Here is a 144,179-nt window from a genome sequence, read left to right on the forward strand (position 1 = left end):
TTCAATCGCACATTATTCCTCATTTTAAGGTGAGTCATCCTCGGAACAGGTTATTGAAGTTCTTGTTCCTCCATTTCCATGTCATGCATACATTCTTCACTAATTTTTTCATTGCTTATCCCTATATGTTTAAGGTTATGAAGGTGCATGTGCTTATGAAGGTGTCAGGCATGGCTCAGTGGGGAGCACTCTCAGCTGTGAGTCAGAAGAGTGAGGATTTTAGTCCCACTCCAGTGACTTGAACAAATAATCTAGACAGGCATCTCCAGTGGAGTACTGAGGGAGTGCTGCACTGTCGTTTTTCAGATGCGACGTTAAACCGTGGCCCCCATCTGCCCACTCAATGGGACGTAAAAAATCCCACGTCAATATTCGAAGAAGAGCTGGGGAGTTCTTACGATGACCTGGCCATCATTTACCCCGCAATGAAGACCTAACCCTGATCATTCATTTCATTGCTATTTATGGGAGCTTGCCGTGCACAAATTGGCTGCTGCATTTCCTACCTTACAATAGTGACTACACTTCAAAAGAATATCATTGGCGGTAAAGCAGCTTGGTTGTGAAAGGTGCTATATAAATGCAAGTTTTTTTTTCTCGTGCAATATAAAAAATGGAAATAGTTAATATTACTTTATTAAGACGTAACATAAGAGAGCACCACTTGTGGAATCAAGACATATCTACCTTTGTTTCAGCAGTCTAGAATGACCTTGAGATTGTACATACATGGATACAGGCATGGTGCCGGAGGACTGGAGGACTGCGAATGTGGTACCCTTGTTTAAGAAGGGAGAAAGGGATAGGCCGATAATTACAGGTCTGTCAGCCGAACCTCAGTGGTGAGAAAATTATGGGAAAAAATCCTGAAAGACAGGATAAATCTACATTTAGAAAGGCAAGGATTAATTAGGGACATTCAGCACAGAATTGTTCAGGGAAGCTTGTGTTTGACTAACCTGATTGAATTTTTTGAGGAGATAACCAGGAGGGTCGATGAGGGTAGTGCATATGATGTAGTGTGCATGGACTTTAGCAAAGCTTTTGATAAGGTCCCACATGGTAGACTGGTCATGAAGGTTAAAGCCCATGGGATCCAGGGCAAAGTGGCAAGTTGGATCCAAAATTGGCTTGGAGGTAGGAAGCAAAGGGAAATGATTGATGGATGTTTTTGTGACTGGAACGATGTTTCCAGTGGGGTTCCGCAGGGCTCAGTATTGGGTCCCTTGCTTTTTGTGGTATATATCAATGATCTAGATTTGCAGTGTGGAGGCCCTGACCTGCGTGAGATCACCAGCGGCAGGTCGAGGCCATAAAAGGAGCAGCGTGGAGGCCTCAGGGAGCAGCGTAGAGGCAGACTACTCCAGGGAGCAGCACGAGCTGGTGCAGGAGGGCAATGGCAATGAAGAATGACATCATCAAAGCCGAGGTCAGTGATTGGAGCGTGTGTAGATACAGCAGGAGTGGCGAGGTCGGGGCGAAGCAGCGACGAGAGACTGTGGAGGGATGTGATCGGGGCCCAAGAGAGGCATGAGTTCGGGGCCAGGGGATCAGGGGCAGCACAGGCCAGCCCTCACTGCGATATTTGTGCGCACTCGGTCCATGCAACAGAGCAGGTTTCCAGTCGTTTTGGTTTACCCTCGGTACTGGACCAAGACCTAGCTCTGTCAAGCCCGTGTGGTGGCTGATGTGCAACGGCCACCAGACGTTAAAAAAATCCACGCACAGGTATCTTCCACCCTTCAGGATGTAGTTCGGGTCCTTCATTTAAACACCTGTGAACTCATCTTTTTTGGCCTGGAAGCAAGTCATCCTCGTTTCGAGGGACCGCCTATGATGATGAGGTTTGAATATCGGGAGTATGATTAAGAAGTTTCCAGATGACACTAACATTGGCTGTGTGGTTGATAATGAAGAAGAAAGTCATGGACTGCAGGAGGATATCCATCTACTGGTCAGGTGGGCAGAACAATAGCAAATGGAATTTAATTCAGAGAAGTGTGAGGTAATGCACAGGGGAGGGCTAATAAGGAAAGGGTATACACATTAAACAGTAGGCCACTTAAAAGTGTATATGAACAAAGGGACTTTGGAGTGTTTGTCCACAGATCCCTGAAAGTAGCAGGCCAGGTGGATAAGGTGGTTAAGAAGGCATACGGAATGCTTGCCTTTATTGGCCGAGGCATAGAATACAAGAGCTTAAATTGTATAATACTCTGGTTAGTCCACAGCTGGTGTAATTGCTTGCAGTTCTGGTCGCAGTATTATAGGAAGGACGTGATTGCACTAGAGAGGGTGCAGAGGAGATTTACTAGGATGCTGCCTGGAATGGAGAATCTTAGCTATGAGGATAGATTGGATAGGCTGGGTCTGTTCTCATTGGAACAGAGGAGGCTAAGAGGAGACCTCATTGAGGAGTATAAAATGTTGAGGGGCCTGGATATAGTGGATAGCAAGGGTCTATTTCCCCTGATGGAGGGATCAATTATGAGGGGGCATAGTTTTAAGGTGGTTGGTGGAAGGTTTAGAAAGGATTTGAGGGGAGGCTTCTTCACACAGAGGGTTGTGGGCGTCTAGAATTAAGTGCCTTGAAGGGTGGTGAATGCAGAAACCCTCACCACATTTAAAAGATGTTTGGATGGGCACTTGAAGTGCCGTAACCTGCAGGGTTACGGACCTAAAGCTGGTAAGTGGGATTAGACTCGATAACCTCTTGTTGGCTGGTGCAGATATGTTAGTAAGTACTGCAGTGAATTGAATATGGCCAGGGTGATCTCCTGGTCTAGTTTCGATCGCCTGGATGGGTCGGAGAGGAATTTTCCCAGATTTTTCCCCCAGTTGGTCTGGGTTTTTTATCTATTTTTTTTGCCGCTCCCAGGATATCACATGGCTCAGGTTGAGGTGGAGTGTAGAATATTTCAGTGTAGGGGGTGTCACAGTTGTGTGGGGCGGACTGGTTGGGCCGGATGCTCTTTATCTTTCTGCCATTGTCCATTGTTCATAGGTTTATATGTAACCTTCAGGGCTGCTGACCGAGGGCCGTGTGGCTCTTTGTAAGCCGGCGCGGACACGATGGGCCGAAATGGCCTCTTTCTGCGCTGTAGATTTCTATGTTTCTATATGCATACTCAACATTAAGTTATGGGCTTTGCCTAGATGTTAGGCACCAGAGATTGAACATATTCCATTGCTTCTCCAATAGCCACTATTGTAGCTAATCCTGTTTGAAAAATGTCAGCATACATTAATTGTTAATAATGAGCAGGGAACACTTTAGCTGTAAGAATAATGTTCTTCACAACACAGATCACCTAGTGTTAAGATGGTGAAATTCCTTTTCATTAATGTAGAGTAGTGAACTTTCGCAGTAGGGTTCATGGGCTAGAAATTCTACATTGAAAAATATTTCCATTTTTTGGCGCAATTTCTTAGTAACGGACGATTTTTTATTCCGAAATAGCGGCAAAATAATAAGGACAAAGTTTCGACAAAAGTTTTTAAAATTTTGGCGTAGCGCTAAAATACCACCCTGTTTAAGGATGGACCTAAAAATATTCATGATAAAAATAACGGCCATTCTGCTCATGCACAAAAAAAAGAGTGACCATGTGATGGGTATGCACGTGCATGCGCAGAACACTTCCTGGTCTGGATCGGCCATTTTTAAAGACCACTTTAACTTGAAGCAGATTTCTGAGTACTTCCACACAGGAGCTCGCAAATGAAACATGGAACGTGAATTGGAAAGGAAAAGGGCCAGGAAGTTCACCCAAGACGCCAATGATGTCCTGGTTGCTGCTATCGAAAGTGGATGGCGACAGATTGGCAAGAAGGGTGATGGTAAACTGAAACCTGCAGCAATGTCTCAAGCCTAGGAGAGTATTGCAGGGCAGGTTTCAGCAGTGGGGCCCGTTCAGAGGGACGGCAAGCAGTGCTGGAAGTAGTGGCAGGACCTTTGCCAAGTAGTTAGAGAAAGTAAGGTTTTTATTTATGTACTACAATTACTTGAATTGCAAGCCTGCATCTGCGCACATACAGAGGCTGAACTCCAGGACATAGTCGATGTATTCACTGAGGCATATGAAAGCATGGGCCTTATGCTAAACATCCGTAAGACAAAGGTCCTCCAGCAGCCTGTCCTCGCCGTACAGCACTGCCCCCCAGTCATCAAGATCCACAGCGTGGCACTGGATAACGTGGACCACTTCCCATACCTCGGGAGCCTCTTATCAACAAGAGCAGGCATTGACGTTGAGATTCAACACAGCCTCCAGTGCGCCAGTGCAGCCTTCGGCCATCTGAGGAAAAGAGTATTTGAAGACCAGACCTTCAAAATTTCCACCAAGCTCATGGTCTACAGGGCTGTAGTAATACCCACCCTCCTGTATGGCTTACAGACAGAGAACATGTGCAGCAGACATCTCAAGTCGCTGGAGAGATACCACCAACGATATCTCCGCAAAATCCTACAAATCCTCATGGAGGACAGGCGCACCAACGTTATTATCCTTGACCAGGCCAACATCCCCAGCATTGAAGCACTGACCACATTCGACCAGCTCTGCTGGGCAGGCCACACTGTTCGCATGCCTGACACAAGACTCCCAAAGCAAGCGCTCTACTCTGAACACCTTCATGGCAAATGAGCCAAAGGTGGGCAGAGGAAACATTACAAGGACACCCTCAAAGCCTCCCTGATAAAGTGTAACATCCCCACCGACAACTGGGAGTCCCTGGCCAAAGACTGCCCTAAGTGGAGGAAGTGCATTCAGGAGGGCGCTGAGCACCTCGAGTCTCATCGCCGAGAGCATGCAATAAACAAGCACAGACAGTGGAAAGATCATGCAGCAAACCAGTCCCACCCACCCCTTCCCTCAACAACTATCTGCTCCACCTATGACAGAGTCTGTGGTTCTCGTATTGGACTGTACAGCCACCTAAGGACTCATTTTAAGAGTGGAAGCAAGTCCTCCTCGATCCCGAGGGATTGCTTGTGATGATGACAATTACTTGAATTGTAAATCTGATTCTCTGTGTGTGCCACTACAGCAGAAGGCCCCTGTCTTAAAAATCTCTATTACCATCTTTGCAGAAGAAGTTATCCGACAACCAGCGAAAGCGGACGAAAACCGTTGGAGATCCGGCAAGACTGCAGCCACTAACACCTCTGGAAATGAGGGCCGCAGGTATTATTGGTGGCACCAGAAGATCGAGCACCCATGCTGAAGCTGGACCCAGATCGCAGAGAGAAGGTAAGTCCTGCAAAATCCACAGTCTGGGTTGGCTCAATGTTAAGTACTGTGTGGGCTACGCTTTGTTTTATGCGATGTACTATCATTCGCCGTGGTCCTTCAAATGAGCCTGCGCTACGTGAGCCTACTCACGTCACCCTGCCCCCCTCCCCCCTCCCCCCTGTTATATTTTGCAGATGTTGCACAGACATCCAATAATGAAGCAGAAGGACCCGCCACCCTGCCACGACCAGAAGTGGATGAGCCTGCCGTCCTCGGCTATACTGAAGAAGTTATACAGGACGATCAGAACGAGAATGAGAAGGAGCAGGAAGATGACAATATTTTTATTCGGGGGGAGGACGGGTGGGCTTTAGAGGATGAGACGGTGACATTGCAATTGGTGGTGGTGCAGGACACGCATGTACCAAACGCTTTCTGCAGCTCTACGCGCGAGGGAACATTTCATGGTTGTACAGTCTCCGAGATCACAGCGGCTCCCAATGGGTTGCAGCAAAGCACACCCAGGGCAGCAGGCCCCTCTGCATGGGGGAAGAGGAGGAGGAGATCTGAACAGTGCTCTCCTGAAATGCAGGCTACACAGGACATGTTACAGCTCAAGGGAATTAGTGGGGAAAGCGTTGAGCTTACCCGATCGCTCTAGGAGGCCATGGGTGGAATCAAGGGAGAAATAGCAGCACTGTCTGGAGAAATTGGAGCAGTTGTCAGGGAGACACTATGTTTAAATCTCCCTCCAGCTGCTCCAGGCTCGAGCTGCCTCCATTGTCAGAGGGACACTGATGTTTTGGATGAGGGGACCAAATATAATATATCGAAGTTTGCTGATATTCCTAGGTGGGAATGTAAGCTGTGAGGAGGAAGCAAAGAGGCTGCAGAGAGATATAGACAGGTTAACTATGTGGGCAAAAACATGGCAAATGGAAAACAATGTCAGGAAGTGTGAAGTTATCCACTTTGGGAGCAAAAACATCAAAGCAGAATATTTGTTGAATGGTGAGAGACCGGGAAATGTTTGCATTCAGAGGGACCTGGGTGTCCTTGTATACAGTGAGTAGGGGTTAGAGTGGCTACACTAAGACTAGCAAAAGGTGGGCAGTGGTGTTCCACAGGGATCGGTGCTGGGACCACTGTTGTTCACCATTTACATAAACGATTTGGACTCGGGAACCGGAAGTACAATTTCAAAATTTGTCGATGACATCAAATTGGGAGGCAGAGTTAATTCTGAGGAAGACTACTACAAAATGCAAGAAGACATTAATAAATTTGCAGAAGGGGAGGGTAATTAGAAAATGAATTTTAAGATAGTTGATGCATTTTGCTAGGAAGAATAAGATGGTTAAACATGACTTGGAAAATAAGAGTCTAAATGGGGTAGAGGACAAAGGGGAACACAAATCACTAAAAGTAGCGACGTGGGTTAATAAGGCCTTACAAGAAGGGAACCAAGCATTGGGGTGTATTTCTAGAAGGATAGAATTGAAAAGCAAAGAAGCAATGTAAACCTGTATAAGACCTTGGTTAGACCACACCAGAGGGCTGTGCACAGTTCTGGCACCATATTATAAAAAGGATATAGAGGCAGTGGGGAGGGTGGATAAAGGATTTTCAAGGATGATCCCAGAACTGAGAGGATATACTTATCAGGAAAGGTTGAACAGGCTGGGCTCTTTTCTCTAGATTAAAGAATTTTGCACACAAGAGATTAGTGTGCAAAATTAAAGCACATAGTATAGGGGAGGACGAAAACCCCCTCATTTTACCCAGAAGGAAAAGGGCTGTGGGATCTGTCTGTGCTGCAATGTGAATTGAAACCGTGATGGTTTGACCTTGGCAGAGCAGTGATTGGACGGGGGAGGACACCAGAGGGCCAATGGTGGGATAGAGTCAGCCCGAAGCATGGGGCTTTCAAGCCAATGGGAGAGAACTTACTCGAAAACTGTGGGACTGACTCATCGCCATTATCGGACTATTGTCTTCCCCATGTTTACACTATGGAGGGAAATAATGCAGACCTTCAGAAAACGAGGGAACCCAAAACAACCCAAGGGCCTACACAATGGCTACAGGAGGCCAACGCAATCAACACCAACTCAAACCTTGAGTTGGTTAACATCAGTGGAAAAAAACCCGCAATAATCCAAAACTGCTGCATTTTTCAAAATCACAAAGCCCACCAATAGGAAGGATCAATTTCAGCACGAGAGGCGGACTGGATATCTGGTTATAAAAAGGGGTTTCTGACCCAGTGTGTGTGCTCTGCTCTCGAGATCCAACAACCAGCAAGCCTCTCGACACTGAATGAAAACCAGTGTCCGAAGACACCGAAGATAGAAGAAACAAACCACCAGACTGCAGAAGGCACAGTAGTGAGTATAACCTCTGGTTCACAGAACTCCCAACTCAGTTCGGCCAGGAAAGGTGGGAGGTTGGGCATTGTACTGCTAAAGTTGTGTAAAAATTTTCGTTGTGTCCGTTTAGGGGGATTGTTTTGTTGGTGTATTGCTGTTGGTTGAGATACACCTTGCCAAATAAATTGGAAGCCTAAGTTCCTCTTGGAATCACCTTGTCTCAGTTATATTGTATTACATCTCCTGATCGTGAGTCTTATGTCAGAACAGTGTAAGGGAAGCTAGGAGCGCCTCAAAAATGCTCAACTGTGTGTCACAGGCTAGCGAAGAAGGGGTTAGGAGTGTTTGACACTCACAGGTGCCTCACAGGCGAGGCATAAGCTGTGGGGACGCACGAGTCTCAAAACCCCCTTCATAAGCTGTGGACACAGTCTCTCCAGGGGTGCTCTTGCATCACTCAGGGTACCTCACAGGCCAGGCATAAGCTGTGAGGGCAGAAGCCCAGAGTGAGACACCCAAGGCACAACAACACTCCCCGAAAACCCCTTACAGAACATGGTGACCGTGGCAGGAGATAAGCAAACAGGAGATGTTAATATAACAGATGAGGTGATAAGAAAGGAAACTAAAATGGAGGAGAGAATTTCCTCATACATTTTTGGCAAGGTGAACCTCACCAAACCTTGGGTGCAAGCCCTCACACGGACAGAGCGCCCAGTGGATGCTGCTGCCCGGTGGACAGCAGGGAAGGACCACAACCGCAGGGTGGAAAAAGCCATCTGGCTTATCTGCTTCACCCGCCAAGTCCGAAAGCTCGACCAGCGGGTGAAGGACTTGGAACAGAGTCTTCAGAAATCAGAGGAGCTCTCTGCTATCCGGGCTGCGGTTGGGGACAACTTGCTCGCCGAATTAGCAGAGGAGCAGCAAGGGAAGAGGCAGTTGGAGGAGACCTTCCGAAATAGCCGGGACTATCTTCAGTGTCAGGTCACTGAGGCCAAGGGTAGTGAGGTGTCCCTCCGGGAACAGAACTCTCGGTACACCCAGAAAATTTGGGAACGAGAGAATAAATTAAAAGACGTACAGACAGCCTATAAAGTGGCCAGTAGCAGTGAGTTTGCAGATCACGGTCCCTGCCAGGAGAGGATTAAAACTCTCACCCACGCTCTATCCCAGGCAAACGGGATGGTTGCCCTGATAGAACCTGGAGGGTCCACAGGGGACAAAGGAGAGTATTGGGGGTAGAGGAGAATCCAAAGGCAAGAGACGCCCGACCACCTCCTGAGGCACCGGTGCTTTGTCCGGTGGGTACCAGGAGGAGTGGGGCGCACAGGTAGTAGCATACCCAGGGCTGGGGGCAGGACCAATGTGACCCGCTCGGCAGCAGCGATGTGAGGCTCCAGCCAAGCGTCAGTTAAGGGCTGGATCAGGCGACCAGGCACTGTCTGCTGCACCGGGTATGGTGGGACAGCCGGAGGTAGAGGGACCAGCGCAGAAAGATCCTGAACCAGGGCGGATGTACCCGGTCAGGCAGCGCAAGTACGGTCCTCCACAGGGAGGTGGCAAAGGTCAGGGAGCGCTGGAGAGTGACTTTATTATTCCCCATGGAGTTCAATCACTCAGGGCCATGGTGGCCCATTTGGCCAAACTCACTCGCAGCGGGGACCCGTCTATCCACTTCATGGAGGTGATGCAGACAGGGGAAATCAAGCTGCTGCTCTTCTCTCTGGACAGCAAATTGTACCAGACCCTACCGGCAGAATTCTGGAGGGGGTAGCGCACATTTACTGAGGTCCAGAGGGTCGTCCTTGAGGCTATGGGCTTCGATGACGGCAGTCCTTTCGAACGGGTCGAAAGAACAAGGCAGTTTGCAGGGGAAACCCCGCAGGCGTTTGCGGACAGGCTGTGGGTGGTATACCACGCAGCCTGTGGGGAGCTCCTCGACCGGGCGAATCTTTCCGCGGTACAGACTGGCCGCTGGCTGAGGATGCTGGTGGCAAACTGCTTGCCCCGGCTCAAGGCCAGGGCAGAACTGTGGTTCGATTCCCGGGACCCCAACCTCACCGAGGAAGCAGTGGTCAGGCAACTGGCACTGGTCCAACAGAATGGAGGAGGGGAGGAGGAGAAAACCTCCAAAGGTCGGGTAAATGAAGTAAAATCCAACTCGATTCCCAAAAGGGAATGGCACCAGGAGGGTGGCCGCTCGTCTGATAAGGAGGGAGTGTGCTACGGGTGAGGGAAAGCTGGGCATTTTAAAAGGGATTGCAGGAGCCCAGTCAAGAGATATGGGGGGAGAAGTCCTTCAGGAGCCACCCAGAGTGGGGGAAGTGGAGGGAGCTCCTCACCATCCCTTGACGAGGTAGTAGCTGCAGTGAGGACAGTGCTGGAGGGGACTGGGAAGGTAGCCATGGCAACAGGCAGGGAAGCACCAGCACCCTGCCAGTACAGAGGCCTTGACTAGCCCAGACCCAACCTGCATACCTGTGCCCACTAGAATACGATCCCTGGGGACGAGCCTGGGTCAAGATGGAGGTTGAGGGTGTATTGGGTACTTACCTTTCGGAGGACCCCGCAACCTCACCTCTATCAAACGGGGTGCCGTATCAACTAGTTGGGTTCACAGGAAATGAGAAGGCTGGGTTTTTCTCAGTCCCGCTCGCAGTTCGTTTAGGAGCACTCCAAACACAATGGGAAAAGGGATCTTGGGGGCTGATTTCATCATCGCTTGCCAGATCCTAGTAGACTTGAGGAATCACTGTCTATGGGGCACAGTGGGCACGGGAGCAGAGGGAGAAGTCATGGTTATTGATAAGAAACAGGGAAAAAGGACTTTGTGTACAATGAAGCCAAAAGGGGGTTACGACCTGGAGGTTCTGGTCGGTAATACCCCGGCCGAGTACCAGGCCTATGTGCAAGCAAATCTTGCAGCATTTGCCACCCAGAAACACGATTGTGGGAGAGTCACAGGAGTGGAGGTTAGAATAGATGGGGATCCCATGTCCCGCCGCAAAAGCAGTATGGCTTTCCCCGAGAGGCAAAGCAGACTTGGAGACAGCTTTAAGCTCGCTTGTCGAGCAGGGTGTTTTGAGACCCATAGCCACCCATGTCAACTCCCCGCTTTGGCCGGTTAGGAAACCGGACAATTCTTGGAGGGCTATGGTTGATTATAGGGTGCTCAATAAAAATATCCCAAATTGTGCTCCCACAGTAGCAGCGGTTGCGGATCTGATAGGGGAAATCCCTGCATCCGCAACCACGTTCACAGTGTTGGACATATCCAACGGGTTCTGGTCTATCCCTGTACGGAGGGAAGACCAGTACAAGTTTGTCTTCACCTTCCGGGAACAGCAGTATTCATGGAGCTGTCTCCCACAGAGTTTTCATAATAGTCCCAGCATCTTTCACTAATGCATGGCGAACTGCTTAAAAGGCTTCAGCCAACCACACCAGCTGGTCCAGTATGCGGACGACCTGATGTTGTTCACAGACAACAGTGAGGAACACGTTCCACTGCTGGCCGAACTGCTGGTCTTACTGAAGGGAGGGGGTTTTAAAGTTAACCCCAAGAAAGCCCAGATAGGTCTAGGAGAAGTAAAATTCCTGGGCCTGACGATAAGAGCAGGAGAAAGAGCCATTGATGAGGCTAGAAGAAAGGCAGTGCAGGAACTCCCTGTCCCTCTGGATGTGTCAGGGGTAAGGTCTTTCCTGGGAATCACTGGCTACTGTAGGGACTTCATCGAGGACTATGCAGCCACTGCCACCCCTTTGCTCAGACTCCTACATAAGGGGGTCGAGTGGGAATGGGACAAGGGCTGTGAGGCAGCATTTGTCCATCTTAAGAGAGACCTGCAGGTAGCACCAGTCCTAGGGGCAATTGATGGGGGGGAGGAATTTTTCCTGGAGGTGGCAGCCAGTGGTGACAGCTTAAGTGCAGTGTTGCTCCAGGAGCGAAACGGTCAGCTGAGACCAGTGGTGTACTCCTCCAGGGTCCTCACGGAGGTAGAAAAGGGATACTCCAATTGTGAGAGGCACTTGCTTGCCACCCACTGGGCAATAAAGAGAGCTCAGATCTTTACCGGAGTATCCCCCATTACACTCCTCACCCATCATACCCCGACGCAGATGCTGTTGGACGGGAGGATTAAGGACGGGACAGTGAGCAGTGCTAGAATCACTCGCTGGACCCTCCTCCTCTCCCAAATGACTTTAAATGTCAAGGGCCTCTGCGAGCCCAGGCTCGCAGCAAATTTAATCTATCCAGGGCAGCCGCATCAATGCTCTGTGGAGTGGGTATGGGACATTAACTTTGGATTTCGGGCAGGGATACACCCCACAGGCCGCGAGATCTACGTTGATGGCTCCAGTTCAGTGTCCGCGGGTACAAGACTCACGGGCTGCGGAGTTTGGGATCCCAAGGCAGGGATTGCCTTGGCTCTTAAACTCCCATGCACCCTGAGCGCCCAGCAGGCGGAACTCTCGGCAGTGATGTATGTGGTCACACACCCCAAGGAATTCCCTACCCCATACACGATTTTCTCGGACAGCATGTTCACTTGCAATTCGTGTACAGAGTATCTGGTGATTTGGTCATGCCGGGGGTACACCTCTACGGATGGGAAGCCCCTTGTGACCAAACCCCTGCTAGAAAAGATCGTGGCTGCAGTGGGAGAAACCGGGGATGTATATATCCATAAGGTAAAGGCCCACTCCAAAACTGAGCCACGGGGGGAAGGTAACCAGCAGGCAGACCTGCTGGCAAGGGAATGTGCTCATACAGGTCGCCCATGGGACCCATACGAGGTAGGCAGGATAGCAGCAGCAAGAAGCAAGCCAGGGACACAAGGGAGCATGGGGGCGGCTGCAGCCCCGGACCTTAATGCAGTCCAGGTGCAGGATCCGATCCTGAAGGCTGCCTTGACTGCTATCAAAAAGGGGGAGAAGGCGGAGGGCCCATACAGTGCTGCAGATATTGCTGTGCGGGAAGGCATGTTGTTTAAAGGGGAGAAATGGGTAGTGCCGCCACAACACCGGAGGGAATTCCTTCAGCTGGCCCATGAGGGTCCAGGTGCGGGACACCCCGGGCCGGAATCTACCTGACAACGGGTAGAAAAGGCAGGGTGGTGGCCAGGCCTCCGGGAAGACGTCCACGACTTCTGTGCGGGCTGTCTGGTTTGCGCTGCAAACAACCCAGACCCTCAGAAAAGGAAGGTGTCTATGGGACACGTCAGGCGAGTAGAGGGACCGTGGCAGTCGATCCAGATCGACTACATCGGACCCCTACCGGCCGCCCAGAGAGGTTATAAATACTGCCTCGTCCTGGTGGATGTGTTTTCCAAGTGGGTGGAAGCCTACCCTTGCTGAACAGCTACCGCGGTGGGGACTGCAAAATTCCTGGTGAGGGAGGTGTTCTCTCGGTGGGGTCTACTTCAAATCGTGGAGTCCGACCAGGGAAGCCACTTCCCTGGTGATGCAGGCCACCCTAAAGGTGCTGGGGATAAGAGCCAAATGGCATGTCGCCTACAACCCTCAGTCCTCAGGCCCCGTAGAATGCCTGAACCGGACCCTAAAGAAAAGGCTGCTCAAGTAGACGGGAGACTCACCAAACAAGTGGGTGGAGGTCTTACCGTTGGTCCTCATGGGAATCCGGGCCAGTCAGTCAAAGAGCACAGGGTACTCACCCCATGAGCTGATGACGGGCCGGATCATGAGAACCCCAGTGCATGTGTTAGCGCCGGTTCTCACCGAAGGGCAGCTCCGAGAGGTGAACCGGGACCGCTTCGTCAGGAATCTGTTTGAACAGCTTCAACAGATTCACTGGCAGGCGACCAACAACATGGGTAAACAGCACCGTGCTAATCGGCTGCTGCTGGAACCCTGCAGTCACCATGATTGGGAGGTGGGCGACCAGGTGATGGTGAGAAGCTTCGCCCGGGTCGGGGTATTTGAACCACTGTATATGGGACCATACAGCATAGTCGACAAGGCTAGCCCTATGGTCTATGCGGTTCAATTGCCTCGCCGGATGAAGTGGTATCACATTAATCAGTATAAATTGTTTGACCCCAAAAGAGGTAAAAAACAGAGGGGACGAGCAAGGGAAGGGAATCAGGCACTGGGGGAAGAACAGGCCCCGGTGGATTTGGAGGGTCCGGAGGAGGCAGCGGGCCCCGAAGCTCTATAGCCGGGGATGGTTCAATGCTCCAGTAAGGCTATCCCACCACTGGGTAGAGGTTCCCAGCCCACTAACAGAAGTAGGGAGAAAGGCTCTACCATTAGCAAGGTCCAAGAGGTAGCTGAACCTCCCATGGTGGATCAGCTGGGGCTAGCCCAAGAGGTGGAGGAGATAGCATTGCAGCCCATAACGTGGGACTCTGCACTGACAGTAAGGAGGAGTGACAGAGTGCCACAGCCCATGTGGTCCCCAGTTTACTTTGCTCCTCGCCCCAGACCGAGAAGGTGAAAGACAACAGGGAGGGTGTTCTGTTGCGCGAGCAAGGTCTCCCACCGATTATCCGGGGCTCGGGAGAGCCTTGGAGGGCAGCACACGACTCATTAAGGGGGACTATACGAGCCCCTCAGCGGAGGGCATCCTGGTCCCCAAGGTACGGTCAGCCGAGTGGTCGACGACGCCTGTACAGTGACAGGATGTAGCCTGGCCACCCGGGGACGGGTGGCAGTGTATATATTTTCCCTTCCTGTTTTGTTACTTTGTGTTGTGTGCATATGTGTTTAGGTAAGCCAGTGACAGTTGGTTACAGCATTTTCGTGTTTGGAACATGTTACGCGGGCCGAGCCTGAAGAGGTCTCTCAAGGTAAGGCCATGTTCTTCTTGCCTTTCAGATGTCAACACCTTCCTACTGGACATTAGTGATGCTGGTATTGCTAAGGATCTGCACCGGGCACTGAGGGGACACCGAGGACTCCCTGGTTTTCGGATGCTCCGGGGGCAGAGTGCCGACAGTGACCACAGGAGAAGGGACTCCAGCAGCGGATGGCCGGGTCACCTACTCCCACGAGGGGAGATGGCCTAGGTGGTTGGGATCGAACTCCACCAAGTACTCCAACCATAAGGACTTTACCTACGGAGAGGCGTCCATCCCCTGCCCGGAGATCACTGTGGCCACTTCCAGAGTGAGAGTGACAGAAGGCAGGAAGGTATTCCTAACTTGCCAAGGGGACATACCTCTGGGACGGTGGTGGTGGCTCAGAAAGCTCAAGAGGGACATTCGGACTGGGAACGTCTGGATAATAATACCTACCGAACCATCATGGGGTCATCTGGCGGGGTCACGGTGTGCTGGGTGAAATGGTGCGCGTATGACCAAGGAATTTATTTGTGTATGTGGGGATCCACTCGTGTGTGTTCAGAGGGGGTCTCCATTGCTTTCTATAGGTGGTGGCAAGATGTCGGGGATGGGGTGGTATGGGATCGCAGTGTGGAGGCGTGTGTGACCCCCAATCCCTGGGTACCAGTAAACGCCACCGAACTTGTAGTTCGGGAAAGAAAACCCCCACCCACGGCCAAGCCCACCGTCCCACACGGGTGCCCAACAACAACCAGGGGGCCGGGGAATGGTTTAGTGTTGGTCCCTACCGAGAAACTACTTTATCAGGGGGTACACTACGCGGTGGCATCAGTGGTGCTAAATCTGATAGAAGTCCGCCTACCTACGTGGTGTCCCCGGGAAACCGAGCTGTTATACCAGGCTCTGCTGTGGGAGATGTTCCGGAAGTTCTGTGAATTGGGGATGTCAAAGTGACAGACTTGTATAAACAGTGGGATAGGGACGAACTGGGCAGGCAGAGTCGTGGCACTTTAAATGACATTTTAAATGAGGTTTAACACCGGGGCGTCCGCCATAAACAGTTTGGATAACATGCAGCTGGCCCTCCAGATAAATGGGTTGAAGAATCAGCTGCGCAAAATCCTGGGGGACGAGAATACCGTAGTGGGATCCGCGCTCCACGAAGAGGTGGCAATGACAGTTCACTTAGAGATTATCTCTCAATTGGAGGCACAGGCCAGGGCTGTAAACGCCTTGATTCGGGAGGATAGAAACGCCTCCGATCAAGCCGCCCAAAATGAGGTGTGCGTGCTCTATGGGGCCTGGTTGCTGGGAGAGGGACGGAGTAACCTCGAGGATCTGAGAAAGGGACAGATCCCCTCCTGGATCAGCAACCAGCACTTAGCAGCACTGCACCCTTATGATAATGTTTTGAGTCCTTGCCAACTTCGAGAAGCGTCGGAAGTCTACCCGGTACCGGTGGACTGTGGAAAGTCAAACGATACCATCATGGGTGTGGTGGTCAGGATGCCCGTGATGGGGACGTCCCCACGACCAGCACCTCTGTACCGAGTGGAGAATGTGGGAGTCATTCGTGGAGGGATGCATGTTCGATTCCAAGAGGTCCCACCTTATGTCACAATGTGGGAGCACACTGTGACAGGTACAGACCTCTCGTGTTGCCGGAGCAGGGGAGCACAGGTAATCCTGTGCCTCCAGCACTCGAACACTTTTGCAAGGCCACAATGCGGGTTCAGCACTGCTGGGGCAGAGCCCATCAATTGCACAATGGAGGTAATGGCCCTTAACAACATGCCTCCACAGGTAGCATATGTAGGCGGTTGGATATATTGTGTCACCACAAGTGCCCAACGGTATGAACACGGACCGGGAAAGTGGTGTCCAGTACTGTACAGCAGCTTTTGCTTTAAACCCAGGGCAGAGGTTCAAGTGGCACACACCAGAATCACACCCATCCCTGAACCTTCCACGATTCACCTCACGGTACAAAACAACCTCAGCCACCTACAACAATATGTCGCCCATTTTGGCTATCCCATTGCCCCACTACCTGAGAAACTTACAGCCCTCCTCCAGGCAGTGGATTTGTCTCAAAAACATTTTTACACCATGGAGCAGAAAATTGAAATTCTAGCAGGGGAGATTGCCCAGATTAAACCCCCAGCATGGTGGGATTTGAGGATACGGCAGACATACCTGCGTGGATCCGGGTGGGATCGCATGCCTTAGTAATCGGCCAACTCCTGATTGTAGCTTATCTGCTAGTTACAAGCTGTAAGTTCAGGAGAAAAAGAAAAAGAAAGCAGTTCCTCAGGCTACTACACAGACAGGAGAGCCATTGCTAAACACTCAAGACATGTAAACAAAGCTTGACCGTGACACTTAGGCGGTTTTGTTATTCCCAGGGATGACTGCGCTTTCATACATGGCCCCTGGGGAGTTTGCAGGGCAGGTTTCTTTATTTTACGGTTAAGACTGAAATGAGACTCAATGTACAACTGCTGCTGTAACCTTAAGTACATATATGTATATTGCTGTCGTATATTGTAACCTGTTGGATTCTGTGTTTTGTACCGCGTTAAAAGGAATTACGATATATATCGACGGGATCAGTTTAGAGTTAAACTGGGGAAAGTTGGGCAATTTGGGAGACCTAGGGTTTTCTCACCACCCTGAACTTTGACACACTCGAGTGGTGTCTGACTGTGTCAGATGGGGGATTATGTAGGGGAGGACGAAAGCCCCCTCATTTTACCCAGAAGGAAAAGAGCTGTGGGATCTGTCTGTGGCTGCAATGTGAATTGAAACCGTGATGGTTTGACCTTGGCAGAGCAGTGATTGGACGGGGGAGGACACCGGAGGGCCAATGGTGGGACAGAGTCAGCCTGAAGCATGGGGCTATCAAGCCAATGGGAGAGCACTTGCTCGAAAACTGTGGGACTGACTCATCGCCATTATCGGGCTATTGTCTTCCCCATGTTTACACTATGGAGGGAAATAATGCAGACCTTCAGAAAACTAGGGAACCCAAAACAAACCAAGGGCCTACACAATGGCTACAGGAGGCCAACCCAATCAACACCTACTCAAACCTTGAGTAGGTTAGGAAAACTGAGTTGGAGGGAAATTATGCAGACCTTCAGAAACCAGGGAACCCAAAACAACCCAAGGGCCTGCACAATGGCTACAAGAGGCCAATGCAATCAACACCCATTCAAACCTTGAGTCGGTTAACATCAGTGGAAAAAAACCCGCAATAATCTAAAACTGCTGCATTTTTCAAAATCACAAAGTCCACCAATGGGAAGGATCAATTTCAGCACGAGAGGCGGACTGGATATCTGGCTATAAAAAGGGGTTTCTGACCCAGTGTGTGTGTGTTCTGCTCTTGTGATCCAACAACCAGCAAGCCTCTCAACACTAAAGGAAAACCAGTGTCCGAAGACACCGAAGATAGAAGAAAAAAACCACCAGACTGCAGAAGGCACATTAGTGAGTATAACCTCTGGTCTCCAGAACTCCCAACTCAGTTAGGCCAGGAAAGGTGGGAGGTTGGGCATTGTACTGCCAAACTTGTGTAAAAATTTTCGTTGCGTACGTTTAGTGGGATTGTTTTGTTGGTGTATTGCTGTTTGTTGAGATACACCTTGCCAAATAAATTGGAAGCCTAAGTTCCTCTTGGAATCACCTTGTCTCAGTTATATTGTATTATGTCTCCTGATCGTGAGTCTTATGTCAGAACAGTGTAAGGGAAGCTAGGAGCGCCTCAAAAACGCTCAACTGTGTGTCACAGGCTAGGGAAGAAGGGGTTAGGAGTGTTTGACACTCACAGGTGCCTCACAGGCTAGGCATAAGCTGTGGGGACGCACAAGTCTTAAAACCCCCTTCATAAGCTGTGGACACAGTCTCTCCAGGGGTGCTCTTGCAGCACTCAGGGAACCTCACAGGCCAGGCATAAGCTGTGAGGGCAGAAGCCCAGAGAGAGACACCCAAGGCACAACAACACTCCCCAAAAACCCCTTACAATGGTATTGGGGGTAATGTACTGACATAGATATAGAACTGGCTGGCAGACAGGAAGCAAAGAGTAGGAATAAACGGGTCCTTTTCAGAATGGCAGGCAGTGACTAGTGGAGTGCCGCAAGGTTCAGTGCTGGGACCCCAGCTAATTACAATATACATTAATGAGTTAGACGAAGGAATTGAATGTAATATCTCCAAGTTTGCAGATGACACTAAACTGGGTGGCAGTGTGAGCTGTGAGGAGGATGCTAAGAGGCTGCAGAGTGACTTGAACAGGTTAGATAAGTGGGCAAATGCATGGCAGATGCAGTATAATGTGGATAAATGTGAGGTTATCCACTTTGAAGGCACAAACAAGAAGGCAGAATATTATCTGAATGGTGACAGATTAGGAAAAGGGGAGGTGCAATGAGACCTGGGTGCCATGGTACATCAGTCATTGAAAGTTGACATGCAGGTACAGCAGGCAGTGAAGAAGGGAAATGGCATGTTGGCCTCATAGCTCGAGGATTTGAGTATAGGAGCAGGGAGGTCTTGCTGCAGTTGTACAGGGCCTTGTTGAGGCCACACCTTGAATATTGTGTTCAGTTTTGGTCTCCTAATCTGAGGAAGGACATTCTTGCTATTGAGGGAGTGCAGCGAAGTTCACCAGACTGATTCCTAGGATGGCAGGACTGACATATGAAGAAAGACTGGATCGACTAGGCTTATATTCATTGGAATTTAGAAGAATGAGAGGGGATCTCATAGAAACATATAAAATTCTGACGGGATTGGACAGGTTAGATGCAGGAAGAATGTTCCCGATGTTGGGGAAGTCCAGAACCAGGGGTCACAGTCTAAGGATAAGGGGTAAGCCATTTAGGACCGAGATGAGGAGAAACTTCTTCACTCAGAGAATTGTGAACCTGTGGAATTCTCTACCACAGAAAATTGTTGAGGCCAGTTCATTAGATATATTCAAGAGGGAGTTAGATGTGGCCCTTACGGCTAAAGGGATCAGGGGGGTATGGAGAGAAAGCAAGAGTGGGGTACTGAAGTTGCATGATCAGCCATGATCATATTGAATGGTGGTGCAGGCTCGAAGGGCCGAATGGCCTACTCCTACACCTATTTTCTTTGTCTCTATGTTTCTATGTTTGAACGGCAGCAAAATCTGCTGACATTAGGGAGGGCATGTCAGAGGGAATAGCAGCAATATCTGCAGAGATTCGAGAGCGCATGTCGGAGATGGCTGCTGCAATGCGGGAACACACCGAGGCTGTCATCGTGCAACGGCAATTGACGGCATCAAGTGATGCCACTCGCACTCCACTCCCCAGACCAACTTCAACAGTCAGTGTCAGTGTGCAGGTTGAGACACAGGCTGAGGAGTCCCAAGCCGGGTCTTCGCAGCCACAGGTTTTCAAGGGTTTCCATTGCTGTTTCCTGGGTCTGTCCCCTCCCCCACCCCCCCCCCCCAACCCCCGCTCCCCAAACCCCCCCCTCCCCCCCCCACAACAAGCGCAATGCCCTACCCGAGACACTAACAAAAACCTTGGGCTCACCGGGAATAGGGCTAAGGGCAAGGTCAATGTGGTGTTTGCAGGCACTCTAGTATTGACTCCACGACGTATGGTATTGCACTTGAACTGTTGTGACCTAGTCCATTTATTGCAGCTCCTGAATTCCTGAATGAGGTTACAGTAAGTGGGCTCCCTTTTATAGTGGTTACCTGTGGTGTACAGGCTACCTCCAGGTCTCCACCAGTTACACCCTCTGGTGGTACAGGCATATAGTATACAGTGTAAAGATACATTCATTGATCTTATGTAACTGTACATTGAGTGTACAGGGTATATACACACACAACATCACTCCCCCCCGAAGTCTTGTGCCACTGGCCTTTGCACTGGGTGCTCTGGCCCTCGACTTGAGTGCCCAAAGCCCTTTCAGTTCATCTGTGCTTGGGAATGGCTCTCTCCCTGTAGACCCTCAAGTCCTTATTGCCACGACATTGGGAAATGGTCAGCAGTTGACGGTTGAAGGTTGAAGTGGGGTTTAGAGTGGGTTCTGGGTGTGATCCATGTGTCCATGGCTACATACCCTCATTTCCCCTCCATATATAGACCATGTGTGTGGCTCGACAATTGCATTTACATACATGTACAAAAAAACATAGGATTGGTTACATGGCTGTTTGGGTTCAGCAGTGGTGGAACAAATAGATTTTACAGGTAAGGTACATACATGATATTACAGTCTTGCCCTTGGGGTGTCAGTGCAGGTGGGTGAGGATGCTAGTTCCAGAGTCATTGGACTGTGTCCAGTGTCTGATGGCAGCGTTGCACCCCCTGCCAGCTGGGTGGGCTCGAGTCTCTCCCTTGACTGAGTCTCAGGTCCTTTGCCATTGCGTAGTGGTGGGCAGAGCCACAGGAATATGTGGCCTCTCTATCCTCCTTTGAGGGCTGCAGGGTCTTCAGCGGAAGCCTGATCATCCCAGCTCCCCTCGGAAGGGCTGGAGTTTGCTAGTCTCTTGCTCCCTGTGCTGGCCCTGGTGGCCAGAGGGGTAGAGCCAATCTGGGGCAGGGTGCCAGTAGTGGTGCCAGTGCCATTCATTGATCACTGGCCCTGGAGTGGGTGAGCTCCCACTGTGTGTGTGGCCACACTCCCCGGAGCATCACCTTGGTCCCGGAGGCGCAGGCTACACGATTGGGTAGCCCGCTGGACTTGGGTGCTTCAATCGGGACATTGGCCTTGGTTTTGACGGCAAACATCTTGAACTCAGCACCACACATTATTCCATCGTTTACATTCATGATACATTGGCTCCAATCGCTTTCAGGTACGAGTTCACATTTGTCAATAATATCTTTACGCTCAATTACATATTTTCCCTGTATATTAACAGCATCACTGTACAATGCTCCATTAAATACTTATGTTCATCAATTACACCTTTTCCGCGTATCCTACCAGCATCATTGTTCAATGGTACAGCTAAATACTTGCATTTGTTAATTACATGTCTCACATTGGTATCACTGGCATCTCAATACAAAGAGTGGAACTGTCCCTTTAATTTTTCTGGGTTGCCGGTCTCCTTTAAGAGGGCCTTGCAATCCTTACCCCAATCCAGTTCGCTGCTCGGCATCACGTGTTGTTCCCTCAACGCTGCTCCTCGTGGTCTGGTCACGGCCATCTTGATTTCAGGCACTTCGCCTTGTGGTGCGGCGCCATCTTTTCACTCTCCTCGAGGTAGGCTGCAGTGATCCTTCTCTCCCCAGGTTCTGGTACTGAAGCTGGGGAAATACCTTTTGCGTTGATCTTCTCCCTTCTGAGTCCTGCCATGGCCCGGTAGGTTGTGTTAGAAACATAGAAAATAGGTGCAGGAGTAGGCCATTCGGCACTTTGAGCCTGCACCGCCATTCAATGAGTTCATGGCTGAACAAGCAACTTCAGTACCCCATTCCTGCTTTCTCGCCATACCCCTTGATCTCTCTAGTAGTAAGGACTACATCTAACTCCTTTTTGAATGTATTTAGTGTATTGGCCTCAACAACTTTCTGTGGTAGAGAATTCCACAGGTTCGCCACTTTCTGGGTGAAGATGTTTCTCCTCATCTCGGTTCTAAATGGCTTACCCCTTATCCTCAGACTGTGACCCCTGGTTTTGGACTTCCCCAACATTGGGAACATTATTCCTGCATCTAACCTGTCTAAACCCATCAGAATTTAAAATGTTACTCTGAGATCCCCTCTCATTCTTCTGAACTCCAGTGAATACAAGCCCAGTTGATCCAGTCTTTCTTGATATGTCAGTCCCATCACCCTGCGAATCAGTCTGGTGAACCTTTGCTGCACTCCCTCAATAGCAAGAACTTCCTTCCTCAAGTTAGGAGATCAAAACAGTACACAATACTCCAGGTGTGGCCTCACCAAGGCCCTGTACAACTGTAGTAACACCTTCCTGCCCCTGTACTCAAATCCCCTCGCTATGAAGGCCAACATGTCATTTGCTTTCTTAACCACCTGCTGTACCTGCATGCCAACCTTCAATGACTGATGTACCATGACACCCAGGTCTCGTTGCACCTCCCCTTTTCCTAATCTGTCACCATTCAGATAATAGTCTGTTTCTCTGTTTTTACCACCAACGTGGATAACCTCACATTTATCCACATTATACTTCATCTGCCATGCATTTTCCCACTCACCTAACCAATCCAAATCACTCTGCAGCCTCATAGCATCCTCCTCGCAGCTCACACTGCCACTCAACTTAGTGTCATCTGCAAATTTGGAGATACTACATTTAATCCCCTCGTCTAAATCATTAATGTACAAGGGAAACAGCTGGGGCCCCAGCACAGAACCTTGCGGTACCTCACTAGTCACTGCCTGCCATTCTGAAAAATACCCATTTACTCCTACTCTTTGCTTCCTGTCTGCCAACCAGTTCTCAATCCATGTCAGCACACTACCCCCAATCCCATGTGCTTTAACTTTGCACACTAATCTCTTGTGTGGGACCTTGTCGAAAGCCTTCTGAAAGTCCAAATACACCACATCAACTGGTTCTCCCTTGTCCACTCGACTGGAAACATCCTCAAAAAATTCCAGAAGATTTGTCAAGCATGATTTCCCTTTCACAAATCCATGCTGACTTGAACCTATCATGTCACCTCTTTCCAAATGTGTTGTTATGACATCCTTAATAATTGATTCCATCATTTTACCCACTACCGATGTCAGGCTGACCGGTCTATAATTCCCTGTTTTCTCTCTCCTTTTTTAAAAAGTGGGGTTACATTGGCTACCCTCCACTCGATAGGAACTGATCCAGAGTCAATGGAATGTTGAAAAATGACTGTCAATGCATCCGCTATTTCCAAGGCCACCTCCTTCAGTACTCTGGGATGCAGACCATCAGGCCCTGGGGATTTATCGGCCTTCAATCCCATCAATTTCCCCAACACAATTTCACGACAATAAGGATTTCCCTCAGTTCCTCCTTCTTACTAGATCCTCTGATCCCTTTTATATCCGGAAGGTTGTTTGTGTCCTCCTTAGTGAATACCGGACCAAAGTACTTGTTCAATTGGTCTGCCATTTCTTTGTTCCCCATTATGACTTCCCTTAATTCTGACTGCAGGGGACCGACGTTTGTCTTTGCTAACCTTTTTCTCTTTACATATCGATAGAAGCTTTTGCAGTCCATTTTAATGTTCCCTGCAAGCTTCCTCGCGTATTCTATTTTCCCTGCCCTAATCAAATCTTTTGTCCTCTTTTGCTGAGTTCTAAATTTCTCCCAGTCCCCAAGTTCGCTGCTATTTCAGGCCAATTTGTATGCCACTTCCTTGGCTTTAATACTATCCCTGATTTCCCTTGATAGCCACGGTTGAGCCACCTTCCCTTTTTTATTTTTACGCCAGACAGGGATGTACAATTGTTGTCGTTCATCCATGTGGTCTCTAAATGTCTGCCATTGCCCATCTACTGTCAACCCCTTAAGTATCATTCACCAATCTATCCTAGCCAATTCATGCCTCATACCTTCAAAGTTACCCTTCTTTAAGTTCTGGACCATGGTCTCTGAATTAACCGTTTAATTTTCCACCATATTATGGTCACTCTTCCCCAAGGGCCCTCGCACTACGAGATTGCTAATTAATCCTCTCTCATTGCACAACACCCAGTCTAAGATGGCCTCCCCCTAGTTGGTTCCTCGACATATTGGTCGAGAAAATCATCCCTTATGCACTCCAGGAAATCCTCCTCCACCGTATTGTTTCCAGTTTGGTTAGCCCAATCTATATGCATATTAAAGTCACCCAAAATAACTGCTGCACCCTTATTGCATGCACCCCTAATTTCCTGTTTGATGCCCTCCCCAACATCACTACTACTGTTTGGAGATCTGTACACAACTCCCACTAGCGTTTTCTGCCCCTTGGTATTCCGTAGCTCCACCCATACCGATTCCACATCATCCAAGCTATTGTCTTTCCTTCCAATTGCATTAATTTCCTCTTTAATCAGCAACGCCACCCCGCCTCCTTTTCCTTTTTGTCTATCCTTCCTAAATGTTGAATACTCTTGGACGTTGAGTTCCCAGCCTTGGTCACCCTGGAGCCATGTCTCCGTGATGCCAACCACATCGTATCCGTTAACTGCTATCTGCAATTAATTCGTCCACCTTATTCTGAATACTCCTCGCATTGAGGCACAGAGCCTTCAGGCTTGCCTTTTTAACACCCTTAGACCCTTTAGAATTTTGCTGCAAAGTGGCCCTTTTTGTTTTTTGCCTTGGGTTTCTCTGCCCTCCACTTTTACTCCTTTCTGTCTTTTGCTTCTGTCTCCATTTTGTTTACCCCCCGGTCTCCCTGCATTGGTTCCCATCCCCCTGCCATATTAGTTTAACTCCTCCCCAACAGCACTAGCAAACACTCCTCCAAGGACATTGGTTCCGGTCCTGCCTAGGTGCAGACAGTCCGGTTTGTTCTGGTCCCACCTCCCGCAGAACCGGTTCCAATGCCCCAGGAATTTGAATCCCTCCCTGCTGCACCACTGCTCAAGCCACGTATTCATCTGAGCTATCCTGTGATTCCTACTCTGACTAGCACGTGGCACTGGTAGCAATCCCGAGATTACTACTTTTGAGGTCCTACTTTTTAAATTTAGCTCCTTAAATTCGTCTCGTAGGACCTCATCCTGTTTTTTACCTATATCGTTGGTGCCAATGTGCACCACGGCAACTGGCTGTTCACCCTCCCTTTTCAGAATGTCCTGCACCTGCTCCGAGACATCCTTGACCCTTGCACCAGGGTGGCAACATACCATCCTGGAGTCTCGGTTGCAACCGCAGAAACGCCTATCTATTTCCCTTACAATCGAATCCCCTATCACTATCGCTCTCCCACTCTTTTTCCTGCCCTCCTGTGCAGCAGAGCCAGCTATGGTGCCATGAACTTGACTGTTGCTGCCCTCCCCTGATGAGTCATCCCCCTCAACAGTACCCAAAGCGGTGTATCTGTTTTGCAGGGGGATGACCACAGGGGATCCCTGCACTACCTTCCTTGCACTGCTCTTCCTGTTGGTCTTCCATTCCCTATCTGGCTGTGGACCTTTACCTGTGGTAAGACCAACTCACTAAACGTGTTATTCATGTCATTCTCAGCATCGTGGATGCTCCAGAGTGAATCCACCCGCAGCTCCAATTCCACAATGCGGTCTGTCAGGAGCTGGAGGCGGATACACTTCCTGCACACGTAGTCGTCAGGGACACCGGAGGCGTCCCTGATTTCACACATCGTGCAGGAGGAGCATAACACGTGTCTGAGCTCTCCTGCCATGACTTAACCATTAGATTAACTTAAATTGGCATCAACAGTGCTAACAGTTACTCACTGATATAGAAGAGAAAAAAGAAAAACTACTTACCAATCACCAGCCAATCACTTACCCCCTTGGCTGTGACGTCACCTTTCTATTTCTTTCGACTTCTTTTTTGCCTTTTCCCTGCAGCTGCACAAGCACCCCTCCTCACCGACGCTGCCCGAACTCCTGCACTCGCGGCCTTTTTATAGGCCTCCGACCCCGGACTGTCGCCTCCTCACCGACGTTCTGTCCGTTCGGGTTGGATCATCTTTTCACTCTCCTCCAGTAGGCTACGGTGATCCTTCTCTCCCCAGGGTCTGCCACTGAAGCCGGGGAAATATCTTCTACATTGATCTTCTCCCTTCTGAGTCCTGCCACGGCCTGGAAGGTGTGCTGTGTCCGTTCGGGTTGGATCATCTCGCCGTTCGTTAGTGCTGTCTGTGTCGTTGCCGCGTAGTCGAGCTACATGCTAGGATCTTCAGATGCTGCGATGGATCCAAATTTGGGGCCGCCTGGGACATCGATCGCCAGGGCTTGGAGGTTTTCCCAGCAACAACAGATTTGGATTTGCTTCATCCAACTTCTTCCAAGCAGCATTAGACCATCACCTGCAGCGATCCACAAAGGTAGCTTGTGCATCGCGCCGCCATAGCACACCTGGACATCCACGCTACCAACGACTGGGATGGTTTCATTTGTGTAAGTGAGCAGCTTTGCCTGGATTTGTAGCATTTTGGGTTGTTTGACAGGGTTGTCCCAGAGTTTCTCGAAGGCCACCTTGTTCATCAGCGATTGGCTCACCCCTGTGTCGACCTCCATCGAGACTGGAACACCATTGATTTCAGCTTCTATCTTCAATCGGGTGCTCTCGGTGGAGCAGGTAAACACTCAATACACCTCTTCCTGGGGCTCAGCTGCCTCCTGGACTCTCTCTTCATCTTCATCGGCGCTGGAGCCCGGGTGATCGGCCAACTCTTCAGTGACTCGGGGAGTAAAATTTATTTTACACATTCGCTGTCGATGACCTTTAGTGTTACAGCCCTTGCAAGTATAGTCTCTGTATTTGCATTGGTGGGCTCTGTGATTTCCTCCACAGTGCCAGCATGGGGCTGGCCGGTTGGCCCTTGCGGCGGACTCAGGGTTGCGGGGCTCGAGGTCACAGGCTTGCCTCTGAAAGTCGCCATTCGTTTAACCTTGCCTTGCCATGTTGGAGTCCTGGGGTTGAGTCATTATTCTTCTGGAATCGCAGGCCGAGGCCATGAAAGCTTGGCTCACGCTAATTGCTTTCTGCAGGGTGATGGTGGTGTCCGCAGAGAGCAGCCTGTGGAGGAGGCCTTCGTGGCCAATTCCGATAAAAAGATGTCCCTCAGTGAGTCGGTGAGGTGGTCGCCAAAATCACATGGTGCAGCCAATCTGCTCAGATCTGCAGCGTATTTTGTGATTTCTTGGCCTTTGGGCCACTGATGTGTGTCTGGCTGTTAGGATGTTCTCTTTCAGCTTAAGCTGTTCCTGTATCAGGGTTACGAGCTCCATGAACGTTTTCATTCTCTGGGTCCAGCAAGATCCTCACAAGGCCATGAACGGTGGGCCCACAACTGCTGAGCAGGGTAGCTCTGCGCTTATCAGCCAGCAGGGTCGGTGTGTTTCCAGCCAGGTCATTCACGATGAAGTAGTGTTCTAGCCTTTCCACAAAAGCACCCCAATCTTCCCCATCAGCGAATTGTTGAATGTTGCTAAGGTTAGCCATTTTTCACGTGGAATTCGTAATCTCGTCACCAATTGTGGTGTTTGCATGCACTCTATTAATGACTCTACGAGGCAAGGTATTGCACTTGAACTGTTGTGACCTTAGTCCATTTATTGCAGCTCCTGAATGAGGTTACAGTAAGTCGGCTCCCTTTTATACCTGGTTACCTGTGGTGTACAGGTGACCTCTAGGTCTCCACCTGTTGCACCCTCTGGTGGTACAGGCATATTGTATGCAGTGTAAAGATACATTCTGTTATGTATTTAACCCCTTGTAACTTGCATCACACCTGTCCACCAGAGGGCCTACCTGTTGGAGTCCCAAGGCATCCCAGCATCCCTTGGCAGCACAGTATATAAGCAGGCCACCCACGAGGTACCTGCACTCTGGAACTACTTTAAAGGAGCTAAGTTCACACTTGCTCATACACACAGTACTCCGTCTGACCATTTATTATGAGCATAACAATTGGCGACGAGGTATCCTGGAGAAGTTCTCAGAGGGGGACAATTGGGAAGCCTTCGTGGAGAGACTCAACCAATACTTCGTAGCCAATGAGCTGGAAGGGGAAAAGAAGGGCGATTCTCCCAACTGTCTGTGGGGCAACGACCTATGGCCTCATGAAGAATCTGGCCCCGGCTAAACCAAGAGAGAAATCTTATGAAGAACTGTGTACGCTGGTCCTGGAGCACCTAAATCCTAAGGAAAGTGTTTTGATGGCGATATATCGGTTCTACACATGTCAACGATCAGAGGGCCAGGAAATGGCGAGCTACGTCGCCGAATTAAGGCGCCTTGCAGGACATTGTGATTTTGAGGGATTTGTTGAACAATTGATCAGCGACAGTTTTGTACTGGGCATCGGACATGAGACAATTCTTGCAAACTGTTGACTGTAAAAACTCCGAATCTGAGTAAAGCCATAACGATAGCCCAGGCATTTATGTCCACCAGCGACAACACCAAGCAGATTTCGCAGAACAAAGAAGTTTCAGCCAGTACTGTGCATAAAGTAACGTCAGTTTTGAGCAGAATTGTAAAGGGCAGAACGTACTCGCCGGCTGCTGTGGCCCAACCTCAATTGACCCAGAGTCCACTATCATCTGTTAATGCGAGGCCGTTAACACCCTGTTGGCACTGCGGGGGTGATCATCGGCCCCATCAATGCCGCTTTAAGCACTATGCATGCAATGGCTGCAGAACAATGGGACCTCCAACAAATGTGAAGGTGAGCTGCAAACCCTGCAAACCAAAATTTTGCAGAGGAAGATCGGTCCATAGTGGATCAGACGGAATTGGAGACTCGTACGGAGGAGGCAGAGGTGTACGGGGTACACACGTTCATGACGAAATGCCCACCAATATTGTTGAAAGCTGAACTGAATGGTATTCCAGTGTCTATGGAGCTGGACACTGGGGCAAGTCACTCCATAATGAGTAAAATGGCCTTCAACAGGCTGTGGGGGAAGAAGGCACACAGGCCCAAGTTCAGCCCCATCCTCACCAAACTAATGACTTACACCAAGGAACTAATCCCTGTAATTGGCAGTGCTGAAGTCAAAGTCTCCTTTGAAGGAGCAGTACATGAACTCCCACTGTGGATTGTGCCAGGGGATGGCCCCACGTTGTTTAACAGAAGCTGGCTGGGGAAAATCCGCGGGAACTGGGACGACATCCGAGCGCTTTCGTCTGTTGACAACGCCACATATATCCAGGTTCTAAGCAAATTCCCTTCGTTATTTGAGCCAAGCATTGGAAGCTTCTCGGGGGCAAAAGTGCAGATCCATTTGGTTCCCCGTACGCGATCCATCCAGCACAAGGCTCGGGCGGTACCGTACATGATGTGTGAAAAAGTGGAAATCGAGCTGGACAGGCTGCAACGTGAAGGCATCATCGCACCGGTGGAATTCAACGAGTGGGCCAGCCCTGTTGTTCCGGTACACAAGGAGGACGATACGGTTAGAATTTGCGGGGACTATAAAGTAATGATTAACCGTTTTTCGCTACAGGACCAATACCCGCTACCCAAGGCAGATGACCTATTAGCGACCCTGGCTGGAGGGAAGACGTTTACCAAGCTGGAACTGACCTCGGCCTACATGATGCAGGAGCTGGAGGAGTCTTCGAAATGCCTCACCTGCGTCAACATGCACAAAGGTCTGTTTATTTACAACCGGTGCCCATTCGGGATTCGGTCGGCTGCAGCGATCGTCCAGCGGAACATGGAAAGCCTGCTAAAGTTGGTTCCTTGCACAGTGGTCTTCCAGGACAACATATTGGTTACAGGTCACGACAACATGGAAGAATCTGGATGAGGTTCTTAGTCAGTTGGATTGTGTGGGGCTCAGGTTGAAACGCTCGAAGTATGTTTTCCTGGCACGAATTCTTAGGAAGGAGAATTGCAGCAGACGGCATCAGACCCACCAACGCCAAGACAGAGGCCAACAAGAACGTGCCGCGACCACAGAACGTGATGGAGCTGCGGTCGTTCCTGGTACTCCTTGACTACTTCAGTAATTTCCTACCTGGGTTAAGCACCCTGGTAGAACACCTACATGCGCTACTGCACAAGGGAGACGACTGAGTGTGGGGGACTTCACAAGAGGCTGCCTTTTAGAAAGCTAGAAATTTACTGTGTTCTAACAAACTGCTTGTTGTGTATAACCCATGTAAACGACTAGTGTTCGCGTGCGATGCGTCATCATACGGGGTCGGGTGTGTGTTATAACAGGCTAATGAATCGGGAATTTTGCAACCAGTTGCGTATGCATCCAGGAGTTTGTCCAAGGCGGAAAGGGCCTACAGCATGGTTGAAAAAGATGCTCTGGCGTGCGTTTATGGGGTAAAAAAAATGCACCAGTACTTGTTTGGCCTCAGGTTCGAGCTTGAAACTGACCACAAGCTGCTCATATCGCTATAATCGGAGAGCAAAGAGATTAATACCAATGCCTCTGCCCGCATCCAAAGATGGGTGCTCATGCTGTCGGCATACATATATGTAATTCGCCACAGACTGGGCACAAGAATTGTGCAGATGCTCTCAGTCGGCTACCATTGCCCACCACCGGGGTGGAAATGGCACAGCCAGTGGACTTGCTCATGGTCATGGAGGCATTTGAGAGCGAAAAATCCCCCATTATGGCCCGCCAGATCAGGACCTGGACCAGCCAGGATCCTTTACTGTCCCTGGTAAAAAACTGTGTCCTCCATTGGAGCTAGTCCAGTTCCCAGTGGAGGTGCAGGAAGCAATTAAGCCATTCCACACGATGCAGGCAGACTGTCTTTTGTGTGGCAATCGCGTAGTCTTGCCCAAGAAAGGCAGAGACACGTTCATTTGCGAACTGCACAACACCCACCCAGACATCGAAATGATGAAAGCCATAGCCAGATCCCACATGTGGTGGTCGGGCATCGACTCAGATTTAGAGTCATGCATGCGCCAGTGCAACACTTGCTCTCAGTTGGGCAATACACCCAGAGAGACACCACTAAGTTTGTGGTCCTGGCCATCCAAATCGTGGTCAAGGATCCATGTAGACTCTTCAGGCCCATTCCTAGGCAAAATGATTTTGGTTGTCGTGGATGCTTACTCAAAAAGTGGGTTGAATGTACAATAATGTCTGTAAGCACATCCACGGCCACCATTGAAAGTCTACGAGCTATGTTTGCCACGCAAGGCCTGCCTGATATCCTAGTCAGCGACAATGGGCCGTGCTTCACCGGTGCCGAATTCAAAGAATTCATGACCCACAACGGGATCAAGCACGTCACATCTGCCCCGTTCAAGCCCGCATCCAACGGCCAGGCAGAACGGATAGTTCAGACCATCACCAAAGTTTGAAACGCGTGTCGGAAGGCTCCCTGCAGACCCAGTTGTCCCGAGTACTGCTCAGCTACCGCACCAGACTCCACACACTCACCAGGGTTACCCCAGCCAAGCTGCTCATGAAGAGGGCGCTCAAAACAAGACTCTCCCTGGTCCACCCTGATCTACATGATCACGTGGAAGACAAGCGGCATCAAAAAGTATGTACCATGACCGCGCAAACTTGTCACGCAATATTGAGATCAATGATCCTGTGTTTGTGCTCAATTATGGACATGGTCCCAAATGGCTCGCTGGCATGGTCACAGCCAAAGAGGGAAGCAGTGTATTTCAGGTCAAACTGACCAATGGACAAATGCACAGAAAACACTTGGACCAAATTAAACTGCGGTTCACCAACAGCTACGTACAACCTGAAGAGGACACCACCAACTTTGACCTTCCCACACACACAAGTGGCAACTGACATCACAGTTGACCATGAAACAGAACTCATCATCTCCAGCAGTCCAGCAGACCTCATCATCTGCAACAGCCCAATGAAGAACTGACCATCCCAACCACACCAGCATTTGTAACGAGACAAACGACAAGGGAGCGCAAAACCCCAGATCTTGTAAATAAGTGTATTGTTGACTTCACGAGGGAGTGATGTTATGTATTTAATCCCTTGTAACCTGCATCACACCTTTACACCAGAGGGCCTACCTGTTGGAGTCCCAAGGCATCTCAGCATCCCTTGGCAGCACAATATATAAGCAGACCACCCACGAGGTACCTGCACTCTGGAACTACTTTAAAGGAGCTAAGGTCACACTTGCTCATTACACACTGTACTAGGTCTGACCATTTATTATGAGCATAACACATTCATTGGTCTTATGTAACTGTACATTGAGTGCACAGGGTATATACATACACAACAGTCAAGAAGGACGGGCAGGGGAACGGCAGAGTTTAAATAAGTGGGCGAGAGATGGCTGCAGCTGAAGTTTGTTTGCTTCTGCAGTTGTTCTCGTTGTTGTTGTCTTGCTGTTCTTTTGTTCTTTTATTGTTATTTACGTGATGCTAATTGAAAAGTTTAAAATTTATTAGATCATTTTTTAATTAAAGTTAAGTGCCAAGTGTACAAATATTTAATAAACTGCAAATTCTTTTTTTAACTGAACCAAAATTAGGTAACGTCGCATTTAATTCACAAAATAACAGGTGGAAACAGTCAACGTCATGGAGATAAACAATGATCAAACACAAAGCGGTGAAGTATCAGATGCTGACACAAGGCTGCTGCAACGGTGTAACCTGTACGAGGTCTCCTCCCCCATCGTCCTGTGGGTTGCAGTGGTTCCTCCTCCTCCTTCTCATTGCCAACCTCCTCCTCCCCCCTCCCCCCCTCGCCTGAACTCGTTCTGCAATGTTCTCCAGTGGGAATGTCTGCTCCCTCAAGATGGCTAAATTGTGTAGCATGCAGCACATCACAGTGAACTCACCGACTTGCTGAGGGGAGTATTGTGTGTAGCCTGCAGAGTTGTCCAGGCATCGGAAACGCTTCTTTATCACGCCAATTGTCTTCTCCACGATGTCTCGTGTGGCAATATGGCTGTCGTTATAGCAATGCTCGGGTTCTGTCTGAGGGTTCCACATGGAGGTCAGGTGGCGAACACATAAGCTTTGTCCCCCAGCATCCAGCTCTGTCCTTCCAGCTGCTGCTGAAACATCTGTGACACACTGCTCACTCACAAGATCAAAGCATCCTTGATGCTCCCTGCATGTTTCGCATCAACTGCCATGATGCGCCGCATATGGTCGCAGACAATCGTCAGGTTGAGCGAGTGGAATCCACTTGTGTTTCGGTAAAGCTCCTGACCGTCGAAAGGTGCCCGTAGGGCGATGTGTGTACCATCAATGGCTGCCTGCACCTTAGGAAAGCCAGCAATTTGAGCAAAGCCTGAAACATAGAAACATAGAAAATAAATGCAGAAGTAGGCCATTCGGCCATTCGAGCCTGCACCACCATTCAATAAAATCATGGCTGATCATTCCCTCAGTACCCCTTTCCTGCTTTCTTTCCATACCCCTTGATCCCCTTAGCCGTAAGGGCCATATCAAACTCCCTCTTGAATATATCTAATGAACTGGCATCAACGACTCTCTGCGGCAGGGAATTCCACAGGATAACAACTCTGAGTGAAGAAGTTTCTCCTCATCTCAGTCCTAAATGGCCTACCCCTTATCCTAAGACTCTGTCCCCTGGTTCTGGACTTCCCCAACATCGGGAACATTTTTCCCGCATCTAACCTGTCCAGTCCCGTCAGAATCTTATATGTTTCTATGAGATCCCCTCTCACTCTTCTAAACTCCAGTGAATAAAGGCCCAGTTGATCCAGTCTCTTCTCATATGACAGTCCAGCCATCCCGGGAATCAGTCTGGTGAACCTTCGCTGCACTCCCTCAATATCAAGAACGTCCTTCCTCAGATTAGGAGACCAAAACTGAACACAATATTCCAGTTGAGGCCTCACTATGGCCCTGTACAACTGCAGTAAGACCTCCCTGTTCCAGTACTTAAATCCGCTAGCTATGAATGCAAACATACCATTTGCCTTCTTCACCGCCTGTGTATCTGCATGCCCACTTTCAGTGACTGATGTACCATGACACCCAGGTCTCGATGCACCTCCCCTTTTCCTAATCTGCCCCAATTCAGATAATATTCTGCCTTCATGTTTTTGCCCCCAAAATGGATAACCTCACATTTATCCACATTATACTGCATCTGCCATGCATTTGCCCACTCACCTAACCTGTGCAAGTCACCCTGCAGCCTATTAGCGTCCTCCTCACAGCTCACACCGCCACCCAGTTTAGTGTCATCCGCAAACTTGGAGATTTTACACTCAATTCTTTCATCTAAATCGTTAATATATATTGTAAAAAGCTGGAGTCCCAGCACTGAGCCCTGCGGCACTCCACTCGTCACTGCCTGCCATTCTGAAAAGGACTCGTTTATCTCGACTCTCTGCTTCCTGTCTGCCAACCAGTTCTCTATCCACGTCAGTACATTACCCCCAATAACATGCGCTTTGATTTTGTACAATAGCCTTCTCCTGTTGTGCCTCCCTTGTCATTGGGAAATTTATAAACTCCATCCTGCATGCGTACAGGGCAACAGTCACTTGGCGAATGCAGCTATGAGTAGCGTGCTGCAAAATGCAGCATACGTCCCCGAAAGAAGCCTGAAATGAGCCGGAGGCATAGATGGAAAGTGCCGCAGTCACCTTCACCTCGATGGGCAGTGAAGTCTTCCTGCTTCGAGGCTGTATGTCCGTCCTTATGAGGTCGCATATTTCTGAGACCACCTCTTTTTGAAAGCCCAGACTCCTAATGCACTGTCCCTCAGTCAGGTGCCGGTATGAGCATCTTTCCCTGTAACCTCCTTTGGCCTCCTCCACATTCTGCGAGATCTTCGCAGATAATGCCACCGAATAAGCCTTCCTTGATGATGAGAGGACAGCATAAGCACGCTCCACATATGGCAAAGATAGAATACCCCCCATGTCTTTAAATGTCGTAAAATAGTCCTACAAAGTCCTTATAAATGATTTATAGACTCACAAGTAGCTCAATTATTAAACGCAGTCTTCTCTCCAAAAGATTCCAAGATGGCGGCGTTGATGTATTACAACTTTTTAAAACTTTTCAGAAATTACCCGTTTTAACACCCAACCTGCAAAGGGTGCATCTATACTGAATTTCTTATTTCACAGTTGTACCTGTTCTTTTTGGAACAGCCCAGTGTTTTAAAAGAGGAATATTGATGCGTCGAAATTGCGGAGAAATAAAAATAGTTTCCCATAATATAATTTTTATTATTCTCCTCAAAGTGGCAATTAAAAAAAAATGTCAGCTAATTCGGAGTGGTTTGATGCGGGACCACTGTAAAGGAGCCAATAACTGGATTTATGCTGAAGATAACCCAAGATGGCATCGTTGGTGCGGATTTCTATCCGATTCCACCAGGTAAGGTAAGCTTTATAAAAACGGTATTTAGCACTGTCCTTAAAATTATCCTTATTGGTGAAACTCAAAAAATGGCGTTATCGGTGGGTTTGACCCCAAGTGACGTCAAAAAATCATTACTGGAAAAAATCGGCCCTTTTTTTTTTTTTTTTTTTTTTTTTTTTTAAGGACGGCGTTAGACCACTGGCGAAACTAGCAAAATGGCCCTTAATTCATTAGCTCAAAAAAAAACTTCTTGCTCCAAAAAATGGCGCTAAATTGAGGCGAATTCCGGGTCCCATGTCTCACCATGTGAGCAATTAGCGACACCCAGCACTTCAGTAAACAAACTGTTGGTTTGAAATTCTAATGTTGGTGCATCAATCCTCGACCAGGCCAACATCCCGAGCATTGAAGCACTGACCACACTCGACCAACTCTGCTGGGCAGGCCACATTGTCTGCATGCCAGACACGAGACTCCCAAAACAAGCACTCTACTCGGAACTCCTTCACGGCAAACGTGCCAAAGGTGGGCAGAGGAAACATTACAAGGACACTCTCAAAGCCTCCCTGATAAAGTGCAACTTCCCCACCGACACCTGGGAGTCCCTGGCCAAAGTCTGCCCTAAGTAGATGAAGTGCATCCGGGGGGGCGCTGAGCACCTCGAGTCTCGTCGCCGAGAGCATGCAGAAATCAATCACAGGCAGCGGAAAGAGCATGCGGCAAACCTGTCCCACCCACCCTTTCCCTCAACGACTATCTGTCCCACCTGTGACAGGGACTGTGGTCCTCATCTCGGACTGTTCAGCCACCTAACGACTCATTTTTAGAGTGGAAGCAAGTCTTTCTCAATTCCGAGGGACTGCCTATGATATGATGATTGAAATTCTGCCGCCTTGACAACTATTGCGCATTTTTAAAAATGTAGCTTAAAGAACACACTACTGTAGTGTTCATAATATTGTTGGATGTCATTTTCCATTGTGCTTTGTACAATTTCAGTGGAATCTCAACCAGCCCAGAAGATTCAAGCTGACGTGACTTCTATTGATGCCGAAAAATGGTATGGAATTACATACATTGGATGGTATTAGAAGGAAGATTTATTTTTCTAATTGAGTCTAAACTGATAATTGATAGCTGCCTGCCCCATACATTTAGATCTTTCTGATAAAAACATCACTGCTCTCTGACCTCTGTTCAAGTTTGGAAGTTTTATAAAGTTATTTTCATAGATCTCCAAAAGTGACGATTTGATGTATAATATTGTAGTCTAAAGTTCTGATTACAGAGATTTGAAATTCTTTATCATATTTATCAAGATCAAATCCAGTTTTAGTTTCCTTCAATTATTAAGCAATATATTTGTATTGGACTACAGCTGGATTTCAAGGATTCATTGAGTAGATGATTAAACACTTCACACAGCCAAGAATTTTATATGAAATGCATTTTGTGAGCTGTAGAAGAGATCCATACCACAGCAATCACCCACAAATTAAATTGAGATAGTACTGTATTCTCAGACTGTACTATGATCCATGTCGTTTCAATAAATTCTTCTCTAAGTCACTTCAGCCTCATGAATTGAAAATTTTCCTTGATCAGTCTTGTTCCTTTAATGATTATTTGCCTTCTTTACTATTAATAAGATTCACATGTTTAAAAGTTTTGATAAGTACTTCAGTACACTCATTTTCAATGTCAGAATACTGAATCAATACTTATCCAGGCTGACCCTACAATGTAGTACTTTAGGAATGTTGTGCTGTTTGAGGTGCTGTCTTTTGGATGAGATGTGAAACCGAGGCTTCCTCTGCAGTCTCAGATGGACGTGTAAGGTTCCATGGCACTTTTTCTTTTTTTTTTTTAATTTATTCATTCACAGGATGTGGGCATCGCTAGCAAGCTGTCATTTATTGCCCATCCCTAATTGCCCTTGAGAAGGTGGTGAGCCACCTTCTTGAACCGCTGCAGTCTGTATGTTGAAGGTACTCCCACAGTGCTGACTTTGTTGCAGCGGTTTTGTTACAACTGAACGGCTTACTGGGCCATTTCAGAGGGCAGTTAAGAGTCAACCACGTTGCTGTGGGTCTGGATTCACATATAGGCCAGACTGGGTAAGGACGGCAGATTTCCTTCCCTAAAGGACATTAGTGAACCAGTTGGGTTTTTTCGACAATCTGGTAGGTTCATGCTCACCCTTTATTAATACTAGCTTTTTAATTCCAGATTTATTTAATTAACAAGCTAGTATCAGTAATGGTAATCAGTAATTCGAAGACGAGCAGGGGAGGGTTTTTCACCGGTGTCCAGGCCAACGTTTAACCCCCAACCATCGTCATTAAAACCGATTATATTGCTGTGTGCTATAAAGTACTTTGAGACGTCCGGTGGTTATGAAAGGCACTATATAAATGCAAGTTAGTCTTTCTTCCTTCCTTCCTTTCTCCCTTTCTTTCGCTCTGTCAGCAGTGAGGCCAGGAACAGGGATCAAAAAAGTTGGGAAGTCCCACTCCTGATTAACAGTTGGGACTCAGCATTGCAAGTGGGGGCGGGTACTTCAGTCGTAAACTTCAGTAGTACCCCGCCCCCCCCACCACCTCGAGCTGAAAGCGCCAGGGAGCGGAGACATGAACCGGCTGGTGGCTGGCAGGACGCTGCTTAAAAGGATGAGCCCCAGTACTTCAGTTCCAAAGGTCATTTATGCGTGCTAAAGAGCACATAATGTATCTGCAGCCAAATAATGCTGCTTAGTCCCCAGAGTGTTGCGGGCCGTCAAAGGCCCTTTGCATTTCATCCACAGCATATCGCTGTTCTGCTCTCCCTGAATCACTGGGGCCTGGTGTGCAAACTCTACTGACCCTCCCCTTTAATGGCTGGAAGGCACCTTCGCCAATGCTCACTCCCGATTACACAGCACCTCATATTCATTACCGCTTGGAGCTGAACGTCTCTCATCCACGCCTTTCGGGCCTGATTTAGTGTTCCCCTGCATTCTTTCAGTGCTGGAAACTCAATTTCGTGGGCATCAAGATTGATTAGCGCCTGGCAATAAACTTACAACTTTTAAAAAGTTAACGCCTCAATCGGGGCGACACCGAATTTCTATCCCTTAAATTGAAACATTACCACCACCGTGTACTCTTGCCCAGGGCTCCATTGCCTCTTCCGTCATTGACTGAGCAATATAAAACAGAAGAATTAAGCAATAAGCATTCATTCAGTCTGGATGTTTGCATTAAAACATTCTGCTAAACTGTCCTAGCAAATCAAAAACAATTTAAACCATTATGTTCAGATTAGCTTCAATTTCTGTCATTATATTTGGAATTTATTTCAAAGGCAGCACGTTTCAATTTTTTTGCTGGAAAAATAAGAGCGTTTGTGATTCATTTTTGCTTCAGTGCATTTTTGAGTTATCTTGTGCTCCAGCTGTTTTCTATTTAATGTGTGTTGATGTAGAGTGAAAACATGATAGAAACCAACACCTATCTAGACCTCTGCTAAATAATTTGACATTCATTCCACTGAAGACAAGCCGGTGAAATTTCTCTTGTTTTTGCGAGCGCACATATACTCAATCATATCATCAGTTTGGAAAGAGAATGTGTGATTTGGGCATATAACTGGTAAGCATTAACAATTCCAGAACATTACACTCGTTGCTGACAGTGGGCCAGGCAACATCTTGGTTGGAAGTAATCCTGAGTGTCCTTATGGTATCTTAATACAATTACATTTACATTCAAACGTCTGAAGGCGACAGTCATGTGCTTTAAATTGTGTTTGTATAATTAATGGCCCAGAAATTCCTCTCGAGAGCTTCCTATGGGCAAAGCACTGTAGAATAGAAATAAAATACGCACTTACCAAAAGCTGTGAGGCCTGCTGGTGATCCCGATCCGGAGGCCTCTCGTGACTGTGCGTCGCAGCGCGTTCACGTCGGGACGTCCGCAGGAGCCATGGGGGCCTGGACACCCAATCACAGGTAAGTATTTTCTCATTCATAGTAATAGGAGATTTGTAAGTTACGAATCTCCTATTACTATTCATGAGAAAAACCTCAAAATGCACAAACACTACATAAGACATTTAAAAAACACCTCACACAATATACTAATAGAAATTAAAGTTGTTATACATATTTTTTTAAAGAAAAAAAATTTTCCAATTTAAAAAAAAAGAGAGAGTTAGGGTTTAAAATAACATTACCTGATTGGGCAGGGTTTTAATAGAAATATGTTTTTTTAAATTTTATTTTAATCATGTTTTTGATAGGTTTTTAAACTCTTATGCCTGTAAAAGTAGGCTGTGCACCTGCTTCTATCAGGCGCAAGAGTTTTGAGGACATTTGCTGGGCAAGATATGGGCAAATAGCCCAATCTTGCCTGTATAAATGTCCTTGCTCCCAATCTGCGGATGATCTGTCAAACTCCAGCTTGACAGATCGGAAAAGCCGGTTATCAGCGTATGCGCATTGCACGCTGAAAACCGGCTTTCCCGATGCCTTTCCGAGTCTGTAGAAACTTGGTACGGGCTCAGGATGTCGGAATTTCTACCCCATTATCTCTTTGTTAAGCTGCATTTCTTTATTGCTGGGTCCAGATATCCATGGCAATAGACATTGTAATCTATTCTTACTGATTTCAGCAAACCTCTGCAGTGTAATTACATCCATTGCACAACTAGATACAATCAGAACACCCTTTATTTTCATATATTTTATATTGGATATACACTTGAAAAGGAAAATGTTGCAGGGTTATGGAGAAAGAGCAGGGGAATAGGACGTACTGGACAAGCACGATGGGCCAAATGGTCTCATTCTGTGCTGTAAGAATCTGATTCCTAACATATTCTAGATACAGAAGCAGATAATAATCATTGCTGAACAACTTATCTTTATCTAGCGCCTTTAACATAAAAAAATGTTCTAAGTTACTTCACAGAGGCAGAAGAAAAAGATGGACACAGAGTCAAAGAAGGAAATAGTAGAAGTGACCAAAGGCTTGGACAAAGAATCATAGAATGGTTGCAGTACAGAAGGAGACCATTTGGCCCATCAAGCCTGTGCCAGCCCTCTGCAAGAGCACTTCAGCTAATTCCACTCCCCCGCCCTTTCCCCTGAGTCCTGTAAATATGTTGCCTTCAATTCACTTTTGAAAGCCACAATTGGATCTGCCTTTCAAATGGGAATTAGATAAGGACCCGAAGGAAAAGAGGTGGATTTTAAGGAGGGTTTTAAAAGAGGAGTGGGCGGTGGAGAGATGCAGGATTTAGGGAGAGATTTCCAAAGAATGAGGAATAGGCAGCTGAGGGCACGACTGCCAATGTTGAGGCGAAGGGGGGTACGCACAAGTGGGTGAAATCAGAGGAACAGAGATGTGGGGCAGGGGCGTTATAGCACTGCAGATTACAGAGATAGGCAGAGACATGTCTATTGAGCACTTGATAGAAAGGTAGCCCAATCTGAGGAAACTCCATCTTTAAATACACACTTTTGATTCAACACTCACGATCACGTTCTTCTTGGCTGTGAGGGTTTTCCAGTAAATATTTTCACTCTTTTTTGATTGTTCATGATAAACCTCAATCCTTAAAAAGTGCCTTTTTTTTTTTGAGTATTGAATCAAGTTCTTAAACTAAACCAACATTTACATAAAGCTAAACATAAGTGATGCACTAGATTTAAAAGACTTTCCTATTTGGCCAGATAAAACACTAAATACAGGTTGAACCTCCCTTATCCAGAACCCTCAGGACCTGACCTGTTCTGGATAAGGGATTTTTCCCAGATGAGGGGTGGTCACGTTAAATTGGTTGGTACAGGTACTGAGCAAGGGGATATTGGGGCTGGCTGGCTTGGGGCTGGGAGTGCGGCAGAGAGATCATTGGGCGGGGGGGGGGCGCGGAGGTGGGCGGTGTGGATCGCGGGGTCAGGCCAGTGATTGCGGGAATCGGCAGTGAGGAAGGACTTCAATTTGTTCACATCGGAGTTCTGCTCACCCGCCACCCAGTGGACGGGAATGGTTCCGGACGAGGGATGGTTCCGGATAAAGGAGTTCTGTGTAAGGGAGGTTCAATCTGTATAAAAGAATGGTATCCTTATCTTAAAAAAAAAGATCTAGAGAGCAGAAGGGTGTGATTATAATAAATGGGATTATATATTCATAGAACAAATACTGCACCAAAAGTGAATAATCACCTACTTTGCGTCATTATATATTGCATTCCACATACTTTAGATAAATTATGTGAAAGCAATGTTTCCCAGAAGGTAGATGAACTGCTTTATTTTCAATTTACAATGAATCTTGGCTCCACTCTGCCAAAACACTCATCTTATTCAGTCATATAGTGTATGAGGCTATGCTACATATGTTTTTGTAAAGTCACATATTAAAGAATGGCACATGCAATATATAATGGATGATAATGATATGCAAATGCTGTGTTCATCAGATGGATCTAGTTGTAGATATAACACTACCATTTGGCAAACGCTTGTCTCATATTTAAGTTAGAAACTGTGCTGCAAAACACCACTAAAATAGTTTTCAATTCCCTCCCTGGCCTCACTCCTCCCTATCTCTGTAATCTCCTCCAGCCTATAATCCCTCGAGAGCTCTGCCCTCCGCCAATTCTTCAACATTCTCAATTTGAATTGCTCCATAATTGACAGCCGTGCCTTCGGCTGCCTTGGTCCTAAGCTCTGGAATTCCCTCCCGAAATCTCTCCGCCTTTCTACTTCCTCATTTAAGATGTTCCTTAAAACCTACCTCTTTGACCAAGCTTTTAGTCATCTGCCATAATTTCTTCTTATTTGGCTCAGTGTCAAAATGTTGTTTTTTGTTAGCGCTGCTGTGAAGCACCTTGGGATGTTTTCTTAGGTTAAAGGCACTATAAAAGGCACAGCAGAGAGTCCGGGGCTAACGTCGGCGGCAGTCGGGAGCAGCGTCGAGGAGGTGCGTGGAGAGGCCTATAAAAGGCGTACTTGTGCAGCTACAGGGAGAAGGAAAAAAAGAAGTAGAAAGAAATCAAAAGGTGACGTCACAGCCAAGAGGGTAAGTGATTGGCTTGTGATTGGTGAGTAGTTTTTCTTTTTTCTCTTCTATATCAGTGAGTAACTTTTAACATTGTTGTTGCCAATTTAAGTGTATCTAAGGGTTAAGTCATGGCAGGAGAGCTCGGTCGGGTGTTATGCTCCTCCTGTACCATGTGGGAACTCGGGGACGACACCAGTGTCCCTGACGACTACATCTGCGGGAAGTGTATCACCTCAAGCTCCTGACGGTCCGCGTTGCGAAGTTGGAGCTGAGGGTGGATTCACTCTGGAGCATCCACGATGCTGAGAATGACGTGAGTATCACGTGTAGCGAGTTGGTCGTACCGCAGGGAAAGGGTCCACAGCCAGATAGGGAATGGAAGACCAACAGGAAGAGCAGTGCAAGGAAGGTAGTGCAGGAGTCCCCTGTGGTCATCCCCCTGCAAAACAGATACACTGCTTTGGGTACTGTTGAGGGGGATGACTCATCAGGGGAGGGCAGCAGCAGCCAAGTTCATGGCACCATGGCTGGCTCTGCTGCACAGGAGGGCAGGAAAAAGAGTGGTAGAGCAATAGTGATTGGGGATTCAATGGTGAGGGGAATAGATAGGCGTGTCTGCGGCCACAACCGAGACTCCAGGATGGTATGTTGCCTCCCTGGTGCAAGGGTCAAGGATGTCTCGGAGCGGGTGCAGGACATTCTAAAAAGGGAGGGAGAACAGCCAGTTGTCGTGGTGCACATTGGTACCAACGACATAGGTAAAAAAAGGGATGAGGTCCTACGAAACGAATTTAAGGAGCTAGGAGCTAAATTAAAAAGTAGGACCTCAAAAGTAGTAATCTCCGGATTGCTACCAGTGCCACGTGATAGTCAGAGTAGGAATCGCAGGATAGCGCAGATGAATATGTGGCTTGAGCAGTGGTGCAACAGGGAGGGATTCAAATTCCTGGGGCATTGGAACCGGTTCTGGGGGAGGTGGGACCAGTACAAACCGGACGGTCTGCACCTGGGCAGGACCGGAACCAATGTCCTAGGGGGAGTGTTTGCTAGTGCTGTTGGGGAGGATTTAAACTGATATGGCAGGGGGATGGGAACCAATGCAGGGAGACAGAGGGAAACAAAAAGGAGGCAAAAGCAAAAGACAGAAAGAAGATGAGGAAAAGTGGAGGGCAGAGAAACCCAAGGCAAAGAACAAAAAGGGCCACTGTACAGCAAAATTCTAAAAGGACAAAGGGTGTTAAAAGAACAAGCCTGAAGGCTTTGTGTCTTAATGCAAGGAGTATCCGCAATAAAGTGGATGAATTAACTGTGCAAATAGATGTTAACAAATATGATGTGATTGGGATTACGGAGACGTGGCTCCAGGATGATCAGGGCTGGGAACTCAACATCCAGGGGTATTCAACATTCAGGAAAGATAGAATAAAAGGAAAAGGAGGTGGGGTAGCATTGCTGGTTAAGGAGCAAATTAAGGCAATAGTTTGGAAGGACATTAGCTTGGATGATGTGGAATCTATATGGGTAGAGCTGCAGAATACCAAAGGACAAAAAACGTTAGTGGGAGTTGTGTACAGACCTCCAAACAGTAGTAGTGATGTTGGGGAGGGCATCAAACATGAAATTAGGGGTGCGTGCAATAAAGGTGCAGCAGTTATAATGGGTGACTTTAATATGCACATAGATTGGGTTAACCAAACTGGAAGCAATACGGTAGAGGAGGATTTCCTGGAGTGCATAAGGGATGGTTTTTTAGACCAATATGTCGAGGAACCAACTAGGGGGGAGGCCATCTTAGACTGGGTGTTGTGTAATGAGAGAGGATTAATTAGCAATCTCGTTGTGCGAGGCCCCTTGGGGAAGAGTGACCATAATATGGTGGAATTCTGCATTAGGATGGAGAATGAAATAGTTAATTCAGAGACCATGGTCCAGAACTTAAAGAAGGGTAACTTTGAAGGTATGAGGCGTGAATTGGCTAGGATAGATTGGCGAATGATACTGAAGGGGTTGACTGTGGATGGGCAATGGCAGACATTTAGAGACCGCATGGATGAACTACAACAATTGTACATTCCTGTCTGTCGTAAAAATAAAAAAGGGAAGGTGGCTCAACCGTGGCTATCAAGGGAAATCAGGGATAGCATTAAAGCCAAGGAAGTGGCATACAAATTGGCCAGAAATAGCAGCGAACCCGGGGACTGGGAGAAATTTAGAACTCAGCAGAGGAGGACAAAGGGTTTGATTAGGGCAGGGAAAATGGAGTACGAGAAGAAACTTGCAGGGGACATTAAGACGGATTGCAAAAGTTTCTATAGATATGTAAAGAGAAAAAGGTTAGTAAAGACAAACGTAGGTCCCCTGCAGTCAGAATCAGGGGAAGTCATAACGGGGAACAAAGAAATGGCGGACCAATTGAACAAGTACTTTGGTTCGGTATTTACTGAGGAGGACACAAACAACCTTCCGGATATAAAAGGGGTCGGAGGGTCTAGTAAGGAGGAGGAACTGAGGGAAATCCTTATTAGTCGGGAAATTGTGTTGGGGAAATTGATGGGATTGAAGGCCGATAAATCCCCAGGGCCTGATGGATTGCATCCCAGAGTACTTAAGGAGGTGGCCTTGGCAATAGTGGATGCATTGACAGTCATTTTCCAACATTCCATTGACTCTGGATCAGTTCCTATGGAGTGGAGGGTAGCCAATGTAACCCCACTTTTTAAAAAAGGAGGGAGAGAGAAAACAGGGAATTACAGACCGGTCAGCCTGACATCGGTAGTGGGTAAAATGATGGAATCAATTATTAAGGATGTCATAGCAGTGCATTTGGAAAGAGATAATATGATAGGTCCAAGTCAGCATGGATTTGTGAAAGGGAAATCATGCTTGACAAATCTTCTGGAATTTTTTGAGGATGTTTCCAGTAGAGTGGACAAGGGAGAACCAGTTGATGTGGTATATTTGGACTTTCAGAAGGCTTTCGACAAGGGCCCACACAAGAGATTAATGTGCAAAGTTAAAGCACATGGGATTGGGGGTAGTGTGCTGACATGGATTGAGAACTGGTTGTCAGACAGGAAGCAAAGAGTAGGAGTAAATGGGGACTTTTCAGAATGGCAGGCAGTGACTAGTGGGGTACCGCAAGGTTCTGTGCTGGGGCCCCAGCTGTTTACACTGTACATTAATGATTTAGACGAGGGGATTAAATGTAGTATCTCCAAATTTGCGGATGACACTAAGTTGGGTGGCAGTGTGAGCTGCAAGGAGGATTCTATGAGGCTGCAGAGCGACTTGGATAGATTAGGTGAGTGGGCAAATGCATGGCAGATGAAGTATGATGTGGATAAATGTGAGGTTATCCACTTTGGTGGTAAAAACAGAGAGACAGACTATTATCTGAATGGTGACAGATTAGGAAAAGGGGAGGTGCAAAGAGACCTGGGTGTCATGGTACATCAGTCATTGAAGGTTGGCATGCAGGCACAGCAGGCGGTTAAGAAAGCAAATGGCATGTTGGCCTTCATAGCGAGGGGATTTGAGTACAAGGGCAGGGAGGTGTTGCTACAATTGTACAGGGCCTTGGTGAGGCCACACCTGGAGTATTGTGTACAGTTTTGGTCTCCTAACCTGAGGAAGGACATTCTTGCTATTGAGGGAGTGCAGCGAAGGTTCACCAGACTGATTCCCGGGATGGCGGGACTGACCTATCAAGAAAGACTGGATCAACTGGGCTTGTATTCACTGGAGTTCAGAAGAATGAGGGGACCTCATTGAAACGTTTAAAATTCTGACGGGGTTAGACAGGTTAGATGCAGGAAGAATGTTCCCAATGTTGGGGAAGTCCAGAACCAGGGGACACAGTCTAAGGATAAGGGGGAAGCCATTTAGGACCGAGATGAGGAGGAATTTCTTCACCCAGAGAGTGGTGAACCTGTGGAATTCTCTACCACAGAAAGTTGTTGAGGCCAATTCACTAAATATATTCAAAAAGGAGTTAGATGAAGTCCTTACTACTAGGGGAATCAAGGTGTATGGTGAGAAAGCAGGAATGGGGTACTGAAGTTGCATTTTCAGCCATGAACTCATTGAATGGCGGTGCAGGCTAGAAGGGCCGAATGGCCTACTCGTGCACCTATTTTCTATGTTTCTATGTTTCTATGTTTCTATATAAGTCGTTGCTGCTGTTTCTCCAGAATTCAGCTTTATTTCGTGTTAACTGACCTTGCGCCGTATATCTTGAGGTTTCCTGCACTATAATGCCCTTTTAATTGATACCACAGATCCAACATGCAGCCTGGTGATTTTGAACTTGGGAAACCCATACTTTGTTTTATAGCACAGATAGCTGTGCATCTCTGGCAGCCCTCCATTCCACTTGACTTAATAAGACAGGTTCTATTTGGCACCAATTTTGTGAGAAAGTTATTTCCTGTCGGAAACGAGGTAATGAATGAAAAAGGAGACACCTTGATTTCCTGATTCTTTTGGAACTCTGATACAATCTTACGCAGTTTTGGATGTAGCAATGAGGCCAATTAACTCGAGGTCAATTGATTACATGAGGATGAAGCTAATTTGCTCTTCGTCGCTCGTATAAGATGCAATAGTAAAATTAAGAATGTGAACTTAAGGTCTAGTATTCTTGACAGCTGAAAATAAGCAAACACATAGTAAATTCAAATTCTGTGCTAAAGTGAGAGTTTTAGTGAATAACTTATTATGTGAAGTACCATATTATTATTAATAAAAGCCAGAATAACAATTGTAGATGTGAGCGGTTCATTGTGGCAATTTTATGCTACATTACATGACAGATAATCAAGCTATAGATTTGGGAACCTTAGTGTAGCCGATTCTATTTTGCCCTTGTTTTAAATGGTGGTGTGTGCGCGTGGCCACAGCTACAAGAATTATATCCCATGAGACTTGTTCTGGCTCTGTTCCCCTCAACTGTTATATGACATGGGCTATTGTGGAGGCAGGAGAGATGCATATGGGAGCCTGCTGTGGAAGTGGGTAGAGGAGGAGGTTCACCTGTGGGCGAATCCAGTTTGAGAGCGTTCACATTTTGCAGTAAAGATTTAAAATGCAGTGAATATAAAATTGAACACCTGACAAAGCAGTTCTTAACGCAGCAAAGGCTGAGAATGTTATGAATAAATTTGATCAATAGAATGTAGACAGGCAATATTTTATTGGAATGGCTTTTTATGTATGACAGCAAACGCAATAATGCAAAATGTATAGCTTAAGCATTCATGGCAGATGAGATCTATTTCACGAAGGAGGAGGGAAATGAAACCTTTTGAAGGGAACATGGATGCTTTAAAAATAAAGGTTTCACTGAAGCACATCTGATGGGTTTCTTACTGCAGAAATATTTGATATACTATAGTGCCACGTAGTAAAGACCATCAAGGACAGGACAACCTTAATACACGACTTCCATTATGCCATTCAGTAGAAACCCAAACCTAAAGCCACTCTTTCGAAGAGCTTACAATCATGTTGGAGAAGGAATTGGTTGTATAGTTGTGGACAGAATGGTAGTAGGGACTGGTTACTCGCAGATCAGTATTCGGACAATGGTTTTTCACAACAGTTATCAATGATCTGGATGAAAGAGTCGGGGATACGATCCACACGTTTGCAGATGATATCATGGAATATGCAGGAGTTAGGACCTTAGAGGATAAAAAATAGATTACAGGCAGATCTTGACATGGGGAAGGTTGAACCCACATCTGGCAAATGTATTTAATAAAGATAAATGTGGCGTTATGCCTGTGGGTAGGGCTAATGCTAAGCATTTATGGACCTTGCAGAGTTGCATGCTCAAGGCTGTTGAGCAGAAGAATGACCTGGGTGTAAGGGAATCTCTGACATTCCAACCGCCAGTGTTAGAAGATGTTTTCAAAAGCTAGACAGTTAGGATGTAGACAATTAATGACAAAATAAATAATTTTATTCTGTCTAAGACTTTGTTTAGGCCACATCCAGAATACTGTGTACAGTTTTGCTCCCCCCGCCTGGTGGATGATATAGAGGCCCTGGATGAGGGCCATTAAATTGATATTTAGTTTAAAGACCCTTAGGTATCACAATAAGCTTAGAGAACTGGAGCTTTTTATTCCAACAAAAAATAGCGTATTTAACGCCATAAATCGTTCCAAAGCACTTCACAGAAGCGTCATCAAACAAAATTTGACACTGAAGCACCTGAGGACATCTTTGGGCAAATAACCAAAAGCTTGGCCAAAGAGATAGGTTTTAAGAAGCATCTTAAGGGAGGAAAGAGAGGTAGTGAGGCAGAGAGGTATAGGAAGGGATTTCTAGAGCTTCGGGCCCAGGCAGCTGAAGGCATGGCCACCAATGATGGAGCGATTAAAATCAGGGATGCTCAAGAGGCCAGAATTGGAGGAGCGTAGGCATCTCAGGGGGTTGTGGGGCTGGAGGAGATTACGGAGATGGGGAGGGACGAGGCCATGGAGGGATTTGAAAACAAGGATGAGAATTTAAAAATTGAGCCATTGCTTAACCGGGAGCCAATGTAGGCCAGTAAAGAAGGAATGATGAGTGATGGGACTTAGTGCAAGTTAGGAGACGGGCAGCAGAGTGAAAGAAGAAAATATTAGGAGGGTAGAATGTGGGAGGTCAGCCAAGAATGCATTGGAATAGTCAAGTCTAGAAATAACAAAGGACTGGATGAGGGATTCAGCAGCAGATGAGCAGAGGCAGGGATGGAGTCGGGTTGAGTTAGGTGATTTAAAAGGAGTTAGAAATAGGTGGTCTTGGTGATGGTGTGGTCAAAAGCTCATGTCGGAGTCAAATATGACACCAAGGTTTCAGAAAAGTGTAAGCTTCATGGAGTTTTAATTGAGGTCTTTACTATAATAAGAGTACTAGATTTTGTTCATGTGGATATGAATTTGAGTTAGTTTGGTTAGGGAGGACCAGGGGACATGAATATAACTTAAATAAGCATAGAACGATGTTATATGCCAAGACATACTTCTTTCCACAAAGAACGATTGGTCTATGGAACAAGTCACCAGCAACTTGCAATGAGTGCAGACTCACTAAGCATTCTGGTTGGCAGAGAGGAAGCAGAGAGTCGGGATAAACGGGTCCTTTTCAGAATGGCAGGCAGTGATGAGTGGAGTGCTGCAGGGCTCAGTGCTGGGACCCCAGCTCTTTACAATATACATCAATGATTTAGATGAAGGAATTGAGTGTAATATCTCCAAGTTTGCAGATGACACTAAACTGGGTGGTGGTTTGAGCTATGAGGGGGGAAGCTAAGAGGCTGCAGGGTGACTTGGACAGGTTAGGTGAGTGGGCAAATGCATGGCAGATGCAGTATAATGTGGATAAATGTGAGGTTATTCACTTTGGGGACAAAACGCGAAGATAGAATAGTATCTGAATGGCGGCAGATTAGGAAAAGGAGAGGTGCAACGAGACCTGGGTGTTATGGTTCATCAGACATTGAAAGTTGGCATACAGGTACAGCAGACGGTGAAGAATGCAAATGGTATGTTGGCCTTCATAGCTAGGGGATTTGAGTATAGGAGCAGGGAGTTCTTACTGCAGTTGTACAGGACATGGTGAGGCCTCACCTGGATTATTGTGTTCAGTTTTGGTCTCATAATCTGAGGAAGGATGTTCTTGCTATTGAGGGAGTTCAGCGAAGGTTCACCAGACAGATTCCCAGGATGGCTGGACTGACATATGAGGAGAGATTGGATCTACTGGGCCTTTATACATTGGAGTTTAGAAGGATGAGAGGGGATCTCATAGAAACATATAAGATTCTGACGGGACGGGACAGGTTAGATGCGGGTAGAATGTTCCCGATGATGGGGAAGTCCAGAACCAGGATAAGGGGTAGGCCATTTAGGACTGAGATGAGGAGAAACTTCTTCACTCAGAGAGTTGTTAACCTGTGGAATTCCCTGCCGCAGAGAGTTGTTGATGCCGGTTCATTGGATATATTCAAGAGGGAGTTAGATATGGCCCTTACAGCTAAGGAGATCAAGAGGTCTGGAGAGAAAGCAGGAAAGGGGTACTGAGGGAATGATCAGTCATGATTTTATTGAATGGTGGTGCAGGCTTGAAGGGCTGAATAGCCTACTCCTGCACCTATTTTCTTTGTTTCTATAAGAACATAAGAACGAGGAAATAGGAGCAGGAGTAGGCCATATGGCCCCTCGAGCCTGCTCGGCCATTTAATACGATCATGGCTGATCGGATCATGGACTCAGCTCCACTTCCCTGCCCGCTCCCCATAACCCCTTATTCGCTTATCGTTTAAGAAACTGTCTATTTCCGTCTTAAATATATTCAATGTCCCAGCTTCCACAGTTCTCTGAGGCAGAAAATTCCACAGATCCATAATCCTCTGAGAGAAGAAATTTCTCTTCATCTCTGTTTTAAATGGGTGGCCCCTTATTCTAAGATTATGCCCTCTAGTTCTAGTCTCCCCCACCAGTGGAAACATCCTCTCTGCATCCACCTTGTCAAGCCCCCTCATAATCTTATATGTTTCGATAAGATCACCTTTCATTCTTCTGAACTCCAATGAGTAGAGGCCCAACCTACTCAACCTTTCCTCATAAGTCAACCCCCTCATCTCTGGAATCAACCTTGTGAACCTTCTCTGAACTGCCTCCAAAGCAATATATCCTTTCTTAAATATGGAAACCAAAACTGCACGCAGTATTCCAGATGTGGCCTCACCAATACCCTGTACAACTGTAGCAAGACTTCACAATAAAGGTCAAGATTCCATTGGCCTTCCTGATCACTTGATGTACCTGTATACTAACCTTTTGTGTTTCATGCACAAGTACCCCCAGGTTCCGCTGTACTGCAACACTTTGCAATCTTTCTCCATTTAAAAAATAACTTGCTCTTTGATTTTTCCTGCCAAAGTGCACAACCTCACACTTTCCAACATTATACTATATCTGCCAAATTTTTGCCCACTCACGTAGCCCGTCTATCTCCTTCTTCAGATTTTTTGTGTTCTCCTCACACTTTGCTTTTCCTCCCATCTTTGTATCGTCAGCAAACTATGCTACGTTTCACTCAGTCCCTTCTTCCAAGTCGTTAATACAGATTGTAAATAGGTGGGGTCCCAGCACTGATCCTTGCGGCACCCCACTGGTTACTGATTGCCAAACCGAGAATGAGCCATTTATCCCTACTCTCTGATTTCTGTTCGTAAGCTAATCCTCTATCCATACTAATATATTATCCCAACCCCGTGAAGTTTTATCTTGTGCAGTAACCTTTTATGTGGCACCTTGTCAAATGCCTTCTGGAAGTCCAAATACACCACATCCATTGGTTCCCCTTTATCCACCCTCTTCATTACATCCTCAAAGAATTCCAGCAAATTTGCAAAGGGGGCTGGGCAAGAGGGCTGGGCAAGTTACTGAGTTTGGCCAACATATGTGTATATGAGATAGGCGGGGTTTTGAACTATGCGTCTCCCAGTCACTGTGGCGTCCTGAAATTGTTTGGTTACCTTCAAGGGTCAGAGAAGAATTTCCCAGATATTTTTCCCTAAATTGGCTTACAATTTAAAAGGTATAATTCAAAAGGGGGTGCAGGAAACATAGAAACATAGAAAATAGTTGCAGGAGTAGGCCATTCGGTCATCCCTCAGTACCCCTTTTCTGCTTTCTCTCCATACCCTTGATCCCTTTAGCCATACGGGCCATATCTAACTCTCTCCTGAATATATCCAATGAACTGGCATCAACAACTCTCTGCAGTAGGGAATTCCACAGGTTACAACTCTGAGTGAAGAAATTTCTCCTCATCTCAGTCCTAAATGACCTACCCCTTATCCTTAGACTATGTCCCCTGGTTCTGGACCTCCCCAACATCGAAAACATTCTTCCTGCATCTTTAATTTCCGATCCCGTCAGAATTTTGTATGATTCTATGAGATTCCCACTCATTCTTCGAAACTCCAGTGAATACAGTCCCAGTCGATTCAGTCTCTCCTCATACGTCAGTCCTGCCATCCCGGGATTCACTCTGGTGAACCTTCGCTGCACTCCCTTAATAGCAAGAACATCCTTCCTCAGATTAGGAGACCAAAACTGAACACAATATTCCAGGTGAGGCCTCACCAAGGCCTTGTACAACTGCAGCAAGAACTCCCTGTTCCTATTCTCAAATCCCCTAGATATGAAAGCCAACATACCATTTGACTTCTTCACCGCCTGCTCTATCTGCATGCCAACATGGGTAGGTTAGGTGAGTGGGCAAACGGATGGCAGATGCAGTATAATGTGGATAACTGTGGGGTTATCCACTTTGGTGGCAAAAACACGAAGGCAGAATATTATCTGAATGGCGGCAGATTAGAATGTATCAGGTTTCATTGCACCTCCCCTTTTCCCAATCTGTTTATCCTGACTCTCTGCTTCCTGTCTGCCAACCAGTCAGCTCTATCCACGTCAGTACATTACCCCAATACCATGTGCTTTAATTTTGCACACCAATCTCTTGTGTGGGACCTTGTCAAAAGCCTTTTGAAAGTCCAAATACACCACATCCACTGGTTCTTCCTTGTCCACTCTACCAGTTCCCTCCTCAAAAAATTCCAGAAGATTTGTCAAGCATGATTTCCCTTTCATAAATCCATGCTGACTTGGACCGATCCTGTCACTGCTTTCCAAATGTGCTGCTATTTCATCTTTAATAATTGATTCCAACTTTTTCCCCATTACTGATGTCAGGCTAACCGGTCTATAATTACCCATTTTCTCTCTCCCTCCTTTCTTAAAAAGTAGTGTTACATTAGCTACCCTCCAGTCCATAGGAACTGATCCAGAGTCGATAGACTGTTGGAAATGATCACCAATGCATCCACTATTTTGAGGGCCACTTCCTTAAATACTCTGGGATGCAGACTATCGAGCCTGGGGATTTATCGGCCTTCAATCACATCAATTTCCCTAACACAATTTCCCACCTATTAAGGATTTCCTTCAGTTCCTCCTTCTCATTAGACCCTCGGTCCCCCAGTATTTCCGGAAGGTTATTTGTGTCCTCCTTCGTGAAGGCAGAACCAAAGTATTTGTTCAACTGGACTGCCATTTCTTTGTTCCTCATTCTAAATTCACCTGATTCTCACTGCAAGGGCCCTACGTTTGTCTTCACTAACCTTTTTCTCTTCACATATCTATAGAAGCTTTTGCAGTCAGTTTTTATGTTCCCAGCAAGTTTCCTCTCATACTCTATTTTCCCCCTCCTAATTAAACCCTTTTTCCTCCTCTGCTGAAATATAAAATTCTCCCAGTCCTCAGGTTTGCTGCTTTTTCTGGCCAATTTATATGCCTCTTACTTGGATTTAACACTATTGTTAATTTCCCTTGTTAGCCACGGTTGAGCCACCTTCCCCGTTTTATTTTTACTCTCGACATGTATATACAATTCTTGAAGTTCATCCATGCGATCTTTAAATGTTTGCCATTGCCTATCCACCGTCAACCCTTTAAGTATCATTCGCCAGTCTATTCTAGCCAATTCACATCTCATACCATCGAAGTTACCTTTCTTTAAGTTCAGGACCCTAGTCTCTGAATTAACTGTTTCACTCTCCATCTTAAGAACGAATTCTACCATATTATGGTCACTCTTCTCCAAAGGGCCTCGCACAACAGAATTGCTAATTTGTCCTTTTTCATTACACATCACGCAGTCTAGGATGGCCAGCCCTCTAGTTGGTTCCTCGACATACTGGTCTCGAAAACCATCCCTAATACACTCCAAGAAATCCTCCTCCACTGCATTACTACCAGTTTGATTCGCCCATTCAATCTGTAGATTATAGTCGCACAGAAACCTGGGGGTATATGTGCACAAATTGTTGAAGTTGGCAGCGCAGATTGAGAAAGCAATTCAAAAAGCATACAGGATCCTGTGCGTCATAAATAGCGGCATAGAATACAAAAGCAAGGAGGTTATGATGAACCTGTATAAAATACTGGTTCGGCTTCAACTGGAGTATTGTGTCCATTTCTGGGCACCGCACTTTAGGAAGGATGCGAAGGCCTTAGAGATGGTGCAGAAAAGATTTACAAGAATGGTTCTGGGGATGAGGCACTTCAATTATGTGGATAGTCTGGAGAAGCTGGGGTTGTTCTCCTTAGATCAGAGAAGATTGAGATGACATTTGATAATGTTCAAAATCATGAGGTATCTGGACAGAGTAGATAGAGAGAAACTGTTCCCGTTGGCAGATGGGTTGAGAACTGGAGGACACAGATTTAAGGTGATTGGCAAAAGAACCAAAGGCAACATGAGGAAAAACCTTTTTACTGCAGCGAGTGGTTATGATCTGGAATGCACTGCCTGAAAGGGTGATGGAGGAAAATTCAATGGTGGCTTTCAAAAGGGAATTGGATTAGTACCTGAAGGAAAACCAATTTCAGGGCTACAGAAAAATGGCAGGGGAGTGGGACTAGCTGAAATACTCTCGCAGAAAGCCGGCATGGGCTCGACGGGTCAAATGACCTCCTTCTGTGCAGTAACCATTCTATGATTCTATTCTATGATTCAATTTTTCCTTTGTCTTTTTTTGCCTCTTGTAGGAGATTATGTGACTGGTTGGTGGTTGGAAAGTGGATGGGGTGGGGGGAGTTGGGGTAGGGTTGCAGACGGGGGTCATGGTGTGCAATGACAGTATGCGACAGGCACGATGGATCAAATGGTCTTCTCCTGCCCTTTGTTTTTGTACCTTGATGAGGCAATCTTTACTTATTTTAGGATATCTTTTCAGCCGCAAACCATCTCATTCCAATAAAGAAAAGAATTATGTCTAGCTCAAATAACCACTTATTTTTTAAGTTAACAGTCAAATATCCAATTGACTAAATGGGAACAAATCAAAAAGGCACAGAAGATAGCAAGCAGAGATGAAAAACCGGAACAAAAACCTAGAAATTAAATCCTTCAATTTTAATTCAAAGCTACCATTCATAAGAGAAAGGGAGAATGGGAGTTGTTGTACTTGTCACCGTGCTCCAATAGAAATACAATGGCATGCCGAGAGTGTGAATCAAACATAAGGTGATAAAACAATAACTGTCAGGCATAAGTGGCAGAGAGAAAAATAATGCCAAAAGTTAAAAGATTTTTTCTATCCAGCATTCAATGTAAGTCTTTAATTAAAAATATTGAACTTACAGTGTTGCTTGAGATGAAGGTTTGTTGTGGCGTCAGAGAGAGATGCTGCTTCAAGTCTGTCTGTTGCATTGCAGCAGTGGGTGAATCACTGTCACAGTTCGGCTGCATTGGCAGCCGCTACGCTGCGCAACCACGCGGCCGCCAAGCGGCCCGGAGACCGACGCAACAGTCGGGGGCTGACTCAGGCCGCTCACCGGCTTTTATGTGGGAGAAACCGTGCACGCACGACAATCTGAATGGGCCGCACAGCCACTTAAAGGGACCATGCACCAAAGAAAAACCAGACGGAAGATTGGCTGGGACCTCAGTAAACTTCAGAAACTATACCGCAGATCCTGGCCTACCCATGAGCAACGCTACAGGAGATCAGCCAGTGAGCTCATGAATTTTCTTTCAATACTGTTCTGCTTTTATTATCAGTTGCAAAATGCAACGAATGGAACCCAGCACTTTTTATTGCATGGATGCCAGTCCTACTCAATCATTAAATCATTTTCAAGCTACTCAGTGGCTGTATCAAACTTCTAATTTATAATGTCCCATTCTGTCAATGCACAGACATTTCTATTGTTTGGTTGCAAACTCTTCAGTGGAGAGAAGGCAGCTTCAATAGTGAACTCATGGTCTACAATATTAGCATCAGTGCAAAGCCAAAATGGCTTCTTCGATGCTAAATTGGGTGCCGAAGGCCAAAGACGACCGGAAACGCAGGGGAGTGGGATTACCTCTTCCAGTCAGTCTTCATTCTAGTGTCACATTGGGCCCTGGCCCCACAATCAAGCTCAAAGCAAAGCAAAGCTGCTTCACACCAACACAAAGTTATACTTGCGAGTGCACCGTAGATTTGCATTTTTAGAAATTGCTCTGTATTTAGCTTTTAATTTCTCTGCACAAGAGGACGTAAAGGTTGTTGGAGGAATCAACTCCTAAGTGTAATGCAATAGATGTTAGCTCAGGAATAGCACAGGCAATAGCCTGGAAACATGTGATCAGTCAGGAGTGGTAGCATAGTGGTTATGTTACTGGATAGTAATCCAGAGGCCTGGACTAATGACCCAAAAACGTGAGTTCAAATCCCACTGTGGCAGCTGGGGAATTTAAATTCAGTTCATTAAATAAATCTGGAATAAAAAGCTAGTATCAGTAGTGGTGACCATGAAACTATCAGATTGGTGAAAAATTCATCTGGTTCAATAATGTCCTTTTGCGAAGGAAATCTGCCGACCCTCAGCAATGTGGTTGACTCTTAACTGCCCTCTGAAATGGCCTCACAAACCACAACGAGAAACAGCAATAAGAATAAAACCGGCTGGATCAACCTCAGCACCGGCATTGGCTACAGACATGACAACGGCACACCCAGCCCAGTCGACACTCCAAAGTCCTCATCATGAACATCTGGGGACTGGTGCAAAAATTGGGAGAGCTGTCCCACAAATTAGTCAAGCCACAACCTGACATAGTCATATTCACAGAATCATATCTTCCAGCAAATGTCCCAGATTGCTCCATCACCATTCCTGGGCACGTCCAATCCGACTATCAGGATAGATCCACCAGAGCTGGCAGCAGCGTGCTAGGAGGGAGTGGCCCTGGGAGTCCTCAACATTGACTCCAGAAACCATGAAGCATGGGCAAGGAAACCTCCTGCTGATTACCACCTACTGCCCTCCCTCAGCTGGTGAATCACAACTTGGAAGAAGTACTGACAGTAGCAAGGGCACGGAATGTACTCTGGGTGGGAGACTTCAATGCCTATCACCAAGAGTGGCTCAGCAGCACCAATACTGACCGAGCACTGAATGACTTGGCTGCCAGGCTGGGCCTGCGGCTTGTGGTAAGAGAACCAACCAAAAAGTACTTGGCCTCATCCTCACTAATCTAGCTATTGCAGATGCATCTGTCCATGACAGCATTGGTAGCTGTGACCACCGCATAGTCATTGTGGAGACGAAGTGCTGTCTTTACACTGAAGACACCCTCCATCATGTTGTGTGGCACTACCACCATGCTAAGTGGGTTAGATTCACAACAGATCTGGCAGCTCCAAACTAGGCATCCATGAGGCGCTGTGGGTCATCAGCAGCAGCAGAATTGTGTTCCGCCACAATCTGTAATCTCTTGGCCCAACATATCCTTCACACTACACTACCATCAAGCCAGCGGATGAATCTTAGTTCAATAAGGAGTGCTGAAGAGCATGCCTGAAGCAATACCAACCGAGGTGCCAACCTGGGGAAGCTGCAACACAGGATGCAACATGCATGCTAAACACCGGAAGCAGCATGCTGTAGACAGAGCTAAGCGAACCACAATCAACGGAACAGATCAAAGCTCTACGATCCTGTCACATCCAGTCATGAGTGGCTGTGGACCATTAAACAATTAATGGGAGGAGTAGGCTCCATGAATATCTTCATCTTCAATGACGGTGGAGCCCAATACGCAACAGACAAGGCTTAAGTGTTTGCAACAATCTTCAGCCAAAAGTGCCAAGTGGATGATTCATATCAGTCTCCTCCTGAGGTGCCCACTATCACAGAAGCCAGAATTCAGACAATTGGATTCACTCCATGTGATATCAAGAAATAGCTGAGTGCACTGGATACAGCAAAAACTATGGGCCCCGAAAATATCCCAGCTGTCGTGTTGAAGACTTGTGCTCTCGAACTAGCCGCGCCTCAACCCAAGCTGTTCCAGTACAGCTACAACACTGACACCTACGTGACAATGTAGCAAACTGCCCAGGTATGTCTTGTCCATAAAAAGTGGGTCAAATCCATTCCGGCCAATTACCGCTCCATCAGTCTACTCTCAATCATCAGCAAAGTGATGGAAGGTGTTGTTGACAGTGCTATCAAGTCTCACTTACTCACCGATAACCTGCTCACCGATGCTCAGTTTGGGTTCTGCCAGGACCATTCGGATCCAGACCTCATTACAGCCTTGGTACAAATATGGACAAAAGAGCTGAATTCCAGAGGTGAGGTAAGAGTGACTGCCCTTGACATTAAAGCAACATTTGAATGAGTATGGCATCAAGGAGCCCTAGTAAAACTGAAGTCAATAGGAACCAGCGGAAAACCCTTCACTGGCTGGATTCATACGTAGCACCAAAGGAAGATGGTTGTTGGAGTCAATCATCACAGCCGAGGACATCACTGCAGGAGTTCCTCAGGGCAGTGTCCTCGGCCCAACCATCTCCAGCTACTTCATCAATGACCTTCCCTCCATCTTAAGATCAGAAGTGGGGATGTTCGCTGATGACTGCACAGTGTTCAGGGCAAATTGCAACTCCTCAGATAATGAAGCATTCCCGACCCACATGCAGCAAGACCTGGACTACATTCAGGCTTGGGCTGATAAGTGGCAAGCAACATTTGCACCACACAAGTGCTAGGCAATGACTATTTCCAACAAGCAAGAGTCTAACAACCGCCCCTTGATATTCAATGGCATTACCATTGCCGAATCCCCCACCATCAACATCCTGGGGGTCATCATTGACCAGAAACTTAACTGGACCTGCCACATAAATTTGTTGCAACAAGAGTAGGTCAGAGGCTGGGTATTCTGAGGCGAGTGTCTCACCTCCTGACTCCACAAAGCCTTTCCACCAGCCACAAGACACAAGCCAGGCGTGTGATGGAATTCTCTCCACTTTCCTGGATGAGTACAGCTCCAACAACACTCAAGAAGCTCGACACCATCCAGGACAAAGCAACCCGCTTGATTAGCACCTCATCCACCACCTTCAACATTCACTCCCTCCACCACCAGCGCACCATGGCTGCTGTGTGGACCATCTACAAGCTGCACTGCAGCAACTCGCCAAGGCTTCTTCGGCAGCATCCCCCACATAGAAGGACAAGGGAAGCAGGCGCATGGGAATACCATCACCTCCAAGTTCCCCTCCAAGTTACACACCATCCTGACTTGGAAGTATATCACCGTTCCTTTGTCATCGCTGGGTCAAAATCCTGGAACTCCCTCCGTAACAGCACTGTAGGAGTACCTTCACCATCGGACTGCAGTGGTGTAAGAAGGTGGCTCTTGTCAATGGAAATTAGGGATGGGCATAAAAAGGTGTCCTTTCCAGCAACGCTCACGTCCCATGAAGGAATAATTTTTTAAAAGTCCATCACTTGGAAGGTAATTCTGTATGACATGGTTGAACAGAACTTATGAACCATAGAGGAGGGGAAAAGTGGATATGTCAATGAAGCGATAGATCATGGGCCAGAAATTGAGGTCGGAGGCTTCCTGCGGGCATATGCCTCTGAACTAAAAAAGATTTCTCCCAGCACAGAGGCCCACACATCCCAGGAGCGTACGGGCATCCTGGGATCATGTGGGCCTGGACCACCAATGAACATGGAATATTCTCATTGATTGTAACGGTGAGTTCCATTTGTACGGACCTCCCATTACGGTCAACGAGAATACTCCCCAAAACACAGAAACACTACACATAAATTTTTTAAAACTCACATATTTAAAACTAATTGAAATTAAATTAAATTAAATGTTTTAGAAAAAAATATACCTTTTCGAAATGTTTTAATATGTTTTAATAGGGTTAAAAATAAAGTTACCTTAATGGACAGGGTTTTTAATATCAAACTTAGTGATAAAATTACATTTTTCTATCTTTTAAAACTCTAACGCTAGTAAAAGCATGTCTTACACCTGATTTTACCAGGCGTAAGAGTTTGAAGGACATTCGCTGGAAAGGAGCCCAAATCTCCGTCAGCATAGGCCCTTCTCCCGGAGAGGCATGCAATTTAACCGCAAGTTCAGGCACATGCACTTCGCGCACCTAAACCCGGAACCTGAGGGGCCTTTTCGGGCGCGTCCGCACATTATACGCACCTGGAGAGCCCGCAATTTACGTCCCCATATCATTTACAAATTTAGACACTGTTGAGCAGTGATGACATTTTTTTAAATTCGTTCCTGGGATGTGGGCGTCGCTGGCAAGGCCGGCATTTATTGCCAATTCTTAATTGCCCTTGAGAAGATGATGGTGAGCTGGCCTTCTTGAACCATTGCAGCCCGTGTTGTTAGGGAAGGAGTTCCAAGATTTTGACCCAGCGATGGTGAATGAATGGTGATATATTTCCAAATCAGGATGGTGTGTGATTTGGAGGTGAACTTGGAGGTGGTGATGTTCCCATGCGCCTGCTGCCCTTGTCCTTCTAAGTGGGAAAGGTCACGGGATTGGGAGTGATGCTTGCCTTAAGGGTTCAATCCCTGATCTGTGCTGCATTAAGTGGATCTTAGCTGGAAAAGCAGGGCTGTGTAATTAGTCTCAGTGGTTTTGAGCTGGGCATCCAGTGGCTCCTGTGGAAAGTGCACATTTGGACAGGGCCAAGTGAGGAATTGACCACATTGACTGTTTTTTTGATTATTCCTTCTCAGGATGTGAGCTTCAGTGGCTGGGCCATCATTTATTGCCCATTCCTAGTTGCCCTGTGCAACTGTGTGGCCACCTCAAAGGGCATTTAGGACTTAACCATGTTGATATGGGACTGGAGTCACATATAGGCCAGGCCTGGTAAGGCCAGCAGGTTTTCTTCCCGAAAGGACAAAAATGAACCAGTTTGGTTTTTACATATAACCCAACAGCTTCCTGGTCTTTCCTACCAGTTTCTTATTTCCAGAATTTCTGAAACTGAATTTAAATTGCCATGGTGGGATTATTAATCGAGGCCTGTCGAGTACTTGTCCGGTAACGCAACCACTACACTACTGAATCCACGCTGTTATGCCCCCTACTGTGAAGTAGTTTGCTGGGGCACTCTCCATCTCATACATACAAAAAAGCTTCTTGCTCAAGGTGTCAGATAAACACCAGCCCTCGTGGGTCTGTATCCCGATATAAGTCAGTGTCTTGACAAGAGGGAGAGAAAAACCTGGGGGCGGGGGGCGGGGGGAAGAGTGTGGGGGTTGGGCAGATAAAAACTGGCTCATTATAGAAAACTACCTGAATGATTCATTGTGTAACCTAGGATATTGCTTGGCAGAATTTTACTGCACAGAATTGATTGTTAGATTTCAAGGCCATTCAAGCTTTAATGCTTTAAGTCAAAGCTTTCATTAGTTCCAATTCCTGGATGTTTCAGCAAATGGTTTTACTTCAACTCTCTGCGCAGTGATACATAGTCCGGATTATAATTGTTTCATACAATTCCTCATATTCCAGTTCGCAAGGCTTTATCATAATTCCAAACATTAGGTTTAATTCCCATCAGTTTTTAAATTGTATTGTGACAAACTGAATATTACGGTACGTCATTTACTATAAGTTGTGGGCTGTATTAATTCTTAAACTGCTGGTATTTTCACATGGATGCCCCTGCCTGATGAACCATTTTAATTTAAAATCCTAATTGTGCAAAATCATGCATCGCTTAATGACAACTCGCCACATTGTGACATATGGGACATCAGAATAAAGCTGAAGCATTGTACGCACTATTCTCGTTGTCTTCAATGGACAGGTTGTGATTTAGTCTTCAATTCTGATGTGGTTGAAGATATTTCTATGTTCTGGCCCTCTTCTGAAGAATCCTGCAGCAATCTTGCAACAGGTTGAACGGGTGCTGACTTCGGACTGATATCCCAGAATGGAATCAGGTACTTGCAATACGGGCCAGGTGCCAACTAAACGCCACACATACTTTGTGCAGAGAGATTTCCTCCCCATGCTATTGTGACAATCAGATTTATCAGTTTGTTAATGTGCGGCATACAGAACAAATCTTCCCCAGTGTTTCTAATGTTAAACTATAACATAATTGAAGCAAATGTGTTTGAAGCTTTATTCTCATCCATTTGTTTCCATTTGCAGTACATTACTGGGCATTGATATTCAGAATTATCCATCAGTTTCTGTTATTTACATCTATTGTTTCAATGCAAATGTTGAGCTTATGAATGAACACTTGGATGTTAGGCATTCGCACAAAGGATTGATAATTGTTTGTGGATATTTCTTGTCAAAACATGTGCAAAACAAATATTCATGATATCTTGACAGGCTTTGGAGCTGGTATCATGTACGAAGTAGCAATCAATATACAAGCAACGAACGGGATCAATTTAAGGTATTGTGAATTTCTGATATTTGCATTGTTTGATGTTATGACCATCGATATTCTGGAAGGGGAACACATTAGAGATACAGGGGAACATTTTAATACCCAAAAACAGGTGGGTTTGTGTCAGATGGGATGTGAAAATTGAAAAAAATCTCAAACCAGACCCCAGCCCACCTCCAACTTCCAGTTTTAACGGAGGATATTATAACGAGACTGCATGCCTCACATTTTATCTGTCTTCCAGTTTTAACCCTGGTCGACCGAGACTCCCAGGCGTTGGGAAATCTGGTGACTAAAGGAAGAGGTAAGCGCCTTTCCAGCGCTGCTAGTGGCAGGAGAAGCATCAGTACTTCCCCTCGCTCCATCAAGCTAACTTGCTCCCACCCCTCAGCATCGCGGATCCTCGCCCCACGGAGGATCGTCAACAAGCCATGACCAACCTCCCCACCCCCAGGATCGGGCCCCACCTCCCCAGTCTGTAGGATTGAGCCCTACTGCACCACTCCCACTCCGACCCACCGGAATCAGAACCGCACCTCCCCACCCACACTATCACTATCACAGCAGCGGGCTCCCTAGTTGCTCCTGGGCTACGGTCTCTGACCAGGAGCAAAACCTGTCAATCAGGCTGGCTTCTGGGTGGGGAAATCTTCTGGGAAAAAAATATGCAGGCTGTGGATTCAAAATTCCACAGTGTGCACGGAAACCCGGACTTCCGGAATCCAACTCAGAAATCCCACCTCAGCCGGAGTGTCAAATCAGTAATTTGACTTTCTGTAACAAGATCACAAGATGACTATTGTGGGACCCTTGCTCACATCATGAGGATCACATCACATGGCTCCAGTTGGGGTGGAGTGTAGAATGTTTCAGTGTAAGAGGTGTCGTAGTTGTGTGGGGCGGACTGGTTGGGCTGGGTGCTCTTTACCTTTCCGCCATAGTTCATCGGTTTATATGTAACCTTCAGGGCTGCTGACCGAGGACAGTGCGGCTCTTTGTCGGCCGGCGCGGACACGGTGGGCCGAAATTACTTCCTTCTGTGCTGTAAATTTCTGTATCTATCAGGAGGATGGACATTGGAGTTCAATGTGATATCAAATGCACAGTCCTTAGGTTCAGTGTGGATATCCCACAGTTGGCATTAAGATTTGAACAATTCATGGCACAGAAACTAGACCATTTGCTTTAAAATCATACATGATATGGATAATAGTAAAAATGTGCTGGAGAATATTTTTAATTGCAGGGGATGATTTTTTTAATATATGGTAATATTTGGGAGAGCTTGGTTTATGTAATGATGTGTAAGGTAAGGCAAACAAAGCAAAGGCTGGGAATGTAAAAGGCTCAAGATCGGTGTGTGATGTTAATACGATAAGGTGCGGATCTTGGAAGTTTCTCAAGAGCCACAAGGAGGGGACTGTTAAAAGGTTGAGAGCAAGTGAGGAATCCATTTTGTATTAAGCCCCTAAGGCTAAATGCCTGCAGAACTTTGCTAACAATGGCAGTCTTCACAGTGGTTGCAAACAACCTGCTCTCGAAGTTAAACAACACACTTGAGTATATTTAGACCAGGACTTTCTCACAATTTATGCACGCTTAGAGACTCACTTATCTAACTTATTACAATTAGGCTAAACTGTCAATTTGTTGGTAGAGAGATCTCTCGGAAACCAAATAAGCAATTTGTGCACCTCGGGTGTTGTCTGTAAACTTGTAAGTATTTGATTCCTGCATCAAGAGCTCTCATTTCTGGTACATAGACAAGGACTGCAGCCTCGGTCTAACCCTACAATCCCATCTGTAGCCATTGTAACTATCACAACAGGAGGTCCTATAAGCACGATGTTCAGAGTTTAGCCCTGTCATAGCCATAATAGGTATATATCCGATGAGAGGTTAAACCGAGGCCCTGTCTGCTCTCTCAGGTTGACGTAAAAGATCCCATAGCTCTATTTTGAAGAACAGCATGGGGGTTATCCCTGGTGTCCTGGCCAATATTTATCCCTGAATCCACAAAACAAAAATACAGATTGTCTTGTCATTATCACAATGCTGTTTGATCCGATCCATCATTGACATCAATATAGCCCAAAGTGGAGGGGACAGCAGAAGCAGTGCCGCAAAAAAGTCAATGCCAAGGCACTTAAAGTCCCAGCTAAGAGAGCCCTATACAGTCTGTGCCTTATAGCTAACCTGGCATGCCTTGAGGAGCGGAACCGATGTTCTAGGGGGAGTGTTTGCTAGAGCTGTTGAGGAGGGGTTCAACTAATATGGCAGGGAGACAGAGGGAAGTAAAATGGGGGCAGAAGCAAAAAATAGAAAGTAAAAGTGGAGGGTAGAGAAATCAAAGGCAAAAATCAAAAAGGGCCACATTACAGCATAATTCTAAAGGGACAAAGAGTGTTCAAAAGAGTGTTAAAAAGACAAGCCTGAAGGCTCTGTGTCTCAATGTAAGGAGTATTCATAATAAGGTGGACAAATTAACTGCGCAGGCAACTATGCACAAATATGATATAACTGGGATTACGTAGACATGGCACCAGGGTGACCAAGGCTGGGAACTCAACATCCAGGGGTATTCAATGTTCAGGAAGGATAGACAGAAAGGAAAAGGAGGTGGGGTAGCGTTGTTGGCTAAAGAGGAAATTAACGCAAGTAAGGAAGGACATTAGCTTGGATGATGTGGAATCGGTATGGGTGGAACTGCGGAATACCAAAGGGCAGAAAAGGGCAGGTGGGAGTTGTGTACAGACTAATTAGAAATCTTGTTGTGCGAGGTCCCTTGGGGAAGAGTGACCATAATATGGTAGAATTCTTTATTAAGATGGAGAGTGATACAGTTAATTCAAAGACCAGAGTCCCGAACTTAAGGAAAGGTAACTACGATGGTATGAGATGTGAATTGGCTAGGATAGACTGGCAAATGATATTTAAAGGGTTAATGGTGGATAGGCAATGGCACACATTTATAGATCACATGGATGAACTTCAACAATTGTAAATCCCTGTCTGGAGTAAAAATAAAACGATGAAGGTGGCTCAACTGTGGCTAATAAGGGAAATTAGAGATAGTGTTAAATCCAAGGAAGAGGCATATAAATGGGCTAGAAAAAACAGCAAACCTGAGGACTGGGAGAAATTTAGAAATCAGCAGAGGAGGAAAAAGTGTTTAATTAGGAGGGGGGAAAATAGAGTATGAGAGGAAGCTTGCAGGGAACATAAAAACTGACTGCAAAAACTTCTATAGATATGTGAAGAGAAAAAGGAGAAAGAGTAGTTACCTTGCAGTCAGAATCAGGTGAATTTATAATGGGGAACAAAGAAATGGCAGATCAATTGAACAAATACTTTGGTTCTATCTTCACTAAGGAAGACACAAATAATCTTCTGGAAATACTCGAGGTCCGAGGGTCTCGTGAGAAGGAGGAACTAAAGGGAATCCTTATTAGTCAGGAAATTGTGTTAGGGAAATTGATGGGATTGAAAGCCAATAAATCACCAGGGCCTGATAGGCTGCATCCCAGAGCACTTAAGGAAGTGGCCCTAGACATAGTGGATGCATTGGTGATCATTTTCCAACAGTCTATCAACTCTGGATCAGATCCTATGGACTGGAGGCAGCTAATGTAACACCACTTTTTAAAAAAGGAGGGAAGAGAGAACATAGGGTATTATAGACCAGTCAGCCGGACATCGGTGGTGGGGAAAATGTTGGAATCAATTATTAAAGATGCAATAGCAGAGCATTTGGAAGGCAGTGACAGGATCGGTCCAAGTCAGCATGGATTTATAAAAGGGAGATCATGCTTGACAAATCTTCTAGAATTTTTTGAGGATGTAACTAGTAGAGTGGACATGGGATAACCAGTGGTTGTGGTGTATTTGGACTTTCAAAAGGCTTTTGACAAGGTCCACACAAGAGATTAGTGTGCAAAATTGAAACACATGGTATTGGGAGTAATGTATTGACATGGATAGAGAACTGGTTGGCAGACAGGAAGCAGAGGGTCGGGATAAACGGGTCCTTGTCAGAATGGCAGGCAGTGATTAGTGGGGTGCTACGGGGTTCAGTGCTGGGACCCCAGCTATTTACAATATACATTAATGATTTAGATGAAGGAATTGAATGTAATATCTCCAAGTTTGCAGATGACACTAAGCTGGGTGGCGGTGTGAGCTGTGAGGAGGATGCTAAGAGGCTGCAGGGTGACTTGGACAGGTTAGGTGAGTAGGCAAACGAGTGACAGATGCAGTATAATGTGGATAAACGTGGGGTTATCCGCTTTGGAGGAAAAAACAGGAAGGCAGAATATTATCTGAATGGAGACAGATTAGGAAAAGCAGAGGTGCAACGAGACCTGGGTGTCATGGAACATCAGTGATTGAAAATTGGCATGCAGGTACAGCAGGTGGCGAAGGCGGCGAATGGCATGTTGGCCTTCATAGCTACAGGATTGGAGTATAGGAGCAGGGAGGTCTTACTGCAATTGTACAGGGCCTTGGTGAGGCCACACCTGGAATATTGTGTCCAGTTTTGCTCTCCTAATCTGAGGAAGAATGTTCTTGCTATTGAGGGAGTGCAGCCAATGTTCACCAGACTGATTCCCAGGATGGCAGGAGTGACATATCAGGAGAGACTGGATCGACTGTGCTTGTATCGCTGGACTTTGGAAGAAGTAGAGGGGATCTCATAGAAACATATAAAATTCTGATGGGATTGGACAGGTTAGAGGCAGGAAGAATGTTCCCGATGCTGGGGACATCCAGAACCAGGGGTCACAATCTAAGGATAAAGGGTAAGCCATTTAGGACCGAGATGAGGAGAAACTTCTTCACTCAGAGAGTTGTTAACCTGTGGAATTCTCTACCACAGAAAGTTGTTGAGGCCAGTTCGTTAGATACATTCAAAAGGGAGTTAGATATGACCCTTATGGCTAAAGGGATCAAGGGGTATGAAGAGAAAGCAGGAAAAGGTACTGAGGTTGAATGATCAGCCATGATCTTATTAAACGGTGGTGCAGGCTCAAAGGGCCGAATGGTCTACTCCAGCACCTATTTTCTATGTTTCTATGACCCTGAGACGCAGAATGCCCACAGCGCTGAGTCTGCCCTCCAGGCTTACATGACAAGTGCCTGCAAAGAGATGTTCGGTCACTCAACCAGGAACAACCAGGACTAGTTTGATGAGAATGATCAGGAGATCCAAGAGCTAATAGATCGCAAGCGCAGGACATTTCTAAGACTTATGCAACAACCCAACTTGGGAGCAGCAAGGCAGCATTACTCAAGGCTGAGGTCCAACAAAAAACCCAGGAACTAAAGAACAGATGGTGGATGGAGAAAGCGCAGGAGATATAGCAGCTTGCCGACAGCAATGATGTGCGAAGATTCTTCATAGCAGTCAAGGCCACCTATGGTCCAAACTCCCATGGCCACACCCCACTGCTGGCCAAAAACGGGGAAACGCTCATCAAGGACACCGAGGCAGGAGCACTTTGAAGATCTCCTCAATCGAGACTCTGCCTTTGAGCCGAGTGTTGTCAACTGCATTCCACAGCATGCGACCGGCCACTACCTCAGTAAAACCCCAACACTGCATAAGGTAGAAAAAGCCATCAGACAGCTTAAGCACAACAAGGTTACTGGAGTGGACGGAATCTCTGCTGAGGCATTAAAGTATGGCAGAGAGTCACTGTTGGTGCGAATACATGACCTAATTTCTCTCATCTGGAGGGAGGAGAGCATGCCGGGAGATCTCAGAGATGCAGTGATCATGACCATCTTTAAAAAAGAGGACAAGTCTGACTGCGGCAACTACAGAGGAATCTCCCTGCCATCAGCCACTGGGAAAGCCGTCGCTAGAGTCCTCCTCAATCGTCATCTCCCTGTGGTCGAGGAGCTCCTCCTGGAGTTACAGTGTAGATTTCGTCCCCTACGGGGCACAGCAGACATGATTTTTGCAGCGCAACAGCTACAGGAAAAATGCAGGGAACTGCGCCAGCCCTTATAGATGGCCTTCTTCAACCTTACAAAGGCCTTTGACACTGTCAACCGCGAGGGTCTATGGAGCGTACTCCTCCGTTTCGGATGCCCTCAAAAGTTTGTCAACATCCTCCGCCTGCTCCACGACGACATACAGGCCATGATCCTTACCAACGGATCCATTACAGACCCAATCCACGACTGGACCGGGATCAAACAGGGCTGCGTCATCGCCCCAACCGTCTTCTCAATCTTCCTCACTGCCATGCTCCACCTCACAGTCAACAAGCTCCCCGCTGGAGTGGAACTAAACTACAGAACCAGTGGGAACCTGTTCAACCTTCGCTGTCTCCAGGCCAGGTCCAAGATCACGCCAACATCTGTCATCGAGCGGACAACGCCTGCGTCTGCGCACATATAGAGGCTGAACTCCAGGACATAGTCAAAGTATTTACTGAGGTGTACGAAAGCATGGGCCTTACACTAAACATCCGTAAGACAATGGTCCTCCACCAGCCTGTCCTTGCCGCACAGCACTGCCCCACAGTCATCAAGGTCTACGGCGCGGCCCTGGACACCGTGGACCACTTCCATTACCTTGGGAACCTTTGATCAACAAGAGCAGACATTGACGACAAGATTCAACACCGCCTCCAGTGCGCCAGTGCAGCCTTCGGCCACCTGAGGAAAAGAGTGTTCGAAGACCAGGCCCTCAAATCTGCCACCAAACTCATGGTCTACAGGGCTGTAGTAATACCCTGCCCTCCTGTGTGGTTCAGAGACACCTCAAGTCGCTGGAGAAGTACCACCAACGATGTCTCCGTTACATCCTACAAATCCCCTGGCAGGACAGATGCACCAGCATTAGAGTCCTCGACCAACCCAATATCCCCAGCATTGAAGCACTGACCACACTTGATCAGCTCCGCTGGGCAGGCCACATTGTCCGCATGCCGGACACGAGACTCCAAAATCCAGCGCTCGACTTGGAACTCCTTCATGGCAAATGAGCCAAAGGTGGACAGTGGAAACGCTACAAGGTCACCCTCAAAGCCTCCCTGATAGAGTGCATCATCCCCATTGTCACCTGGGAATCCCTAACCAAAGACTGCAGGAAAGGGGTACTGAGGTGAATGATCAGCCATGATCTTACTGAATGATGGTGCAGGCTCAAAGGGCTGAATGGCCTACTCCTGCACCTATTTTCTATGTTTCTATGTTGCTATGAATGTTCAAAAGGCAATTAATTTGAAGAGGACTAAATTGCAGGGTCATGGGGAAAAACCGGGGTGTGCAACTAAATTGGACAACTCTTTCAAAGAGCCTGCACAGGCACCAAAGGCTGAATGGCCTCCTTCTGTGTTGTATGAGTATAATGTCGGTAAGCTTGTATTGCTTGTAGCTCCACACTGTGGATGTGGACATATTGTGTACTGCAGCTGCATAGTTAATCATTAATCATTAAACAACAGGCGGCTTTCCAGAGAGTTCCGAGAGAGCAGCTTGCCATCATAGGAAGCTGTGTGTGCTGTGCTCTGTGAAGATATCACATTTGGTGGCGAGATGGGATATTTTTCGGATGTTTAAAGCTTAAATTTTGTTGGTGAACGATTCAGCCAGCCGACAGAAGACTTTGGAAGTTTCTGTCTTTGAAAAAAAAGCTACAAAATCCGAGGTAAAAAAAACAGCACATGGCGTGAACAGCTAGAGATTAAAAATGGCACGTGTAATCAGATATTTGGGTGAGTATAGACATGACCAGGAACGTTTTAAAGTGTATTTGGATCGGCTAGAAATGTATTTCATTGCAAATAACATAATCGAAGCTCCAGACAATGCAGTCCAGAACCAGGCTGTGTTGGAACGTAAGAAAGCAATCTTCTTATCAGTGGCAGGTCTGGCATTATATGAAACCCTTGTAAATCTGCTTGTGCCTGACGAGCCAAAGGACACAACGCTGAAAGAGATTTTAACAAAGCTGGAGCAACACTATAACCCCAAACCGTTAGAAATTGCTAAAAGCTATCGTTTTGGGATTCAGAATCAAAAGGCAGATGAAAGTATCGCTAATTACATCAGAGCATTAAAAAAGCTATCGATGCACTGTAATTTTGGAAACTTTCAAAACCGAGCATTATGGGATCGTTTTGTTGGTGGGGTGAAAAATGATGCGATCAGAAGGAAGTTATTGACAACAGATGACTTAACTTTTGAGATTGCTTGTCAGACAGCGAGGTCGATGAGCATGGCTGTGAACAATATTCCTGAGAAATAAATAATGATTACGGTTGTCAGTCAACCGAGGTAAATCACCTGCAGGTTCAAAGTAAAAGACGGGCATGGCTGGAAGTCTCAGAAACTGGAAATTCTACCAGTGTCTCGAAGTCATGCTACAGGTGCCTGGGATAACACATTGCTCAAAGTTGTCCATACGTGAAGGCAGAGTATTTCTTCTGCAGAAAGACTGGGCATCTTGCGAAGGCATGCCGACTGAAGGGTAAACCAGTTTTTAAAGTTATGAGTCCAGCGGTCAAGGCTATGAGTCGAAATCCAAAGAGACTTCATAGCATGGAAGAACAACAGCAGGACGAGGAGATGTTAGAGTTACATGTCATCAGGAGCACGAGCTTAACAGACAGCAATTCAGAAAGCATCAAAATCCACATAGATGTTGCGGGATTCAAGATACCAATGGAAATTGACACGGGTGCCTACGTGAGTGTAGTACCAGAGTCACTGTACTGCGACAAATTGCATGATTTCCAACTGGAGAAATCCAAGATAGAGCTGCGAGGCTACTCGGAAGAGAAAATTCCTGTAGTAGGCTGTATCACCGTACCGGTGAAATATAAAGATCAATTTCAGAACTTGCCTCTAATAGTAGTGAAAGGAGACAAGACTGCTTTACTAGGAAGAAATTGGTTGAGCTCACTGAAGCTGGATTGGAGTAAGATTTTCTCTGTGGAAGCAAGATTTTCATCAACAGGTGAGGTTATCAAGCAGTATCCGAAGGTGTTCTGCGAAACGGGCAGTATGATCCAAGGCTTCAAGGCGAGTATCAGGGTACAGAAGGATGCTAGATCGGTTTACTAAAGCCACGTTCTGTACCATATGCACCCCAGGAGAAAGTTGAGCAAGAACTCAAAAGATTAGAGACTAAGAACATTATTTGTAAGATCGATCGATGTAATTGGGCTACACCTATTGTTGTTTTACCTAAGTCTGATGGTAAAGTAATATTGTGTGGTGATTATAAGGTAACCGTAAACCAGGTTCTAGAGGGTAATGTCCCCAACACATTGCCGAAGATAGAAGATTTGTTCACAATACTGACAGGTGGTCAGATCTTCTCAAAACTGGATCTTACGAATGCCTACTTACAGCTTGAACTAGATGAGGAGTCCAAGTCATGTTTGACTATAATACTCATCTAGGCCTATATCAGTTTAATAGGCTACCGTTTGGAGTGTCTTCCGCCCCTGCCATACTCCAAGGGATGATGAAACAGATTTTGCAAGGTATTGAAGGGGTAGTAGTATGTTATTTGGATGACATTCTACTTTCAGCACCAAATAAGCAAATTCATAACAAAATATTGAATGAGGTCCTCAAACGGCTAGAGAAGCACAGAGTACGAGCATCTGATCGTAAGTGTGAGTTATTTAAAAACTCAGTGGAGTACTTAGGGTACAGAGTAGACAAAGATGGTTTGCATCCAACCATGGGAAAATTGGATGCAATTTGAAATGCACCCACTCCCAGGAATGTCACTGAACTTCTTTCATTCTTGGGTCTTTTGAACTATTATGGGAAGTTCCTACCAAATTTGGCTACAGTATGACATCCACTGAATGAACTTTTGAAAAAAAAGGTCCATTAGAAGTGGTCAAAAGAATGCGATTCAGCATTCAAGGAGTATAAAAGCAAATTGGTAGAGAGCACCATGTTAGTTCACTATGACATAGCTAAGGAGATTAAGCTAGCATGTGATGCCTCTCCGTATGGAGTTGGGGCAGTAATCTCTCATGTATTAATTAGTGGGGAGGAGAGGGGCTTTTGCTTCACGCACTCTCAGTGCCAGTGAGAAAAATTATGCGCAAATTGAATGGGAAGCTTTGGCATTAATTTTTGGGGTCAAGAAGTTTCACAAATACTTGCATGGTCATAAATTTGCCATTGTTACGGACCATAAGCCCGTAACAGCAATCCTCCGTCCAAAGTCCACAGTTCCAACATTAGCTACAGCCCGAATGCAGAGATGGGCTTTGATTTTGTCAGCATATACATATGATATTGAATACAGCCGATCACAGTAATGCTGATGCAATGTCTAGATTGCCTTCCCCATCACAGGTTACACCCGGATAGGGAAGAAGTGTTTTATTTTTCATACATTGATGAACTGCCAGTCACAGCTGAAGAGATTGGTAGAGCAACCAACCGTGACCCAGTGATGTCAAAGGTGTATGAGTATATTGCAAATGAAAATCAAGGAAATTCCATGGAGGAAAATGTTCCTCAGGATGAGCCTCAAATGAGTTTGAAATCAACACGCTTGGAAGGTTCTGTTTGAGAGTAAAGGTATCCTCTTCGAAACAGAAAACAAGTGGTAAAGTTAAATTTGTAAATATGCATCAAAATGAAAGTAATAGATGATGTTTGTTATGATGGCTTTTTCATTAAGGAGGGAGAAGTGCAATGTCTGTCAGCTTGTATTGCTTGTAGCTCCACACTGTGGATGTGGACGTATTGTGTACTGCAGCTGCACAGTTAATCATTCAACAACAGGCAGCTTTCCGGAGAGTTCCGAGAGAGCAGCCTGCCATCTTAGGAAGCTGTGTGTGCTGTGCGATGTGACGATATCACAATGAGAAAATGTTTCTATTGTGTACACAGGGAGGTTAAAGTAACAGTGACCTCAGTCTTTAATAAGACACTCCAGAGTGAGGAACAGGCCTTAGGGGCCGGCTTATATACAGTGCTCCCAAGGGATGCTGGGATCCCTCTGGACTTCAGGGGATGAGCTCCCTGGTGGCGGAACATGGGAGTGCATGCTTTACAGATACACATCATCACTCCCCCCGTAGTCACTGGAATTCTTTGAGGATATAACAAGCATGGTGGATAGAGGTGTACCGATGGATGTGGTGTATTTAGATTTCCAAAAGGCATTCGATAAAGTGCCACACAAAAGGTTACTGCAGAAGATAAAGGTATGCGGAGTCAGAGGAAATGTATTAGCATGGATCGAGAATTGGCTGGCTCACAGAAAGCAGAGAGTCGGGATAAATTAATTATTTTCGGGTTGGAAATCGGTGGTTAGTGGTGTGCCACAGGGATCGGTGCTGGGACCACAACTGTTTACAATATACATAGATGACCTGGAAGAGGGGACAGAGTGTAGTGTAACATAATTTGCAGATGACACAAAGATTAGTGGGAAAGCGGGTTGTGTAGAGGACACAGAGAGGCTGCAAAGAGATTTAGATAGGTTAAGCGAATGGGCTAAGGTTTGGCAGATGGAATACAATGTCGGAAAATGTGAGGTTATCCACCTTTGGAAAAAAAAACAGTAAAAGGGAATATTATTTGAATGGGGAGAAATTACAACATGCTGAGGTGCAGAGGGACCTGGGGGTCCTTGTGCATGAATCCCAAAAAGTTAGTTTGCAGTAAATCAGGAAGGCGAATGGAATGTTGGCCTTCATTGCGAGAGGGATGGAGTACAAAAGCAGGGAGGTCCTGCTGCAACTGTACAGGGTATTGGTGAGGCCACACCTGGAGTACTGCGTGCAGTTTTGGTCACCTTACTTAAGGAAGGATATACTAGCCTCGGACAGGGTACAGAGACGATTCACTAGGCTGATTCCGGAGATGAGGGGGTTACCTTATGATGATAGATTGAGTAGACTGGGTCTTTACTCGTTGGACTTCAGAAGGATGAGGGGTGATCTTATAGAAACATTTAAAATCATGAAAGGGATAGACAAGATAGAGGCAGAGAGATTGTTTCCACTGGTCAGGGAGACTAGAACTAGAGGGCACAGCCTCAAAATACGGGGGAGCCAATTTAAAACCGAGTTGAGAAGGAATTTCTTCTCCCAGAGGGTTGTTAATCTGTGGAATTCTCTGCCCAGGGAAGCAGTTGAGGCTAGCTCATTGAATGTATTCAAATCACAGATAGATAGATTTTTAACCAATAATGGAATTAAGGGGTATGGGGAGTGGGCGGGTAAGTGGAGCTGAGTCCACGGCCAGATCAGCCATGATCTAGTTGAGTGGCGGAGCAGGCTCGAGGGGCTAGATGGCCTACTCCTGTTCCTAATGCTTATGTTCTTATGTTCAAAGTGACAATTATTTACTAGGTGAAGCGGTCGGGAGCCTTTCTTTCTCTGGTGGACCGCCTCGGTACAAATGTCTATTCTGGTGTGTTGGCTGTGCCCTCGCTGGGCTGGCATGATGTTGGCGCTGCTGGGCTGCTAGGTAAGCCTGGCCTTGCTGAGCTGTTGGGCGTGATGGGTTCGATTTCCTGGTCCAGCGTGGTGTCGTTGATCCTTTTGGTGTGTGTTGTGGGCTCGAAAAAGGTGGCGTTTGCTGTGGGTTCTTCAGGGCAGTCAATGAACCACAGCCTCGTTTGGTCCAGGTGCTTTCTGCAAATTTGTCCATTGTCTAGTTTGACTACAAACATCCTACTCCCTTCTTTAGCTATCACCATGCCTGCGATCCACTTGGGACCATGTCCATAGTTTAGCACATTCACAGGGTCATTCAGATCAATTTCCCGCGACCATCGTTTACATTTTGTTGCTGCCGTCTGCTGTCTACCGGATCATGCAGGTTGGGGTGAACCAGGAGAGTCTGGTTTTAAGTGTCCTTTTCATGAGTAGCTCAGCCGGGGGCACCCCTGTGAGCGAGTGGGGTCTCGTGCAGTAGCTGAGCAGTACTCGGGACAGGCGGGTTTGGAATGAGCTTGCTGTGACTCGTAGAAGGCTCTGTTTGAAGTTTGTACTGCCCGCTCTGCCTGCCCATTGGAGGCTAGTTTAAACGGGGCTGAGGTGACATGTTTGATCCCATTGCGGGTCATGAATTCTTTAAATTCGGCACTGGTGAAACATGGCCCGTTGTCACTGACCAGTATGTCAGGCAGGCCGTAGGTGGCAAACATAGCCCTCAGGCTTTCAATGGAGGCGATGGCGGTGCTTCCCGACATTATTTCACATTCAATCCATTTAGAAAAAGCATCCACCACCACTCGTAACATTTTACTGAGAAACGGGCCCACATAGTTGACATGGATCCTCGACCATGGTCTGGAGGGCAAGGACCACAAACTTAGTGGTGCCTTTCTGGGCATGTTGCTCAACTGAGCACATACGCTGCATTGCCTTACACAGGACTCTAATTCAGAGTAGATACCGGGCCACCACACGTGGGATCTGGCTATCGCGTTCATCATTACTATACTCGGGTGTGTGCTGTGGAGATCCGAGATAAACGTCTCCCTACCCTTTTTTGGTAGCACTACGCGGTTACCCCACAACAGGCAGTCTGCCTGAATGGACAGCTCATCCTTTCGCCGCTGGAATGGCTTGATTGGATCTTGCATTTCAACGGGGATGTTGGCCCAGCTCCCATGCAGTACACAGTTTTTTACTAGGGACAGCAGAGGATGTTGGCTGGTCCAAGTCCTAATCTGGCGGGCCGTAACAGGTGACTTATCATTTTCAAACACTTCCATGACCATCAACAAGTCTGTGGGCTGCGCCACCATGAAAAGTTTGCAGGCTGCGCCATTTCCACCCCCGTGTGGGCAATGGTAGCCGACTGAGAGCATCCGCACAGTTCTCGGTGCCTGGCCTCTGACGGATGGCATAGTTATACGCTGATTGCACGAGTGCCCACCTTTGTATGAGGGCTGAGGCATTAGTATTTATCCCCTTGTTTTCAGCGAACAAGGGTGTGAGGGGCTTGTGATCGGTTTCCAGCTCAAATTTGAGGCCAAACAGGTACTGATGCATTTTCTTTACCCCGAACACACACGCTGATGCCTTTCTCAATCATGCTGTAGGCCCTCTCGGCCTTAGACAAGCTCCTGGAAAGCATAGGCGACAGGTTGCAACTTCGCCGCAACGTTAGCTTGTTGTAATACACACCCGACTCCGTACGACGACGTGTCACATGCTAGTACAAGTCTTTACACAGGTTATACAATACAAGCAACTTGTTGGAGCATAAAATGTTTCTGGCTTTCTCAAAAGCAATTACTTGTTTTTTTCCTCATACCCAGTTCTCACCTTTGCGCAATAACACATGTCGGGGCTTTAAGAGTGTGCTTAACTCCGGTAGGAAGTCACCAAAATAGTTGAGGAATCACAGGAACGACCACAGCTCCGTGACGTTCTGTGGTCTGGGCGCATTCCTGCGAGCCTCTGTCTTGGCGTCTGTGGGCCGAATGCTGTCCGCCGCAATCTTTCTCCCCAAAAAATCCACTTCTGTTGCCATTAAGATGCATTGCGACTTCTTCAGCCGCAGCCCTACGCGATCCAGTCGCTGGAGGACCTCCTCCAGGTTTTGTACGTGCTTGGCGGTGTCGGGACCCGTGACCAATATGCTGTCCTGAAACACCACCATGTGTGGTACCGACTTCAGCAGGCTCTCCATGTTTCTCTGGAAGATCGCTGCAGGCGACCGAATTCCAAATAGGCATCTGTTGTAGATGAACAGTCCCTTGTGCGTGTTGATGCAGGTGAGGTCCTTCGAAGACTCCTCCAGCTCCTGCGCCATGTAGGCTGAAGTCAGGTCGAGCTTGGCGAACGTCTTGCCTCCTGCCAGCATCGCAAATAGGTCGTCTGCCTTAGGTAGCGGGTATTGGTCCTGTAGCGAGAAATGATTAATAGTTAGTTTATAATCGCCGCAAATCCTTACCGTGCCATCACTTTTGAGTATTGGAACAATCAGGCTGGCCCACTCACTGAATTCCACTGGGGAGATGATGCCCTTGCGTTGCAGCCTGTCCAGCTCGATTTCCACTCTCTCCCTCATCATGTGAGCTACCGCTCGCACCTTGAATTAAATGGATCGTGCCTCTGGGACCAAGTGGATCCATACCTTCAACCCGGAAATGTTTCCAATGCCTGGCTCAAAAATAGAAGGGAATTTGTTAAGAACCTGGGCACATGAGGCCTCATCGATATGTGATCGTGCTCGGATGTCATCTCAGTTCCAGCGGATTTTCCCAGCTCGCTCCTTCCAAGCAGTGTGGTGCCATCGCCCGGGACAATCCAGAGTGGCAGTTTGTGCACTGTGTCCTTGTAGGTGACCTTGCCCATGGCACTGCCCAGTGATAAGCTATTTGGTGTATGTTCTCAGTTTCGTGTGGATGGGGCTCAGGGCTCGTCTGAATGCCTTGTTGCACCACAGTCTCTCAAAGATCTTTTTACTCATGATGGATTGGCTAGCGCCAGTGTCCAGTTCCATGGCTGCGGGTAAGCCATTCAATTTTATGTTTCGCATTATAGATGGACATTTCGTCGAAAATGTGTGCACCCCATGTACTTCAGCATCTGCCTCCTCTCTCTGAGGCTCGAAATTGCTTTGATCCACCATGGACCGATCTTCCTGTGCCACGTGGTGGTTAGCAGGTTTTGCAGAGCTTGCAGTTCGTCTGCAAGCTCATTGGAGGTGCCCCATTGTTCCACAGCTCTTGCAAACATACCCTTTGAAGCATCATGAATCAGCTGAATGGAAGCCTCCACAACATCAAGGAAGTGTGAATTGCCTTGCATTTATCCTTTGTTGCGGACTCTGAGTTATCTGGGTCACCTGAGGCCTGCTGGCAGTTGCAGACTCGTGGTTTCTGCCCTGTACATTTCTGCTTGGAAACACAGTTCCAGTTAATTTATGAACATTGATAGCACTTGTGTGCTAAGAGATTTGTTTGGCGTTATCACTGGTGGACATAAATGCCTGTGCTATTGCAATGGCCTTACTGAGGGTCGGTGTCTCTACAGTCAAAGGTTTTTGTAGGATGGTCTCGTAGCCAATAGCCAGTACAAATAAGTCTCTGAGCATTTGCTCCAGGTAGCCATCAAACTCACATTGTCGTGCAAGGTTGCCTTAGCTCAGCGACATAGCTCGCCACTTCCTGACCTTCAGATCGCTGGCACGTGGAGAACCGATACCTCGCCATCAGCACGTTCTCCCTCGGGTTAAGATGCTCCTGAACCAATGTACACAGCTCCTCATATGACTTATCTGTGGGTTTCACCGGAGTCAGAAGATTCTTCATGAGGCTGTAGGTCGGTGCCCCGCAGACTGTGAGGAGGACCGCTCTCCTTTTTGCAGCACTTCCTTCTCCGTCCAGCTCATTGGCTACGAAGTACTGGTTTATCCGTTCAACATAAGCTTCCCAGTCCTCACCCTCCGAGAACTTCTCCAGGATGCCCTCAGTTTGCTGCATCTTTGCGTTGGATTCGTATTCTTGTCGCCAGTTATTGTGTTCCTAACACAGTTGAGGCTGCACACAGGGAGATTAAAGTAACAGTGACCTCAGTCTTTAATAAGACACTCCAGAGTGAGAAACAGGCCTTAGGGGCCAGCTTATATACAGTGCTCCCAAGGGATGCTGGGATCCCTGTGGACTTCAGGGGATGAGCTCCCTGGTGGCGGAACATGGGAGTGCATGCTTTACAGATACACAACATGTTCAAGGACACCCTCAAAGCCTCCCTGATAAAGTACAATATCCCCACTAACAGTGGGAGTCTCTGACCAAAGACCACCATAATTGGAGGAAGAGCATCCGGGAGGACACTGAGCACCTCATCTCATTACCGAAAGCATGCAGAAAACAAGCGCAGGCAGCGGAAGGAGCATGCGGCAAACCAGACTTCCCACCCACCCTTTCTTCCAATAACTGTCTGTCCCACCTGTGACAGAGACTGTAATTCCCGTATTGGACTGTTCAGTCACCTGAGAACTCACTTTTGGAGTGGAAGCAAGTCTTCCTCGAGATCGAGGTGTTACCTGTGATGATGATGATTCTATGTATATTAAGTCCCATGCAGAGTGCTAATGGTATTTCAGGCTAACATTAGTCAGTCGATCTATGATACCTTTAATTCTTGGTGCATAGTAATTAGAAAGACTGATATAGAATGTACAGCACAGAAACAGCCCAATGGTCCATGCCAGTGTTTATGCTGCACACAAACCTCCTCCCACCCCTCTTTGTCTAAACCTATCAGCATAACCATCTGTTCCTTTCACTCTAATTGTTTACCTAGTATCCCCGTAAATGCATCTATGCTATTCGCCTCAACAACTCTTTTTGGCAATAAATTCCACATTCTCACCACTGTCTGGGGAAAGAGGTTTCTACTGACTTCCATATCGGATTTATTAGTGACTATCTTATCTTTATGATCCCTAGTTTTGGCCTCCCCCACAAGTGAAACATTTTCTCCATGTCTACCTTCTCAAATCCTTTCATATTCTTACAGACCGCAATCAGGTCACCCCTCGGACTTCTCTTTACTAGAGAAAAGAGCCCCAGCCTATTCATTATTTCCTCGCAGTTCAGTGTGCATAGTCACAAGTCGACTGATGCTTCTCAACAGTACCACACCTGGGATCAAGAACTCAGCAGTTTGGAAGGCAGGGGGATTGTAACTTGAACTACGTAGTGTAGTTCCTTGGCTTATCAACGATAACTCACATACCGATAGATTATGTCAAACAGATGGATGATGGGTGCAATCCATGCATTGAAATTTACAGTAAATAAATCTTGTTGTCTGCTTTGAGAGAGCAGCCGCAGCAATTATTTTCCTGTGTAGCTGAATGGACTGTACTGTTGGGACGTGTGCTGCTTAGCCCTGATTACTAACTGGAAATAATTATGCTACAGTAGCGTTAATGAGTTATACCAGTTCTTTGAAGTTCTGCAATGATTAGGATAAAGCACTGCCAAGTTTCAGGAAAAATGAGAGAACAGTCTAAGGATAAGGGGTAAGCCATTTAGGACTGAGATGAGGAGAAACTTCTTCTCTCAGAGAATTGTGAACCTGTGGAATTCCCTACCACAGAAAGTTGTTGAGGCCAGTTCATTAGATATATTCAAAAGGGAGTTAGATGTGGTCCTTATGGCTAATGGGATCAAGGGATATGGAGAGAAAGCAGGAATGGGGTACTGAAGTTGCATGATCAGCCATGATCTTATTGAATGGTGGTGCAGGCTCAAAAGGCCGAATGGCCTACTCCTGCACCTATTTTCTATGTTTCAATATTTCTATGACATAGAGAACCATTCCTCATCTTTATCTTCAAACTGATCGTTATTTATGAGATGTAAAGCAAAAATATCACTGTTTACTTGTGGGAATGATTTCAACAATTAAATTGTTAAGTTTCATATTATTTTGGCACTCGCGATAGAAATTGCAATTATAAACTGTATACCTGAGTAAAAATTAGGGCATCGTTTCCAGATTTAAAAGAAACAGTGAAACTCTTCATAAGTTTAATGAGGCCACAAAAACCGTGCTGAAAGAACTAAACTGGCTACATCCAGAATTAACTCCCGACTCTCTATTAGTGTTATTCAACCTGACTGGATAAATCAACTCTCCGGAAATGAGAATCAATTGAAGACATGAGGGAGATTTGGAACAAATATAGGACATGATAAACCTTCTGTTCTCATATAAGCCTGTCCCAGATACTTATTTCTCTTTAAGCCCTATTCAAAAAATTGCATCCTTAGCCAAACCCCTGTTTCCTATGAATCAAAACATGACTAAGTATTTTAGGAGAACAGGTCACAGGGCAAACTATGAACGATATTTTTAGTTGAAGGCATGCACTGGAAATAGGAGGAGATCCACCGTGCTTGCCTGATTTCTTTGACTGATGGAAAATACTAAAGAGATCGTAAGGGACAGGCTAAAAGCTGCAAATCAAGTTTAATAGAAAGATACGGGATCTTTGGCATCATAAATATAATTCGGCCCTGATATTAGAGGTGCATTGGAAGCTGGGCGGGTCCAAAATCACATGGGAAATCTGAAAGTAGGTCCGCATGTCTGTCAGTGGCATTTTAGTGCAACCGGCTCGTAATCATTTTACTTTCGAGTTTGGCATCGATTGTGTGGCAGTGGGCGTGATGAGAAGCTCCAGTATTTAATGGGCCAATCCAACATAGAAATATAGAAACACAGAAAATAGGTGCAGGAGTAGGCCATTCGGCCCGTCTAGCCTGCACCGCCATTCAATGAGTTCATGGCTGAACATGCAACTTCAGTACCCCATTCCTGCTTTCTCGCCATACCCCTTGATACCCCAAGTAGTAAGGACTATATCTAACTCATTTTTGAATATATTTAGTGAATTGGCCTCAACAACTTTCTGTGGTAGAGAATTCCACAGGTTCACCACTCTCTGGGTGAAGAAGTTTCTACGCATCTCGGTCCTAAATGGCTTACCCCTTATCCTTAGACTGTGACACCTGGTTCTGGACTTCCCCAACATTGGGAATATTCTTCCTGCATCTAACCTGTCTAAACCCATCAGAAATTTAAACTTTTCTATGAGATCCCCTCTCATTCTTCTGAACTCCAGTGAATACAAGCCCAGTTGATCCAGTCTTTCTTGATATATCAGTCCCGCCATCCCGGGAATCAGTCTGGTGAACCTTCACTGCACTCCCTCAATAGCAAGAATGTCCTTCCTCAAATTAGACCAAAACTGTACACAATACTCCAGGTGTGGCCTCACCAAGGCCCTGTACAACTGTAGTAACACGTCCCTGCCCCTGTACACAAATCCCCTCGCTATGAAGGCCAACATGCCATTTGCTTTCTTAACTGCCTGCTGTACCTGCATGCCAACCTTCAGTGACTGATTTACCATGACACCCAGGTCTCATTGCACCTCCCCTTTTCCTAATCTGTCACGGTTCAGATAATAGTCTGTCTCTCTGTTTTTACCACCAAAGTGGATAACCTCACATTTATCCACATTATACTTCATCTGCCATGCATTTGCCCACTCACCTAACCTATCCAAGTCACTCTGCAGCCTCATAGCATCCTTCTCGCAGCTCACACTGCCACGCAATTTAGTGTAGTAAATGGAGATACTACATTTAATCCCCTCGTCTAAATCATTAAAGTACAATGTAAACAGCTGGGGCCCCAGCACAGAACCTTGCGGTACCCCACTAGTCACAGCCTGCCATTCTGAAAAGTACCCATTTGCTCCTACTCTTTGCTTCCTGTCTGACAACCAGTTCTCAATCCACGTCAGCACACTACCCCCAATCCCACGTGCTTTAACTTTGCACATTAATCTCTTATGTGGGACCTTGTCGAAAGCCTTCTGAAAGTCCAAATACACCACATCAACTGGTTCTCCCTTGTCCACTCTACTGGAAACATCCTCAAAAAATTCCAGAAGATTTGTCAAGCATGATTTCCCTTTCACAAATCCATGCTGCCTTGGACCTATCATGTCACCTCTTTCCAAATGCGCTGCTATGGAATTTAGAAGAGTTTGGAGTTGGAGTAAAAGAAGACAAGCTGTGACAATGGATTCAGGACGCTCAAAGACTGTGTCCACTTCAATACATCTCCCTTGCTGTGAGGAGCCAGAGGGAGATACTCTGCCCCAGCAATGGGAGGAACAAGCCTGCTCCTGCCTCAAAGAAATTATAGCTAGAGGTGGCTCAGGAGGTTAGCAGCAGGAGCATTGGGCCAAACTCCTAGATTCAGTGCAGCAAGCCCTTTAAAGACCTAACCAGGTAGGGAAACGTGAGTAGAGCTGCACTTATACCTACATCCTGTTGTGCGTATCACCCCACCCCTTCACGATGCCATGTCAAACCTACTCCATCACATCACTCCTCACACCCATTTACCTTGCAAGCCCACCCATTTTTTTTTTCCTATGCACTTCCCCACATCCCAATCTACCAATCCACCACTGCCACACACCCTCATCCTTAGGCAATGTCATGCCTCTCCCTCATCGTCACCCTCATAAAATGCACAGCAGCCATCTGCTGAACACATGCTGTTACAGTTACTCAAAGATCTGTAATTCCCCCATTGCAGGAAAAGAGAGCACACAAAAGTAGGGAGAGGGAGAGAATTGGAGGGGGGCCTCTAGCCATCTCACAACTCCCATGTAGAGAAGTGGAAGTGCTGAATGTCAATGGCATTTCGACATCCCTGGCCACTGGAGATTGAGACCTCCTGGTGACACCTGATGACACAATAAAATATCTTCGATCCACATGTCATACAACAGTCCCAAAGCAAGCCCTCTACTCAGAACTCCTTCATGGCAAATGAGCCAAAGGTAGGCAGAGGAAACATTACAAGGACACCCTCAAAGCCTCTCTGATAAAATGCAACAGACACCTGGGAGTCCCTGGCCAAAGACCGCCCTAAGTGGAGGAAGTACATCCGGGAGGACGCTGAGCACCTCGAGTCCCATCGCCGAGAGCGTGCAGAAATCAAGCGCAGGCAGTGGAAAGAGCGTGCAGCAAATCAGTCCCACCCATCCTTTCCCTCAACGACCAATCGTCCCACCTGTGACAGGGACTGTGGCTGTCGTATTCGACTGTTCAGCCACCTAAGGACTCCTTTTTAGAGTGGAAGCAAGTCTTCCTCGGTTCCGAGGGATTGCCTATGATGATGATACAACAGTTAGTCATGTTGACTTGATTTCAACAGTAAGTGAAATATGATCATCTTCATAATGATAAGTTGCAAGCTACATACCTTGCTCGTACTAACACATATCTGTTCTCTCCACCAGGGCCATCACATGTGCAGCAGGCATCCATGGATCTTGAGGATGATGAATCCTCAGAGGAGCTGATTCCTTCTGAGGGTACAAAAATCATGCTTACCATGCATCAGCCGCTCTGGTGGGTGCAGCTAGACAGATAGTTGGGTTTTCGCCTGCTGACTCACACTTCAGAGAGCACCGCCCTCTCCAAGCTCTGCTCAGCTGGACTCAGATCCTGTGCTCCCGACAGCGTCGATGAGAAGGATAATCATTGAACAGTGGAGAATGCGTAATGTACTGACAAGCCTTCCAAACACGCTGACCAAGATTTCAGAGAGAATTGAGCAGTCCAGCTGAACCCTGAGTGGGATGATGTTGTAGGGAATTGCGACAATGTCTTCTTTCATGGATAGAGTGTCCGGCTCCGTCGAACATCAAATGCGGCAATCAAATCCCTTGGGAGCACAGGTATTTAAGGAGGCTTCACAGGTTGGAGAGGCACTCTGGAGACCTGCAATAAAAGACTAAGGTCACACTTTACTTTGAGCTCACAGTATTCAGTCTGACTCTTTCTCCATACACAACAGATACCTTATCCTTGGCCGTACCAAGGATCTGCACCAAAGTGCTCTCCGCCACAGTGGTAGTGGTGACCTGCGGCTGGCCTGTGCGAGAGATGATGACGAAAGGGGATTTGGAAGTAGGGACTCCACTCAAAGCGCTTCCATTTCTCAAGTTTACTAGGGGCCGAAATTTGGGGGCGGGTAATAGCCGTGAGGCGTGAGTTCCTGCACCAGGCGCTGAAGTCCCACTCCATGAGTTATATTGGGCTTACTGCCCCCGAGAGAAACTGCAGTTCATCTCGAGGGGCGGGACCGGGATGCAAAGCCACGCAAAGTTTGCAGCGTTCCCCGGCGGGGCACGTAGCGCTGGCACGTAGACAGGGCTGTCCCAACAGGAAGCGGAATGCCAGGCTGCAAGATCGCGGCACGGACCCCACGATCTACAAACTAGAAGGCCGCGACCGGTGAGTCGGCCATTTTTTTGGGGGTTCCGCACCTCTCCATTGATTTTTGCCCCTCAAGCGGCCGACAGCGTTCCCTGTAGCTGTTGCAGGCATTGCCCACGGCAGGTTCACGGGGCGCTATCAAATGTTCGTTCCGGGGTGAAAACGGGTCGCTGCGCATGGTGACGACGCGGTCATCGCCGGCGCAGTGGCACAGGCCGATACCGGTAGGAGCGGGGCGCTACTGGTGACTGCTGCCGCTAAACCCTTGTGGAATTTTGTGGGAGTTGGTAGCGACGCCGCACCCGGGAGCGAAAAGGTCGAGGTTTAAACGACCCAAATTTTCCCACCTAACGGGACAACAGCCTGGGACATAGAGCTCAACTTTCTAGATTTCTTTCTTATACTTCTAATTTTGTGTAATATTCTTGCTCTTTTGATATCCTTCTAAAAGAAAGAAAGGCTTGGATTTATATAGAGCCTTTCACGACCACCAGAAGTCTCAAAGCGCTTGACAGCCAATGAAGTACTTTTGAAGTGTAGTCACTGTTGTAATGTGGGAAACATGGCAACCAATTTTCGCACAGCAAGCTCCCACAATCATAGGCAGTCCCTCGGAATCGAGTAAGATTGCTTCCACTCTTACAAATGAGTCCTTAGGTGGCTGAACAGTCCAATAGGAGAACCACAGTCTCTGTCACAGGTGGGACAGATAGTCGTTGAGGGAAAGGGTGGGTGGGACTGGTTTGGGGCACATCCCTTACTACTATAGCTCTCCAACTCTTTTTCCTGCCCTCCTGTGCAGCAGAGTCACCCACGGTGTCATGGACTTGGCTGCTGCTGCCCTACCCTGATGAGTCATCCCCCGCAACAGTACCCAAAGCAGTGTATCTGTTTTGGATGGGGATGACCACAGGGGACCTCTGCACTACCTTCCTTCCAATGCTCTTCCTGTTGGTCATCCATTCCCTATCTGTCTGTGTAACCTTTACCTGCAGTATGACCAATTCACTAAACGTGCTATTCACGGAATCCTCAACATCACGGATGCTCCAGAGTGAATCCACCCACAGCTCCAGTGCCGCAATTCGGTCTGTCAGGAGCTGCAGCAGGATACACTTCCCAAACATGTAGTCATCAGGGACACTGGAAGCGTCCTTGACTTCCCACATAGCACAAGAGGAATATGACACGTGTCCGAGCTCTCCTGCCATGACTTAACCCTTAGATTAACTTAATTTGGCAACAACAATGATAAAGGTTACCGACTGACAAGGATAAGAAAAAGAAAAACTACTCACCAATCACCAGCCAATCACTTATCCCCTTGGCTGTGACTTCACCTTTCGATTTCTTTCTACTTCTTTGTTTACCTTCTGCCCCTGCAGCTGCATCAGCTGGCCTCTCCGACACTGCTCCCCGGACTCCTCCCCCCTCCGAATGCCGGCTGAATGCCTGCACTCATGAGCCTTTTATAGGCCTCTCCAACACTGCTCCCCGGACTCCCCCGTCCTCCGACTGCCACCCGAACTCCTGGACTCATGGGCCTTTTATAGGCCTCTCCGACGCTGCTCCCCAGACTCCCATCTCCTCCGACTGCCGCCCGAACTCCTGGACTTGTGGGCCTTTTATAGGCCTCTCCGACACTGCTCCCCGAACTCCCGCCTCCTCCGACTGCCTATAGAATCTGATTCCACCACACTTCCAGGTAGTGTGTTCCATATCGTAGCAGCCCTCGATGTGAACAAATTCCTCTCAGCTCCACTCTCGTTCCTTTGCCAATTATTTTAAATCTATGACCTCTGGTTACCGACCCATTTGTTAGAGGAAACAGTTTCTCCCTACTTGCTCTCTCCAGAGCCTTCATAATTTTGAATATCTCTAATGTCTCTTAACCTCCTCTGCTTGAGAAAGTTATCCCAGCTTCTCTAGTCCCTCCACATAACTGTAGTCCCTCATAAGAACATAAGAACATAAGAAATAGGAGCAAGAGTAGGCCATACGGCCCCTCGAGCCTGCTCCGCCATTTAATACGATTTTGGCTGATCTAATCATCGACTCAGGTCCACTTCCCTGCCCACTCCCCATAACCCCTTATTCCTTTATCGTTTAAGAAACTGTCTATTTCTGTCTTAAATTTATTCAATGTCCCAGCTTCCACTGCTCTCTGAGGCAGTGAATTTTACAGATCCACATCGCTCTGAGAGAAGAAATTCCTCTTCATCTCAGATTTAAATGGGTGGCCCCTTATTCTAAGATCATGTCCTCTAGTTCTAGTCTCCCCTATCGGTGGGAACATCCTCTCTGCATCCCCTCATAATCTTATACATTTTGATAAGATCACCTCTCAGTCTTCTGAATTCCAATGAGTAGAGGCCCAACCTACTCAACCTTTCCTCATAAGTCAACCCCCTCATCTCCGGAATCAACCCAGCGAACATTCTCTGAACTGCCTCCAAAGCAAATATATCCTTTTGTAAATATGGAAACCAAAACTGCATGCAGTATTACAGGTGTGGCCTCACCAATACCCTGTACAGCTGTAACAAGACTTCTCTGCTTTTATACTCTATCCCCTTTGCAATAACGGCCAAGATTTCATTGGCCTTCCTGATCACTTGCTGTACCTGCATACTAACCTTTTGTGTTTCATGCACACGAACCCCCAGGTCCCGCTGTACTGCAGCACTTTGCAATCTTTCTCCATTTAAATAATAACTTGCTCTTTGATTTTTCTGCCAAAGTGCATGACCTCACACTTTCCAACATTATACTCCATCTGCCAAATTTTTGCCCACTCACTCAGCCTGTCTATGTCCTTTTGCAGAATATTTTGTGTTCTCCTCACACATTGCCTTTCCTCCCTGGTATCATCCTGACAAACCTCCTCTGTACCCTCTCCAAGGCCTTTACATCCTTCCCACAGTGTGGTGCCCAGAATTTTACACGATACCCCATCTGAGGCCTAACCAGTGATTTGTAAAGATTTGTAAAGTTTTAACGTGACTTCATTGTGTTTGTATTCAATGCCCCCATTTACATAATAGGGCAGATTCCACAATCAGGTATTTCCAGCAGGGGACAGCACTCGCAGAGTATACAAATCAGGAAATCACAGACCCATGATTTCCTGAACTGCAGTCTCTGCTCCTCACTGAGATCAAGTGACTGTGGAATCAGTTCTAGTGTATAACGGTTTATTGTAGGTACCTGCTTACAGTTATTATGAAGCCAGCATTTATATGTACTGACCTCACATCGCTCTTTAATTCGGGAAGCTGGAGCTCCACTGGCATCCAAATGCTGGTTAAACTTTGAAGAACATCAGAATATAAGAAATAGGAGCAGGAGTAGGCCATTCGCCCTCGAGCCTGCTCCACCATTCAATGAGATCATGGCTGATCTTCTACCTCAACTCCACTTTCCTGCACTATCCCCACATCCATTGATTCCCTTAATATTCAAAAATATATTGATCACTGTATTGAATATACTCAACGACTGGGGTAGAGAATTCCAAAGATCCACCACCCTCTGAGTGAAGAAATTTCTCCTCATCTCAGTCCTGAATGGCCGGCCCCTTATTCTGGGACTGTGACCCCTGGTACTAGTCACCTCAGCCGGAGGAAACATCCTCCCTGCATGTACCCTGTCAAGCCCTGTAACTATTTTGTATGTTTCAATGAGCTCACCTCACATTCTTCTAAACTCTAGTAAATATGGGCCCAAGTTTCCACATGATTTGCGCCTGATTTTTAGGAGCAACTGGTGGAGAACGGACTATCTTAGAAATCGCAATTCTCCACATTTTTTTTTCTGCAGTTCTAGTCAGGTAGAACAGTTCTACTTTGGAACAGAATTTTTTCTTCAAAAGGGGGCGTGTCCGGCCATTGACGCCTGATTTCAAAGTTTCCACAGTGAAAACGTACTCCAAACTAAAGTAGAATGGAGCAAGTGAAGATTTTTGTAGAACTGAAAAAACCTGTTCTACACATTAAAAAATCAAGCGCAGGTTACAAATTAGGCGTCCAGAACGAGGTGGGGGGGGGGGAAGGGAAGTCATTAAATTCTACAATAAATCCTTATTTATACTTCTACAAATATTATACAAATAAATCCAACCTGAATAAACATTTATAAGCAAAGAAAAGATTAAATAAACCATCTTCCTACCTGTGTGAAAGTGCTTCAGGCACGGAGAATTCTGCAGCCGTTCGTTCCCGCGGAGCGGGGAAGGGGAGAAGGGAACAGCCACTTCGTTCCCATGGAGGGGGGGGGGAATTAAACAGCCACTTCGTTCCCGCGGAGTGGAGGGGGGGAAGGAGACAGTGAGAAGGCTGCAAGTGCTAATGTGCTTTTATTTTAAAAAATTTCAAAAATTAAACAGCTACAAAGAACTACAAAAATGGCCGAGTGCCAATTTTTTTTTCACACTGAGCATGCGCGAACGCTCCAACGCGCACGCGCAGCGTTTCCGGCAGGAAAAAAAACTAATTTAAATAGTACCCGCCCCCTCCCACTTACAAAATCGGTGCGAGTGTAGGCTCCGCCCCCCTGGGCGCCGCGCCAAACAGACAAGGAGCTGCAGAACGCTCCAGAATTGCGAGTTTTTTTTTTAGGCGCCGTTTTAGGCGCGAAAAACGGGCGCCCAGCTCGGCGGGGCGCCCGTTTTTTATCGTGTGGAAACTTGGGCCCTATATGTCTACTCAATCTTTCCTCATAGGACAATCCCCCCATCCCAGGAATCAGTCTGGTGAATCTTTGCTGCACTCCCTCTATGGTAAGTCTATCCTTCCTTAGGTAAGGAGACCAAAACTGTACACAATACTTCAGGTGCAGTCTCACCAGGGCCCTATATAATTGCAGTGAGACATCTTTACTCTTGTACTCAAATCCTCTTATAATAAAGGCTAAACTTTTAATAGTAGAAAAAAGCCAATTGAACAGATGGCTGATGGCTGATATTGAGCAGTTTCAAAGAGTTCCCAGGCGATCCCATGGATTAACTATGAACTTTGCAACATAATGCTGCAGCTGATGTACTGATGTGAGAATGTTCCTTCTCGAGATGTCTCCCACATTGCTCATCAAAGCATCAGTTTGGTGACCTCATTCCAAACTGGCACTACTTTTAGAGGTGTGGTTTACCCACTGCCAAGAACGATTTGCAAGGATGATACCAGGACTGAGAGGCTCTATACATCAGCAAATCTGAAAAGGCTGTGGCACTTCTCTCAAAAAAGAGAAGGCTGAGAGTTGACCTGATAGAGATCTTTAAAATGATGAAGGAGTTCGCTAGTGTAGACAGAGAGAAGATGTTTCCACTTGTCGGGGATTCAAAAACTAAGGGCCACAATATAAGATAGTCACTAACAAATCCAGTAGCGAATTCAGGAGAAACGTCTTTGCCCCAGAGTGGCAATAGTTGAGGCAGATAGCAGAGATGCATTTAAGGGGAAGCTAGATAAACACTTGAGGCAGAAAGGCATAGCCTTCAAGTGTTTACCTAGCTGATAGGTGCAAGATCATGTGGAGCGTTAACGCAGGCATAGATCAGTTGGGCTGAAAGGCCTGTTTATGTGCTGTAGACTCGATGTAACACTGGATCAATGAAAAGATTGCAGTCTATAGCTTTCAACCTTGGATCGGTCGGTGGCAAGCTTGCCTGAGTCAGAAGGTCATGGGCGCAAGTCGCACTCCAGAGACTTCAGCACGGCATCTAAGTTGACACTCCAGTGCAGTACAAGAGAGTACTGCACTGTATGATGAGACGTTAAATCGAGGCCCAATCTACCCCCTCAGGTGGATGTAAAATATCCCATGGAGGAGCAGGGGATTTCTCCATGCTGTCCTGGCCAATATTTAACCCTCAACCAGCACCACTAAAAGCAAATTATCTGGCCAGTTATTTCATTGCTGTTTGAGGGAGCTTGCTGTGTGCAATTTGACTGCTGCGTTTACTGCTACATTACAACAGTGACGACACTTGAAAATTTACTTAATCGGCTGTGAAGCACTTTGGGGTGACCTGAGGTTGTGAAACACGCTATGTAAATGCAAATCTTTCTTTCATTAACTGAGCCCTAAGTTTGTAGAAACTAACAAATCCCCTATGGTGTTCCTCATGGTAACTTAAATAATGTGTTGTTTTATAAGGGCAGAATCATTATTGCAGGCAATGCACAATGCATTATTTTGTTGCTTGGGTGCAACTGCTGTGCTACTTTCAGGCCACGAATCTAATTGATGTTGACACAGTGGGCTCAATTTTGCCCAAACCCTTTTCTCGGCACACTTACCTTAAGTGCGCCGACTTTGCGCGCTGGAAACGGCGTCGGAAAAAAGTCGCCGTATCCTGGCTACTCTTCTGAGTCCTCAGTGTCCCGGCGTGGCGTGTATTGTGAAGTGGGGAGGGTGGAGCAACAGGCCAGCGCCGAAAACAGTGCCGGCACCTGCGCGCATGCGCAGTGAAGTCTGCAGGTTACGGCACCTCAAGTGCCCATCGAAGCACCTTTTAAATGTGGTGAGGGGTTCTGCCTTTACCATCTTTCCAGGCAGTGAATTACAGACCCCCACAATCCTCTCTGTGAATAAACTTCCCCTCAAATCCCCTCTAAACCTTTCACCAATCACCTTAAACCTATGCCCCCTCATAACTGACCCTTCCACCAAGGGAAATAGGCCCTTGCTTCCACTAAATCCAGGCCCCTCAAAATTTTATGCACCTCAACGAAGTCTCCTCTCAGCCTCCTCTATTCCAAGGAGAACAAACCCAGCCTATCCAATTTGTCGTCAGAGCTAAGAGTCTCCATTCCAGGCAGCATCCTTGTAAATCTCCTCTGCACCCTCTCCACTGTAATCACGTCCTTCCAATTTTGGCCATGACTTGCTCCAATTTTTTTGGAGTAAGTTGGTTTTTCTGGTGTAAGTTAAAAAACACCATTTTCCCCAATCAATTTGCTCCAGAGTAACTCAGTTAGGTACGATTTTCTTTAGTTCAGGTTTTTCTTTTCAAAAGGAGGCATTCCCAGCTACTTACGCCAGTTTTGGCCATTGAAGCAATTCTGGTCAGTTAAAAGTTACACCAAATCCACTTAGGTCAACGTACGTGGCCAGCTCTGAAAAACCTTGCAGGAAGCTAAGAAATCAGCGCAGGTCAGTATGTAAGAAACTGCATTCACGCACCAAGCACCAAACATTGCAAATAAAAGTTGAAATAACTCAATAAAAATAAAGAACTCAGGTAAACAATTGAACAACAAATAAATAATTGTAGTAAATCCTACCTTGAATTGAACTCCGGGAAGGCAGCAGGCCGGCCTGCACGGGAGGCCATTCGGCCAGGGAAACGGGCGGCCGGCAAAGACGCATCGAGAGGCTGAAGGGAAGGTAAGGTAAAGGGGGCGCGGGAGGGAGAGGCTGGGCAGAGATGCGGCAAAATATCGGGAGGCTGAAGAGAAGGGTGGAGGGGCGTGGAGGGAGAAGTTGGGCTGGCTGGGCTCGGCAGAAACGCGGCAAAGTATCGGGAGCCCGATTCTACTGCACATGCGTGGTCAGTTGAAACTGCAGCTCTCACTCCCCACTGACCCGATTCTACTGCGCATGCGCGATCACGGCAAATCCCGATCCTATTGCACATGTCCAGCGTCCCGGCACTGTTTCCAGCGCAGGACGCTGGCTCCGCCCACAGTCCCAGTCGCCACGCCACGCCAGCAGCTAGAAGGCCCAGGAGAGCGGCTAAATTCGGCCCGAAGATTTTTGGCGCACTTCCAAGTGTGGAAAACTGCCGCACCTCTGGCAATTACGCCAGAAATCTATCGTGGCCAAAATTGAGCCCAACAAAATGGCGACCAGAACTGCGCGCAATATTCCAGCTGTGGTCTAAACAGTGTATTATAGAATTTAAGCATAACCTGCCTGCTCTGTATTAACAAGTGATCTCTGATGTGTGAATGAAGCATGCCTTTTATAATAAGTGAAATGATTTGGTTTATGTTGTTGGAGTGCCTTGATCTGTAGTTATTAATACTCTGGCATTGACTGAGAGGAAAATGAGATATTGAGACTGACATTACATTCAATTATTTCTTTGACAGACTGGCATCTGCTATATACATACACAAGTTTGTGGCTGAAGAGCTTCTCCCAGAGTTACAATGCGGATTTCGTCCACTAATGGGTACAACGGACTTGATCTTCATCACGTGACAACTACAAGAGAAATGCAGGGAACAGCACCAACCCTTGCACATGGTCTTCTTTGACCTCACCAAGGCATTTGACACTGTAAACCGTGAGGGACTATGGAGCGTCCTCTTCCGTTTCGGCTGCCCCAAATGCTTGTCACCATCCTCCGCCTGCTCCACGATGACATGCAAGCTATTATCCTGACCAACGGATCCACCACAGACCCATTCCACATCTGGACTGGGATCAAGTAGGGCTGTGTCATTGTGCCAACACTCTTCTCAATCTTCCTTGCTGCAATGCTCCATCTCACTCTCAACAAGCTCCCCGCTGGAGTGGAACTAAACTATAGAACCAATGGGAACCTGTTCCACCTTCGTCACCTCCAGGCTAGATCCGAGGTCGTCCCATCCTATGTCATCGAACCACAGTATGCGGATGACGCTTGCGTCTGCGCACCTTCAGAGGCGGAACTCCAAACCATCATCAACATCTTCATCAATGCGTACGAAAGCATGGGCCTTACATCAAACATCCATAAGACAAAAGTCCTCCACCGACTTGACCCCGCCTCAGCACTACTCCCCAGTCATCAAAGTCCACAGCGTGGTCTTGGACAAGGTGGACCATTTTCCTGATCAATAATCGGTTATCAAAGTTCCCCCAGTTTAAAAAGTTTCTAAAGATTGTTCAAAAGTCAAGGATGTAGATCAATAATAGATATTGAAAAGTATTTCGATTAAAAGTCTAAAGTGTAAATTTTAAAAGTTATCCCAACTTGTTTAAAAAGTTTAAAGGTTGATCTGAAGTTTAAAAATTAATTAAAAGTTGGTCAGGAGTTGAAGACGTTGGGTTGAACACCGCCGCCACGGTCCCTTCGGCCGGTTCAGCGCCGGCCTGGAGTCCCTTCGGCGGGTTGAACGCCAGCCTCGGAGTCTCTCGGCCGGTTCCACGTCCCCAGAGTCCCTTCGGCTGGTTCCACAATGAACACCTGGTGTGCGAAAACAGGGACAGGCGTGGGCAGGTGTGGTGTCCTTTTGGCCGGAATAGCCCGGGACCGGTGTGGTGTTCAGAAACTATTTAAACTGGGGAAACTTTATAACCTATTATTGATTTACATCTTAGACCTTTTAATAACTCTTAGAAACGTTTCAAATAAATTGGGAATTTTAAAATAACTTTGGAAGTGACCTTCCTAATGCCTGCCCCCCAGCCAAGCCTCGGGCCATCTACCATCAATGACACTACTCGGCGTCGAGCTTGAGGCCAACACTTCACTGTAGGCATTTAGGCTCATAGAGCTGTGCCTGGTCTCCAGTTGTCTTGGACTCCCTTGCCACTGGACCAAGACCTTGTTCAGCCAAGCCCGTGTGGTTGCCGGTGTGCAGCGGCCACCCCACGTTAAAAGAACTCACGCACAGGCATCTTTCACTTCGTCAGTATGAAGTTCGCAACCTGGAATGTTAGGACCCTCATGGACAATCCCAAAACCAATGCTGCACCGTGATAGTTGCCCGGGAACTCAGACGTTTTGACACTGACATCAGCGCCCTAAGCGAGACCCAGTGGGCAGGGGAAGGCCAGTTGAAGGAACACGGTGGAGGTTACACCTTCTTCTGGAAAGGGAAACCAGAGGCAGAACGCTGCCTTCATAGAGTCGGCTTTGCCGTCAAGAATGAGCTGGTCGACCGCCTCAAAGACTCCCCCTGTGGGGTTAACGGACACCTCATGATCCTTCGTATTACCCTATCCCGGAACCAATGCGCCACAGTCATCAGTGCGTACGCCCCTACACTCGATGCAATGGATGAGGCTAAAGAGCGTTTTTATTCCAATCTCGAGACATCCTTGTCCCGCGTCCCCACGGGCGACAAATTGATCCTCCTGGGTGATTTTAATGCCAAGGTCGGCAAAGGCACAGCCCTCTGGGGAAGCATGATTGGCAGAGAGGGGGTAGGGAAAGCCAACTACAGTGGTACCCTACTCCTGACAAAATGTCTAGAACATGAACTCCTCATCACCAACACCCTGCTTCACCAGAGGGACAAATACAAGGCATCATGGCAACACCCTCGCTCCAAACACTGGCACCTACTTGACCATGTCATCATCTGAGCCAGGGATCTCAAGGATGTGCGCATCACCATGACAGGAGCTGACGACTGCTGGACGGACCACCGCCTAATCCGATCCATCATCAACATTAAAATTGTCTCAAAGCAGAAGGGACAACAGAAGCAGTTCCGCAAAAATGTTAATGCCGGGGCACTTAGAGACCTAGCTAAAAGAGCCCTATACAGCCAACGCCTCACAGCCCATCTAGAGTGCCTTGATGACCCTGAGATGCTGAATCCCCATAGCACTTCGTCTGCCCTCCAGGCCTCTATAACCAGTGCATGTGAAGAGACACTTGGTCACTCAACCAGAAAACATCAGGACTGGTTTGATGAAAATGATCAGGAGATCGAAGAACTAATAGATCGCAAGCGCAAGCATTTCTGAGCCTCAAGCAACAACCCAACTCGAGAGCTGAAAAACAACATTACAGACAGCTCAAGGCTCAGGTCCAGCAAAAAACCCGGAACCTAAAGAACAGGTGGTGGATGGAGAAAGCACAGGAGATACAACAACTAGCCGACAACCATATTATGCGAGGATTCTTCGGTGCAGTCAAGGCCACCTATGGTCCAAACTCCCAAGGCCCCACTCCACTCCTGGCCAAGAATGGGGAAACACTCATCAAGGACACCGAGGCTGTCATGGCCCGATGGAAGGAGCACTTTGAAGATCTCTCCTCAATCGAGACTCTGTCTTTGACTCGAGTGTTCTCGACTCCATCCCGCAGCATGCGACCCGCCACCAACTCAGTGAAACTCTAACGTTGCACGAGGTAGGCAAAGCCATAAAACAGCTTAAGAATAACAAGGCTACGGGTGCAGATGGAATCCCTGCTGAGGCGCTAAAATATGGTGGAGAGGCGCTGTTGGCACGGATACATGATGTCATCTCTCTCATCTGGAGGGCGAAGAGCATGCCGGGAGATCTGAGAGATGCAGTGATAGTGACCATTTTTTAAAAAGGGGACAAATCCGACTGCGGCAACTACAGGGGAATCTCCCTGTTTTCAGCCACTGGGAAAGTTGTCGCTCGAGTTCTCCTCAATCGTCTTCTCCCTGTGGCCGAGGAGCTCCTCCCGGAATCACAATGCGTAGTTCGTCCACTATGGGGCACAACAGACATGATCTTTGCAGCGCGACAGTTGCAAAGAAAATGCAGCGAGCAGCGCCAGCCCTTATACATGGCCTTTTTCGATCTTACAAAGGCCTTTGACACTGTCAACCGTGAGGGTCTATGGAGCGTCCTCCCCCGTTTCTGATGTCTCCAAAATTTTGTCAACATCCTTCTCCTGCTTCACGCTGACATCCAGGCCGTGATCCTTACCAACGGATCCATTACAGACCCAAGCCATGTCCGGACCAGGTTCAAACAGGACTGCGTTAGCGCTCCAACCCTCTTCTCAATCTTCCCCGCCGCCATGCTCTACCTCACAATCAACAAGCTCCCCGCTGAAGTGGAACTAAACTACAGAGCCAGGGGAAGCTGTTTAACCTACTCCGCCTCCAGGCCAGGTCCAAGATCACCCCAACCTCTGCCATTGAGCTGCAGTATGTGGACGATGCCTGCGTCTGTGCACAATCAGAGGCTGAACTCCAGGACATTGTCAATGTATTCACTGAGGCATATGAAAACATGGGCCTTACGCTTAACATCCGTAAGACAAAGGTCCTCCACCAGTCTGTCACCGCCGCACAGCACTGCCTTCCAATCATCAAGATCCACGGCGAGGCCCTCGACAACGTGGACCATTTCCCATATCTCGGGAACCTCTTATCAACAAAGGCAGACATTGATGCGGAGATTCAGCAGTGCACCAGCACAGCCTTCGGCCATCTGAGGAAAAGAGTTTTTGAAGAACAGGCCCTCAAATTTACCACCAAACTCATGGTCTGCAGGACTGTAGTAATATCCCCCCCTCCTGTATAGATCTGAGCCATGGACGATGTATAGAAGGCACCTCAAGTCGCTGGAGATATATCACCAACGATGTCTCCGCAAGATCCTGCAAATCTCCTGGGAGGACAGGCGCACCAACATCAGTGTCCTCGACCAGACTAACATCCCGTGTGTCAGTATTGAAGCACTGACCACACTCGCTCAGCTTCGCTGGGCAGGCCACATAGTACGCATGCCAGGTACGAGACTTCCGAAGCAAATGTTTCATGCAGAGTTCCTTCATTGTAAATGAGCCAAAGGAGGACAGCGGAAACGTTATAAGGACACCCTCAAAGCCTCCCTGGTAAAGTGCTACATCACCACTGACACCGAGGAGACCCTGGCTGCAGACCACCCAAGGTGGAGAAAGTCCATTCGGGAGGGCGTTGAGCTCTTCAAGTCTCAACGCAAAGAGCATGAAGAGGACAAGCGCAGGCAGTGGAAGGAGCGTGCGGCAAACCAGCCCCAGCTACCCCTTCCCTCGATGAATGTCTGTCCCACCTGTAACTGGGTCTGTGGCTCTCGTATCAAAAAACTCACTTTGGGCGTGGAAGCAAGTCCTCCTCAATTCCGAGGGACTGCCTATGATGGAACATTTTCCATACCTCGGGAACCTACAATCAGCAAGGGCAGACGTCGATGATGAGGTCCAACACCGTCGTCAGTGTGCCAGCGCAACCTTCTGTCGCTTGAGGAAGAGAGTGTTTGAAGACCAGGACCTAAAATCTGGCATCAAGCTTATGGTCTACAGAACAGTAGTGATACCCTCCCTCCTATATAGCTCAGAGATGTGGACCATATACAGCAAACACCTCAAAGTGCTGGAGAAGTACCATCAGTTCCCCCTCCGCAAGATCTTGCAAATCCACTGGGAGGATAGACGCACCAACGTCAGTATTCTCGATCAGGCCAATATCCCCAGCATTGAAGCACTGACCACACTCGACCAACTTCGTTGGGCGGGCCACATCGTCCGCATGCCCAACACGAGTCTCCCAAAGCAAGCGCTCTACTCAGAACTCGTACATGGCAAGCGAGCCCCAGATGGGCAGACGAAATGTTTCAAGGACACACTCAAAGCCTCCTTGATAAAGTGCAACATCCCCACCTACACTTTGGAATCCCTGGCCCATGACCGCCCAAAGTGGAGGAAGAATATCCGGGACGGCGCTAAGCACCTCGAGTCTCATCGCCGAGAACAAGCAGAAACCAAGCGTTGACAGCGGAAGGAGCGTGCGTCAAATCAGACTCCCCGCCCACCCTTTCCTTCAACCAGTCTGCCCCACCTGTGACAGAGACTGTAGGTCCTGCATTGGTCTCTTCAGTCACCTGAGAACTCATTTTTAGAATGGAAGCAAGTTATCCTCGACTCCGAGGGACTGCCTATGATGCTGATGACATAAGTTTCTATGTACTAATTTGTTTAGCCACATTATACATTTACTATCACTTCACTGAAATAAAGTGCTTCAGTCTTCGTGGTACGGTTTCTGATCGCAGTTCAAGTCCTTGTTTGCCATTTGCTATTTTGCGCTACCATGGTAGCTGTATTAATCATTGCAACTGTCTCAGAACATTTTAATTACCTTGATTTCAGATTACGTCAGATGCATTTTGACACACATGTCCCCCGTGAGATTGTAAGCAATACTTATATTGAGGACACACGCAACTGGTTGTGTTACAAATTTAACCTGAGGTAAGGTTTTTTTATTCCTCCAGAAAATTAGGTCTCCATTTTGCAGCACACGAGCATGGTTGGAGAGAATAGAAGAGAAGATAAATCAAGGAGTGATGAGATGACACTAAGATTTTAAAAACCTGCAGCTTGTTACAAGAACTGACGAGGTGAGATCACTGGTTCTGTGGTTTGGATTTGGTGTAGGAGGCAGTGTAATGAAGCTTGACGTCAATGCAGTAAAGATGCAGACAACAGGAGGAAATATGCAGAATGGGGTATTTGCAGTGTAATTGGAACAACTGGAGACACTGTTCAGAGGAGCAGTTATATGAAGGAAATAGAAGTAGATTTGGACAGATGGGAACATAGGAATGTATAGGGCCAGAAGAGGCCATGGCTGTCACCCGCCTCTACCCCAATGTCTAGCAAATATAATTTTCCATGATACTCTCATACCCTTCTATCAATTTTTTCAATAGGTACTTATCCAGTTGACGGATACATGTTCTTACTTAGCATTTTTCACGTTTTGTGCTTGTGAGCGATTGATGGATTTGCAGTAGGTTTTGACATTGTATCTCCAGATAGAATTCAAAAAATGACTGCTTCCATCAACAGTCGTTATTTATTCTTTTTCCAGTTTGTTATGTTCCAATATTTGGAGAAGGATGGGGGGAGAGGAACATGCGTTGAATTTAATCCATCAGTTAGTTCTCTGTTTTATGGTATGCCAGACTTTTCTTTCATAGTTGCTTTGATGAAACTTTAAAAAAAAAACAGAGTCAGTATCTAGGATATCAATCATATTCATCATAACCCAATGCCCGAATTATACTTTCGTACAGGTTTCATGATGTTCAAATTGAGCTGGGAGTGATTTAAACACCAGTACATAGGCTTGATGTCACCTGGTATTAAAGCTCCAAATATGCCTTTTACAACAGTGGAGGCAATACAGTGCATCTTGCATTAGAATTCATGTCAAGTGAAATCTGGAAGGTGCTCCCCTGTAGGCCTGTTTCATTACTATTTGTAAGCTGCTGTTTGGTCTCATTAACGGGTTTTTCTCATTACAGGTACAAGGCACTGGATGCTTTATAATCTTTGTTTTAGAGGGCTGTGGGTAGGGATGAGGGGATCAGAGAATGAAGTTCATGAGGTCATCCCCGGCCTTTAATGAAACATAGAAACATAGAAAGTATGTGCAGGAGTAGGCCATTCGGCCCTTCGAGCCTGAACCACCATTCAATATGATCATGGCTGATCATGCAACTTCAGTACCCCATTCCTGCTTTCTCTCCATATCCATTGATCCCTTTAGTCGTAAGGGCCACATTTAACTCCCTTTTGAATATATCTAATGAACTGGCCTCAACAACTTTCTGTGGTAGAGAATTTTACAGGTTCACAATTCTCTGAGTGAAGAAGTTTCTCCTCATCTCGGTCTTAAATGGCTTACCCCTTATCCTTAAACTGTGACCCCTGGTTCTGGTCTTCCCCAACATCGGGAACATTCTTCCTGCATCTAACCTCTCCAATCCCGTCAGAATTTTATATACTTCTATGAGATCCCCTCTCATTCTAAATTTCAGTGAAGATAAGCCTAGTCGATCCAGTCTTTCTTCATATGTCAGTCCTGCCATCCCGGGAATCAGTCTGGAGAACCTTCACTGCACTCCCTCAATAGCAAGAATGTCCTTCCTCAGATTAGGAGACCAAAACTGCACACAATTCTCAAGGTGTGGTCTCACCAAGGCCCTGTACAACTGCAATAAGACCTCCCTGCTCCTACACTCAAATCCCCTCGCTATGAAGGCCAGCATGCCATTGCTTTCTTTACTGCATGCTGTACCTGCATGCCTACCTTCAATGACTGATGTACAATGACACCCAGGTCTCGTTGCACCTCCCCTTTTACTAATCTGTCACCATTCAGATAATAATCAGCCTTCTTGTTTTTGCCACCAAAGTGGATAACCTTCCACTTATCCACATTATACTGCATCTGCCATGCATTTGCCCATTCACCTAACCTGTACAAATCCCCCCCGCAGCCTCCTAGCATCCTCCTCGCAGCTCACACTGCCACCCAGCTTTGTGTAATCTGCAAACTTGGAGATATTACATTCAATTCCTTCGTCTAAATCATTAATGTATATTTAAATAGCTGGGGTCCCAGCACTGAACTGAGCCCTGCAGCACCCCACTAGTCACTGCCTGCCATTCTGAAAAGGACACATTTATTCCGACTCTTTGCTTCCTGTCTGCCAACCAGTTCTCTATCCATATCAATACATCACCTCCAATATCATGTGCCTTAATTTTGCACACTAATCTCTTGTGTGGGACCTTGTCAAAAGCCTTTTGAAAGTTCAAATACACCACATAACTGGTTCTCCCTTATCCACTCTACTAGTTACATCCTCAAAAAACTCTAGAAGATTTGTCAAGCATGATTTCCCTTTCATAAATCCATGCTGACTTGGACCGGTCCTGTCACTGCTTTCCAAATGCGCTGCTATTACATCTTTAATAATTGATTCCAACATTTTCCCCACCACCGATGTCAGGCTAACTGGTCTATAATTCCCTGTCTTCTCTCTCCCTCCTTTTTTAAAAAGTGGGGTTACATTAGCTACCCTCCAGTCCATAGGAACTGATCCAGAATCGATAGAATGACCACCAATACATCTACTATCTCTAGGGCCACTTCCTTAATTACTCGGGAATGCAGACTATCAGGCCCTGGGGATTTATCGGCCTTCAGTCCCTTCAATTTCCCTAACACCATTTCCTGACTAATAAGGATTTCCCTCAGTTCCTCCTTCCCGCTAGACCCTCGGTCCCCTAGTATTTTCAGGAGGATATTCGTGTCTTCCATAGTGAAGACAAAACCAAAGTATTTGTTCAATTGGTCTGCCATTTCCTTGTTCCCCATTATAAATTCACCTGATTCTGAGTGCAAGGGATCTACATTAGTCTTCACTAATCTTTTTCTCTTCACATATTTATAGAAGCTTTTATGTTCCCTGCAAGCTTACTCTCATACTCTATTTTCCCCCTCCTAATTAGTCCTCCTCTGCTGAATTCTAAATTTTTCCCAGTCCTCAGGTTTGCTGCTTTTTCTAGCCAATTTATATGCCTCTTCCTTGGCTTTAACACTTTCCCTAATTTCTCTTGTTAGCCACGGTTGAACCACCTTCCCTTTTTTATTCTTATGCCACACAGGTATGCACAATAGTTGCAATTAATCCATGTGATATTTAAATGACTGCCATTGCCTATCCACTGTCAAACCTTTAAGTATCATTCGCCAGTCTATCCTAGCCAATTCACATCTCATATTGTCGAAGTTTCCTTTCTGTAATTTCAGGACCCTAGTCTCTGAATTAACTGTGTCATTCTGCATCTTAATGATGAATTCTACCATAACAGCGCATTTGGAAAGCAGTGACAGGATCGGTCCAAGTCAGCATGGATTTATGAAGGGGAAATCACGCTTGACAAATATTCTAGAATTTTTTGAGGATGTAACTCGTAGATTGGACAAGTGAGAACCAGTGGATGTGGTGTATTTGGACTTTCAAAAGGCTTTTGACAAGGTCCCACACAAGAGATTAGTGTGCAAAATTAGAGCACATGTTATTGGGGGTAATGTACTGACGTGGATAGAGAACTGGTTGGTAGACAGGAAGCAGAGAGTCGGGAATTAGCGGGTCCTTTTCAGAATGACAGGCAGTGACTAGTGGGGTGCCACAGGGCTCAGTGCTGGGACCCCAGCTATTTACAATATACCTTAATGATTTGGATGAAGGAATTGAGTGTAATATCTCCAAGTTTGCAGATGAAACTAAACTGGATGGCGGTGTGAGCTGTGAGGTGGATGCTATGAGTCTGCAGGGTGACTTGGACAGGTTAGGTGAGTAGGCAAATGTATGCAGATGCAGTACAACGTGGATAAATGTGAGGTTATCCACTTTGGGGGCAAAAACACGAAGGCAGAATATTATCTGAATGGTAGCAGATTAGGAAAAGGGGAGCTGCAATGAGACCTGGGTGTCATGCTACATCAGTCATTGAAAGTTGGCATGCAGGTACAGCAGGCGGTGAAGAAGGCAAATGGTATGTTGGCCTTCATATCTAGGGTTTTTAAGTATAGGAGCAGGGAGGTTTTACAGTTGTAGAGGGCCTTGGTGAGGCCTCACCTGGAATATTGTGTTCAGTTTTGGTCTTCTAATCTGAGGAAGGATGTTCTTGCTATTGAGGGAGTGCAGCGAAGGTTCACCAGACTGATTCCCGGGATGGCTGGACTGACATATGAGGAGAGACTGGATCGACTGGGCCTGTATTCACTGGAGTTTAGAAGGATGAGAGGGGATCTCATAGAAACATATAAAATTCTGACGGGACTGGACAGGTTAGATGCAGGTAGAATGTGCCCGATGTTGGGGAAGTCCAGAACTAGGGGACACAGTCTAAAGATAAGGGGTAAGCCATTTAGGACCTAGATGAGGAGAAACTTCTTTACTCAGAGAGCTGTTAACCTGTGACATTCCCTGCCGTAGAGAGTTGTTGATGCCAGTTCATTGGATATATTCAAGAGGGAGTTACATGTAGCCCTTATGGCTAAAGGGATCAAGGGATATGGAGAGAAAGCAGGAAAGGAGTACTGAGGTGAATGATCAGCCATGATCTTATTGAATGGTGGTGCAGGCTCGTTGTGCTTAATGGCCACCTTCTGAAACTAGTTTCTCTGTTTCCATGTTTCTATTCTCACTTGTATGTTCACGTATGACTTGCCCAGCTTGGGATAAAGTTCTTAACGATTTCCACTGCCAGTTGATGACCTGGCTCTTTCCGAACGTAAAGTTGCCGTCTTTCATTTTCTAGTCCAATTAAATGTAACTGAGATGACTTTATCGATGTGATCCCTGTCCAACCCGTGGGTTTGAGGGAATGAAAAAAAGCTCCTCACGTGTTTCAGTTCAACTAATTATATTACAGGGGTTTTGAGAAAGATCGGTTTGTAAATTAGATGTTAAATTGGGCTGAAAGTGTAGGTACTGAAAGCATAATTGCCAGCTCATGCTGTTGTTGTGTCAAATGACCTTGGCCCTGTGAGCCTGATTTGTTCATTACAGATAATGTAACAATTACTTAGCACTTTTTAGGTTGGGTTGCTGAGATTGGTGTTTTTTTTGCCAATTAAAGTCTAATCAACACAAGTAGGAATTATTAACAGAATTCCCAAGCTTGCTTAGACAGCGCAGATCAACCCTCTATTAAAACCACGCAATATTTTGGCTGCAAAACTCTGCATGCTCCATATTAAGTGTCAAGTGTGCCCTTTACGTTTGGGCACAATCTTGTTCGATTGGTAACTCGACCAATGCTTTTTTCATTTATGAAACATTCGATTCTGTTTTGCTAAGCTGTCTCTTTATTGCGCTCATTAAGTAAGAAGTAAGTCAGTCGTAACGCATCACATTCGTGCATCTTGTGAAACAAAAGGAAGCAGATGGGCTGCCGAGCACAGGGCACTGGATCCGGTGCACACACGATGAAATATAGTTGCGTGTGTGCATGCACATGAGCCGAGAGCATGCAGAAACCAAGTGCAGGCAGCGGAAAGAGCGTGCGGCAAACCAATTCCACCCACTCTTTCCATCAATGACTGTCTGCCCCACCTGTGACAGGGAGTGTGGTTCTCATATTGGACTGTTCAGCCACCTAAGGACTCACTTTTACGAGTGGAAGCAAATCTTCCTCGATTCTGAGGGACTACCTATGATGATGATGATGATGGCGAAAAATAGTTGTGTCTGTGTGTGGGCTGCATCCTTCAAAGAGCACGCATTCAGTCTTAAAAGCTAGACTGCTCCAGGAGAATACAATACAAATCAGAGATACAGTGAGAAGCTATTACTATTGCCAAATGACAAATGCTACACACAAAGAGAAATTTAAGAATGGTGGATGAAGGTCATAAGTAAGATGGTCCATTATAGAGCAAACATTGTATATAAATCCTCCCAAAGTTGGCTTCAACTGGCTACCAATTCTCTTTTTTTGTTTAAAAAATACAGATCGACTTTTCAAATCCCAGATAATTAACAGACACTGAAAAACAAATCATTCTTCACTCTGCTGAAGCAATCATCCAGTCTGTTCTTCCAGTCGGTGGTAGTCAGGTAAGATCTCAGTTTTTGTAGCATTATTTTAGAAATTGGGCAGATGTAATAAAACAGGTCTGAACTGATCACTGCATGCTGAGAGGGAAATTAGCTCCTTGAAATAACTATAGAAGAAGTTGCTGTCCAAATCTCCCTACGTCACTGCCAATGCACTTTTATGCATTCATTCAGCTGATACATAGCTATGTGATACCTCCTGGAGCCTCATTTGGCACCCTTCTGAAAGTCCTAGCCAATGTTCCCTTTAAACTGTGCAGCGTTGCGGCCGTGCAGCCATATGGAGCTCCCACGCAGGCTGCTTGACGGCTTTACCGTAGGAAAAAACCGACAAGTGTGGGAAAATTATTGATGGCCTGACCAGTTCTGAAAAAAGAACATTGACCTGAAACATTAACTCTCTTTCTGTCTCTACAGATGCTGCCTGGCCCGTTGACATTTCCAGCATTTTCATGATTTATGCATGGATAGATAGATATAATATTGTGGCTATAAGAGATTTTTGAGGATTGAAGTCTAGATTGAACACGGTGTGGATAGAGTGAGGACAAGATGGTGCTTGAAGTTATTGTCAGTTAATGGGGATGAAGGAGCTATGGACAAGCTTTTGTGTTCCTAACACAGATGAGACTGCACACATAGAAACATAGAAACATAGAAAATAGGTGCAGGAGTAGGCCATTCGGTCCTTCGAGCCTGCACCGCCATTCAACAAGATCATGGCTGATCACCCACCCCAGCAGCTCCCCCCCACGCCCCCTCCACACCTCCCGATCCCCCCAGCCGCAAGGACCACATCCAACTCCCTCCCGAACACATCCAATGAACTGGCATCAACAACTCTCCGCGGCAGGGAACCCCACAGGCCAACAACTCCCCGAGTGAAGAAGTCTCTCCCAATCCCAGCCCCAAACAGCCCACCCCCCATCTCAAGAGTGTGCCACCCCCCCGGCTCCGGACCCACCCAACACCAGGAACACTCCCCCCGCACCCGACCCACCCCATCCCATCAGAATCCTTCCCAAATGCCGAACACCCCCGGATGTCGAGCCCCCAGCCCCAGCCACCCCGGAGCCACGCCCCCGCGACTCCAACCACACCACATCCACCAACCGCCATATGCGCAGTCAACCCGTCCACCCCACTCTGAACACTCCCTGCACCGAGGCACAGAGCCCCCAGGACCGCCCCTCCAACACACTTCGCCCCCCCCAGACCTCTGCTGCAATGTGGCCCCTCCTGTCCCCTGCCCTGGGTTTCTCCGCCCCCCACCTCCACCACTCTTCCCTCCATCCCCCGCCCCCGTCTCCCCTCATTTTCCCTCTACCTCCCCGCACAGGCTCCCATCTTGGGGGCAGTAACCTTCTGGGGCAGGGAATTTTAGCCCCCAGCATGGAAGTCCTGCTCCCGCTGCACAATTGGCCTTACCACCCCTCAATGGAAGCGGAGAGCAATTTCCCACACTCCACTTCCTTTGGGGGCAGTTACCGGGGCATGACTGGAAGCTCCTGTGACAGTTTGAACTGGTGCTCTCCACTCTCTGTCCTGTGACAGTTTGAACTGGTGCTCTCCACTCTCTGTCCTGTGACAGTTGGAACAGGGAGGTTAAAGTAACAGTGACCTCAGTCTTTATTAAGACACTCCAGAGTGAGGAACAGGCCTTAGGGGCTGCCTTATATACAGTGCTCACAAGGGATGCTGGGATCCCTTGGGACTTCAGGGGATGAGCTCCCTGGTGGCGGAACATGGGAATGCATGCTTTACAGATACACAACATCATTCCCCGCCAAAGTCAAAGTGAAAACTATTTACAAGGTGAGGCGGTCGGGAGCCTTTCTTTCCCTGGTGGACTGCATCGGTACAAATGTCTGTTCTGGTGTGTCGGCTGTGTCCTCGCTGGGCTGGCATGTTGTTAGCCCTGCAGGGCTGCTGGGTGAGCTTGGCTTTGCTGGTCTGGGCTGTTGGGCGCGATGGGTTCGATTTCCTGGTCCGGGGTGGTGTTGTTGATCCTTTGGGTGTGTGTTGTGGGCTCGAAAAAGGTGGTGTCTGCTGTGGGTTGTTCAGGGAAGTCTGTGAACTGCAGCCTCGTTTGGTCCAGGTGCTTTCTGCAAATTTGTCCATTGCCTAGTTTGACGACAAACACCCTACTCCCTTCTTTAGCTATCACCGTGCCCGCGATCCACTTGGGACCATGTCCATAGTTTAGCACATACACAGGGTCATTCAGATCAATTTCCCGTGACACAGTGGCGCGACCATCACTTACAATTTTGTTGCTGCCGGCTGCTCTCTACCTGATCATGCAGATTGGGGTGAACCAGCGAGAGTTTGGTTTTAAGTGTCCTTTCATGAGTAGCTCAGCCGGGGGCACCCCCGTGAGAGCGTGGGGTCTCGTGTGGTAGCTGAGCAGTACTCGGGACAGGCGGGTTTGGAGTGAGCTTTCCATGACTCGTTTGAGGCTCTGTTTGATTGTTTGTATTGCCCGCTCTGCCTGCCCATTGGAGGCCGGTTTAAACGGGGCCGAGGTGACATGTTTGATCCCATTGCAGATCATGAATTCATTAAATTCGGCACTGGTGAAACATGGCCCGTTGTCACTGACCAGTATGTCAGGCAGGCCGTGGGTGGCAACCATTGCCCTCAGGCTTTCAATGTTGGCGGTGCCGGTGCTTCCCGACATTATTTCACATTCAATCCATTTTGAAAAAGCATCCACCACCACCAGGAACATTTTACCAAGAAACGGGCCCGCATAGTCAACATGGATCCTCGACCATGGTCAGGAGGGCCAGGACCACAAACTTAGTGGTGCCTCTCTGGGCGCATTGCTCAACTGAGCACACACGCTGAATTGCCGCACACAGGACTTGAAGTCAGAGTCGATACCGGGCCACCACACGTGGGAACTGGCTATCGCTTTAATCATTACTATACCTGGGTGTGCGCTGTGGAGATCTGAGATGAACGTCTCCCTGCCCTTTTTGGGTAGCACTATGCGGTTACCCCACAACAGGCAGTCTGCCTGAATGTACAACTCGTCCTTTCGCCGCTGGAACAACTTGATTAGCTCTTGCATTTCAACGGGGATGCTGGCCCAGCTCCCATGCAGTACAGTTTTTTTATTAGGGACAGCAGAGGATCTTGGCTGGTCCATGTCCTAATCTGGTGGGCCGTGACAGGTGATTTATCATTTTCAAACGCTTCTATGACCATCAACAAGTCTGCGGGCTGCACCACCATCAAAAGTTTGCAGGCTGCGCCATTTCCACCCCCCTGGTGGGCAATGGAAGCCGACTGAGAGCATCCGCACAGTTCTCGGTGCCTGGCCTGTGGTGGATGGTTTTACGCTGATAGTGCGAGTGATCACCTTTGTATGCGGGCTGAGGCATTAGTATTTATCCTCTTGTTTTCAGCGAACAGTGATATAAGGGGCTTGTGATCAGTTTCCAGCTCAAATTTGCGGCCAAACAGGTACGGATGTATTTTCTTTACCCCGAACACACACGCTAATGCCTCTTTCTCAATCATGCTGTAGGCCCTCTTGGCCTTAGACAAGCTCCTGGAGGCATAGGTGACAGGTAGCAACTTCTCCGCAACGTTAGCTTGTTGTAATACACACCCGACTCCGTACGACAATGCATCACTTGCTAGCTCAAGTCTTTAACACGGGTTATAAAATACAAGCAGCTTGTTGGAGCATAAAATGTTTCTGGCTTTCTCAAAAGCAATTACTTGTTTTTTTCCCCGTAGCCAGTTCTCACCTTTATGCAATAACATATGTCGGGGCTCTAAGAGGTTGCTTAACCCTGGTAGTGACTTAGCAAAAGAGTTGAGGAGTCCCAGGAACGACCGCAGCTCCGTGACGTTCTGTGGCCTGGGCGTGTACCTGGTAGCCTCTGTCTTGGCGTCTGTGGGCCGAATACCATCCACCGCGATCTTTCTCCCCAAAAACTCCACTTCTGTTGCCATGAAGACGCATTTCGACCTCTTCAGCCACAGCACTACGTGATCCAGTCGCTGGAGGACCTCCTCCAGATTTTGTAGGTGCTCGACGGTTCCTGACCCGTGACCAATATGGTGTCCTGAAAAACCATGGTGCGTGGTACCGACCTGAGTAGGCTCTCCATGTTTCTCTGGAAGATCGCTGCAGCAAACTGAATTCCAAACGGGCATCTGTTGTAGATGAACAGTTCCTTGTGCATGTTAATGCAGGTGAGGCCCTTCGAAGACTCCTCCAGCTCCTGCATCATGGAGGCTGAAGTCAGATCGAGCTTGGTGAACGTCTTGTCTCCTGCCAGCATCGCAAATAGGTCGTCTGCTTTAGGTAGCGGGTATTGGTTCTGTAGTGAGAAACGATTAATAGTTACTTTATAATTGCCGCAAATCTGACCGTGTCATCACTTTTGAGTACTGGAACAACCACTCGCTGAATTCCACTGGGAAGATGATGCCCTCGCATTACAGTCTGTCCAGCTCGATTTCCACTCTCTCCCTCATCATGTGAGGTACTGCTCGCGCCTTGTGGTGAATGGGTCATGCCTCTGAAACCAAATAGATCCACAACTTCACCCCAGAAAAGTTTCCATTGCCTGGCTCAAAAAGGGAAGGAAATTTTTTAAGAACCTGGGTGCGTGAGGACTCATCGACATGTGATAGCACTCGGATGTCATCCCAGTCCCAGCGGATTTTGCCTAGCCTGCTCCTTCCAAGCAGTGTGAGACCATCACCCGGGACAATCAGAGTGGCAGTTCGTGCACCGTGCCCTCGTAGGTGACCTTGACCATGACGCTGCCCAGGACAGTGATAAGCTCTTTGGTGTACGTTCTCAATTTCGTGTGGATGGGGCTCAGGGATGATCTGAGTGCCTTGTTGCACCACAGTCTCTCAAACATCTTTTTACTCATGATGGATTGGTTAGCGCCTGTGTCCAGTTCCATGGCTACGGGTAAGCCATTCAATTTTACTTTGAGCATTATAGGTGGACATTTCGTCGAAAATGTGTGCAGCCCGTGATCTTCAGCATCTGCCTCCTCTTTCTGAGGCTCAAAATTGCGTTGATCCACCATGGACCGATCTTCCTTTGCCACGTGGTGGTTAGCAGGTTTTGAAGAGCGTGCAGCTCATCTGCAAGCTCGATGGAGGTGCCCCATTGTTCCACAGCTCTTGCAAACATACCCTTTGAAGCGGCATGAATAGGCTGAATGGAAGCCTCCACAACGCCAACAATGTGTAAATTGCCTTGCATTCATCCTTTGTCGCAGACTCTGAGTCATCTGATGCCAGCTGGCCGTTGCAGACTCGTGGTTTCTGCCGTGTACATTTCTGCTTGCAAACACAGTTCCAGTTAATTTATGAACATGGCTAGCACTTGTGTGCTGAGAGATTTGTTTGGTGTTATCACTGGTGGACATAAACGCCTGTGCTATCACAATGGCCTTACTGAGGGTCGGTGTCTCTACAGTCAAAATTTTCCTTAGAATGGTCTTGTGTCCAATGCCCAGTACAAAAAAGTCTCTGAGCATTTGCTCCAGGTAGCCATCAAACTCACATTGTCCTGGAAGTCGCCTTAGCTCGGCGACGTAGCTCGACACTTCCTTACCTTCAGATCACTGGCAATTGTAGAACCGACAAGTGTAGAAGTGTAGATCAGCATGCTCTCCCTCAGGTTAAGATGTTCCCGAACCAGTGTACAAAGCTCCTCATATGACTTATCTTTGGGTTTCAGTGGAGTCAGAAGGTTCTTCATGAGGCTGGAGGTCGGTGTCCCGCAGACCGTGAGGAGGACCGCTCTCCTTTTTGCAGCGCTTTCTTCTCCATCCAGCTCATTGGCTGCAAAATACTGGTCTAGCCATTCGACATCGGCTTCCCAGTCCTCACCCTCTGAGAACTTTGCCAGGATGCCCACAGTTTGCTTCATCTTTGCATTGGATTCGTATACTCGTCGCCAGTTATTGTGTTCCGAACACAGATGAGACTGCACACAGGGAGGTTAAAGTACAGTGACCTCAGTCTTTATTAAGACACTCCAGAGTGAGGAACAGGCCGTAGGGGCCGGCTTATATTCAGTTCTCCCAAGAGATGCTGGGATCCCTTGGGACTTCAGGGGATGTGCTCCCTGGTGGCGGAACATGGGAGTGCATGCTTTACAGATACGCAACACAAGCAATGACCCAGATTTAGAGGAGCACAAGATACAGCCTCTGTTCTACAGCTGGAATGGATCACTAAGTTGAACAAGACCAAGTGTTTGAAGATAATGGCCATGAATTCAATGACCTAGAAATTCATTGACCCCATGCCCAAAGTGAAAACTTTACCCACATGTGTCTGTGATTCTGGTCAGCTGAATTCTTTTTTATTTCTCCCTTATTAACCTTATTTTCCAACAGAAACATAGGGCCCGAACTTGGTGAAAGCCAAGGCCCGCCCAAGTGCTGCCCAAAGGATCGCCGAGAGACTGGGCAGCACTTTGCCAGGAAGATTCCTCTAAAAGATATACCAGTACCGCCCGGAGGCAAAAAAACAACTTATGCCGTGAATCTGGGTGACAGCGGGCGGGAACTCCCAATCTCAGCGGCACATATGATCCTCGCCAAAGTGCCTCCGAGGTTTGAGTTGGGCCCAGGGAGGGAGGAACAGTTAAAAATAAAATTTACACTCAAAAAAAAAGCTACTGGAACACCTTCAGGGGATCCCCATCCACATAAATCCTGGAAAATAAACAATTTCACGAACCTTTTTTTCAGGTCTTCTTAATTACCGTTGGAGTGTGACCTGCCTCCACGCAGTGGTCCTTCCCCCGAACCCCGCCCGCTTCCAAACTGGCAGCTCGGCGGGCGGGTGGTCACTCACACGCCTTGCGCGCCAGCGGCCGTCAGCGGGCGGTTTCCAGCGGTCCTCCCTTCCCGCCAGCGGAAGGCCTATTGGAAACTTTCAACGAGGGGAGACCGCCTAAAAAACTCCTCTGCCATAGGAACATAGAAACAGGATTAGGCTATTCAGACACTCGATCCTGTTCTGCCATTCAATGAGATTATGGCTGATGGGCAATCTAATTCTATATACCCGCCTTTGGTCCATATCTATTAATACCTTTGGTTAACAGAAAGCTATCAATCTCAGATGTAAAATTAACAATTGGTCAAGCATCAATTACCGTTTGAGTTCGAAATTCTCCCACCCTTTTTGTGTAGAAGTGTTTCCAAATTTCATTCCTGAAAGGTCTGGCTCTAATCCTAGAATTCCCGACCAGCGGAAATAGTTTCAATCTAAAACAGTTTCGACCATATCTGGTCCCCTTAATATCCTGAAAATTTTGATCAGACCACCCCTTAGCCTTCTAAATTACAGGAAATACAACCCTAATTTGTGCAAGGAGGTGCGTGGAGAGGCAATCAGGACTTCGGCGAGAGGTCTATAAAAGGCACAGCAGGGAGTCCAGGGAGCAGCGTGGAGGAGGTGCGTGGAGAGGCGTGCTTGTGCAGCTACAGGGAGAAGGCAAAAAAAGAAGTAGAAAGAAATAGAAAGGTGACATCACAGCCAAGGGGGTAAGTGATTGGCTGGTGATTGGTGAGTAGTTTTTCTTTTTTCTCTTCCATAACAGTGAGTAAACTTTAGCACTGTTGTTGCCAATCTAAATGTATCTAAGGGTTAAGTCATGACAGGAGAGCTCGGTCACATGATATGCTCCTCCTGTACCATGTGGGAACTCAGGGACACTTCCGGTGTCCCTGACGACTACGTGTGCGGGAAGTGTACCGCCTCCAGCTCCTGACGGTCCGCGTTGCAGAATTGGAGCTGAGGGTGGATTTACTCTGGAGCATCCACGATGCTGAGAATGACGTGAGTAGCACGTGTAGTGAGTTGGTCTTACCGCAGGTGAAGGGTCCACAGCCAGAAAGGGAATGGAAGGCCAGCAGAAAGAGCAGTGCAAGGAAGGTAGTGCAGGGGTCGCCTGCGGTCATCCCCCTGCAAAACAGATACACCGCTTTGAGGGTTTGAGTACTGTTGAGGGGGATGACTCATCAGGGGAGGGCAGCAGCAGCCAAGTTCATGGCAACGTGGCTGGCTCTGCTGCACAGGAGGGCAGGAAAAAGAGTGGGAGAGCGATAGTGATAGGGGATTCAATGGTAAGGGGAATAGATAGGCGTTTCTGCGGCCGCAACCGAGACTCCAGGATGGTATATTTCCTCCCTGGTGCAAGGGTCAAGGATGTCTCGGAGTAGGTGCAGGACATTCTGAAAAGGGAGGTTGAACAGCCAGTTGTCATGGTGCACATTGGTACCAACGATATAGGTTAAAAAAAGGGATGAGGTCCTACGAGAAGAATTTAAGGAACTAGGAGCTAAATTAAAAAGTAGGACCTTAAAAGTAGTAATCTTGGGATAGCTACCAGTGCCACGTGCTAGTCAGAGTAGGAATTGCAGGATAGTGCAGAGGAATACGTGGCTTGAACAGTGGTGCAGCAGGGAAGGATTCAAATTCCTGGGGCATTGGAACCGGTTCTGGGAGAGGTGGGACCAGTACAAACCGGACGGTCTGCACCTGGGCAGGACCGGAACCAATGCCCTAGGGGGAGTGTTTGCTAGTACTGTTGGGGAGGAGTTAAACTAATATGGCAGGGGGATGGGAACCAATGCAGGGAGACAGAGGGAAACAAAATGGAGACAGGAGCAAAAGACAGAAAGGAGATGAGTAAAAGTGGAGGGCAGAGAAACCCAAGGCAAAAAACAAAAAGGACCACTGTACAGCAAAATTCTAAAGGGTCAAAGTGTAATAAAAAGTCAAGCATAAAAGCTCGGTGTCTCAATGCGAGGAGTATTCGGAACTCAGGAGAGGGCTCTGAGCTAGTTAGAGTGGGTTAGAGCTCAGATGAACAGGACCCCAAGAAAGAATGCAAAAGGCAGGAGGCAACAGAGCAGAGTAGCATTGGGGTAAGTGTAAATCACAAGGTGATAGGAAGGGACAATATGTATGATTATAAAGGGGCTGCAGGAGGGGTCAAAACTAAAAATCATAGTTTAAAAACTAGTATTAAAACACTCTACCTAATCGCACGCAACATTCGAAATAAAGTAAATGAGTTGACGGCACAAATCATTACAGAAACGTGGTTGCAGGGTGGCCAATACTGGGAATTAAACATTCCGGGGTATCTGACAATTCGGAAAAATAGACAAGAGGGAAAGGAGATGGGGTAGCTCTGTTAATAAAGGATATATCAGGGCAGTTGTGAGAGACGATATTGGCTCTAATGAACAAAATGTTGAATCATTGTGGGTGGAGATTAGAGATAGTAAGGGGAAAAAGTCACTGGTGGGCATACTTTATATGCCCCCAAATAATAACTTCATGGTGGGGCGGACAATAATCAAGGGAATAATGGAGGCATGTGAAAAAGGAACGGCAGTAATCATGGGGGATTTTAACCTACATATCGATTGGTCAAATCAAATTGCACGGGGTAGCCTTGAGGAGGAATTCATAGAATGCATATGGGATTGTTTCTTAGAACAGTATGTTACAGAACCTAGAAGGGAGCAAGCTATCTTGGATCTGGTCCTGTGTAATGAGACAGGAATAATAAATGATCTCCTAGTAAAAGATCCTCTCGGAATGAGTAATCACAGTATGGTTGAATTTGTAAATCAGATTGAGGGTGATGAAGTAGTGTCTCAAAGGAGCATACTATGCTTAAACAAAGGGGACTACAGTGGGATGAGGGCAGAGTTGGCTAAAGTAGACTGGAAACACAGGCTAAACGGTGGCACAATTGAGGAACAGTGGACGACTTTTAAGGAGCTCTTTCATAGTGCTCAACAAAAATATATTCCAGTGAAAAAGAAGGGCAGAAAGAGAAGGGATAACCAGCCGTGGATAACCAAGAAAATAAAGGAGAGTATCAAATTAAAAACCAATGCGTATAAGGTGGCCAAGGTTAGTGGGAAACTAGAAGATTGGGAACATTTTAAAAGACAGCAAAGAATGACGAAGAAAGCAATGAAGAAAGGAAAGATAGATTACGAAAGTAAACTTGCGCAAAACATAAAAACAGATAGTAAAAGCGTTTACCGATATATAAAACGGAAAAGAGTGACTAAAGTAAATGTTGGTCCCTTAGAAGATGAGAAGGGGGATTTAATAATGGGAAATGTAGAAATGGCTGAGACATTAAACAATTATTTTGCTTTGGTCTTCACAGTGGAAGACACAAAAACCATGCCAAAATTTGCTGGTCACGGGAATGTGGGAAGGGAGGACCTTGAGACAATCACTATCACTCGGGAGGTAGTGCTGGACAGGCTAATGGGACTCAAGGTAGACAAGTCCCCTGGTCCTGATGAAATGCATCCCAGGGTATTAAAAGAGATGGCGGAAGTTATAGCAGATGCATTCGTTATAATCTACCAAAATTCTCTGGATTCTGGGGAGGAACCAACGGATTGGAAAGCAGCTAATGTAACGCCTCTGTTTAAAAAAGGAGGCAGACAAAAGGCAGGTAACCAAAGTCCGGTTAGTTGAACATCTGTAGTGGGGAAAATGCTTGAAGCTATCATTCAGGAAGAAATAGCGGGACATCGAGATAGGAATAGTGCAATCAAGCAGATGCAACATGGATTCATGAAGGGGAAATCATGTTTAACTAATTTACTGGAATTCTTTGAGGATATAACGTGCATGGTGGATAGAAGTGTACCGATGGATGTGGTATATTTAGATTTCCAAAAGGCATTCGATAAGGTGCCACACAAAAGTTTACGGCAGAAGATAAAGGTACGCGGAGTAAGAGGAAATGTATTAGCATGGATAGAGAATTGGCTGGCTAACAGAAAGCAGAGAGTCGGGATAAATGGGTCCTTTTCGGGTTGGAAATCGGTGGTTAGTCGTGTGCCACAGGGATCGGTGCTGGGACCACAACTGTTTACAATATACCTAGATGACCTGGAAGAGGGGACAGAGTGTAGTGTAACAAAATTTGCAGATGACACAAAGATTAGTGGGAAAGCGGGTTGTATCAAGGACACAGAGAGGCTGCAAAGAGATTTAGATAGGTTAAGCGAATGGGCTAAGGTTTGGCAGATGGAATACAATGTCGGAAAATGTGAGGTCATCCACCTTGGAAAAAAAAACAGTCAAAGGGAATATTATTTGAATGGGGAGAAATTACAACATGCTGCGGTGCAGAGGGACCTGGGGGTCCTTGTGCATGAATCCCAAAAAGTTAGTTTGCAGGTGCAGCAGGTAATCAGGAAGGCGAATGGAATGTTGGCCTTCATTGCGAGAGGGATGGAGTACAAAAGCAGGGAGGTCCTGCTGCAACTGTACAGGGTATTGGTGAGGCCGCACCTGGAGTACTGCGTGCAGTTTTGGTCACCTTACTTAAGGAAGGATATACTAGCTTTGGAGGGGGTACAGAGATGATTCACTAGGCTGATTCCGGAGATGAGGAGGTTACCTTATGATGATAGATTGAGTAGACTGGGTCTTTACTCGTTGGAGTTCAGAAGGATGAGGGGTGATCTTATCGAAACATTTAAAATAATGAAAGGGATAGACAAGATTGAGGCAGAGAGGTTGTGTTGTTTCCACTGGTCGGGGAGACTTGAACAAGGGGGCACAGCCTCAAAATACGGGGAAGCCAATTTAAAACCGAGTTGAGAAGGAATTTCTTCTCCAAGAGGGTTGTGAATCTGTGGAATTCTCTGCCCAAGAAAGCAGTTGAGGCTATCTCATTGAATATATTCAAATCAAAGATAGATAGATTTTTAACCAATAACGGAATTAAGGTTTATGGGGAGCGGGCGGGTAAGTGGAGCTGAATCCACGGCCAGATCAGCCATGATCTAGTTGAGTGGCGGAGCAGGCTCGAGGGGCTAGATGGCCTACTCCTGCTCCTAATTCTTATGTTCTTATGTTCTAATCTTTCTTCGTAACTTAATGCTTGAAGTCCAGGTATCATTCTGGTAAGCCTATGCTGCACTCCCTCCAAAGCCATTATATCCTTCCTAAGGTGTGGTGCCCAGAACTGCTCTCAGTACTCCAGGTGTGGTCACCCAGGGTTTTGTATGGTTGCAGCATAACTTCTACCCCCTTGTACTCTATAAAGGCCAGCATTTTAGTCTGTTTGATTATTTTCAGTATCTGTTCATAACATTTTAATGAACAGGTACAATCACCAAACAGGATGCAAAACAGAGCATGCTAGAAATGTACAACAAAACAAAACATTACATTTGAATAGCATCTTATCTCGTCTGTGAGAAACATTTCAAAACGCTTCACATCCATTGAATTAATTTATGATTTGTTGCAAAGTCAGAAAACAGGGCAGCCACTCTGCTCACAGCAACAATCACATGGACAGCAATAAGGTGAAAGAACTGCTAATCTATTTGAGGTGGTGCTGTTTGAGGGAAGAACGTTGGCTAGCACATAAGAAGAACGCATTGCTCTTCTTCAACTATTGTCCTGGAACCTCTAATACACTCCCAAATACATAGCGAGTCAATTAGTTTAACGTCTGACCTAAAAGCATGCTAGCTGCAACAATGCAATACACCCTCAGTTCGACATTAGTGTGTCAGCCTAGATTACATGCTCAAGAATATAAGAACATAAGAAATAGGAGCAGGAGTCAGCTATTTGACCCCTCCATTCAATTAGATCCTTCGCCCCGACCTCGCCACTCCTGCTGTACCTGCCCACACGCCAATCACTGACCTGGATCTTGATGACGTCATTCTTCACAGTCATCTGATCCCGGCCTCAACTCCACTTCCCTGCCCGCTCCCCATAACCATTGACTCTCATCTCATTCAAAAATCTGTCTATCTCCACCTTAAATATATTCAATGACCCAGCCTCCAGTAGAGAATTCCAAATATTAGTGACCCTCTGAGAGAAGAAATTCCTCCTCATCTCCGTTTTAAATAGGCGACCCCTTATCCTGAAACTATTCCCCCTCGTTCTAGATTCCCCCACGAGGGGAAACATCCTCCCAGCATCTACCCTGTCAAAACCCCTTCACTCAGGGGCCATTAATTCAAACCTTCTGACTCGAAAGCAAGAGTGCTCGCAACTGAGCCAAACTGACAGACCGCAAAGCATCGAAAAGCAAAAGGCCTGTTACAATATACCTGATGATGGATTCCATCAAAAACATTAAATCTAATTCTGTCCTTCTCGTCCCACTGTTTACATCCAGCACATATTTTTCTCTTTTCTCTCTCGCTCTCATTCAAGGCTATTTATGATCTGGTTGACTGAATTAGAAATTACAACTGGTGCTTAACATAAAGCAACAAAATGAAATTAAAAAAGAACTCAAACCTATAATAATTGCAAGACCAGTGCTCTTATTAATCATCATCATCATCGTAGGCGGTCCCTCGAAACGAGGATGACTTGCTTCCAGGCCAAAAAAAGGATGAGCTCACAGGTGTTTCAATGAAGGATCCGAACTACATCCTGAAGGGTGGAAGATGCCTGTGAGTGCACTTTTTTAACATGGGGTGGCCGTTGCACACCAGCCACCACATGGGCTTGACAGAGCTTGGTCTTGATCCAGTGGCAAGGATTAACCAAGACGACTGGAGACCAGCTCTGCTGCATGGACCTAGTGCGCACACATATCGCAGTGTGGACTGGCCGTGCTGCCCCTGGGCCCCGGCCCCAAACTCGCGCTTCCCCTGGGCCCTGATCACATCCTTTCACAATCTCTCACAGCTCCTTCGCCCCGACCTCGCTACTCCTGCTGTACCTGCCCACGCTCCAATCACCGACCTGGATCTTGATGACGTCAGTCTTCAAAGTCATCGCCCTCCTGCACCGACTCGCGCTGTACCTTGCAGTGGCATGCCTCCACGCTGCACATGGCCACTGCTCGCTGCTCCTTTTATTGCCCCGACCTGCTGCTGATCAAACATACTAGATATGGTGACAAGAGCATCTGAACCATTGAAATAAACTTTCTTTTGGGATTAAGAGGCGGTACAATGCTAAGAGGTAATAAGCAAAACTCATTGACAATGCTTAATCGTGAAACCGGCTCTCTCGCATTGGCGCTGAATGAATAGAAACTGTGATGGTTTCTGGTGAACCAGCTACCGAAACCTTTCATGGAGATAGACAAAAGACACCCTTGCGTGCGGAGAACAATTCTGAGGTGTTTTACACTGCCTCAAATTTGGCTCTGTTTTTCTGTTCTTACCCCACTACTGCTGAAGGCAGAAGCTTACGGGGGAAAATTCTGGTCGGAGGCTTCCTTCGGACGAACGCCTCCTACCCGAAAACATTTTACAAAAATACCTGGTGGTACAGAGGCGCCTTCGATTCCGATCGGAGGCCTTCATTCACTGTGCAGTGCACGGGGAAATGACTTCCCCGTACGTAGGGAAATGTTGTAGTCACGTGGGACTGGACCACCAATCACTAGGTAGTATTCTCATTGATAAAAATGGGATCTCCTTTAAAGCACGGGAGTGTCTTTTAATTAGGTTTATTTTCTAAACTGACCATTGCTTTAATTTTGGGGAGAGGCACCAGTAAATGGGGGATAGGGGAGGGGCACCTGTAACTGGGGGATAGAGGGAGGGGGGCACCTGTAACTGGGGGATAGAGGGGGTGGGGGCACCTGTAACTGGGGGATAGAGGAGGGGGGGCACCTGTAACTGGGGGATAGAGGGGTGGGGCACCTGTAACTGGGGGATAGAGGTGGGGGGGCACCTGTAACTGGGGGATAGAGGGGGGGGGCACCTGTAACTGGGGGATAGGGGAGGGGCACCTGTAACTGGGGGATAGAGGGGGGGGGGCACCTGTAACTGGGGGATAGAGGGGGGGGGGCACCTGTAACTGGGGGATAGAGGGGGGGGGCACCTGTAACTGGGGGATAGAGGGGGGGGCACCTGTAACTGGGGGATAGAGAGGAGGGCACCTGTAACTGGGGGCTAGAGGGGGGGGCACCTGTAACTGGGGGATAGGGGAGAGGCACCTGTAAATGGTGCCAACTTGCAATGATGTTTGTGAGTGAAAGAAGGTCAGAATGTTTTCATGGGTTAAAAATAGAAATAAGGAGCTTCCCCTGATGCCTAAGTTGGTAGATGCTGGACCATACAGACTAGGAAGGTTAGAGGTACAATACCTGATCGCGAGTCAGGATAGCAGTAGTCACACTAAGAGGCCAAGCAGTGAGGTGGGGACCTGAGGCCAGTATAAGTGTGGTAACCAACCACCAAAGCATGAGTGGCCGGAGAAAGAGCGGAAAAGCGCAGCAGATCCTGCGCATGGAGAGCAGCGAGCTGGAGCTGGAGCCGGGGGGACTGGGGTACAGTGTCAGTATTCTGTAGACAAATACGCAAGCTGAAAAACAGGGAGAAAGGGAGGGAGGTGGTTAGCAGGAATACGTGTGTGTTTGGCCCATGCAGCAGAGCCTGGTCTGCAATCGTCTTGGATCCCCTTGCCATTGGACCAAGACTATGCACTGTAAAGCCCGTGTGCTAGCTGGTGTGCAACGGCCACCCCGCCCCCTCCCCCCCCACGTTAAAAGAATTGACGCACAGGCATCTTCCACCCTTTAAAATGACGTTCTGACCTGGCCCGTATTGGTCTCATCAGTCACCTTAGAACTCATTTTAGTGTGGAAGCAAGTCATCCTCGACTCCGGGGATTGCCACAGAAGTAGAATGAGAAACCTTCTTAAAACAAGAAGCATAATAAATTTTAAAAAACACCTCACATATTTAAAATTAATTGAAATTAAATGTAATTTAATGATTTAGAAAAAATATATTTTGGGGGGAATTTTTTAAAATATGTTTTAATAGGGTTAAAAATAAACTTACCTTAATGGACATATAAAATTCTGACGGGATTAGTGAGGTTAGATGAAGGAAGAATGTTCCCGATGTTGGGGAAGTCCAGAACCAGGGGTCACAGTCTGAGGATAATGGGTAAGCCATTTAGGACCGAGATGAGGAGAAACTTCTTCACTCAGAGAATTGTGAACTGTGGAATTCTCTACCACAGAAATTTGTTGAGGCTAGTTTGTTAGATATATTCAAAAGGGATTTAGATGTGGCCCTTACAGCTAAAGGGATCAAGGGGTATGGAGAGAAAGCAGGAATGAGGTATTGAAGTGGCATGATCAGCCATGATCATATTGAATGGTGGTGCAGGCTCGAAGGGCCGAATGGCCTACTTCTGCACCTATTTTCTATGTTTCTATGTTTGGTCACATGGGCAAGAGCAGATGTCTGCTTCCCCACCTAAATGACTATTCTTCACGTGTTAGCCTGGGCACTCGGATGCTGCTGGCTTAAGTGGGGGCTATCGCAGCCAGGCCCCAATGATTTCATGCACCTACCTCACATCCACTTCCAGCCAATGCAATGATGGCGGTTCTAGCCTAACCCCTAATGCCCACCTTCATGGGGAAGCTGATGGAATCGGGTGCAATGCTGGTTTTACCAGAATCGGCGGAGGGTGACATTGGCCTGGTTATTAAAATGGGCGTCCCACCCAATCCCCTGGGTTTCCGGCCCGGTGAGCTACTTTCAAATCAGTGGAAAGAGAATGCAAGAACATGTATCAATCATCAGTGCTTGAAATAAGGCCAACCATTCACTGGCATGTATGATTTAGCAGCACAGATGACCATATTAAAAGCACATTCAATGAAGCAATAGCATTTGCATGAACGTTAAAGCAAATGTTGGAAATCATAAATTTTAAAAGGATGAGAAATAGCCTGCAGTGGTCCACAAATGGTTTCTTAAGCTGCATAATAAAGCTATCTTATTCTCTCCATCGCATTGCATAAGGAAAGAATATTTATTTCAGGATAGGTCGCTCGGAATTTACAGGAGTTCAGCCATTCCGTGACAAATTTTACTAATCAAACAGGATTGCTGCTTGCCCTGTTTACTTGTTTACCACCTAAATGAACTCACCTTTAAATAGCATAGCGTATTTATTTTTTTTTATTGGTACAGTGTAAAAATGACATTGTTCTGTGCTGGAATAGGGGACACTGGGTTAAGTAAAACACATCTGTGGAACTTTCCCAATGGCTTAATTGGTAAAAGGCACGAGAATCAGAGGTTTGTGGTGCAGAAGTTGTCGGTGCCGGCTTTTTGTTGGAATAATCTATGAATAATCCCATTGCCCTACTCTCTCCCCATAATGCTGTATTTACATGGGCTGATGCTACAGTGCAGTGCTGTGGGAGTACTGCACTGACGGAGGTGGTGTCTTTCGGATGAGACGTTAAACCGAGGCTGCGTCTGCCCTCTCAGAAGGACGTAAAAGATCCCATGGTATTATTCAAAGAAGAGCAGGAATGTTCTCCCTGGTGGCTTGGCCAACATTTATCCGTCAACATCACTAAAACAGATTATCTGGTTATTACCACATTGCTGTTCGTGGGATCTTGCTGTGTTGCCCACATTACAACAGTGACTGCACATCAAAAGTACTTAATTGGCTCTAAAGCAATTTGGGATGTTCTGAGGTCGTGAAAGGTGCTATATAAATGCAAGTCTTTCTTTTTTATCTTCCTCTGCTTCAATTATTTATCTTATTTTCCTTTAAGTGGTCTTTGCCTCAACCACCCCCGTTCCATACTCCAACAAGCCTCTGCGTCTCTGGGTCACTGGGAGTCATCAGGTTGGTAGCGAGGCGCTGGCTGAATAGGGCTTTCTTAGTGGGATCTTTGAGTGCTCTGGCATTGATTTTCCTGCGGCATTGTTTCTGTTGTCGTCGCTGTTTTGAGGCAATGTTGATGTTGATGACAGAGCGAATTAGGCGGTGGTCCATCCAGCAGTCATCAGCTCCTGTCATGACGCAGGTGATGCGCGTCTTTGCGGTCCCTCGCTCGGACGATGACGTAGTCTAGCAGATGCCAGTGCTTGGAGCGAGGGTGTTGCCATGAGGCTTTATATTTTTGCTTCAGACGGAACAGTGTATTGGTTATGATGAAGCCGTGCCCTAAGCATTTTGTCAGGAGGAGGGGGCCGTTGGATTTGGCATCCCCTACTCCCTCTCTGCTGATCCCACGTCCCCAGAAGTCAGTGTCCTTTCCAACTCTGGCTTGGAGACCCGGCGGGAAGGGGAAGGCCAGCTCAAGAACAAGGTGGTGGCTACACCTTCTTCTGGAAAGGCAAACCAGAAATAGAACAGCGCCTCCATGGGGTAGGCTTTGCTGTAAAAAACGAGCTCGTGGGCTGTCTCAGAGACTTCCCTTGCGGGAATAGAATGCCTCATGACACTTTGGCTCACCCTAGCCCGGAACCAGTGCACCACTGTCTTCAGCGCATATACCCCAACACTGAAAGCTACAAATGAGACCAAAGAGGGATTGTACTCCAGCCTCGAACAATCCCTGTCCTGAGTCCCAACAGGCAACAAACTGATCCTCCTTGGCGACTTCCGTATCGTCTACTGTGAAGACCGACACAAAATATTTGTTCAAAGTTTTGTGGACTTTATGGGATTTTTCTGAGGGTATTTTTCCCTGTGATGGGATCACCCTGTGCAGAGAAACTGCCTGGCAGTCGGCTGTGACAAAAGAACTGTCAGTCATCCAGAATGTACGGGTTCACCCGCCACTCCTAGCTAAAGGAAGGGAGCCATATGCAAAAGCACTTCCCACCTCCATCTCAGAAGAGAAGCAGAACAATGAACCCACTAGCCTGGCCAGCCAAAGAGGAGCCAGTTTTTTTTTCCCAACACAAAGACCGAGATATATCCCAGACTCAGGGCCATTAGTCCAATCACGGAATACACATGCGTCTGATGACCTATCACCAACCAAGCACTGGAGTGCTTAGAAACAAAAGGGTTTTAAAGGTTGGCGGCAGAAATAAGGGTAGCAAGACTCCTATAAAGATAGACTCTTTTCCACCATTTCGCCACCCTCTTCTTCCTCTCACTCTCGACGTAACAAGAAGTACCAGAGGAGGAAGCCGCAGTTCCACAGAAGAAGCCGTTGAGACAGAGAACCACATACCCCTCATATGGTACGGCCTCCAGGCAGTGACTTCCCACAGCTGAGCTGAGCGATCGAGACCAACTGTGTGTGGTGGTGAGCATGGTCTCGAGTGTCCCAAGTCGGTAACCAGGTATCTCAGGCAAGCTGGGAGAGGTGTAATGGTTCAGGGTTTTCTCAGAAGTGAAGTTTTTCGGGGCTATTCTGGGGAGGAAGCTTGGTTTGGTCTAGCCAGGCGAAGGGGCTGTGACTGGGTAATTCGTTGGTAGGGGTGGAGTTAGAATCTACCATAGCAACAAGGGAATTACTGCATGTTACCGGTCCTCAGTTTTGTACTGTATGTATGTTGTTTGTAACCTGGATCTTTTTCTCCACGGAGACAGTGATTTTCATTTAGTAGTGCATGTTTTAGCCAGTGTATGTTAGACGAAATAAATATAAGTTCGATTTTTCACCGAAGCATTCCTGTCCGTGACTTAATCTATTTACACTCTGAATAATATTCCCTGGGTATAGAATTTTCGTAAAGCGGGGGTGATTCGAACCGTCCGTCTAGCAATTGGGCTAGGATCAAAACCGCATACACCACTGAGGAAGAAACTGCATCACACGATGAGACAGGTGGAGAAGAGACACATTTTCCAGTATTTTCCAGTGCAGGAAAGGGGAAATGTGAAATAGAGGTCCCTGTCTGGTAGAAGGCATTAAGTGTGATTTTGAATTGGACACTGTGACTATGGTATCTGGTACATCATCAAAAATATATGAGGAAAAGATTTGGAAAGTTTGCGTACAAAAAAATGACATTATACTTTGCTGATGCCACAACAACATAAATCGCAAAAATAAAAAAATAACAAACAATCACACTTACCTCAGGTCCACATTACTTCACTCACTGCGGCCTGTATGGCTCGGAATGCCAGCTTTCGCAGGTGGTCCCACAAGGGAATAAGGGGCGCTACGGATCGGGCGTCTTTCAAATCTCGAACCAGTGTCGCAACCAGAGCCATTGCACACCGGCTCGCCTCTCCCAGGCGGTACTATTCCGCCCCCCCCCACCCCTCAAAACTGACACTGATTGTCCCAGCAGGAAGTGGGCCACCTGCCCAGAAGTGCTTTCCACCGCCTTTGCTGCCTCTCCAGGGTGCCAACAGGGGCGGCAAAAGACCGAAATTAAACCCTTTCAAATGTTTTAAGCCAAGAATGGTACCAATGCCGTAAAGGAAGGGATATCATTCGAATCCAATCACGTGGCGTGTGAGAACATAGTTGAGAAAATCAACCAGTGCAGCTGCGCTTGTGGTCAAACCTGAACAGAATGTTTCGGAGAACATTTCTGAAAATTAAAATACCGACACCAGCAATAACAAAAAAGGCCCGATGACAGTCTGGCATGTGGTTTCAAAGGAGAGCAGTGGAAATTCCTAAGTCCACAGGGCAACAAGCGATATGACATTTGGATTCCAGGTCATCCCATCCAGTATTCATAAACCAGATGGTTTGCCAATAGTCTGCAATGTTGTTCATGACAAGATTAAACAGACCAAAGTAACGACAAGGCCTTTGGGTCACTCACAAATGCTGCCCAGGGACGCAAGCTTTACATCATCCCATGCAGGTTTCTGAAGGCAGTCACAAAGTAAATGAGAAGGAGTTCCTGATAATCCTGAGATATAGAAAAACACAGGAACTATTCCTGAAGAATGAGAAACTTCCTGAACCAGCTCGTCCCACAGGTATTCCAAAAGTTAATGGAGCATGTTCAGGAGCAGGCAATTGATATTACGGAAGTAGCTGTCACAACTCCTCAAAAACTTTCAGATATTTCGTCGATTAGCATTTGTAAAAATAAATGACTGCCTTCCAAGATGCTGTTCCTGTTCCTGATTCTGGTGTGATCTTTCCAGGACATTTTCTGAAGAAAGTTGTGAACGCTGACAATGGCGTGGAGGCCCCGAGGGAACATCAGTGATAGGTCGTTGCCATAAAAGGAGCGGCAAGCGGCGGCCATGGGCATCGTGGAGGCATGTCACTACTAGGTACAGTGCGAGCTGATGAAGGATGACGTCATCAAGATCCAGGTCGGTGATTGAAGTGTGAGCAGATACAGCAGAAGCAGCGAGGTCAGGGCGAAGGAGCTGCGAGAGATTATGGAGGGGCTAGAGACAGTGGAGGGATGTGATCGGGGCCCAGGGAAAGCGCAAATTCTCAGCCAGGGGCCCAGGGGCAGCACGGACCAGCCCACGGCGATATGGTGAAACTGAACCAGAAAAGTTACCATCTGCTGCTCCTGTTATTTTGTCCCAATATTGGTCCTTGCCACTGGATCAAGACGTAGCTCTGTCAAGCCTGTGTGGTGACTGATGTGTAACGGCCACCCCACATTAAAAAAAATACGCGCACAGGCATCTTCCACCCTTCAGGATGTAGTTCGGGTCCTTCATTGAAACACCTGTGAACTCATCCTTTTTTTGGCGTGGAAGCAAATCATCCACGTTTTGAGGGACTGCCTACGATGATGATGATATTGGTCCCAGCTTCTCATAAGAACATAAGAAATAGGAGCAGGAGTAGGCCATATGGCCCCTTGAGCCTGCTCCGCCATTCAATAAGATCATGGCTGATCTGATCATGGACTCAGCTCCACTTCCCTGCCCACTCCCCATAACCCCTTATCCCCTTATCGCTGAAGAAACTGTCTATTTCTGTCTTAAATTTATTCAATGTCCCAGCTTCCACAGCTCTCTGAGGCAGAAAATTCCACAGATCCACAACCCTCTGAGAGAAGAAATTTCTCCTCATCTCAGTTTTAAATCGGCAGCCCCTTATTGTAAGATTATGCCCTCTAGTTCTAGTCTCCTTTATCAGTGGAAATATCCTCTCTGTATCCACCTTGTCAAGCCCCCTCATAATCTTATACGTTCCGATAAGATCACCTCTCATTCTTCTGAACTCCAATGAGTACAGGCCCAATCTACTCAACCTTTCCTCATCCCCAGAATCAACCTAATGAACCTTCTCTAAACTACCTCCAAAGCAAGTATATCCTTTCATAAATAATGGAAACCAAAACTGCACGCAGTATCCCAGGTGTGGCCTCACCAATACCCTGTATAGCTGTAGCAGGACTTCCCTGCTTTCATACTCCATCCCCTTTGCAATAAAGGCCAAGATTCCATTGGCCTTCCTGATCACTTGCTGAACCTGCATATTATCTTTTTCAGTTTCATGCACAATTACCCCCATGTCCCACTGTACTGCGACACTTTGCAATCTTTCTCCATTTAAATAATAACTTGCTCTTTGATTTTTTTTTCTGCCAAAGTGCATGACCTCACACTTTCCAACATTATACTCTATCTGCCAAATTTTTCCCCACTCACTTAGCCTGTCTACGTCCTTTTGCAGATTTTTTTGTGCTCCTCACACATTTCTTTTCCTCCCATTCTTTTATCGTCAGCAAACTTGGCTACGTTACACTCAGTCCCTTCTTCCAAGTCGTTAATATAGATTGTAAATAGTTGGATCCCAGCACTGACCCGTGCGGCACCCGACTAGTTACTGGTTGCCAAACAGAGAATGAACCATTTATCCCGACTCTCTCCTACTTGAAGATATCCCCAAAGGTAAAGGAAACATGAAAATCATTTGGACTTGTAGCTAGATATGAAGTCTATGGAAATAAACATGGGAGGAGTCGTAAAATGGGCTGCCGACTCACTATCATCAATTTTACATTATCATACAAGATCTTCCCGACTGTGACTGTTTCCACAGCAGCCAATACAGGTAGATAAAGCCCAAAAAAGGCCAACAGCATTTTGGGTTTTCTAAATAGGGGCATGGAATAGAAACATAGAAACATAGAGATTTACAGCGCAGAAGGAGGCCATTTCGGCCTATCATATCTGCACCGGCCGACAAAGAGCCACACAGTCCTCGGTCGGCAGCCCTGCAGGTTACATATAAACCTATGAACAATGAACAATGGTGGAAAGGTAAAGAGCAACCAGCCCAACCAGCCCTCCCCACACAACTGCGACACCCATTCTATACTCCACCCCAACCGGAGCCATGTGATCTCCTGAGAGAGGCAAAAACCAGATAAAAACCCAGGCCAATTGAGGAAAAAAGAAATCTGGGAAAATTCCTCTCTGACCCATCCAGGCGATCGAAACTAGTCCAGGAGATCACCCTGGCCGTATTCGATTCACTGAAGTATTTACCATCGTATCTGCACCAGCCAACAAGAGGTTATCCAGTTTAATCCCAATTACCAGCTCTAGGTCCGTAACTCTGCAGGTTACGGCACTTCAAGTGTCTATCCAAGCATCTTTTAAATGTGGTCAGGGTTTCTACACCCTTTCCAGGCAGTAAGTTCCAGACCCCACAACCCTCTGCGTGAAGAAGCCTCCCCTCAATTCCCCCCTGAGCCTTCCACCAACCACCTTAAAACTATGCTCCCTCTTAATTGATCCCTCCACCAATGGAAATAGGTCTCATGAGTACGTGCCAGGGAATATAAGAGTAAAGTAATGGTTGATTTGTACAAAGAAGTACTATGTGCAATTTTGGGTGCCCATTATTGAAAGCACATTAAAGCAACAGGCAATTTTCAGGGTAGATTTTCAAGGGACACAATGGACATGATCTTCACCGCGTGGCAGATACAAGAGAAATGCAGGGAACAGCACCAACCCTTGTACAGGGCCTCCTTTGACCTCACAAAAGTCTTTGACACTGTCAACTGTGAGGGAATATAGAGCATCCTCCTCAGATTCAACTGCCGTCAAAAGTTTGGCACCATACTCCACCTGCTCCACGATGACATGCAAGCCGTGATCCTGACCAACGATCCATCACAGACCCAATCCACATTCGGATCGGGGTCAAGCAAGTCTGTGTCATCACACCAACACTCTTCTCGATCTTCCTTGCTACAATGCTCCATCTCACCCTCAGCTACACTGCCTGTTGGAGTGGAGCTAAATTACAGGACAAACGGGAACCTGTTCAACCTTTGATCGATGGGGGGACAGGGGGAGGAGGGTTGACCCATCCTCCATCATCGAATTACAGTAGGCAGACGACGTTTGCATCTGCGCACACTCGGAGACCGAACTCCAAGCCATTGTCAACACCTTCACTGAGGCGAACGAGAGCTTGGGCCTTACACTAAACATCCATAGACAAAGATACTCTACCAAACTGCCCCCGCCACACAACACTGCCCCCCAGTTATAAAATCCATGACGAGGCCTTGGACAACGTGGACCATTTTCCATACCTCGGGAGCCTACTGTCAATGAGGGCAGACATCGATGACGAGGTCCAACACTACCTTCAGTGTGCCAGCACAGCCTTCGGTCACCTGAGGGAGAGAGTGCTTGAAGACCAGGACCTCAAACTCGGTACCAAGCTCATGGTCTACAAACCAGTGGTGATACTCACCCTCCTATATGGCTCAGACACATGGACTATGTGCAGCAGGCACCTCAAAACACTGGAGATGTACCAACAAAGCTACCTCCGCAAATCCTGCAAATCTACTGGCAGGATAGGCGCACCGACATCAGTGTTCTTGCACAGGCCAAAATCCCCAGCATAGGAGCACTGACCATGCTCGATCAGCTCCACTGGATGGGCCACATCGTCCGCATTCCTGACATGAGACTCCCAAATCAAGAGCTCCACTTGGAGCTCCGACACGGCAAGCAAGTCTCAGGTGGGCAGAGGAAACGCTCAAAGCCTCTTTGAAAAAATGTAACATCCCCACAGGGAATCCCTGGCCCAACACCACCCAAAGTGGAGGAAAAGCATCCGGGAAGGCGCTGAGCACATCAAATCTCTTCGGCAAGAGAAAGCTGAAGCCAAGCGTAGACAGCGGAAGGAACGCAAGACAACTCAGGCCCCTCACCCACCCATTTCTTCAACCACTGTCTTCCCCATCTGTGACAGAGTCTGTTGGTCCCACATTGGACTCTTCAGTCATCTGAGAACTAATTTTTAGTGTAGAAACACGTCATCCTTGACTCCGAGGGACTGCCTATGACGATGATGATGAGAAGACACTAAAAGCATCCCAACAATAGATAATCAAGGGGCTATGGGGGGGGGGGGGGATTTAAAACAATCACTATTACTGGAGAAAAAGTACTAGGCAAACTAATGGGACTAAAGCTGGACAAGTCCCCTGGACCTGATCGCCTGCATCCTAGGGTCTTAAAAGAGGTGGCTGCAGAGATAGTGGATACATTGGTTGTGATCTACCAAAATTCCCTGGATTCTGGATTGGAAAACTACAAATGTTATGTGTCTATTCAAGAAATGAGGGAGACAAAAACCATCAACTATAGGCCAGTTAGCCTAACATCTGTCATTGGGAAACTGCTTGAGTTCATTATTAAGGAAGTAGTAGCAGGACATTTAGAAAATCATAATACAATTAGAATCAGCATGGTTTTATGAAAGGGAAACCATGTTTGACAAATTTGCTAGACATCTTTGAGGATGTAATGAGCAGAGTGGATAAAGGGGAACTAATAGATGTAGTATATTTAGATTTCCAGCAGGCATTCGATAAGGTGCCACATAAAAGCTTACTGCACAAGGTAATAGCTCATGGGGTTGGGGGTAATATATTGGTATGGATAGAGGATTGGCTAACTCACCGAAAACAGTCAGGATAAATGGGTCATTTTCAGGTTGGCAAACTGTAACTAGTGGGGTGCCACAGGGATCAGTGCTGTAGCCTCAACTATAAGTTGTGAAGAGGACACAAAGAATCTGTAAAGGGATATAGATAAGTTAAGTGAGTGGGCAAAAATTTGGCAGATGGAATATAATGTGGGAAAATGTGAGGTTATCCACTTTGGTAGGTAGAAAAAAAAATATATGTTATTTAAATGGAGAGAGACTGCAGAATGCTGTGGTACAGAGGGATATTGGGGTCCTTGTACATGACACACAAAAGGTTAGCAAGCAGGTACAGCAAGTAATTAGGATGGCAAATGGAATGTTGGCCTTTATTGTAAGGGGGTGGAGTATAAAAGTAGGGAAAGTCTTGCTACAACTGTACAGGGCATTGGTAAGACCATTCCTGAAGTACTGGGTACAGCTTTGCTCTCCTTATTTAAGAAGGCATATAGTTGCATTGGAGGCAGTTCAGAGAAGGTTCACGAGGTTGATTCTTGAGAGGAAGGGGTTATCTTGTGAACAACGGTTGAATAGGTTGGGCCTCCCTCATTTTAATTTAGAAGAATGAGAGGCGATTATTAAAATGTATAAGATTCTGAGGGGGCTGGACAGGGTAGATATAGAGAGGGCGTTTCCCCTTGTGGGGGAATCTAGAACTAGGCTGCACAGTTTCAGCATTGGCGGTTGCCTATTTATAATGGAGATGAGGAGGAATTTCTTCTCTAAGAGGGTTGTGAATCTTTGGAATTCTTTACCCCAGAGAGATGTTGAAGCTGGATCATGAATATATTACGGTAGAGTTTGACAGATTTTTGAACGATAAGGGAGTCAAGGGTTATGGGGAGCAGGCAGAAAAATGGAGTTGAAGCCAAGATCAGATCAACCATGATCTGCTTGAATGCCAGAGCAGGCTTGAGTGCCCAAATGGCCTACACCTGCTTCTATTTCTTATATGTTCTTTGTCAGAATCCACATTAAGGACACTGGATATTGGTTGTTGCTCCCGTTGATTGCTCACAGCACTATGATATGACTTGGGGGCTTTCTTTTCTTCTCCTTGACTCCAATCTAGCGGTGCCGACTGACTTCCAACAGCACTTAGCTAACTGGATCGATTACATGCAGTTATGACCTTTAACCTTCTTACAAAAGTATCGGTCTGGAAGTTGATCATTTTTGCCACATCTCCAACATGGTTAAGCGGCTAACTTCACTCGGAACTGTGGAACTCTGTGGACACTAACTCACTAGCATATCTGGCAGCAGTTTCCATCTCAAGTGCTACTTTAAGAACTCTAGCAGACGTGAGTCTGTCTTCCACCAAAAGCTGCCTCTGTATCGACATTTCCTTCAAACCCAGACACAGCATTGCATCATCGAGAAACCGCCAAACTCACATGTTTCAGACTGTTTCCCCAGTTCTGCCATAAGCTGAGAAACATATTCACCATCCCTTTGCTTGCTATGGTTAAACTGGATCCATTCCACAATAACATGTGGCTTCAGGCTCACATGCTCTTTGACCACTTGGCCCAGCTCCTCATATGTTGTGCGTTTAGGCTGAGCAAGGGCGATCAGACTCTGAACCAGTGTATAGATTGCAGGTCCACAGCTTGCAAGCAGAACTGCTCCATTTGGCATCTATTACAAAGTAGTTTGCCTTAAAATAAAAATGAAGGGGTCGAAATTTGCTTTCTTACGCCACCCGTTACCACCCGAGAGAGGCGTCTAAGTGCTTACCGTTGGCGGCGACCATGTTCCTCGGCTGTCGGAAAATGTAGTTGGGCAGTGGGGCCGGTGCCAAGATGTACCACTGCGTGCCCAGCCACCACCCACGTCGTGACGTCATCGAGCGTGCAGTGCCTCCTTCTCGCCGACACTGGGAAATTAGGTGAGTACGGTGACCTTACCGACAGGCTTCCGTACAGCCTGGGAAAGCTGGTGGGACATCAGGGGGTCCTGGGGCTGTAGCGTCCAGGAATCAAGGTAAGTAGTGATGTTTATTTTTTTTACCATTTATGTATTAGCCGGACCAGTGGGGAAGTGTGGGTGTGTGTGAGGGAAAGTGTTGGAAATTTTTTTCGTCTTCATTTTTTTCATCTCTCCTGCTAGCAGCCTACCGTCGGGAAATTGGGTAGTATTCCTGAGATGCCGCTCCGTTGGCACCCGAGGATGAGTGTACAATGCCACTTTTAGCACTGCTCTCTCATCTTTGGGTGGCAAAACTGAATTTTGCAGTTTGAGGCGGCACCTACCGCGTGGCATTAAAATCAGCACTCAATTGGTGTCACCGCCTCAAAAATGGCACGACTGAATTTCGACCCCTAATTCTTCCTATATAGGCACAACCAGCATGACTCCATTCAGTACTGTCCGATTTATTTCAACAAATACCAACGTGATCACAAAATGCCCAATATTCAATCTTTCTGATAAAGCACTGTCCTTTGTCCTTGTCGCTATTGTCACATCCAAAGAGACATTCGAGTTGATGTGGTAATAACTAACTACTTCTATTTCCATGTCCTCTAGAATGTCCCATCAAAGAATAATAAAATGAATACAACAGAGTTATAATTGCTACAATGTGCTTTCTCCCATCAAGGGACTATTTGGTGTTCAGTTAATAATATGCAAGTACCGTACATATCGCAGATGATAATAGGATGAGGCTTCATGATGATGCTTTGTGCAGTAAAATTGCTTGTTGACCTCAATTGTCTCTCACACAGACAGATAACGACTTGGGTTAGGTTTCAGAGGATAGCTGTACAGCTCTACAACAACAAGATATTACCGCTACAGGCAGGACTTTTCATTTTTTTAAATTACATTTTCCGACATATAACAATTGCAAAAATGCTTTATTAAAACCCAGTGATGCTCTAATAAGTTAATAGAACATTGAGAAGGATACGTCCTGTTTGATAGAGTGATTCATTCTTTCAGTATTTAAAGTCGAAGTCTGTTTTAAAATAACCATGCTTACACACATTAATTTGGTCCAATTATCATTGTTCTTATAATACCCCTAGTACCATAACAATTATATTGCAACTTTCTGGAAAGGGTAATTTGAATTATATTGCTAAGTCAATTTTGGATTAATCTTCCTTGGATGTGCAAATTAGGTTTAATTTGGCACACATTATTAACTCTGCATTCTCAAATAATATACACACGTTCCTTCTAAATATTGCAAAGTAACAACTTCCAGAGTAGCTCCACTTTTCCAATTAACCTCATTTATATGTGTAAATTGGATCTAAGCAGCGCTCTACGTTAGCAGCTCACAGTCTAAGGGTATGTTACTATGACGATATTACACTCAGCTTTCTGCTTTCCACCAATGCTAAGATCAGTTGGGGTCTCGCATGACCCCATAGAGGGACGGTGGGAGACTCTCTAAGGGAATCTTACAGCACAAGGGCTTGACACCACATGGAGTGCAAAACTGATTTAATAATTGCTTTGGATCTCTTGGGTACATAAACCTACCTGCAATAAACGAACATGCCTGGACATGCCGACACTGCTGCCCGCACTATCCAAGTATTTACAATTTAACTGCTGGAGCTCTAGGGTTAAAGTTCACGACCTGGAGTTTCCTCCACATTTGCGCCCATGACCCGGGATCAAGCAAATCGTGTGGCTTAAAAGATCGCAGAATTTTGGGCGTAAGTGAGATACCCGCGTTAAAAGAAAGAAAGACTTGGATTTATATAGCGCCTTTCATGACCACCAGATGTCTCAGAGCGCTTTACAGCCAATGAAGTACTTTTGGAGCGCAGCCATTGTTGTAATGTGGGAAACGCAGTAGCCAAATTGCGCACAGCAAGCTCCCACAAAGAGCAATGTTAAAATGACCAGATAATCTGTTTTTGTTATGTTGATTGAGAGATAAATATCGCTAGGACACTGGGGATAACTCCACTACTCCTTTCCGAATTAGTGCCTTGGGATCTTTTACTTCCTCCTGGGAGAGCAGCTGTAACTACAATACACCGAAGTCTCATTGATCTCTTACGATCATCCATCGACTAAACTCCATTTAAATGAATCTCCGCCCACAAAACTGGCCACGCCCCAACTTTCAAATGCGAGTATCCTCCCAATTGCGCTTGATCGAGTATCTCTCAACATGGCGGCCAGATTTTCAGGTGTGGCAGAAAACAAACATAAGAAATAGGAGCAGGAGTAGGCTATTTGGCCCCTTGAGCCTGCTCCGCCATTTAATAAGATCATGGCTGATCTGATCATTCAATCAGCTCCACTTCCCTGCCTGCTCCCCATAACCCTCGACTCCTTTATCGTTCAAAAATCTGTCTATCTGCACCTTAAATATATTCAATGAGCCAGCCTCCACAGCTCTCTAGGGCAGAGAATTCTATAGATTTGCAACCCTCAGAGAAGAAATTCCTCCTCATTTCAGTTTTAAATGGGCGGCCCCTTATTCTAAGACTATGCCCCTAGTTTTAGTTTCCCTATGAGTGCAAATATCTTTCCTGCATCCACCTTGTCGAGCCTCCTCATTATCTCATATGTTTCGATAAGATGACCTCTCATTCTTCTGAATTCCAATGTGTTTCGGCCCAACCTATCTTCATAAGTATAAGTGGTAATCAGCAGGAGGTTTCCTTGCCCATGTTGACCTGAAGCTATGAAACTTCAGGAGGTCTGGAATCAATGTTGAGGACTCCCAAGGCCACTCCCTCTCGACTGTATACCACTGTGCTGCCATCCCTGGTGGGTCTCTCCTGCTGATGGGACAGGACATCATCATCATCGATTCCTTGGAATCGAGGAAGACTTGCTTCCACTCTTAGAATGAGTCCTTAGGTGGCTGAACAGTCCAATACGAGAGCCACAGTCCCTGCCAGGTGGAACAGACAGTCACTGAGGGTAAGGGAGAGTGGGACTGGTTTGCCTCGCATTCCTTCTGCTGCCTGTGCTTGTTTTCTGCATGCACTCGGTGATGAGACTCGAGGTGGACAGCGCCTTCCCGGATGCACCTCCTCCACTCAGGGTGGTCTTTGGCCAGGGAGTCCCACGTGCCGGTGGGGATGCCGCACTTTATCAGGGAGGCTTTGAGGGTGTCCTTGTAATGTTTCCTCTGCCTACTCTTGGCTCGTTTGCCATTAAGGAGTTCTGAGTAGAGTGCCTGCTTTGGGAGTCTCGTGTCTGGCATGCAGACAATATGGCCCGCCCGGCGGAGCTGACCAAGCATGGTCAGTGCCTCAGTGCTGGGGATATTGGCCTGGTCGAGGATGCTAACGTTGGTGCGTCTGTCCTCCCAGGATTTTTAGGATCTTGCAGAGGCATCGTTGATGGTATTTCTCCAGCGACTTGCGGTGTCTATTGTACATGGTCCATGCCTCTGAACCATACAGGAGGGCGGGTATTACTACAGTCCTGTAGACCATGAGCTTGGTTGTAGATTTGAGGGCCTGGTCATCGAACATTCTTTTCCTCAAGTGGCCGAAGGCTGCGCTGGTGCACTGAAGGCGGTGTTGAATCTCCTCATCAATGTCTGCCCTTGTTGATAAGAGGCTCCCGAGGTATGGGAAGTGGTCCACATTTTCCAGGGCTGCGCCGTTGATCTTGATAACTGGGAGGCAGTGCTATGCAACGCGGACAGGTTGTTGGCGGACCTTTGTCTTACGGATGTTTAGCATAAGGCCCATGCTTTTGTATGCCTTAGTAAATACGTCAACTATATCTTGGATTTGAACCTCTGAATGTGCGCAGACGTAGGCGTCGTCCGCGTACTGTAGCTCGACGACAGAGATTGGAGTGGTCTTGGAGCGGGCCTGGTGGTAGCAAAGGTTAAACACCTTCCTATTGGTTCTGTAGTTTAGTTCCACTCCAGCGGGGAGCTTGTTGACTGTGAGGTGGAGCATGGCAGTGAGGAAGATTGAAAAGAGGGTTGGAGCGATTACGCAGCCCTGTTTGACCCCGGTCCGGACGTTGGTTGTGAGTTCGTAAGGATCACAGCCTGCATGTTGTCGTGGAGCAGGCGAAGGATGTTGCCGAACTTTTGGGGACATCCAAAATGGAGGAGGATGCTCCATAGACCCTCGCGGTTGACAGTGTCAAAGGCCTTTGTAAGGTCGAAGAAGGCCATGCATAAGGGCTGGCCCTGCTCCCTGCATTTTTCCTGCAGCTGTCACGCTGCAAAGATCATGTCCATTGTGCCGCGTAGGGGACAAAATCTGCACTGTGACTCCGGGAGGAGCTCCTCGGCCACAGGGAGAAGACAGCTGAGGAGAACTCTAGCGACAACTTTCCCAGTGGCTTAAAGCAGGAAGATTCTTCTGTAGTTGCCGCAGTCGGACTTGTTCCCTTTTTTAAAGATGGTCAAGATCACTGCATTTCTGAGATCTCCCAGCATGCTCTCCTCCATCCGGATGAGAGAGATGAGGTCACGTATCCACGCCAACAGCGTCTCTCCACCGTACTTTAGCGCCTCAGCAGGGATTCCATCTGCTCCCATAGCCTTGTTGTTCTTGAGCTGTCTTATGGCTCTTCCTCTCGTGCAACGTTGGGGTTTCACTGAGGTGGTGGCAGGTCGCATGCTGCGGGATGGAGTCAAGAACACTCGAGTCAAAGGCAGAGTCTCGATTGAGGAGATCTTCGAAGTGCTCCTTCCAGCGGGCCCTGACAGCCTCAGTGACCTTGATGAGTGTTTCCCCATTCTTGGCCAGCAGTTGGGTGGGGCCTTGGGAGTTTGGACCGTAGGTGGCCTTGACGGCGATGAAGAATCCTTGCATATCATGGCTGACAGCCAGTTGTATCTCCTGTGCTTTCTCCATCCACCTCAGCCTTGAGCTGCCTGTTATGTTGCTTTGCTGCTTCTGAGTTGGGTTGTTGCTTGAGGCTCAGAACTGCCCTGCGCTTGCGATCTATTAGTTCTTGGATCTCCTGATCATTCTCATCAAACCAGTGATGGTGATGGAGGAGTTTGGAACATTGGCTGAAAGGTATGATTCTCGAATATGTCTATGCTAGGATGTTGCTTGACTCGTCTGTGGGACAGCGCTCCCAATTTTGACATAAATCTTCAGATGTTGGTGAGGAGGATTTTTCAGGATCAACTGGGCTGGTTGTGCCGTTGTCATGCCCAAAACAAGTGCCAAGGTCAATGCTGGATGCTCCATCCGGTTTTATTCCTTTTATTGTTTTTCTTGGCAGTTTGTTACAATTGAGTGGCTTGCTTGCTGGGACATTTGAAAGGGCAGTTCAGAGTCAACAGACCAGGTAAGGACATTAGGTAAGCAGGTGGGTTTTTAACAACAACCATGGTCAGCATTAATGACACTAGCTTTCTTTAAGTTCCAGATTTATTTAATTTAATTTAAATTCCCTAGCTGCCGTGCTAGGAATTGAACTCACATCTCCAGATCATGAATGCAGGCTACTGGATTAATAGTCGAGTAACAGAACCACTCTGCTACTGTTCCCTGTGCCCAAAAGAGACTCATGTATATAGATAGAGGAAGCCCAACTCACGCCGGGCTTTGTGTTCATAACCATTCAGCCTTACTACTGTAAAGACAAATCCCCGATGTGTTGGTAACATATTAACAAGATTCAGGCAGAAGTAGCCAATTGTTCTCCACCAATCCAGCTTCCCACAGATTAGCCTGATAAATTTCCAAATCTAACAACCATTAATCCTCCCTGTTGGCAGTACATCCCTATATTTATCCTCCTATCACCCATGCGATTCTACCTGAATTCACCACTTTCTTTCGCCTTTGTACATTTAATGAAAACAATAGGACAGTCATTGTAAAATTTGGCACAGCTCCTAACCTAACGGGGTAGGCAGAATAAACAATGTTGTGTTTGTTCCATGTAAATTCTGTTTTCCAGCCTCCCTTACTACAAAGACATGTTTTTCTCTGAAGTACATTTTCTACAGTGCAAACAAACACATAAATGATTACAGGCTTGTGGTCAAATAATTATAGCAACCAATCAGTTATACAATAACATTAAAATCTAATAAAAGGCCAGATATATCTTGTGTGTTGCATACAAATTCACATATTTTTAATGGAGTCATATAAACAAAGAGTCCTAAGCAATCCGATCTGCTCATTTTCCTCAGTGCAAAAACTATCCAATTAAAATTTGTAATGGGCAATGGTTGTGTTTGATTATTACTTAAATTATGATAATACTTATTGTTTAAACATAGTTCTGGCAACCAATTACCAGAAGAATTTCACCGAACTTCAATGTTAATATTGTACCACAGTAAACTTCATTTAGATTACCCATATCTTATTTCCAATTGTGCATTAAATATGATGATTTGTCATTATGACAGCAATTTTTATTCATTAACATCGGATTGCACTTTTGGAAGAATTCTGGTCATGTAATAAATTGAAAGAATTGAATAAATACTCGAAGTGAAAAAATTTGCAAGACGATGGGGCAAGAGTTGGGGAGTGGGACTAATTGGCTAGCCCTTTCAGTGAACATGATGGCCCCCTTCTGTGCTGTATCATTCGATGAAATGTTTAAATGAAGGTAATTAGGTTAGTCATTAAATTTCACAGGGTTGGGTAAAGTGCTGCATGCAGTGTTAGTCTAATCTATAAAAGAAATGGTCGCATTAGGGCTAGTGCAGGCGATTGATGCTCAGTAGACTATAATAAATATTTTCTGTTTTGACTACTTTATGAAAATATATTTGTTCTTGTTGCTGAAAGCATTTATTGTTCCAGATCCATGGTATTGCATTTTTGCACAATCCCCACTTATGATGTGAAAGAAAGACAGAACTTACATTTACATAGCGCCTGTCATGAGCTTAGAATGCCCCAAACCACTTCACAGCCAAATAAGTATTTTGGAAGTGTGGTCAATGTTGTATTTTAGGAAATATGGCTGCCAATTTGCACACAGCAAGCTCCCACCTACAATAGTGCGATAATGACCAGATAATCGGTTTAGTGATGTTGGTTGAGAGATGATTATTGGCTAGGACCCATTGACTAGGGTGGGGTGTGTCATCTCTGAACCACAGCTGCCATTTGTATTTAAAGTGCCAAATAGCTGCAGCAATCCAGTGGCAGCTAAGAAGGTTGTGAGGTGGGTCTGTCTCTGGACTACTTCACGATGGGACATAATTTACTGGTCCAAAGAAACCCCAGGTGCTTTGTGCAGACCTAATACTAAACCAGGACCCACATGTGCAGAACAAACTATGCCTCCAGATGCCAAGAACATCAAATTTTGCTGTCAATAGTAGTAAGCTTCAATGCTGTAGGATTATTCTAGGCCATGGCAGAGGGCATCTGATAGAAACATAGAAACATAGAAAATAGGAGCAGGAGTAGGCCATTCGGCCCTTCGAGCCTGCACCACCATTCAATAAGATCATGGTTGATCATTCCCTCAGTAGCCCTTTCCTGCTTTCTCTCCATACCCCTTGATCCCCTTAGCCGTAAGGGCCATATCTAACTCCCTCTTGAATATATCCAATGAACTGGCATCAACAACTCTCTGCAGCAGGAAATTCCACAGGTTAACAAGTCTCTGAGTGAAGAGGTTTCTCCTCATCTCAGTCCTAAATGGCCTACCCGTTATCCTAAGACTGTGTCCCCTGGTTTTGGACTTCCCCAACATCGGAAACATTCTACCCACATCGAACTTGTCCCGTCCCGTCAGAATCTTATATGTTTCTATGAGATCCCCTCTCATCCTTCTAAACTCCAATGTATAAAGGCCCATTTGATCCAATCTCTCCTCATATGTCAGTCCTACCATCCCGGGATTCAGTCTGGTGAACCTTCGCTGCACTCCCTCAATAGCAAGAACGTCCTTCCTCAGATTAGGAGACCAAAACTGAACACAATATTCCAGGCGAGGCCTCACCAAGGCCCTGTACAACTGCAGTAAGACCTCTCTGCTCCTATATTCAAATCCCCTAATTATGAAGACCAACATACCATTTGTCTTCTTCACCGCCTGCTGTACCTGTATGCCAACTTTCAATGACTAATGAACCATGACATCCAGGTCTCATTGCACCTCGCCTTTTCCTAATCTGCCGCCATTCAGTTAATATTCTGTCTTTGCGTTTTTGCCCCTAAAGTGGATAACCTCACATTTATCCACATTATACTGCATCTGCCATTCATTTGCACTCACCTAACCTGTCCAAGTCACCCTGCAGCCTCCCAGCATCCCCCTCACAGCTCACACTGCCACCCAGTTTAGTGTCATCTGCAAACTTGCAGATATTACACTCAATTCCTTCATCCAAATCATTGATGTATATTGTGAAGAGCTGGGGTCCCAGCACTGAGCCCTGCGGCACTCCACTAGTCACTGCAAGTTATTTTGAAAAGGACCCGTTTATCCTGACTCTCTGCTTCCTGTCTGCCAACCAGTTCTCTATCCACGTCAGTATATTACCCTCAATATCATGTGCTTTGTTTCTGCACACCAATCTCTTGTGTGGGTCCTTGTCAAAAGCCTTTTGAAAGTCCAAATACACCACATCCACTGGTTCTCCCTTGTCCACTCTACTAGTTACATCCTCAAAAAATTCCAGAATATTTGTCAAGCATGATTTCCCCTTCATAAATCCATGCTGACTTGGACCGATCCTGTCACTGCTTTCCAAATACGCTGCTATTTCATCCTTAATAATTCATTCCAATATTTTCCCCACTGCTGATGTCAGGCTAACTGGTCTATAATTAGATGCTTTCTCTCTCCCTTCCTTTTTAAAAAGTGGTATTACATTAGCTACCCTCCAGTCCATAGGAACTTATCCACAGTTGATAGACTGTTGGAAAATGATCACCAATGCATCCACTATTTCTAGGGCCACTTCCTTAAATACTCTGGGATGCAGACTATCAGGCCCCGGGGATTTATTGGCCTTCAATCCCATCAATTTCCCTAACAAAATTTCCCACCTAATAAGGATATCCTTCAGTTCCTCCTTCTCACTAGACACTCGGTCCCCGAGTACTTCCAGAAGGTTATTTGTGTCTTCCTTCGTGAAGACAGAACCAAAGTATTTGATCAATTGGTCTGCCATTTCTTTGTTCCCCATTATAAATTCACCTGAATCCGACTGCAAGGGACCTATGTTTGTCTTCTCTAATCTTTTTCTCTTCACATATCTATCGAAGCTTTTGCAGTCAGTTTTTATGTTCCCGGCAAGCTTCTTCTCGTACTCTATTTTCCCCCTCTTAATTGAACCTTTTGTCCTCCTCTGCTGAATTTTAAATTTCTCCCAGTCCTCAGGTTTGTTGCTTTTTCTTTTTCTTTTTCTTTTCGAGATAAGCCAGTCTTCTGTTCATTCCTGCATCAAGCAAGTGACTGATCCCTAGCCTGACTGAGACGAAGTGGAATTTCTTCTCTCAGAGGGTTTTAAATCTGTGGAAGTCGCTGCCTCAGAGAGCTGTGGCAGCTGGGTCATTGTATAAATTTAAGACAGCGATAGACAGCTTCTTAAAAGATAAGGGATTAAGGGGTTATGGGGAGCGGGCAGCGAATTGGACCCGAGTCCATGATCGGATCAGCCATGATTGTATTAAATTGGCGGAGTAAACTCAAAGTGCCATGTGGCCTACTCCTGCTCCTATTTCTTATGCTCTTATGTTGTGACCAGGGAACCATTTTCATCATTTACCAGGCAAAACAAAACAACAGGCGGAGAGTGCACAGGTTTACCACCAGACAGGTTTTTCTAGACCTCAAGATGTTATAAATAGAACCCATGTAGCTAATAGGGTTCTTCACAATAACCTCTATGCGTATATGAACAGCAGGATGTATCCACTCCATTAATGTAAGGTGGTTTTCAACCACATAGTATTATAATGCCTGTGTCCATGCTCCCCTCATAGTCCAAAGTGTCTGCACAACAAGCGAGCCCCAAGGTGGGCAGAGGAAATGTTTGAAGGACACTCTCAAAGCCTCCATGATAAAATACAACATCCCCACCGATACCTGAGTGTCCCTGGCCAAAGACTGCCCTAAATGGAGGAAGTGCATCCGGGAGGGCACTGAGCACCTCGAGTCTCATCGCTGAGAGCATGCAGAAGCCAAGCGCAGGCAGCAGAAGGAGCATGCGGCAAACCAGTCCCACCAACACTTTCCTTCAACAACTGTCTGTCCCACCTGTGACAGAGACTGTAATTCCCGTATTGGACTCTTCAGTCACCTAAGAATTCACTTTTCAAGTGGAAGCAAGTCTTCCTCGATTTCGAGGGACTGCCTATGATGATGATGACTGTTTGAAGATGGCGACAGAATATCTGAGTAGCTTTAGGATCCAACCTTTGAATCCAAGGGTCATGACCAGTAGTGGAGGGCTCAACCATACTTCTCCCCAAGTCACTGTGGACCACACTTTTGGGATGCACCGATAATGGTTCCATTGCTTGGACCAAATAAACGGGCAACCTTGCCAATTATGATCACTGTCTGCTGCTTGCTGCACAATAATACAAGCATGAGGGATTGGAATGGAGCTAGAAGATGAGGTAGAGATACCCCTAATACCCGTGCCTCCAAACATCACTGAAATACAACAAAAGCGTAAGTAAAGTTTCATAATTATTTATCAACATATGCTTTGTGTTGATAATGGTATAAGGTGTGCCAGATCTATAACTTTGCCAAAATGCTCTCCCCAATGGGAGGAACAACTATCTTGGCAGGTAAAAGTGGGGTCTACAGAGCCTCTTGGGATGGTTGTGAACATGACCCACAGGGTTCTATTCCAGACCACGTTGGATAATGTGGAGATTTTGAAAATATGTTTCAGATTGGTTCAGTGGTGGTTCTCTGACCTCTTGAGTCAGAAAGTTGTAGGTTCAAACCTGACTCCAGAATTTAAGCACAT

Source organism: Pristiophorus japonicus, chromosome 3, assembly GCF_044704955.1.
Source record: "Pristiophorus japonicus isolate sPriJap1 chromosome 3, sPriJap1.hap1, whole genome shotgun sequence".
Classification (NCBI taxonomy): domain Eukaryota; kingdom Metazoa; phylum Chordata; class Chondrichthyes; family Pristiophoridae; genus Pristiophorus; species Pristiophorus japonicus.